At 51.5% G+C, this 116791-nt stretch overlaps 10 protein-coding genes and 2 non-coding genes across 33 annotated transcripts in view; 4 read left to right on the forward strand and 8 right to left on the reverse strand.

Moving 5' to 3' along the window:
* Positions 1 to 231: 231 nt before the first annotated feature.
* TCF23 (transcription factor 23) lies at positions 232 to 10311 on the reverse strand. Of its 2 annotated transcripts, XM_054476168.1 has the most exons (4): positions 9051 to 10311; positions 8041 to 8283; positions 5610 to 5711; positions 2319 to 5505 (listed from the first exon to the last, which is right to left on the reverse strand). In XM_054476168.1, exons 1-4 carry the CDS (start codon positions 9270 to 9272, stop codon positions 5488 to 5490), a joined length of 585 nt encoding a protein of 194 aa, XP_054332143.1. In that variant the 5' UTR covers positions 9273 to 10311; the 3' UTR covers positions 2319 to 5487. The 2 variants fall into 2 exon arrangements, with proteins under 2 accessions (XP_054332142.1, XP_054332143.1); XM_054476167.1 differs by having other exon boundaries at positions 232 to 5711.
* An 8628-nt stretch (positions 10312 to 18939) lies between these two features.
* PRR30 (proline rich 30) lies at positions 18940 to 21557 on the forward strand. 4 transcript variants are annotated; one of them, XM_054476140.1, is made up of 4 exons: positions 18940 to 19119; positions 19380 to 19432; positions 19708 to 20096; positions 20594 to 21557. In XM_054476140.1, exons 3-4 carry the CDS (start codon positions 20073 to 20075, stop codon positions 21488 to 21490), a joined length of 921 nt encoding a protein of 306 aa, XP_054332115.1. In that variant the 5' UTR covers positions 18940 to 19119; positions 19380 to 19432; positions 19708 to 20072; the 3' UTR covers positions 21491 to 21557. The 4 variants fall into 4 exon arrangements, with proteins under 4 accessions (XP_054332115.1, XP_054332114.1, XP_054332113.1 ...); XM_054476139.1 differs by having other exon boundaries at positions 18941 to 19089; XM_054476138.1 differs by having other exon boundaries at positions 18941 to 19119; positions 19708 to 21557.
* A 1211-nt stretch (positions 21558 to 22768) lies between these two features.
* PREB (prolactin regulatory element binding) lies at positions 22769 to 27675 on the forward strand. 4 transcript variants are annotated; one of them, XM_054476135.2, is made up of 9 exons: positions 22769 to 24143; positions 24709 to 24898; positions 25093 to 25313; positions 25507 to 25587; positions 25704 to 25828; positions 26028 to 26201; positions 26349 to 26421; positions 26598 to 26757; positions 26923 to 27675. In XM_054476135.2, exons 1-9 carry the CDS (start codon positions 24009 to 24011, stop codon positions 27015 to 27017), a joined length of 1254 nt encoding a protein of 417 aa, XP_054332110.1. In that variant the 5' UTR covers positions 22769 to 24008; the 3' UTR covers positions 27018 to 27675. The 4 variants fall into 4 exon arrangements, with proteins under 4 accessions (XP_054332110.1, XP_063504934.1, XP_054332111.1 ...); XM_063648864.1 differs by lacking the exon at positions 26028 to 26201; XM_054476136.1 differs by lacking the exon at positions 26598 to 26757 and having other exon boundaries at positions 26923 to 26976.
* Positions 27619 to 34404, reverse strand: ABHD1 (abhydrolase domain containing 1). Its single transcript, XM_054476175.1, is given in 9 exon segments — positions 27619 to 27898; positions 28022 to 28178; positions 28277 to 28325; positions 28503 to 28676; positions 28804 to 28916; positions 29070 to 29115; positions 29307 to 29510; positions 29850 to 30010; positions 33950 to 34404. Coding segments are annotated over 9 exon segments (1230 nt in total). The 5' UTR covers positions 34064 to 34404; the 3' UTR covers positions 27619 to 27686.
* Positions 34405 to 39036: 4632 nt separating this feature from the next.
* On the forward strand, positions 39037 to 57432 carry CGREF1 (cell growth regulator with EF-hand domain 1). Of its 5 annotated transcripts, none has more exons than XM_054476158.2 (7): positions 39068 to 39325; positions 47621 to 47916; positions 54233 to 54323; positions 56000 to 56065; positions 56158 to 56228; positions 56365 to 56489; positions 56698 to 57432. In XM_054476158.2, exons 3-7 carry the CDS (start codon positions 54244 to 54246, stop codon positions 57238 to 57240), a joined length of 885 nt encoding a protein of 294 aa, XP_054332133.1. In that variant the 5' UTR covers positions 39068 to 39325; positions 47621 to 47916; positions 54233 to 54243; the 3' UTR covers positions 57241 to 57432. The 5 variants fall into 5 exon arrangements, with proteins under 5 accessions (XP_054332135.1, XP_054332133.1, XP_054332134.1 ...); XM_054476159.2 differs by having other exon boundaries at positions 47629 to 47916; XM_054476157.2 differs by having other exon boundaries at positions 47723 to 47916.
* A 349-nt stretch (positions 57433 to 57781) lies between these two features.
* On the reverse strand, positions 57782 to 71786 carry KHK (ketohexokinase). Of its 4 annotated transcripts, none has more exons than XM_054476153.2 (8): positions 71184 to 71780; positions 66057 to 66173; positions 63584 to 63718; positions 61710 to 61782; positions 60862 to 61008; positions 59256 to 59344; positions 58963 to 59120; positions 57782 to 58875 (listed from the first exon to the last, which is right to left on the reverse strand). In XM_054476153.2, the coding sequence occupies exons 1-8, from the start codon at positions 71273 to 71275 to the stop codon at positions 58790 to 58792; spliced, it is 897 nt and encodes a 298-aa protein (XP_054332128.1). In that variant the 5' UTR covers positions 71276 to 71780; the 3' UTR covers positions 57782 to 58789. The 4 variants fall into 4 exon arrangements, with proteins under 4 accessions (XP_054332128.1, XP_054332129.1, XP_054332130.1 ...); XM_054476154.2 differs by lacking the exon at positions 63584 to 63718 and adding an exon at positions 63910 to 64044; XM_054476155.2 differs by lacking the exon at positions 63584 to 63718 and having other exon boundaries at positions 58744 to 58875; positions 71184 to 71778.
* A 361-nt stretch (positions 71787 to 72147) lies between these two features.
* Positions 72148 to 79992, reverse strand: EMILIN1 (elastin microfibril interfacer 1). Its single transcript, XM_054476104.2, has 8 exons — positions 79307 to 79992; positions 78265 to 78384; positions 77583 to 77803; positions 74551 to 76479; positions 74030 to 74146; positions 73553 to 73570; positions 73264 to 73401; positions 72148 to 72873 (listed from the first exon to the last, which is right to left on the reverse strand). The coding sequence occupies exons 1-8, from the start codon at positions 79474 to 79476 to the stop codon at positions 72536 to 72538; spliced, it is 3051 nt and encodes a 1016-aa protein (XP_054332079.1). The 5' UTR covers positions 79477 to 79992; the 3' UTR covers positions 72148 to 72535.
* Positions 79993 to 86769: 6777 nt separating this feature from the next.
* Positions 86770 to 88042, forward strand: OST4 (oligosaccharyltransferase complex subunit 4, non-catalytic). Its single transcript, XM_054476174.2, has 3 exons — positions 86770 to 86942; positions 87080 to 87217; positions 87809 to 88042. The coding sequence occupies exon 2, from the start codon at positions 87081 to 87083 to the stop codon at positions 87192 to 87194; it is 114 nt and encodes a 37-aa protein (XP_054332149.1). The 5' UTR covers positions 86770 to 86942; position 87080; the 3' UTR covers positions 87195 to 87217; positions 87809 to 88042.
* Positions 87912 to 106870, reverse strand: AGBL5 (AGBL carboxypeptidase 5). Of its 6 annotated transcripts, XM_063648867.1 has the most exons (17): positions 106690 to 106833; positions 105940 to 106150; positions 105310 to 105570; positions 104910 to 105081; positions 104429 to 104592; positions 103679 to 103856; positions 103232 to 103410; positions 102347 to 102803; positions 101692 to 101861; positions 101040 to 101175; positions 99870 to 100072; positions 99068 to 99282; positions 90860 to 91012; positions 89763 to 89875; positions 89413 to 89459; positions 88801 to 88934; positions 88297 to 88434 (listed from the first exon to the last, which is right to left on the reverse strand). In XM_063648867.1, the coding sequence occupies exons 3-16, from the start codon at positions 105522 to 105524 to the stop codon at positions 88886 to 88888; spliced, it is 2451 nt and encodes an 816-aa protein (XP_063504937.1). In that variant the 5' UTR covers positions 105525 to 105570; positions 105940 to 106150; positions 106690 to 106833; the 3' UTR covers positions 88297 to 88434; positions 88801 to 88885. The 6 variants fall into 6 exon arrangements, with proteins under 6 accessions (XP_054332081.1, XP_054332080.1, XP_063504937.1 ...); XM_054476106.2 differs by lacking the exon at positions 89413 to 89459 and having other exon boundaries at positions 87912 to 88434; XM_063648866.1 differs by lacking the exon at positions 105940 to 106150 and having other exon boundaries at positions 106690 to 106839.
* Positions 106871 to 107193: 323 nt separating this feature from the next.
* On the reverse strand, positions 107194 to 107266 carry TRNAA-AGC (transfer RNA alanine (anticodon AGC)). The gene has a single exon. It is a non-coding gene; the product is annotated as a tRNA-Ala (tRNA).
* Positions 107267 to 107612: 346 nt separating this feature from the next.
* Positions 107613 to 107702, reverse strand: TRNAY-GUA (transfer RNA tyrosine (anticodon GUA)). Its single transcript is given in 2 exon segments — positions 107613 to 107648; positions 107666 to 107702. It is a non-coding gene; the product is annotated as a tRNA-Tyr (tRNA).
* A 6457-nt stretch (positions 107703 to 114159) lies between these two features.
* The window catches only part of TMEM214 (transmembrane protein 214), an 8779-nt gene continuing 6147 nt past the window's right edge, over positions 114160 to 116791 (reverse strand). For 2 of the 3 annotated variants that reach the window (XM_054476108.2, XM_063648869.1), the window contains 5 exons: positions 116687 to 116791; positions 116015 to 116111; positions 115657 to 115825; positions 115358 to 115509; positions 114160 to 115143 (listed from right to left, as the gene is read on the reverse strand). The exon at positions 116687 to 116791 is cut by the window's right edge and continues 13 nt beyond it. In XM_054476108.2, the coding sequence (XP_054332083.1) occupies positions 115017 to 115143; positions 115358 to 115509; positions 115657 to 115825; positions 116015 to 116111; positions 116687 to 116791 (650 nt within the window). In that variant the 3' untranslated portion in view covers positions 114160 to 115016. Of the gene's footprint in view, positions 115144 to 115357; positions 115510 to 115656; positions 115826 to 116014; positions 116112 to 116686 lie in introns of those variants that run through there. The other variant, XM_063648870.1, reaches the window with a different exon arrangement.

Genomic DNA, 116791 nt, shown 5'->3' on the forward strand with positions numbered 1-116791 from the left:
TAATTTTTGTTCTCAGGAACCCTTTACATTCTTAAAAAAAGTAGGACCCCGAAGAGCTTTTGCTTATGTGGGTTATATCTATCCATAACCATCACATTATAAATTAAAATAGAGAATTAAAAAAAATTTATTTTAAAATAACACTAATTGATTAACCCATTTTATGTGAACTATATAACATTTTTATGCAATATTATTATTTTCCATATAAGAAGAAAATATTTAGTGAGAATGGCAGTGCTTTACATTTTTTGAAAATATCTTTAATGTCTGTTGTAATAGACAGCTGGAGTCTCTTATCTGCTTCTTCATTCCATTTGTTGCAATATCACATGTCATGTGGCTCCTGGAAAATTCCACTACACTCTTGAGAGAGTAAGAGTAAAAAATATAGATAACTTCTTTTTTGTTTGTTTGTTTGTTTGAGACAGGGTCTTACTCCTCTTGCCCAAGCTGGAGTGCAGTGGTGAGAAGTGGTAAGAACACAGTTCACTACAGCCTCGACCTCCCAGGCTCAGGTGATTCTCCCATCTCAGCTTCTTGAGTAGCTGGGACTACATGTGTACACAACCAAGCCTAGCTAATTTTTTGTTTTGTTTTGTTTTTATTTTTTTGAGATGGAGTCTTGCTCTGTCGCCTAGGCTGGAGTGCAGTGGTATGATCTCGGCTCACTGCAACCTTCACCTCCGGGGTTCAAGCGATTCTCCTGCTTCAGCCTCCTGAGTAGCTGGAACTACAGATGCCTGCCACCACGCCCAGCTAATTTTTCTGTATTTTTGGTAGAGATGGGGATTCACCTATTGCCCACGCTGGGCTCAAACTCCTGACCTCAAGTGATCCGCCCTCCTCAGCCTCCCAAAGTGCTGAGATTACAGGCGTGAGCCACCATGCCCACCTTGTTTTATTTTTTTGAGACGGAGTCTCGCTCTGTCACCCATGCTAGAGTGCAGTGGTGCGATCTTGGCTCACTGCAACCTCTGCCTCCTAGGTTCAAGCGATTCTCATGCCTCAGCCTCCCAAGTAGCTGGGATTACAGCTGCCACCACACCTGGCCAATTTTTGTATTTTTAGTAGAGACGGGGTTTTGCCACGTTGCCCAGGCTGGTTTTGAACTCCTGGGCTCAAGAGATCCACCTGCCTCTGCCTTCCGAAGTGCTGGATTACAGGTGCGAGCCACCGTGTGTGGCCTAAAAATATAAAACTATCAAAGTAGTTTTGGCTACTTAGACCACCTTAAGGGCCTCGGAGACCCCCAGGGTTCCTAGACCATACTTTGAATGCCTCTGAGCTGGAGCAGGAGTTAGCAAACTTCTGTTAAGGGCCAGAGAGTAAATATTTTAGGCTTTTCAGTCTCTAGTGCAGCTATTTGATTCTGCAATGCTATCAGGAAGGCAGCCATAAATAACACATAAATACATGGGTGTGGATGTGTTCCAATAAAACTTTGTTTACAAAAATACATGGGGCTGGGTTTGGCCCACTGGCCAGTTTGCCTACCTTGATCTAGAATAGAATAAGCTTTTAGGCACCCTGGGTTTAGGGCTCATGCCACAAAAGGGAGAGGACAGTGCCATCTGACTCACCCTAGCCAGGCTCCTCCCAGAGGAAGAGAAAAGGAGTCTCAGAGAAGGCTAGATCCTTTACTTCTATAGTTCCCAATTTGGTAAAATCCAGTGTCCACTGTATTACTTAGAAATCACTGGGCCAGCCGGGCGTGGTGGCTCACGCCTGTAATCCCAGCACTTTGGGAGGCCGAGGTGGGCGGATCACAAGGTCAGGAGATCGAGACCATCCTGGCTAACATGGTGAAACCCCATCTCTACTAAAAATACAAAAAAAAAAAAAAAAAAAATTAGCCAGGTGTGTTGGCAGGTGCCTGTAGTCCCAGCTAGTCAGGAGGCTGAGGCAGGAGAATGGCGTGAACCCGGGAGGCGGACCGTGCAGTGAGCTGAGATCATGCCACTGCACTCCAGCCTGGGCGACAGAGCGAGACTCCGTCTCAAAAAAAAAAAAAAAAAAAAAAAAAAAAAGAAATCACTGGGCCAGCTCTGCTTCTCCCATAGCCCCATCTTTTTTTTTTTTTTTTTTTTAGATGGAGTTTTACTCTTGTTGCCCAGGCTGGAGTGCAATGGCACGATCTCAGCCCACTGCAACCTCCACCTCCTGGGATCAAGCGATTCTCCTGCCTCAGCCTCCTGAGCAGCTGGGATTATAGGCATGTGCCACCAAGCCCAGCTAATTTCATATTTTTAGTAGAGACAGGGTTTCACCATGTTGGTCAGGCTGGTCTTGAACTCCTGACCTCAGATGATCCGCCCCCCCCTTGGCCTCCCAAAGTGCTGGGATTACAGGCATCAGCCACCACACCCAGCCCTGCAGCCCCATCTAAGCCTCCACCCTGCCATCCTGTTCCTCAGAAAGCACATGCTCTGTGGAGGGAGCCAGCAGGGAAGTCTTGTTCCCCACCTCTACCTCCATCCCAATCCCAAGTCCTGGGTATGGGGCAGGTGGTGCAGGAAGACCAAGTGGGCCAGGCCAGTCCCCTGTGGAGCAGCTGAGGCTCCAACTCCTGAGCCAGGCCACCCTAGTGTCATTTGTCATCCATGCTCAAATGTTTTCATCCATATTTTCTTTTATTTCTTTTCTTTTCTTTTTTTTTTTTTTTTCCCGAGATGGATTATTGCTCTGTCGCCCAGGCTGGAGTGCAGTGGCGCGATCTTGGCTCACTGCAACCTCTGCCTCCCAGCTTCAAGCAATTCTCCTGCCTCAGCCTCCCAAGTAGCTAGGATTACAGGTGCCCACCAAGACATCTGGCTAATTTTTGTATTTTTAGTAGAGAAGGGGTTTCATCATGTTGGTGAGGCTGGTCTCAAACTCCTGACCTCATGATCCGCCCGCCTCAGCCCCCCAAAGTGCTGGGATTACAGGCATGAACCACCGAGCCTGGCCGTGTTTTTCTTTCTCATTGCAGAGACAAAGAGGGTTACTCCTGGTTCTGGTTCATTCACGCATCCAAGTCCTGACATGTCTCAAGGGCATTACTATGCTTGTCAGGGAGGGAGGGCCCAGTCCATCCTCTGGTTATTCCCATCCATCCCCTGGGCCTTCCCTTGGCTCACCCTGCCCCCTGCCAGGCCCCTTTGCTTGCTGGCCTGACGGGGCTGGGTCTCTGTGGCTGGAGGAGATGGCCTCTGCCCCACCCCCCATGACTGTCCTGGGCACAAAGGAGAACAGCTTTGCCTGGAAAGGGCCCAAGACAGCCTGAGAAACTTGTAGTGATGGGACCTGCCTCCTGCAGCCCTCCACCTGCGTCATGCTTCCGGTGCCCTCCTTGTCTCCACCAGGGCCATGAGGTCACCCCTGAGGGCTCTAATGTTACTAGGCAAAGGCCTGAGTCTGAGCAGGACAGGGTGGGGCAAGCTCCAACCCAAAATCTACTCTACTCTCAGGAGAAGCTCCATGCTATCCGGAGAACCCCGACACACACCCCAAGCCAATTTCCCGTCATCCCCAGGAAAACAGTGTACCACCAGCTGAGGAGGAAATGTATCTGCTTCTCTTCCTACCACTGCCGTGAACTCAACCAGGAAGATACTGCTGTTTGGCTTTAAAAATAGAACATTCTAGCTGGACTTTTATGGTCTTGTGAAGAACACTGTGCTCATGCCCTCCCACACCTGGCCTCTGCCCCTGCCTGGCCCTGTCCAGCTGCCCACATCAGCTCTGCACAAGCTCTTCATGGTCCCTCTGCAGAGACTTGGTTCAAGGCAGATTTACGAGTTCAGCCTTGGCCGAGGCCTTCTCCCCATGGCTCCCGGCCACATTCCAGCTGTTCTCCCACATCCCAGGCAGCTCGGGGCTGGGATGTTCTGTGTCTCTTTTTCTACCTCTACCACAACTGGCTCAGTTGCACCCTCAGCCCTATTTCAGCTCTGCCCTGGCCAGCCCTGTGGAGGTACAGGGTCCTGTCATGCCAGAACCCAGACCCCAACCTTTCCCAGCCTACCCAGAGCTCACTTACATTCATGATGACAACAATGGTGTGTGTCTAAGGATAACCTTGTTGGGACTCTAGTTGGTCATGCCTGTCCCCTCCCACTCTGAAGGGCTGGAATTTAACGGAAAGGTAATTTGTTCCCTGTCTGGACTTCAGGTGCCAGGTTTGAGGCTATATCTGATCTGGAAAGTTATTTTCAGTGTGTGTAGATTCTATGATTAGTCCTCAAGTTATTTCTTTAGGGCCAGAGATGAGTTTCACTGAAGCTATATAACATTTCTGGCACCCCATGGCAGGACTTAGAGAAGGCCCCGAAGGACGATCTCCATGAGGTGGAGCTGGCCCTAGGGAGCTAATAGACTGTAGAAATAACTCCAGAGCCAGGGAAGCCTCGAACACAAATTTTACAAGGAGCCAGTTGAGTGGTTGAACAGTTGAAGGCAGGCCTATCTCATTTTTGCTTGAGGGCAGGTTTCTAACACAATGGAAAGAGAAGACTGTAATGATCACCCCCTATATACCTGATCTTCTCTTAAGGTCCTTCAAGGATGTAATTGATTCTGTCAATATCCTTCATATTTAAGGCCATAAGTTGCTGCTTGGTTCAATTAAGGTAGAATTGCTTCTGGTTAAGATCTCAAACTAGGCATCTGGGACTATCTAAAAGTTTCTCTGGAAACTGGAATGTAAGCAATGCAAGATGTATGGCATGGCTTAACCTGTAGATATAACTCATGTCAAGAAAACAGTGGGGCTGGGCATGGTGGCTCACACCTGTAATCCCAGCACTTTAGGAGGCTGAGGTGGGAGGATCACTTGAGGCCAGGGGTTTGAGGCCAGCCTGGGCAACATATCAAGACCCCATCTGTACGTAAAAAGAAGAAAAGAAAAGAGTGGAAGAGTGCAGGAGCTGAGAGAGAGAGAAAATGTAGTGGTGAGGGGCAGCTTCTGGAAAAGCCCATACTACAGAGGCAGGAATCCTGAATTCCTCACTATCTCTCTAACATCAGGTAAGCATCTCATGATGCAGTTAGAAAGCACATTTCCTTCTTCAGTTTCCCCTCTGGCTGTGTGACCCAGCCCAGATCTGTTTACACTTGCAGCTACCAGGAGCCTATCCGGCCACCTGGCTTTCCCATCAGCACCTGGGGCTGGTGCCATCCCAGGCCCTTCCCTCTGCACCTGCCTTTTCGCTATCTGCAGAGGGTTTGTAGAAACCTTAGGGGAAGAAAGCTAGGGTGGTTCCCTAGCTCAACTTTGAGCCCAATTATACCTCTTTCTCTCCCACTTCCCAGTAGCTGTCACAGAAGAGCCATGGGGAAGTCCCCTCCTGGGGACCAAGGAGGAGGCTCTCCAACCTGTGCCCCTCTGGGTACTGTCCATCACAGAAGTGCTACTGCTTCTCTTGGTCTGCATGCTGGAACTTGGGAGTTGAGTCTGGGTCCAGTCTGATGGCTGAGAATCTGGGGGCTGGTAGAAAATCCAGGTCCCTAAGCATGAGTCACAGTCTAGGAGAAAAGGGCGAGTGTGATAATTATTTGTCACCAAGAGCTGGTGAGAGTGGTGTGGTGGAAAGGAGAGCATCTGCCTCTCCAGGGACTTGGGACCCCACCTCTGCATCTCTTGTTCTTTGTCTGGGAGTGCTGGCTGTGGTGGAGTCAAGATCGGAGTACCCCAGGCCTCCAGCATAGAGACGAGATCGCATCGGCCACTTCTGCAAGACACAGATTGGGAAGTGAGAAATGCTGCTATTGCAGCCCTTCGTGGTCCAGGATCCTTGACATCCAAAACCCAGCCTTCTCCAGCATCCCTCCCTGACACCTTCCCCAGCCATCACTGCTCTGATCAGGGTCATCATCATGTACAGCCCCACACATTCTCCTGATCACCCACAGCCTGGATGAGAGACACAGGAGGAGCCATCTGAGGAGGGAGAGGGCCCCAAGAAGAGCAGCCCTCTGTTGGGAGGGAGGTGGACAGAAGATCAGGTGGCCTGGGCAGAGCTGGCAACAGCCAGAGGCTGGGCAATGGGTAGAGCAGCACAGCCAGGAAAAACTCCAAGCTGGGTCCTCCAAGGATTGCCCATCTTTCCAGCAGGAGCATGAGCAGTCCCAGAATACACCAGGTTGACTGCCCTGAGGTCGCCCTCCTCTTCACAACCTCTCCACCTGGGGGCTGAGGGAGCTGTTTCCTGGCCAACTGCCTCACCCCGTGGATGTGCTGGAGTGCTGGACCTAACTGGGCCCTCACTGGTTCATTCTTCAGCATAGTTGTTGATCACCTACTACAAGCAAGGGCCTTGCCTTGGTCGCTATTTTACAGCTAAGGAAACTACTATATCATCCCAGGACCCTGTACCACCACGGACATTTCAGAGCTCCCCCACTTAGTCTCAAATTCGTACATTTTAGCTATATTTGCATTGAAGAAAAAAAATCAAGTTTCAAGACATTTCAGAACTATGACATTTAGGGGAAACAGGTGGTGAAAACTATCATAAAAATAAAGTTGAGAGGTGAGAGGATCACTTGACCTTAGAGTTTGAGACCAGCCTGTGGAACAAAGTGAGACCTTGTCTCTACAAAAAAAAAAAAAAGAAAAAAAAAAGCCAGGTGTGGTGGCATGAGCTTGTAGTCCCAGCTACTGGGGAAGCTGAGATGGGAGGATTCCTTGAGCCCAGGAGTTTGAGGGTACAGTAAGCTATGATTGCGCTACTGCACTCCAGCATGGGCGACAGTGAGACCCTGTCTCAAAAATAAGTAAATAAATAAATAGTCAGGTGTGGTGGCTCACACCTGTAATCCCAACACTTTGGGAGGCCGTAGTGGGTGGATCACCTGAGGTCGGGAGTTTGAGACCAACCTGGCCAAAGTGGTGAAACTCTGTCTCTACTAAAAATAGAAAAATTAGCCAGGCATAGTGGTGCACGCCTATAATCCCACCTACTCGGGAGGCTGAGGGAGGAGAATCACTTGAACCAGGAGGCGGAGGTTGCAGTGAGCCAAGATTGTGCCACTGCACTCCAGCCTGGGTGACAGAGTGAAACTCTGTCTCAAAAAAAAATAGTAAATAAATAAATAAATAAATAAATAAATAAATAAGTTGATACCACTGTAATGTTATCCTCAGAGGGCAAAGATGACCCTTCCTTTTTAACACAGTGCACTCTTCAACCAGCTCCTTATGGCGCTGTCCCTGGAGTCTGTTTAGTGTCTATGAGCATGGGGTCTGAAGTCAGACACTCCTGGGTTCAAACCGCTTTCAGCCTCATAACCTCCCTAAGCTTCAGTTTCCTCGTCTGTAAAGTAATCCTCATTTGGTTTTTGCATGGATTAAAAGACAAAAATACACTAACGTACTTAACCCAGCTCCTGGCCTATCTTTAGCACTCAACTGTTAGCTGTTATTGCAAAGATGATTAATGTTCATTAGACTTTCCATTTTGTACTCTGGAAGAGAAGTAAGGCTCATGTTAGCTTCTATTTTACGTGTAATAAAACTGAGGTTGAGAAAAGTTAGATTGCAGTCTGGCAAGTGGTGCGCGCCTTCCCTGTACTGCTCCCTGCTAACTCCCCCAGCTTGGTTGCTTCTAGAATGACGGTCCCTCAGACCGTTGTTCTCCTGGAGGGCAGATCTCTCCTGCAACAGAAGCCTAGAAAGCACCAAGGCAGGCACAATGGGCTGAAGCTGCATGGGGATCTAGGACTCTCCTTGGTACAATTTCCTTTCCCAGGCCCCAGACTTGGAACCTGCTCCTTTTTTCCCTGTGACTCTAAGAACCCCAGAGTCCTTCCCTCCTCTTCAAGGAGGTGCATTCCCATGAAGCCATTTCCAGCCACACTCCCATGAGAAACCCAGGGTCAGCGCAGCCCCAAGGGTCAGCCTTGGCTCCTCTCCCTCTGAGACAGCAGGAGAAATTGGCCCCGATGTCAGTTCTACACAGGGCAGGGGGCCCAAGTCCAATGTCCCCGTCATTCCAATCCCTTTCTCCAAGGCCCTGGGCATTAAGATCTGCCTCTCAAGTCCCAGGGTTTGTGACTTACCTTGAGAGGGTGCAAGTAGCGGAGTCCACGCAGGAAGGGCGGCCAGGCAGGGCCAGGCAACTCATGGCCGAGTGTGCGGGTGAGGTGGGCTATGTAGCTGGCGGCGAGCACCAGCACGTCCAACTTGGAGAGCTTGGTGTCGGGCGGCACGGCAGGCAGAGCAGCCTGCAAGGCCAAGAAGGCCTGGCGCAGCGTCCTGACCCGGCTCCGCTCCCGCGCGGCATTCTCAGGACTGGCCTCGCTCTGCACAGAGGGCCCCAGTGAGTGCGTGTGACCTGGACTCCCAACTGCCCTGACTCCTGAGAGCATTTGAGCACAAGGTCTCCCACCAGAGTAGAAGGGTGTCTAGCAGTAGGCACCAGAGGGCCTCTGCCCACCTATGTCATCTTCAGCCCTGCTGCGTTTCACAGCTGAGGAAGTTGGGGGAAGGCCTGGCCAGGGGTCAGATGGCTGCAGGATGGCAGAGCTTGGCTCAGAACCCAGAGTCCTGTGTTCTCTCTACTACTCCACTCATGCCTCCTCAGAGACTTTGTCCTGTCCCATGCCCAATCTGAATCCTGCTTATCAGGGTGTGCTGGGGCCAGGGGGAGTTCAGAGCTACACCCTGTTTGGGAGGGCTGACCCTTGACCTAGCCAGGTCCTGAGATGATGAGGCTGCTGTGGGAAAGAGGAAAGACACAGAACCGGGGGTCAAAGCACACAGGCTGAAGTCCCAGTCCTACCACTGGCTGCTGCTCAGTGACCTTGGGAAATTCACATCCCTCTTCCCGGCCTTAGTTTCCTCAAGAGAAGTGAGTTAGTGCAGCTCTCTGAGCTGCACTCTGGTTAAGACCAGCTCTGATCTATCCCATCCACCCAAAGCATGACGCCTTGGAGTCTAAGGGGCCAGTGTCCCCTCTCTTGGGCAGGAATGGTAATACTGAGTGAGGCTGTGCCATCAGAGGTGGCATCTCCCCACCCTCCAACCCCTTCCTCCCCTGGACCCCTCTGCAGGTGCAGGATTTCCTTACCCTGCCAAGAGCCAGGCCCCCAGCCCTGGTCCCTCGAGGGCCAGGGGTAGCTCTGCTCCATCTCTGGTTGCTCCAGCTTCTTTCTTCCCACGGGTCCGGCCTTGTCCTGCTGAGGCGGCTCCTCTTCCTGTCAGCGCCTGGCAGCAACCGTGCTTTGGCCTGAGTCTGGCTATGCCCCACCCCTGGCATGGCTGGTGGCCCTCTGGCCTTCCTCTGTGACATGCCACCCCACTGGGCTATGGGGCTGCAGCCCACAGAGCAGAAGCACAGTGCCTGAGGAGGCCTTGGACTCAAGCTAGCTGGCTGTGGCTGGTCATCCAGCCAGCAATGTCTACATCCGAGGAAGCTGGCTCCAACTCAGTCCTGTTTGCTCCCTGCTCTGGGAAAACCGCCCACCAGGCACAGCCCCCGCGAAAAGCCTCCGCCTGCCTCCCAACCCGACTGAGAGGTGGGGGTGCTGGATGCTGGGAGTGGCCAAGCCTTGGGAGGAGGCCCATGCTGAAAAAGGCAGGAGGATAGTGGGGAAGAGAGCTCCTTTCTGGCCATGCCTAACCTCAACAGTGGTCCTATGGTGGACCTGTGACTTCCGCTTTGGAGCTCAAGTCCATGGAGAGGACTTGAACCTCCTTCATCTGTGCCAGAAGGCTGCCCGCATACATCCCTGAAAGGCCTTTCCTCCCTTTGCCAATGAACGTGACCTTCCAGCCACAGGGCGCGATTTGCCATGCCCCAAATATGCCTGCGATTTCCACTCTGTGTTTACATTTACCTTTCCACGCCCCAGAATACCTTCCTCCAGCTCTGCCAGGAGGTACTGCCCATTCTTCAGGTCTCCGCCTTTCATTCGTGAAGACTTCAAATCCCGCAGGCCCAGAGCCCATGGGTCCCTGTTTGATTGGTACGACCACAGCCTGGCTAGTTTCCCAACAGTTCAATATTCATAGATTACTGTGTGCCAGGCACTGTGCTAAGTATCTTATTTATTTCTCAGAGCAACCTTTTAAGAAAAAAAGAGACTCAGTTTAGACGTGTGGGAACTGAGATATTGGGAGGTGAAATAACTTGCCCAATGTCAAACATCCGTTAAGTGGTGGGGTGGGATGAAAACCCAAGCCGTCAGTTGGACTTGGAAGGCTACCCCTCACCTGAGGCTAGCCTGCCTCCCATGGGTTACTCACACGTCTGTCCCCGTGCTAGACATGAGGTCTCTGAAGGCAAGGACCATGGTGTTCCTGAGTTGCATCACATCCTCCAAGAGCTAGTTAGGAGAAGGCGGGCTGAAGGAATCGTGAATCTGCCACAGCAGCCCCTGCTGTCTTCCAGGGACCTCTGCCTGTAGCAGAATCCAGCCTGATGTCCCATTCTCGAACCTCAGGGGAGATCAAATAAGTAAGGAGAAAGTAAAAAGGTGGATGTACAGTGAGAAAGATATGCAGCCCACCACAGAGAAAGGGAAAAAGAGGCCGGGCGCGGTGGCTCATGCCTATAATCCCAGCACTTTGGGAGGCAGAGGCAGGCAGATCATGAGGTCAAGAGATGGAGAACATCCTGGCCAACTTGGTGAAACCCCGTCTCTACTAAAAATACAAAAATTTAGCTGGGTGTGGTGCCACGTACCTGTAGTCCCAGCTACTCGGGAGGCTGAGGCAGGAGAATTGCTTGAACCCGGGAGGCGGAGGTTGCAGTGAGCCGAGATCGCCTGGGCTCCAGCCTGGGTGACAGAGCAAGACTCTGTCTCAAAAAAAAAAAAAAAAAAAAAAGGAAAGGAAAGGAAGGAAGGAAGGAAAGAAGGAAGGAAGGAAGGAAGGGCCGGATGCAGTGGCTCACGCCTGTAATCCCAGCACTTTGGGAGGCTGAGATGGGCAGATCACGAGGTCAGGAGATCGAGACCATCCTGGCTAACATGGGTGAAACCCCATCTCTACTAAAAATACAAAAAAATTAGCCGGGCGTGGTGGTGGGTGCCTGTGGTCCCAGCTACTCAGGAGGCTGAGGCAGGACAATGGCGTGAACCTGGGAGGTGGAACTTGTAGTGAGCCAAGATCACGCCACTGCACTCCAGCCTGGGCGACAGAGTGAGACACTGTCTTGAAAAAGGAAGGAAAGAAAGAAAGAAAGAAAGGAAGGAAGGAAGGAAGGAAACAACCTGCATGTCCATCAGTAGGGAAGTCATTAAATAAATTTTGGCATTTCCATACTATGAAATAATGTACAGTAATAAAAATAATGACAGACCTTTGTTAAATGACATAAAAAACTCTTCAAAACATACAGTTGTGAAAAAAGCTAGTTGTAGATCAATATATATAGTAAGACCCCAGCCATGTAAAAAAATACACCAAAAAATAAAAAATAGAAATGTAAAGTTTTATGTGCTTATGTGAACATATAGAAAGGAGATGGAAAAGATGTGCATCAGGCCGGGTGCAGAGGCTCACGCCTGTAATCCCAGCACTTTGGGAGGCCGAGGTGGGTGGATCACCTGAGGTCAGGAGTTCGAAACTAGCCTGGCCAACATGGCGAAACCCTGTCTCTACTAAAAATACAAAAATTAGCCAGGTGTGGTGGCAGATGCCTATAATCCCAGTTACGTGGGAGGCTGAGGCAGAAGAATTGCTTGAACCCGGGGGCGGAGGTTGCAATGAGCTGAGATCACGCCACTTCACTCCAGACTGGGCAGAAGAGCGAAACTCCATCTCAAAAAACAAACAACAACAACAAAAACCCCAAAAACTATCCAGGCATGGTGATGCATGCCTGTAGTCCCAGATACTCGGGAGGTTGAGGCAGGAATCGCTTGAACCCAGGAGGTAGAGGTTGCAGTAGGCCGAGATCATGCCACTGCACTCCCACCTGGGTGACAAAGTGAGACTGTCTCAAAAAAAAATAAATAATAAAAACAGTGCAGCTACCCCCTTGCTCCCTCTTGGATCGCTCACTCTGGGGGAAGCCAGCTGCTATCTTAAGGATATCCAAGCAGCCCTGTGGAGATGCCCATGTTGTGAGGAACTGAGGCCTCTCACTGACACCAGGCCTCTCACTGAGGCCACCATGACGTGCCAACCATGGGAGTGAGCCACCTCAGAAATGGATCCTCCAGCTCCAGTTCGACCTCCAGATGACTGCAGCCCTGGCTGTCGGTTTGAGTGCAACCCATGAGAGACCCCGAGCCAAGATCACCCAGCTAAATTGCTCTCGCCCATAGAACTCCTGACTTATAGAAGCCACAGAAGATAATAAATGTTTATTGCTGCTTAAGTTTGGGGGTAATTTGGAAGCAGGTATAGATAACTAATGTAGTATGTGTTACTGAAACCTGTGCATTGTTGTATGAATAAATTTTAAATTTACACAAATGATAATTGTATTAGCCAGGTGCAGTGGTGCATGCCTGTAATCCTAGCTTCTCAGGAGGCTGTTGGGACAGAGGGGAAGATCACTTGAGCCCAGGAGTTCCAGGTTACAGTGAGCTATGATCGTGCCACTGCTCTCCAGCCTGGGCAACAGAGATAGAATCTGACTCAAGCAATCCTCCCACCTATCTTAAAATTACAGGTTTCAAGCAATTAGGCAGAAAATCAATAAGGATATAGATGACGTGGGAAACACTATAAACCTACTAAACCTAACAGACATCAAATAACACTCAACAACATAATGCTACACATTCTTCTAAATTGCACATGGAAGATTCTCCAGAATGGATCATATGTTAGAGTCTCCAGAATGGATCATAAAACAAGCCTCAACAGGCACGGCGGCTCACGCCTGTAATCCCAGCACTTTGGGAGGCCGAGGCGTGAGGATCACCTGAGGTTGGGAGTTCAAGACCAGCCTGACCAACATGTAGAAACCCCATCTCTAGTAAAAATACAAAATTAGCCGGGCGTGGTGGCACATGCCTTTAATCCCAGCTACTTGGGAGGCTGAGGCAGGAGAATTGCTTGTACCTGGGAGGCGGAGGTTGCAGTGAGCCGAGATCGCTCCATTGCACTCCAGCCTGGGCAATAAGAGCGAAACTCCATCTCAAAATAAAATAAATAAAACAAGCCTCAGTAGATTTAAAAGGACTGAAGGCATACAAATAATATTCTCTAACCACAATATAATTAAATTAGAAATCAATAACAGAACTAACTTTTGAAAATTCACAAACATACAGAAATTAAACAACACATCCTTAAACAATCAGTAAGATAAAGAAGATATTGCAAGGAAAATTATAAAATACTTTGAGATGAATGTAAACAAAAACACAACATACCAAAATTATGAGATCCAGCTAAAGCAGTGAAAAAGAAGGAAAATTTATAGCTGTAAATGTTTATATTAAAAAAAAAAAAAATGGCCGGGCGCAGGGGCTCACGCCTGTAATCCCAGAGCTTTGGGAGGCTGAGGCAGGCAGATCACCTGAGGTCAGGAGTTTGAGACCAGCCTGCCCAACATGGCGAAACCCCGTCTCTACTAAAAATACAAAAAAATTAGCCGGGCATGGTGGTAGGTGCCTGTAATCTCAGCTACTCGGGAGGCTGAGGCAGGAGAATCGCTTGAACCCGGGAGGTGGAGGTTGCAGTGAGCTGAAATAGCGCTGTTGCACTCCAGCCTGGACAACAAGAGCAAAACTCTGTCTCAGAAAAAAAAAAAGTTTAAAAAATTTGAATAAGAGAAAAAATTTCAAATCAGTAACTAACCTCCTTAGGAAACTAGAAACAGAAGAGCAAACTAAACTCAAAGCAAGCAAAAGGAAGGAAATAATGATGATTAGAGCAGAAATAAATGAAATAGAAAATAGTAAAACAGGCCGGGCGCAGTGGCTCAAGCCTGTAATCCCAGCACTTGGGGAGGCCGAGGCGGGTGGATCACCTGAGGTCAGGAGTTCGAGACCAGCCTGGTCATCATGGTGAAACCCCCGTCTCTACTAATAATACAAAAATTAGCCAGGCGTGGTGGCAGGCACCTGTAATCCCAGCTATTCAGGAGGCTGAAGCAGGAGAACTGCTTGAACCTGGAAGGCGGAGGTTGCAGTGAGCTGAGATCGCGCAATTGCACTCCAGCCTGGGGGACAAGAGCGAGACTTCATCTCAAAAAAAAAAAAAAAGAAAAAGAAAATAGAAAAACAATAGAGAAAATTAGCAAAACCACAAACTGGTTCTTTGGAAAGATCAACAGAATTGATAAAACTTTAGCTAGATTGACAAGGAATAAAGGAGAGGGGACTTAAATTATTAAAATAAGAAATGAAAGAGGGGAAATCACTACTGACCATACATAAATGAGAAGGATTTCAAGCAAATACTATGAACAACAGTATGCCAACAGATAGATAATTTAGATGAAACAATTTCCTAGAGAGACATAAAGTACCAAAACTGACTCAAGAAGATATAAAAAATCTGAAAAGAAATAAAATGAGATCAAATTAGTAACTTTAAAATTCCCCACAAAGAAAAGCCCAGAACCAAATGGCTTCACTGGTGAATTCTACCAAATATTGAAATAATAAAGAATTAATACCAACCCTTCACAAACTCTTCCAACAAATAGGAGAGAACACTTCCAACTCATTCTATAATTGTTCCCTGAAAAAACTGTATATGTAAAGTGACCCCCAAATGCTGAAGGAGCCAAGAAGCCAAAGAAGGCAGACAAATCCAGTTTGTCAGTATAGGGTGATTAATTAGGAGGAACTTACAGATGGAAGCATGGTCTTGGGTGGCTGCAAGACAGGTAGATCTCTGAACCTCAACCCCCCAGAACCAGGGCTTATCTCATGGGGAAAAATACACACATGGTCTGGAAGGAATGTGTAGGTGGCTGAGAAAAGGCTGCAGGTATCACACCCTATAATGGATGCCACAGCATCAAGGGCTGTTTTGGAGGAAAGGCAAAATTTACAATGAATAGGTCTTCCTACATAAAGAGTAATACATCAACTAGACATTTTGGAGTCATTCCCAGACTCAGGGTTGGTCAGAAGTTACATGACAGATTAGCATTTAAAATAAAGTCACTCTTGTCCCCACAATAATGTCAGTTTTACCCTGACACCAAAACCAAAGACCTCACAAGAAAACTACAGACCAATATCCCTTATGAATGTGTACACAAAAATCCTAAACAAAACACTAACAAACAGAATCCAGCAACGTATCAAAAGAACTATACACCATGTCCGAGTGGGATTCATACCAGGAATGTAGGGTTGGCTTAACACCCCAAAATCAACTAATGTTATACATTATATTGCTAGAATAAAGGACAACAATTACATAGTTATCTCAACAGATGCAGAAAAAGCTGTTTGACAAAATCCAATACCCCTTAATGATAAAATCATTCAGCAAACTAGGAACAGAAGGGAACTTCCTCAATTTGATGTGAGCCCAAAAGTATCTGAGACAGGTCTCAATCAATTTAGAAAGTTTATTTTGCCAAAGGTTAAGGACATGCTTATGACACAGCCTAGGAGGTCCTAATGACATGTGCCCAAGGTGGTTGGAGTACAGCTTGGTTTTATACATATTAGGAAGACATGAGACATCAATCAATACGTGTAAGATGCATATTGGTTTAGTCCAGAAAGTCGAGACAACTTGAAGCGGGGGCTTTCAGGTCATAGGTGGATGAGACAAACAGTTGCATTCTTTTGAGTCGCTTTCTTTTTTTTAGACAGGGTATCACTTTGTCACCCAGGCTGAAGTGCAGTGGCACAATCTTGGCTCACTGCAGCCTCTACCTCCTGGGTTCAAGCAAGCCTCCTGCCTCAGCCCCGCCAAGTAGCTGGGACTACAGATGTGTGCCACCACGCCCGGCTACTTTTTTTGTAAAGACGGGGTTTCACCACATTGACTAGGTTGGTCCCGAGCTCCTGAGCTCAAGCAATCTGCCTGTCTTGGCCTCCCAAAGTGCTAGGAGTATAGGCGTGAGCACGCATGCCCGGCCACTTTTGAATCTCTGATCAGCCTTTCACTGAATATAGAATTTACCTGTGAGAGGGGGCTAAAGGAACAGTCACTTAACCCTTAGTCTGGCTCAGTGAATCTGCATTTTTACATAGACAGTAGGACAGAGGAAGCAAATCAGATATGCATTAGTGTCAGGTGAGCAGAGGGATGATGACTTTGAGTTCTGTCCTTTAGCCTGCACCTGTGAAGATAAGCTATCAATTTACATTGCCAAGGTGAAATTCAACAGAACTGTTTGGCCTACAGGGAATTTCCTTGTGGGCAAACTGTGAAGGAGGTATGTAGCTTTTTACAAAATCTTTTTCTTTTTGAGATGGAGTCTTGCTCTGTTGCCCAGCTTGGAGTGCAGTGGCGCGTTCTCGGCTCACTGCAACCTCCGCCTCCCAGGTTCAAGTGATTCTCCTGCCTCAGCCTCCCGAGTAGCTGGAATTACAGGCTCAAAACACCATGCCCGGCTAATTTTTCTATTTTTTTTTTATTAGAGATGGAGTTTCACCATGTTGGCCAGGCTGATCTCAAACTCCTGGACTCAAGTGATCCAACTGCCTCAGCCTCCCAAAGTGCTGGGATTATAGCTGTGAGCCACTGCGCCTGGCCACTTTTTAAAAATCGTAGCTATCTTATTTAGGAATAAAATGGGAAGATTTGCCCGATGCAGTTCCCAGCTACTCGGGAAGCTGAGGCAGGAGAATCGCTTGAACCCAGGAGGCTGAGGCTGCAGTGAGCTGAGATCGTGCCACTGCACTCCAGCCTGAGTGACAGAGTGACACTCCGTCTCCAAAAAGAAAAAAAAAAAGCATATATGAAAAAGGCAGCCGAGCATGGTGGCTTGTGCCTGTAATTCCAGCACTCTGGGAGGCCAAGGCAGGCAGATCACTTGAGCTCAGAAGTTCAAGACCAGCCTGGGCAGCATGGCAAGACCCTGCCTCTACAAAAAAATACAAAAATTAGCCAGACATGGTGGTGTGTGCCTGTGGTCCCAGCTATCTGGTGGGGCTGAGGTGGGAGGATGGCTTGAGCCCAGGAGGTCAAGACTGCAGTGAGCCTCGATTGTACCACTGCACTCCAGCCTGGGCAATAGAGTGAGACCCTGTCTCAAAAAAAAAAAAAAAGAATAGAAAACCCACAGCCGGCTGGGCGTGGTGGCTCATGCCTGTAATCCCAGCACTTTGGGAGGCTGAGGCGGGTGGATCACAAGGTCAGGAGTTTGAGACCAGCCTGGCCATTATGGTGAAACCCTATCTCTACTAAAAATAAAAAAAAATCAGCTGGGCATGGTGGTGCACGCCTGTAATCCCAGCTACTCGGGAGGCTGAGGCAGGAGAATTGCTTGAACCCAGGAGGCAGAGGTTGCAGTGAGCCGAGATTGCGCCACTGCACTCCAGCCTGGGCGACAGAGCGAGACTCCATCCCCCCCAAAAAAAAAAGGTCACTAAAGTTGGTATACAACACCCCACTGCTAAATTTGACTGGCTTTTAAAAAGATAGGCTAAGGATTTGAATATACAATTCTTCAAAGAAGATAAACAAATATCCCGTAGCACATGAAAAGATGCTCAACATCATTAGTCATTAGGAAAATGTAAATAAAAACCACAATATCATACCGTTTCACACTCACTAGGATTGCTAAAATAAAAAAGACAGGCAACAACATGTGTTGGTAAGGATAAAGAAACATTGGAACTCTTATACCTCGCTGATGGGATTGAAAATTGGTACAGCCAACTTGGAAGACAGTGTTTGGTAGTTACTCAAAATGTTAAATATAGATTCACCATGTAACCCAGCAAGTCTGCTTCTATGTATCTAAAGATAAATGAAACCATATGTTCACATAAAACTTGTACAACAATGTTCATAGCACTATTCATAATTGCTAAAAAGTAGAAAGAACCATGCCAGGCGCGGTGGCTCACGCCTGTAATCCCAGCACTTCGGGAGGCCGAGGTGGGCGGATCACCTGAGGTTGGGAGTTCGAGACCAGCCTGGCCAACATGGCAAAACCCTATCTCTACTAAAAATACAAAAATTAGCCGGGCATGGTGGCCCACGCCTGTAGTCCCAGCTACTCAGGAGGCTGAGGCAGGAGAATTGCTTGAACCCAGGAGGTGGAGGTTGCAGTAAGCCAAGATTGTGCCACTGCACTCCAGCTTGAGCAACAGAATGAGAATTCATCTCAAAAAAAAAAAAAAAAAGTAGACAGAACCAAAATGTCCATCAATTAATGAATGGATAAACAAAATATGGCATATCCACACAAAGGAATATTATCTGGCAATAAAAAGGAATAAAGCAATGACACATGCTACAACATGAATGAAGCTTGCAAACATGCTAAGTAAAAGAAGTCAGATACAAAAGACCATATATTGTATAATTCCACTTATATGAAATGTCTAGAATATGCAAACCTATAGAAACAGAGTAGATTGGTGGTTTCCAGAGGCTGGGGGAAGAGTGGGGACCAACTGCTAATGGGTACAGGATTTATTTTTGGGGGGACAAAAATGTTCTAAAACTAGATGGTGGAGATGGTTCTACAACCCTGTGAATATACTAGAAGACATCGAATGGTACACTTTAAATGGGTAGATTGTATGGTATGTGAATTATATCCCAATAAATCGGTTAAGAAAATAGTTATTAAAACATATAATAGGTATATCCCAAGGGGGAGAAAGGTGTGGTGCATGAGCTTAGCCCAGACAGGCTGTGTTAGTGGGGAGAGCGATGGATGAAGGAGCTGTAAAGTGTATAGGCCAAGAGTAGAGGTGGGGGCTGGGTCTTGAAGGAGAAACTGAGTGCACTGAAGAATTTTGCCTGCTTCACAGGGTCATCAAGGGCCAGCCTTTGGATGATCTCTTCAAGAAGGTCCCAGAGCCTCGAGGAGGAGATTCTGTGATGTCAGCACCTGACCTTTGTGACATAGGCACATGCTGCCAGGGAGAACTGAACTCAGGGAATGGGGCCCCCAGCTCCCACTGGGGGCGGCGACCCTGGCGCCACCCCTTAGACAAAGTCCCAGTCTCCCAGAGGCTTTTACCAGCTGGCCCCATTCCTTCTGCTGCTGGGTATAATAAGGCATCTCTGTCTGGGCCAGGGTGAGCTAGAGGACATCAGCACTAGGGGCAATAAGGGGTCAGAGGAACCAGAGTGGCAGGACACTGGGATGCTTGCAGAACCCCCGAGTCAGGATTAGGAGAATAAAAACCTGTACCACAGCCCTCTGCCTGGCTAAAGGAGGACTGAGGGCAAAACTCAGGGCTCAGACAGAAACCTGGGTCAGAGTGCATTTAGTGTTAGACGCTGGGGACAGAGAAAGGTGTATCTACCATTTGGTGACTCTGCTCCTCTCTCCCAGGTCCTCTCAACGCTGAAGTGCCCGTGAAACACAGCCCAGAGGAATTCTCATTGGTAAGAGCGCTCAGCACCAGAACACCCTTAATTCCTGTTCCCAACTCAGCTCTTATCCCCCAAACCCGTCCTCCAACTCCATCCTACCCTCCCTTCCTCCTTATTCCTCTCCTCCCCACTTCTCATCTTCCCTGGAGCATTTTGCCAGTTCTTTTGATCCCAAAGGTGACGTGGATTTAAAGTCTTGGTGAGTTCAGCTTGGAACTGGGGACATGAGGCAGAGCCAGAAACGGACCAATTCTCCCAATGTCTTGGGTTCTCTCTTTTCTCTCCAGGTCCTATGGGCTTTGTCTTCCTCACTGCCCCGCCCAGATAATCGCTGTTGCCCCTCCACTCCCAAGAGGCAGCTGTGATTCTCCATCCCCACACATCCCTCATCAATGGTTGACTGCAAAGAAGTGAGAAGCCAAGCTTAGGTTCATGCTCATGCCTGAACACCCAGAGAGCCTGGTGCTGGAGGGCTGGGTGTCCCCTTGTCCTGCCACCAGCACCTGCGCCCACACCAGGCTGGAGCCACGCTCTGCACACAGAAGGTGGCCTTGATTTCTCAGGCACAGCTGACCTCAGAGATACTGGTCCTGACTCTGCCAGGTCTCTCATCCCTAGTCTTGTTGCCCCAGTTCCTTCTGGATTCAAGGCGATGTTGCCTCAAAACAAGGACCAGGTGCTGCCACAGACCTCAGTGCTCCCTGGGCACCCCACTTGGGGCTTCTCACAGCGTGTGGACTCCTCTCCTCACAACCTGCAGCCTCTCTCTCCCCATCAGTCCCTCCCTCCCTCTCACCCACCATTCTCTTCCATCGTCCCTCCCCATCGTCCCTCCTCCCCTCCACCAGCATCCCCCTCTCCTGGCTTCCAATTCGGCTCTTGTGACTCAAATTCTGACTTTGCTCCACGTCCCTATTCTCCCTCTTTCCCAAGTTTCCCCACTTTCTTTCACCAGAACTACCTCTCTCTCCCCCATCCACGTGCATCCTCTCCCTCCAACCACTGGCTGTACCCCTCTCCCCTTCTGACTCCTTCCTTTTCTCCCTCCCAGCCTCAGAACTCCTCACTTCCCCACTCACCTTGCCAGTCCCCTTCCCACCCCGAGGACCTGCATAGCTCCACACTCACTTCCCCAGGCCCCAGCCCACCTTCTCATAGGCTCCACTCTAACAGGCAGACATGGCGCTGGCATCAGTACAGGGACATCAGGTCCGGGTCCCCTGGCATGGTGGAGAGATGCGTGCCAAGCGAGAAGGATCCTGCACAGTTCAGGGACCCAGGGGCCCTGGCCCAGGCCCTGGTGGTCCAGCTGGGGCACCGCCGCATCGCACACGACCTGCGGCTACTGCTTTTGCAGCACCTGTGGCTAGGCAGAACCGGCCAGGCCCCAGTCGTGGAGTATCCTATATGCCTGGTGTGCCTCCGGCCCCGCAGCCCCTCCTGCCCCCTCCCCAGGCACAGGACAGGACCCCGGCTGCTTGCTTTCCCTCAACTACTGCCCTGTGTGCAGGGCCAGGAATCTGGGCCACTCCGGATAGGCATCGGCTTCGGCCTCCGCCTGCCTCAGGGCCAGGCCAGGGCCTTGCATTTGCTGCCCGAAAAAAGGCCGAAGGAAGTAGGGCATCAGGGCAAGGCTACTCAGGCCTGTGGGCATCAATCGCCAGCATCTCAGCCTCCAGCAGCTCAGGCCCAGGCCGACCCAGTCCAAGGCACAGCCTCCCAGACCAGGAGCTTCAGGTCTGCAGGCCTTCAATCACCAAACTCCCCGCAATGTTTCCCCGGGCCTCCACCTCGGGCACCAAAACAGGCCACTACCTCCCTGAAGCCCAGGCCTTGCTCTGCCCCAAAGAGGCCAGTTTCTCTGGAGCTCATTCTCCAAAAGTCGTCAGTCTAGTTCCAGAGCCACGGAGGCCCCCTGGAACATCCCCTCCAAACCCAACCCTCCCAACCAGGCCCCAGATCTCAGGGAGTCCCCGAGACACCCTGAAGGGCTGGCTGGCCGGAGGTCAGGCGTGTGCTCCTGCTCTGAATCCTGGGAGCCCCTTGTGGAGTCTGCTGTCTCCGGGCTGAAGAGGACCAAGGGCACCAAGGCCCCATTCAGCCTTCTGTGTATCTAATAAAGTCTGACCCTGTGAAACTTGTGTTTGTGTCCTGCTGAGTCCACAGAATAGGTGGCTGTAACTACAGGGGTGCCAGTCCCCAACAAGACCCTTGGTGGCAGGGAGGGGGTGGTTCATGCCTATAATCCCAACACACTGGAAGACTGAGGTAGGAGGATCACTTGAAGCCAGGAGTTTGAGACCAGCCTGGGCAACATAGCAAGACCCTGTCTCTCCAAAAATAAAAACATAAAAAAATTAGCTGAGTATGGTGGGGCGTGCCCATACTACCAGCTACTCAAGAGGCTGAAGTGGGAGGATCACTTGAGTCCAGGAGTTCAAGGTTACAATGAGCTATATCATGCCATTGCACTCCAGCCTGGGTGACCGAGACCCTATCTCAAAAAAAAAAAAAAAAAAAAAAAAGAGGGCAGCATGTGGTGGCTCACGCCTCTAATCCCAGTACTTTGGGAGGCCAAGGTGAGCATATCATTTAAGGTCAGGAGTTACGAGACCAGCCTGGCCAACATGGTGAAACTCTGTCTCTACTAAAAATACAAAAATTAGCCGGGTGTGGTGGCGGGTGCCTGTAGTTCCAGCTACTCAGGAGGCTGAGGCAGGAGAATCACTTCAACCTGGGAGGCAGAGGTTGCAGTGAGCTGAGATCAGGCCACTGCACTCCAGCCTGGGCAACAGAGCGAGACTCCGTCTCAAAAAATAAAAAAGACCCCGGAGGGTGGTGTCAAAGGAAACGGAGAGGCCAGAAAGAGCAGGTGCCATGTATCCAAGGAGGACAAGGGACCCACAAGGCCTGGGGACTTGAGATATGCAGAGAGCTTGGCCAGGCCCTTCACACATCTAATTCAACTCTGTGGGACAGATATTGGCATCCCCAAAGATGAAGCCACTGCACCATTCCTCTGGGTGCACCTTAGGTTAATGAGAATGCAGGAGGAGTGTCTCTTTGCAGGGAAGGACATCCCTTGTGCTCGCTCTCAGGAGTGCACAAAGGTCCTCATCAGATCAGAAACCCGAGGAAGAATGGAGTGTCAGGCGCAGAAGATACCTGCCCAGGAGCCGAACTGCCCCCTCTGAGGCCAGCAAAGCAGCTGGCCACCCAGCAAGCCACTGGCCCAGGAGTGTGAAGCCTTGAGAAAGGGAATGGCAGACACCACCCCTGCCAAAAGTCGGAGATAGGCGTTAAGGATGACAGAGGTGTCCCCATACTAGGAAGCAGTGGATTCAGCATTTGAAGTCAGGTTTATTTTTAAATTCGTGCTGCCTCTGTTAAGAAGCAAGAGACTCCAGTGGTTTCTGGTGTGTGCCCTCAGGCAAATCACTTCCTTTCTGGGGTAAGATGCAAAGGCCTGTGCTCCTAGGAGTTGGCATATCACTCCTCAAATGGGAACAGTCCTAATTTGAGGATTTCATGTGTGTCAGAGACAGGGTCTAGCTCTGTCACCCAGGCGCTGGAGTGCAGTGGTGACATCACTGGCGGTCCAGCACAGTGGTCGAGCTCACTGCAGCCTCGACCTCCCGGTCTCAAGTGATCCTCCCGCCTGAGCCTCCTGGGCAGCTGGGCCCACAGGTGCCACGATGTTTGGCTAATTTTTAAATATTTCGTAGGGACGGATCCCCATGTTGCCCAGGCTTGTCTCGAAAGCCTGGGCTCAAGCCATCCTCCTCTCTCGGGCTTTCCGAAAGTGTTGGGATTACAGGAGGATTACAGGCACGAGCCACCGTTCCCGGCAGAGGATTTTTTTTTTTTTTTGAGACGGAGTTTCACTCTTGTTGCTTGTTGCCCAGGCTGGAGAGCAATGGCAATGGCGCGATCTCGGCTCACTGCAACCTCTACTTCCCAGGTTCAAGTGATTCTCCTGCCTCAGGCTCCCGAGTAACTGAGATTACCGGCGCACGCCACCACGCCCTTTGTATTTTTGGTAGAGACGGGGTTTCTCCATGTTGGTCAGGCTGGTCTCGAACTCCTGATCCGCCCGCCTAGGCCTCCCAAAGTGCTGGGATTACAGGCGCGAGTCGGATTTCTTTATTAAAGGTTGACCTTCATCAACCTCCATTGGCTCCACCTCCTCCGCGCGCGCCCCGCACAAAGATGGCGAAGTCGGTGCTGGGCGACTGTGCCTCCGCGCCAGGGATGTAGAACCGAAGCCCCGCCCTGGGAAACGCGGCCCCGCGGCCCGGCGGCCGGCTAGTGCTGACGCGTGTCCGCACTCCTGCGCCTGCGCGGAGGGAGCAGCGAGACAGGTGCGCGTGCGCAGTGCGCGTCTGCGAGACCGACTTGGACGGACCCGAGCAGATCCTCGGCTGCCTGCTGGTGGTCAGGGTTTTGGCAACTCCCCGGTGTGAGAGGGGTCGGGAGTGCTCTCGGCGGCGACGGGGCCGAGTTCACAAGCGGCCGGGGCAGTAGTCGAAGGCCCGGCGCGGCATGTCCTGGATGCCGCGGTGCGGGCAGTGAACACGCACCGGGCGGTATGGGCCGGCGCCGGGCGCCAGAGCTGTACCGGGCTCCGTTCCCGTTGTACGCGCTTCAGGTCGACCCCAGCACTGGGCTGCTCATCGCTGCGGGCGGAGGAGGCGCCGCCAAGACAGGCATAAAGAATGGCGTGGTGAGAGCGCAGGGCCACTGGGGCTGGGTCTTGCTGCGGGCTGGCGGCGATTCCAGGGTGGCCGGGGCGTCGCGGGGCGGGCCACACTCCAGCTTCGGGCCCTGCCCACTTCTGTTGGGAAGACCCGCTTGCCTGACGCCCAGGCGCGAATTTCAGTCGAGAACTCAGCGGGCGGAGGAGAGGCTTTTAAGGTAAAGTGAAAACTGCACACAGCTGCAGAGTCGGCAGGAACGCTTCAGCTCCGCCTCAGAGCAGCTCCAGGGGTCTTATCCTGGCCTTTTCCGGGAGGTCTTGCCTGCCCTCTAGCAGCGGCGAGAGTGGTGCATTTGGGTTTAGGCTAAGTTCCTTCCGTCTTCTGAGCTTCACCCTGTTCTGTAAAATAGAGGTAATAATCCCAGTCCTGCTCACTGTATAGATTTGTGAGGCCCAAATGAGAGAAAAAAGACTCGAGAAACCCTTATGAACTAGAACGTGCAGAAAGCAAGGGGGTACCACATCAGACTCCTCCCTAGACGTGCTCTCTGGGCACCCCTGAACTTGCTCATCCGGGTTCCCCCTCCCACAGCACTTTCTGCAGCTAGAGCGGATTAATGGGCGCTTGAGTGCCTCCTTGCTGCACTCCCATGACACAGAGAAACGGGCCACCATGAACTTGGCACTGGCTGGTGACATCCTTGCTGCAGGGCAGGATGCCCACTGTCAGCTCCTGCGCTTCCAGGCCCATCAACAGAAGGGCAGCAAGGCAGAGAAGGCCGGTAAGGAGCTCCCTCTCTACCTCCTTGGGGAAAGGGTTGAACAAGTAAGGTCACTCTTGGTGTCTCTAAAGAAGTGGGTCTGGAAGTAGGGTTTTGGTAGCAAGCTAGAAGTTGTATGGGCACCTGCCATGGAGAGAGGGGCCAGTACTCCTTACTGTAGAAGCCTGGAACCTGGCCAAGTGTTTGTGTTACAGGTTCCAAGGAGCAGGGGCCTCGACAAAGGAAGGGAGCAGCCCCAGCAGAGAAGAAATATGGAGCGGAAACCCAGCATGAGGGGCTAGAACTCAGGGTAGAGAATTTGCAGGCGGTGCAGACAGACTTCAGCTCCGATCCACTGCAGAAAGTTGTGTGCTTCAACCACGATAATACCCTGCTTGCCACTGGAGGAACAGATGGCTACGTCCGTGTCTGGAAGGTGTGGGTTTGCGGGGTTAGGGAGGATGAATGTCAGTAGCAGCAAGATCAAAATTGTGAGAAGCTGAATGTGGCATCTGGGAAACTTGTGAATGAAGCTTGCATTGAGGGGCCATTAGAAGGGGTGGCGTGGGGATCAGTCACAGTGTACTTGCTGGACACCTGAGTTAACCATGGTGGTGGTTTGGCTACAGGTACCCAGCCTGGAGAAGGTTCTGGAGTTCAAAGCCCACGAAGGGGAGATTGAAGACCTGGCTTTAGGGCCTGATGGCAAGGTAAGGGGGTGGGGGTGGGAGGAGGGTGGAGAAAGGAGAGAGGAGGTGCTTATGCTGCTTGCCCAGTAAGTGGATCCCCTAACCTGTCCATCCTTGGAATCTTTATTCCTAACTAGTTGGTAACTGTGGGCCGGGACCTTAAGGCCTCTGTGTGGCAGAAAGATCAGCTGGTGACACAGCTGCACTGGCAAGAGAATGGACCTACCTTTTCCAGCACACCTTACCGCTACCAGGCCTGCAGGTGTGAAGACTTTTGGGGGTGGCTGAAAGAGGCATAGCCCAGCTGTGGTGGGGGAGAGGGAAAAGACTGGGGATGGGAGAGCTGGGAAGGAACTTGTTGAGTGTTACCCCAGGTCTGACCAGGGTGCAGGTGGTGCACAAACCTCTGAGGAGGGTTGGGCAGGCCCTAGGAGCTGAATAGCCCCTCATCCGGCCCCCAGGTTTGGGCAGGTTCCAGACCAGCCAGCTGGCCTGCGACTCTTCACAGTGCAAATTCCCCACAAGCGCCTGCGCCAGCCCCCTCCCTGCTACCTCACAGCCTGGGATGGCTCCAACTTCTTGCCCCTTCAGACCAAGTCCTGTGGCCATGAAGTCGTCTCCTGCCTCAATGTCAGGTGTGAGACATTGCTGCCTTGGCTAGGTAGGGGGTCCCTGAGGGAGCTTGGAAAGGAGTCCTGCCTGGGTCCCTGCGGACCGGTATTGGGGTATGAGGGTTGCTGCACAAGCCTCCAGGACAACGAGCTCTTTATTGTTTGTTGCAGTGAGTCTGGCACCTTCCTAGGCCTGGGCACAGTCACTGGCTCTGTTGCCATCTACATAGCTTTCTCTCTCCAGGTAATGGGTGGAGGTTGGCATGGCCCTGTGGGTGGACTGTAGGCCTGTCTCTACCCTGAGTTTGCATGAAGGAGTCTGGCCCGTTCTATTGAGGGAAAACCTGGGGGTGGGGAACATGCTTTCCAGAAAGAGTTCCCAGCTAGGCCTTTCCTCACTGGTTTTCCTTCTGCCCGCAGTGCCTCTACTACGTGAGGGAGGCCCATGGCATTGTGGTGACGGATGTGGCCTTTCTACCTGAGAAGGGTCGTGGTCCAGAGCTCCTTGGGTCCCATGAAACTGCCCTGTTCTCTGTGGCTGTGGATAGTCGTTGCCAGCTGCATCTGTTGCCCTCACGGCGTGAGTCATTGGGGCGGGGTAGGCAGGCACCACCCCACCTTTAACTGGACCAGAAACGTGCCCCCCGGAGGCTGGGCTCTTTGTGCCACTCCCCCTTTGAAGGGTTCTGGTTTTCATGCTGGGAAGCCCCTTTGCCCGCTGACCTCCTCCCTTTCCCTCCTGCAGGGAGTGTTCCTGTGTGGCTCCTGCTCCTGCTGTGTGTTGGGCTTATTGTTGTGACCATTCTGCTGCTCCAGAGTGCCTTTCCAGGTTTCCTTTAGCTTCCCTGCTTCCTGGGAATCAGGAGCCTGGACACTGCCATCTCTAGAGCAGAGTGGAGGCCTGGACTCCCTTTGCTCACTCCATTCGGGTCCACAGCTGAGGTTGCCTCTGACAAGATGAATGGGCACTGCCTGCCCTTCTAGTGAAAAGGCTTGGTTATGGCCCTGCGTGACTCCGGGTCCCAGGAACCTTGCCTTCATCATCTGTGGATCCATCTAGAACAGCGGTATCTGAAGCCCAGGCCATACTCCCTGCCTCCTTCCTTCTACCTACCAGAGGCTCCAGAGTTGAGCTTGTCCTTTCTCTAGAAACATGTGAAGATGCCGAAGAGCCTGGAGGCACTGCTGTCCTTCCTGCAGAAACAGTTTCTCCTCCTCCCCTCAGCCTTGTGCCAGTTCCTCTTCACATGAAGCCCCTGGCATTTGCTGGGGAAGGGACTGGCCTGGTACTTGCTGTTAGGGCAGGAAGGGGCAAAAGGAAGACTTGGGTAGTAATCTGGGGATTCAGATGGGTAGCACTAAGCCAGCCGGCCTAAAGATGCAATAAGTTCCTAGGTAGTCTACCCTTACCTTGAGGAATGGGAAAATGAACCTCAGCCCATTAGGCAGGAAAAGTTGATATTTAATAAACAAGGAAAGAGTGAACTGAGACCCCAAATGGTACTCTTGTCAGCTATTTCTGTCCTCAGAAGGTAAGAGAGCCCTGAGGTCAGGCAGCCCCTCTGGGTGCTGGAAGATGGCTTTGGCGTACTGATGCAAGAGGCGGCTCATGTAGCAGTGCTGCCATGGGAGCAGCCCTTCCAGGAAGCCGATGTGGCCACCCCGGGCTGTGATGAGCAGCGCAACGTAGGGGGAGTGTTGGGCGGCCTGTATGGGAAGGGCTAGGAGAGGGTCAGAAGTTAGAAACGTTGGCCTTCACTGGGAGCCCAGGCTGTCTGTTGCGTCCCTCATGGCCCATTTTCCTTGGGGCCAAAGTGTCCTGAATCAGAGTACTCACCACAAACGGGAGAAGGGGTCATCTGCTGCATTGAGACAGAGCACAGGGATCCGGATGGCATCTACCTTGGTTCTAGGGCTTGCTGCTTTGTAGTAGGTAACACAGTTTTGATATCCAAAGGCCACAGACGTGTAGCGCTCATCAAACTGGCGGATTGTGCGGGCCTGCAGGTGTTACCATAGGATAGGCTAAGATGATAAAGAATAGGAAGATAATGGAAGACTCATTTGGGGGGAACCAGGGGCATGGCTGAAGATTATACCTGTAGCACAAAGTCTATGTCCACCACCTTTTCAATCACCTTTCTGTTTCTGCAAGAGTACATAAGTGTTTGGCTTGACACCTGGACCTGATCCCCCACCCCCAGGCCCTGTCTTACTATCTCATGTGTGAGGAAGCCCAGAGAGAACTGACCAAGCACTAGGAGAACCTGGAGTGTCTGCCATCCTACTCTGTCTACTGCCTCCTCCCACTTGCCACGGCCCTACCGTTCCACAAGTTGGCAGAGCCCAGCAGTGAGGGGCTGATTGAAGAGCAGTCAGTTGAGTGGGGTTTCCAGGGAGCGAGTGGTCTCAAAGGAATCCCAGCATGCAGACAGAGTCAGTGCTGCCACCAGCCCTGCAGCCTGCCCGGCCTGTGCCAGGTGATTCAGCACCAGTATCCTGTAGAATTGGACAAGGGACCGTGAAAGAAGGGTTTGCATTAATGTGAGTTGGGACAGAGGAAAGGGACATGGAGGAGGAAAGAAAGGAAGACTGGGCCTCTGGGTTAAGCCCAGGCAATCTTTACCCTCCAAAAGAGATGCCTGCGGCCAGCAGTGGAGCTTGGGGATAGCGGTGCTTGATGTGGTTCACGACTGTCTCTAGATCTTCAGTATTGCTGGCACAAAAAGCCCTGTGGGTCTGAGGGCAAACCAGATCATTGGGTAGGGAGGGAGACCGTGGCCAGAAGGTGGAGGGGAAACTGAGGAAGGATAGGTAGGAGGTAGAGCCCCAGGGCCAAGGATCTCTAAAGGGAGTGGGTGAAGGGCTGCTATGAGGAAGGCGGCTACTCACCTGCAGTTCCTCCCCACGGCAGCCCCGGTTGTTAAACACAACAGCCCTGTGGCACACACAGGTACATCTTAGCCAGACCCTTCTTAGCCCCTCTCCCCTTTCAGTAGTCTTCAGAAAGACCCCTGTCCAAAGACTCCCTTCGTGTAGCATTCTTCTTATCTATCAGTGTCCAGATTGACTTCTCCCTAGTACACGTTCTCAGATGCCACCCCACTCTGGGGCTGCACCCATCCTTACTGGTAGCCATCCCTCAGAGCTTGGTTAACTAGGTGCGAGACGTATGTCTCCTGGCTACTGCCGGTGATGCCAGGAAGCAGCAGCACAATGGGCTGGGTAGTAGGATCAGGGGCTTGGCTGCTGTCAGGTTGCTTGGGGCTGCTGTTAGGCTGCTTGGCCCAGTCTAGCAGGAGCTGGCCTCCATCTGGTGTTTGGAGGATGTCACTGGTTTTGGAGGAAGAGGCACACAAAGATACTATTAAGAACTTAATGTAATTCAAAAGCTTTGCCCCCTGCCCCACCCACAGACAAGTCTTACCACTTCCCATCAGCATCATCTGAGGGTGTTCTTCATGTAAAACAGTAAGGCTTGACAATGTGGGATGGGGACATAAAAGATGACCTGGTGGCCGTGCAATTATATAGCCCTTCCATATAACATCCATTATCATTGAACCCTCAACACAGGGATGTAGATGAGGCAGATTACCTACATTTTAAAAGCGGTAGATAGGTTTTCCCTAGATACCTGGGGTTTCATGTTCACCCTGTTCTGTCCCTTACCTCTGATAAAGGACTAGGGGCTGAGACTGCAGGAGGGCTTGGAAGATGCTTTGTAGTTGCCCCTCAAAATACCACAGCGTTGGGTAGACAGTCTCCGTGGTGATGGAACAGTGTTGCTCCAGGAAGGCCAGAAACTGTGGCCCAGCCACCAGCCGAGGCCTCTGTAATCACACAACAGTCTGCCCCACTTCCCTGACTTTTGCACCAAGCTAGTGAGGCACCCAACACCAGAGGGGGAGGGGGACCCCCTCTCCAGAGGCCAGCCTGGAGGACCCTGCTTTGTCTGCATGTGAGATACTCAGCACAGCTCAGTTGAATGGCCAAGTCTCTGATAATACACTCCAACTAGAGCCCCTAAAAAACCCAGTCCCGGAGCGTCACTGCCCAGAATTGACCCTGAACTGGGAGCTGCTGAGTTGACTGTCCAGTGCTGACTTTCCCGCTCAGCCTATCCATGCCCCAAACCCATTTTGGAGAGAGCAGGTAATGTAAACAGCCAGGCTCAGTGGTGTGCACCTGTGGTCCCAGCCACTTGGGAGGCGGAGGTGGGAGGATCACTTGAGCCCTGGAGTTCAAGGCTGCAGTGAGCTATGGTAGCACCACTGTACTCTAGCCTGGGCAACAGTGAGACCCTGTCAATAAATAAGTGCCCAGCTGATTCCCTGCAGGAAAAGTCGGGATTCTGGGCAGGGGCTGAGGAAATGCAGCACCATTCAATATTCAGCCTTTACTTTGCAGTTGAAAATGAAGCCGGCTGGGCACAGTGGCTCATGCCTGTAATCTCAGCACTTTGGGAGGCCAAGGCGGGCGGATCACAAGGTCAAGAGATGGAGACCATCCTGGCCAACATGGTGAAACCCCGATTCTACTAAAAATACAAAAATTAGCCAGGCATGGTGGCAAGCGCCTGTAAGCTCAGCTACTCGGGAGGCTGAGGCAGGAGAATCACTTGAACCCGGGAGGCAGAGGTTGCAGTGAGCCGAGATCGTGCCCCTGCACTCCAGCCTGGTGATAGAGCGAAACACCATCTTTTTTTTCTTTTTTTTTTTTTTGAGACAGAGTCTCGCTCTGTTGCCCAGGCTGGAGTGCAGTGATGCAATCTCGGCTCACTGCAAGCTCCACCTCCCGGGTTCACGCCATTCTCCTGCCTCAGCCTCCCGTGTAGCTGGGACTACAGGCGCCCGCCACCACACCTGGCTAATTTTTTGTACGTTCAGTAGAGACGGGGTTTCACTGTGTTAGCCAGGATGGTCTCGATCTCCTGACCTCATGATCCGCCCGCCTCGGCCTCCCAAAGTGCTGGGATTACAGGCGTAAGCCACTGCGTCTGGCCTAAGGGGCTTCTTTCTACCGGGGACCTTATCTTCTCTTACTTGTGGGGCCCCTGCTGTTAGGTTGTGCTCTAAAGGAAGAACAGCCCTAATGTGAATTGATTTTTTTCTTCCTTCATGCCAGCCAGGGGGAAGGTGACAAGGATGAAATAACAGGGACAGATGAGGTCAGTGGGCACTGAGCCCTGACTTTCAGCTTCTCTGCTGTGTTCTGGACAGACATGAAGTGAATGAGAGAGCCTAGCCACGTGGAAGGCATGTGAAGGAGGAGTATGCCATAGGTTCAAGAATAGAAACTGCATATCTGCAGTGGGCCCTAAGGAACATGAGGACCAGATTTCTATCTCTAGTACAGTTCCTATACTCTACAGGGGCAAATGGTAGCGAGGCCAAGTTGATAGTGCAACTTTTGGGAGATGTGACTTTGGACCCTAGTCCTTAAGCCCTGGAATTATGACAGCTGTCAGTCGTGTGCAGGCACTGGGCTAAGCCCAAGCTTATGAGATATTTTATAAGTGAAGAAGTTATGACTGACAGAGGTTAAGTGGTTTGTCCAGTTACACAGCAAGCAAGTGGCAAAACAAAATTATTAACTTATGACATTACCACCAGTACTTGTAGGTAAGATTTGTTGAGTGCTCATTAAGATCCAGGCATTGTGCTAAGAACTTCACACAAATTTTGTCTTGTGATTTTCATAACAGTTCCATGAAATAGGTTCTGTGATCCCCCTATGTGAATGGATTTGAATGCTGAATAACTTGTAAAGGGCCAGAAGCTTGCCAGAGCTAGTTAGTGGCAGAGCAGGAGATTCAAACCCAGGTCCGTCTGACTCTAGAGCCTGCGCTGTCTAGTCACTGTCGTGTATTGCCTCCTAATTGCCAAGATTTTGAGTTGCTATCCTTTTTTTTTTTTTTTTTTTTTTTTGAGACGGAGTTTTGCTCTGACACCCAGGCTGGAGTGCAGTGGTGCCATCTCAGCTCACCTCACCGCAACCTCCACCTCCTGGGTTCAAGCGATTCTCCTGCCTCAGCCTCCTGAGTAGCTGGGATGACAGGCTTGCGTCACCACATCCGACTAATTTTTGTATTTTTAGTAGAGATGGGGATTTCACCATGTTGGCCAGGAGGGTCTCGAACTCTTGACATCAAGTGATCTGCCCGCCTCAGCCTCCCAAAATGCTGGGATTACAGGCATGAGCCACTGTGCTCGGCCGAGTTACTATCAGTTTGTTAATTCCTTGGCCAAACGGCCCAGTAGTGTGGAACAAGACTTATAAATTTGTTCACAGGTTTGATTTATGTGGGCTAATTTGATTTTAACTCAAGAAAATGTTTCTTGACTCCCTCGTGAGAATGAATTAGTATTACAATATGCCACTGGTTGCTATGCTTAAATCAGTATAGATCCATTACAGTGCTGGACAATCCAAACACCATATCTAGAGGGCCTCCAGAATGGCACTTTTCCTGCATTTTAACCAGTATTCGTTAGCTTATAAAGGTTTAGTCTATAAAGTGGCAGGGGCCCAGATTTCTGTGCAGCTAGTTGCAAGTAAAGGAAAGTGTTTCCTTAGGGGCAGTTTTGTTCTGAAGTGACCTTCCAAATCTGATGTATAAAGTGAGGCCTACAGAATATTGTGAGGCTTGGATTTTTTAACTGTTTTATTAAGGAAGACTTTTTTTTTTTTTTCAGACGGAGTTTAACTCTTGTTGCCCCAGGCTGGAGTGCAATGGCATGAGGCTCATTGCAACCTCCGCCTCCCATGTTCAAGTGATTCTCCTGCCTCAGGCTCCCGAGTAGCTGGGATTATAGGCATGTGCCACCATGCCTGGCTAATTTTTGTATTTTTAGTAGAGACGGGGTTTCTTCATGTTGGTCAGGCTGCTCTCGAACTCCCGACCTCAGGCGATACTCCCGCCTCTGCCTCCCAAAGTGTTGGGATTACAGGCGTGAGCCACCACACCCGGCCCTAAGGAAGACATTTAGTAAACAATATATGATAATGTAGAAAGCTCTGAAAATATGGAAATGTCTAGGTAACACTAAAGTCTCCTATAGACCTTTTTAAAGGACTTGAACCAGTAGGTGTCTTGTTAGACTCAGCTACCTAGAACAGAGTTTAATGAAGATGAAAAGATTTGGCTTTTCCTGGATATGTAAGTTATGTATTTATCTAAATTTCAGTGAGAAAAATCTCCAAATTCATCAAAATCAACCTCTTCAAACTTTCTCTCACACTATACGGAGAGCCTGGAACATAAAACAGGGCTGAATGAGCAAGGACAGTTAGGGTCATCCATCAGTTCTGAGCTAGGCCAGTTCTGACCTCAGCCAGCCCTTAAAGGAAAGGAGGCCCTACTAAGCTATTTGGGGGGTGGGTGGTATTGGGAGTTAGCCATGACCCACAGACCTCTGGTTCCTTCCTTCAGTGCAGCTGAAAGACTCAGCTAAACCACCTAAAAAGGAACGCAAAGTGTGCACATCTCTGACACCTCAGGATGCCTTCCACCCCACCTTTCCCCAAATGCTTGTCCACATTATAGGGAGCAGCACCCTCCGGTACCCAAAAGGCCCAGCTGACATGGGGATCGATCACATGGGATGCAGAGGCACTAGGGAGGCAGAGCCGACTCTCCATTCGGTGATAGCAAATTTCACCTGTGGGGAAGCCCAACCATCCCAGCTCCCACCAAGGGCTCAAGCCCGTGTCTGGAAGCTGCCCCCTACACCCAAACCCGCTGGCCAGAGCGCTGGACCCGCACCCACCTGAAGCACACATGCCCAGTAGTAGCCCAAGTAGAGGGCAACGGCAAGAGCCAAGGGCAGAGAGAAGGTGTCTGCCCAGGTGCCATTCTGGGGGCTCAGGAAGGAGCTCAGCATCTTGTGTTGGGGGCTTCCGACCCTCAGGCTCCTGGCTGGCCCCGGTTGGCCGGCTGTGACTCGCGGGCCCACCCGCCACCCGCCATAGGCAGCCTGTGCAGGTCCGGTCCCAGCTGCCGGCCGTTTGCGCTGCTGGCCCCGCCCACCGCCGGTGCCCACGGCTGGGCGGCGAGAGGCGGCGCTAGTTGGTCGCGGGGCTGGGCGGCTGCGCCTAGTGCCTCGCGCGGATCTAACCCAAGTGACCTGCGAATGGCCTCCCGCCCTCCCCCGCCTTCTGCTTCCCCTCCGCGGTTCCTGGCTGTGCAGCCCGAGACAAGCAGCCTCCTTCAGCTGCCATCTTGGTGCGGGGCATCTCCAGCTCCCTCAAACTCTTCCCCGGCGACGCCCCGAGTCCAGCAGCCTGGCCAGAGTCCCTTAGGCGCTCGCAGTCAGTCACACACAGGACACAGCTACTCCTGCGGTGACATTCTGCTCTGTCACACACTACAGCCATTCACAGCGACCCTCACCAGTCACTGTCCGACTGTGACACCCCACACTGTCACAAAGCTTTCAGCTGCTCAGTGGTGGCATTGCAACACATGCAGCTTCCTGCAGTGTCACTCTGCATTGTCTCATACAGTCCCTGCCACACAGTCCTCGTACAGTAGATAATTTGCTCACCACCCTCCCTGTACCAGGCACTTGATACAGACCCCCCATTTTACTGTCCGTGTCTTCATTGAAATATAGGAGGTCGTCTACTAAGGGTAGTGGCTTTCAACCTTGACTGCAGATTGGAATCATCTAGGATTTTTAAAACTACCAGTGCCCAGGCCCTACCCCCGATACAGTTGGTCTGGAGAGAAGCCTAGGTATCAATATACTGTAAAGCTTCTAGGAGGTCCACAAGTCATCAGGGCTTAACACGGTCCACACAAGAGAAGTACCAGCTGCCATGGGAGCACTGCGGGGGTGCCCGGACTTCATGCGAGGGTGTTCTAGCAGAGGGAGCAGCAAAGGCAAAAGCCTGGAGGTGAAGGATGTCTTAAGGGAACAGAAAGAAAGTTGGTGTGGCTGGAGCATGTGGGTGGTCAAGGACCACATAATTGCTGCAGTTTATCCTAGGGTCAGAGGAAAGCCATCCAAGGATTTTAAGAAGGGAAGGGTGACATGAGATGTCTTAGGTGAATCATTCAGTTGCTCGGAGAATAGATTGGAGGAGGAGGAAAGTAGAAGCAGAGAGGCCACTGGGAGGCTGCTAACAGAATGCCAAGCTCAAAAGATGCCTGGACTGGAGGATACCCAGGAGAGGAGTGAAGATCTTCAAGATCAGGGGCAGAATTGATAGGACCTGGTAGTAGATTGGAGGCAGGGGAAGAAGGAGGAACATGGATGACCCCCAGGTTTCTGACTGCACAGATATAAAGTGTCCATCCCTGGGACAGGGAAACAGAGGAGAGGAAGATTTGAAGAGGAAGATGATGCATTTAGACACAGATATGTAGAAGTTGGGGTGCTGGTAGGTGTTTTAACTGTGTTTCCTTAGGTTCTGTATTTGTCTATTTGGCATCCGTAAATCACAGGGCCAACCTAATGGCCAAGGTTGTTTACATCTCCCCTACAATCCAGAGCTCATACCCTGAGCACTTCCTTTCTCTAACTTTCACATTCACATCTCCCCTGCCCTAAATCAACCCAGGACCAGGTAACTAGGATCAGTCCCTGTGCCCCAGAGTGCTCTGGAATTATTCAAACTAGCCAGTCCCAAACCGCTTCTCCTGCCTTACTGGGAGAAGTAAACCCCAATAAAGGCCTGTACCTTCCCCTCGCTTCTTTCTGCTTCCTGAGTGACACTGGCACTTCCCCCTGTGACCGTGCCTTTTGTTTCTAGGGAAACTGCAAATAACATTAAGCTTTTCTTTCAATGGCAGTGACCTCTTCATGTCCTCACTCAGCCACCTTTATAAATTAAAACTCAGGCACAAATTAGTAGGATATTCAATGCCTGAAGTGGCCTGGGGCTTAGAGATTGGAGCTGGAGAATTGGCAATCATTGGCATTTAGGTGGTGTATTAGTTGGCAGTTTGCTGTAAGAAAGCACTACAAACTGGGTGTCTTAAACCAGGGGTCCCCAACCCCCTGGGCTGCAAATTGGTACTGGTCCATGGTCTGTTAGGAACCAGGTGGCATAGCAGAAGGTGAGCAGGATAAGCAAGCATTACTGCCTGAGATCAGCAGTGGAATTAGATTCTCACAGGAGCGCAAACCCTATTATGAACTGCACGAGAAGGATCTAGGTTGTGTGCTCCTTATTAGAATCTAATGCCTGTTGATCTGAGGTGGAAGTTTCATCCCAAAACCATCCCCCTCACCCCCAACCCTTCTGATCTGTGGAAAGATTGTCTTCTCTGAGGCTGGGCACGGTGGCTCACGCCTGTAACGCCCAGTGCTTTGAGAGGTCAAGGCAGGCGGATCACCTGAGGTCAGGAGTTCGAGACCAGGCTGGCCAACATGGTGAAACCTCTTCCCTACTAAAAAAATACAAAAAAAAAAAAAAAATTAGCTGGGTATGGTGGCGCACACCTGTAATCCCAGCTACTTGGGAGGCTGAGACATCAGAATCGGTTGAACCTGGGAGCTGGAGTTTGCAGTGAGCTGAGATAGAACAACTGCACTCTAGCTGGGGTGACAGAGTGAGACTCCGTCTCAAAAAAAAAAAAAAAAAAAAAAGATTGTCTTCTCTGAAACTGGTCCCTGGTGCCAAAAAGGTTGGGGACTGTCTTAAACAACAGAGATTTATTGTCTCATACTTCTGGAGACTAGAAGTCAAGATTGAAATATCAGTAGGGTGGGTTTGTTCTGGGAGCCGTGAGGAATAATCTATTCCACGCCTCTCCTCTGGCTTCTGGCGTTTTGCTGGAAATCTTTGGCACTCCCTGACTGGTAGAAGCATCACCCTGATCTCTGTCTTCATCTTCACAAACATCTTAGTGTGTTTGTGCTGCTATAACAAAATCCCACAGACTGAGTAATTTACAAACAACATAAATTTATTCCTCACAATTCTGGAGACTGGGAAGTCCAAGATCCAGGCACTGGCAGGTTCGGTGTCTGTGAAGGTCCATTCCTCAGAGATGGTGTGTCTGGGTTTCCTCATGTGACGGAAGAGACAGAAAGGCAAGAGAGCAAGAGGGGTGAACTGTCTCAGAAACCTCTTTCATAAGGTCATTAATCCCTTCATGAGGGGAGAGCCCTCATTGTTTCATCATGTCCCAAAAGGCCCTACTTCTTTTCTGTTTTTTTCAGAGGCAGGATATTGCTCTGTTACCAAGGTTGGAGTGCAGTGGCAGGATCACAGCTCACTGTAACCTCAAATTCCTGGACTCAAGGGATCTGCCTGCCTCAGCCTCCCAAATAGCTGGGACTACAGGCATGCACAACCATGCCAAATTTTTATTTATTTATTTACTTATTTATTGTAGAGACACGGTCTCACTATGTTGCCCAGACTGGTCGAAAACTCTTGGCCTCAAGAGATCCTCTGACTTCAGCCTCCCAAAATGCTGGGATTACAGGTGTGAGCCACTGTGCCCGGCTTCCTCCTCTTAATATCACCACAATGGGGACCAAGTTTCAGCATGTGAATTTGGTGGGATATTCAGGCCATAGCAATGTTCTTCCTATGTGTGTGTCTGTGTCCACATTTCCTCTTTTGATATGAACACTAGTCATATTGATTAGGGGCCCACCCTACTCCAGTATGACCTCATCTTAATGAATTACATCTGCAATTACCCTATTTCCAAATAAGGTCACAGTCTGAGGTATTGGAGGTTAAGACTTCAACGTATAACTTTGTGAAGGACATGAGTCAATGCATAACAGTGATGGGAGCTAGGTGAGCAGATGAGCACATGAGCAGATGGAGAGTGAGGAGAGGGCCCTGAGGAACTCTGACGCTGAAGAAAATGGAGACCTTTTTGAAATGACCAGAGGTAGGAGATGTATTGCTGAAACCAGCGGAATCCGTGATCTAAAAAGGCAGTGACAAGCAGTGTTCATCACTGGGAGGAGGACAGGATGAGAGTGGGCTTGTCGTTGTGATGACAGTGTCGCTGTGACAGAGTGTCACAACTCAGGAAGAGTTCACCCTGACACCCCAATACATATGCCTCTAACACTCTGCACTGCCACGCCCCTGGGCAGTCAGTCACACATTGGCCATAACCTGAAGCCCACACTATCATTTATTTTTTGTTTACTTATTTATTTTTTGAGACAGAGTCTCGCTTTGTCACTCAGGCTGGAGTGCAGTGGCGTGATCTCGGCTCACTGCAAGCTCCGCCTCCTGGGTTCACGCCATTTTCCTGCCTCAGCCTCCCAAGTAGCTGACACTACAGGCGCCCGTCACCATGCCTGGCTAATGTTTTTGTATTTTCAGTAGAGACGGGGTTTCACTGTGTTAACCAGGATGGTCTCGATCTCCTGACCTCGTGATCCACCCGCCTTGGCCTCCCAAAGTGCTGGGATTACAGGTGTGAGCCACCGCGCCCGGCCCCTGAAGCCCACACTATCACACAGATGCACAGTCACACAAAATACCCCCTACCGTGTCACAAGTTCCTCATACACAGAGCCACACATGCCAGCCACAACCGCACATGCTAACAGTAAGTTAGGTTCCATTTTGTCACATACATCTGGGTCCCTCAGGCAGAGAAAGTGGCAACCAAAGCATGAGCACAGTTAAACATACTTCTGATGCACACTGGCCTCACTGTCTCTTGGTCTCTCTGTACTCACATGTGTGCATACAGGCACACGCACACATCTGCGCACACATGCACGCACACACGTGCATCCTTACACATGCTCACACGCGCACACACGCACGCTCACAATGTCACACGCATGTGCACACGCACAAGCACACGAGCGCACTCACGAGCACACGCGGACTCGCACACGCGCACATGCGCACTCACGCACGCACACACGCGCACACTCACACGCACACGGGCGCGCGCAGCCCCTCCGGCCGCGGGCGCAGTGAGGGCGCTGGTGGAGCTGCGAAGGGCCAGGTCCGGCGGGCGGGGCGGCGGCTGGCACTGGCTCCGGACTCTGCCCGGCCAGGGCGGCGGCTCCAGCCGGGAGGGCGACGTGGAGCGGCCACGTGGAGCGGCCCGGGTAGGCTGGCGGCGGGAGGCGAGGCGCGGGCGGCGCAGCAGCCAGGAGCGCCCACGGAGCTGGACCCCCCAGAGCCGCGCGGCCCCGCAGCAGGTGGGTGACACCCCGCCCTGGCCGGCCGGAGACCCGAGCCCATCACCGTCAACCAGCCAGGGCCGCGCGGGGGAGGTGGCCTCCAGCCTCTGGTCCAGATCCCGAGAGCGCAGTCCCTCTGCATCCGCTGCGGCTCAGACGCGGCGGGAGCAGTGGCCCTTGCCCTTGTGTACCCTGAGGGCAGGTGGAGGAAGGGACTGGAGAGCGAGCCTGAGGCTCCTTGGTGTGAATTTGGGGCTTCGCAGTTCCCCAGGCGCTTCACCCAGCCCCGCATTCCGTGTTCCAGCAGTCCTGGGGGAGGGGCAGCTGGCGGGAGCTTTCCCCCTCATCCAACGGGGAAGAAATGGAGCGCTGGGGAGGGCCCGAGGCTGTCGTCCCCTTGGAAGTGGCCGAGGGACCAGCTCCCGGTTGTGGGCTCCTTTAGCCCTGTAGCCGCTGTCTCCTTTCTTGGAGGATGGGTGCTGGGAGGCACAAGGGCACCAGAGGGATAAATTAAGAATTAAGGGAGAGGATTCCACTCAAAATTTTAGCTTCCCAACAGTTCGACTCTACAGGAGATGGAACTGCCGGCCTGTGAGGTGCTAGGTTCCTGTCCTGGAATGATTCAAGCAGAGGCCACTTGACAGTGTTGCTGAGGAAGAAATTTTTGCACTGGATGGGAAGTTACCCAGGATAACCCTGCAAGGCCCCTGCCACAGCCCAGAGGCTCTGAAATAGCCAAGTAGCACCCGCTTGGTGCCAGGCACCTATCCTAAGTTTTCTCATTGCAGCCTCCCCAAACCTTTAGGAGACAGATACCGTTATCCTCATTTTTAAAATGCAGATCCCGGCCGGGCGCAGTGGCTCACGCCTGTAATCCCAGCACTTTGGGAGGCCGAGACGGGCGGATCACGAGGTCAGTAGATCGATACCATCCTGGTTAACACGGTGAAACCCCGTCTCTGCTAAAAATACAAAAAAAATTAGCCGGGCATGGTGGCAGGCGCCTGTAGTCCCAGCTACTGGGGAGGCTGAGGCAGGAGAATGGAGAATGGCGTGAACCCGGGAGGCGGAGCTTGCAGTGAGCCAAGATCGTGCCACTGCACTCCAGCCTGGGCGACAGAGCGAGACTCCGCCTCAAAAAAAAAAAAAAATTCAGATCCCAGGGCTCAGAGAGGTTAAGACACCTGCCTAGGTCCCACAGTGAGTAGTATCAGAGGCAGGATTTGATCAGAAGTCTAACCTGTAGAGCGTGCTCTCCTCCCATGCACTGGTGCAAAGGCTTGAAGAACACTGGGGCCGGAGGGTCATTGTGAATGTGTGAGTGCACATGTGTCACATAACTTTATTAAATTACATGGCAACTGTTAACAGTTATGGTGGCTTTCATGTGTTTATTAGTGTAATTATGTTCATGCACATTATAGTTATAGAAAATGGTTAGGGACATTTTTATTGGACAGGCAGTGGTTCAATGACTATTTTATTTCCCTCACTTACAAAAGCTTTTGTTAATGTTTAGAAATGTCTAAGTGTCAACACATCACACTAACCTCATTACACATTACATGAGGTACCTTAGCCTTTCCTTAAACCACTGAGGTGGGTTACTTGTACTAAAATGTCACAGTTGGAAGCATTACTTAGAATATTGGCCAGGTGCAGTGGCTCATGCCTGTAATCCCAGCACTTTGGGAGGCCAAGGTGGGTAGATCACTTGAGGTCAGGGGTTTGAGAACAGCCTGTCCAACGTGGTGAAACCCCATCTCTACTAAAAATACAAAAATTAGCTAGGTGTAGTGGTGCACACCTGTAATCCCACTGTAATCCCAGCTACTTGGCAGGCTGAGGCAGGAGAATCGCTTGAGCCTAGGAAGTGGAGACTATGGTGAGTGGATTTTGCGCCACTGCACTCCAGCCTGGGTGACAGAGTGAGACTCCATTTCAAAAAAAAAAAAAAAGACAGAGCGAGAGAATAGGCCCGGCGTGGTGGCTCATCCCTGTAATCCCAGCACTTTGGGAGGCCAAGGTGGGCGGATCACCTGAGGTCAGGAGTTCAAGACCAGCCTGGCCAAGATGCCCAAACCCCACCTCTACTAAAAATACAAAATTAGCGGGGCATGGTGGCACATGCCTGTAATCCCAGCTACTCGGGAGGCTGAGGCAGGAGAATCGCTTGAACTCAGGAGGTGGAGGTTGTGGTGAGCTGAGATCGCGCCATTGCACTCCAGCCTGGGCAGCAGAGTGAGACTCCATCTCAAAAAATATATATATATATACTGAAAGTCCACATCATTCTTTTTTTCTCTCTCTCTCTTTTTTTGAGAGAGTCTTGCTCTGTGACCCCAGCTGGAGTGCAATGGCACAATCTTGGCTCATTGCAACCTCTGCCTCCTGGGTTCAAGCGATTCTCGTGTCTCAGCCTCCGAAGTAGCTGGGATTACAGGCATGTGCCACTATGCCTGGCTAATTTTTGTATTTTTAGTAGAGATGGGGTTTCACCACGTTGGCCAGGCTGGTCTCAAACTCCCGACCTCAGGTGACCCTTCCGCCTTGGCCTCCTAAAGTGCTGGGATTACAGGTGTAAGCCACCATGCCCGGCCATTTTTTTTTTTTTTTTGATGGCATCTTGCTGTCATCCAGGCTGGAGTGCAGTGGTGTAATTATAGCTCACTGCAGCCTTCAACTCCTGGGCTCAAGTGATCCTCCTGCATCAGCCTCCCAAGTAGCTGGGACCATAGATTTGAGCCACCATGCTGTCTAATTAAAAAATAATTTTTGTTTGTTTTTTGTAGAGATGGGGGGTCTCATTTTGCTGCCCAGGCTGGTCTCGAACTCCTGGCTTCAAGCAATCCTTTTGCCTTGGCCTGCGAAGTACTGGGATTACAGGCGTGAGCCATTGTACTCAGCCCAATCACTTGCATTTTTGAGGTGGACTATAACCGAATGCTAAGGTTGTCAGGAGGGCCCAGGACATTCCAGATTGAGGATGGAACAGGTCAGGCAAAAGCACTGAAAAGTGAAAGTGGAAAGTATTTTAGGAGACTCCAATAACTCCTTTGTTTGAAGCAGTGTGCTATCATAATGCAGCACTGGAAGATGAGTCAACAGTAACTTGATATCTGGTTGTAGAAGGCCTTGAATGCCCAGGTGAAGATTCTGGACTGTAATCTAAATAGGGAGCCATTGAAGGTTCTAGAGCAGTGGAATTCTAGCAAAGGAAGATTTATCTGATGTGGGTATGGAGGGTTCTTTAAGTGGAGAAAATACCAGAGACAGGGATAACACTAAAAGGCTTCTATATTAGTTTGTGCCGGAAGTAATTCATTATTCATTTAATGTTCACTGTAATCCTGTGAGGTAAATATCTCCAGTATGCAGATAAGGTAACTGAAGTTTAGTGAGAAAAATTAATTTACCCAAGGTCACAGGGACAGTCAGTGGTGGAGCTTGGGTTTAAAAGTAGGTCTGGCTGGTTCCAAAGCTCTGTTTTCTGTCCATTAAACATACTGAAGAGTTAAATATATGAGGGGTACATAGGACCAAGAAGAGGAGAGTGATAGTCATTCACGGGGTAGGACTCAGGACCAGGTGCATAATTTGCAGGGCTTGGTGCAAAAATGATTGAGAGTTTCAAGATAGTGACAACAGAGCATTAGCCTAAGCACAGGGCCCCTCTGAGAGTGGGGACCTTGTGACTGCGCAGGACACATACCCATGAAGCCAGCCCTTACATGGTTGGTCTTCCAGTTACTATGGCGGTTTAACAAACCACCTCAAAATGTAGTGGCTTAAAAGGATAATGGGCCCGGCGTGGTATCATGCCTATAATCCCAGCACTTTGGAAAGCCGAGGCAGGAGGATTGCTTGAGCCTGGGGTTTTCCGATCAGCCTGGGCAACATGTGAGACCCTGTCACACACACACGCACAAAGATAACGTTGACGTTGACTTTGCACGTGAGTGCAGGCTGTGGAGACAAGCACATTTCTACTGCATTCAGTGTTGGCTGGGGCAGCTCAGAGGCTGGGGGTTAGAATCATCTGGAGCTTGGCTCTCTCCCCTGTCTGGTTGTTGGGCTGGAAAGATTTGAGCTGGAGGCTTCTCAGGCATCTGTTTCTAGGTGGGTTCTCCACACTGTCTCTTCCATAGGGTGCTTTCAGGGAGGCCAGCTCCTTCCACGGTGGCGCAGGGTTCCAGAGGTGCATATCTGCTGTCAAGTGAAGGGGAGAACCAGAACCAGGCATAAGCTAGGTCACTTTTATTACCTGGACTTGGAAGTCATGTAAGCACCATTTCAGCAACTCATTAGAAGCCAGTCACTAAGTCCAGATCATATACAAGGGGAGGCGAGTTAGACTCCAAGTTTTGTGGGAAGGAATGTCAAAGAATGTGTAGACAGGTTTTTAAAGCCACCACGGTGGCCTAATGAGTGAGGATGAGTGGATCGGAGGGGTGCTTCCCCTTTATGCCTGAACGGCTCCCCACAGAGTCATCCTTTGGAGTTCACAGACATCCTCCTTTAAAAGGCATCTGAGGGCCGGGCGTGGTGGCTTACACCTATAATCCCAGCACTTTGGGAGGCCGAGGCAGGCGGATCACGAGGTCAAGAGATCGAGACCATCCTGGCCAACATGAGGAAACCCCGTCTCTACTAAAAATACAAAAATTAGCTGGGTGTGGTGGCGTGCACCTGTAGTCCCAGCTACTTGGGAAGCTGAGGCAGGAGAATTGGTTGAACCTGAGACACGGAGGTTGCAGTGAGGCGAGATCATACCACTGCACTCCAGCCTGGTGACAGAGCGAGACTCCGTCTCAAAAAAAAAAAAAAAAAAAGGCACCTGCTAGTGCGTAAGAACATGTGAAGCCTGGATGATGAGTTTTGACAGCTCTGAGGGATTTAAATTACTCCAGTGCCTCCTGTCGGCCTGGGTCCTAGCAGCAAACAGATGGGGTGGAGAAAGCAATTTGAGAGGAGCCAGCTGGGAAGAGGGTGTGTGAAGCCACTCTGGGGCCGTGCAGATGAACTCTTGGAAGGAAAAAGGCCTTATTGTAGATCAGGCACTGCACTTTACACATCTTGTTTCATTAATTAAACCCTCACCACAGCCCTGCCAGAGGTGCTCTCGTCAGCCCTGCATTACAGATGGAGAACCTGAAGCACAGAAAAGCCGCACAGCTAGTGGGCTGTGGAGCCCAGATTTGAACACAGGCAGCCTGAGGTCAGGGCCCATACCCCCCACCTTCGGGCCGTACCACCTATTCCATAGCAATTCTGTGTTTTTCTTGTTTTAACATTTGTATCTTTTCCTACTTACATATTTCCAAGCTTTAGGGGGAAAAAGAAAAAGTAATTCGACCTTAAGCGATCCACTTAGTGATAAGAGAGTGCCTCACATATGGCAGGTGTTCAATAAATATTAAAGAAATGAATATTTATCCTTATTGTACAAACTTATATCTAACTTGCCTTCCCTACGGACGCTTGCCCTCTGGTCTTTGTCATGTGGCAGCTGCTGGTGCTTTCCATGATATTCTCTGTGGCACCCAGGCCAGGGGGCCAGACCTTCTGGCATTCTCCTGGCCAACTGGCTCTCTCAGCCATTAGGCACCCCTCCTTCCACCTTAGAGACTGGAACCCTCAGCTGACCTCAGCCCCCTCCTTCAAACCAGCAGCACTCTAGATACGAAGAACTGGGAGAGGCAGCCCTCTCTCTACCCATTCACTGAGACCCTCCTTCAGCTGCTTCCTGACCTCTCAGGCACCCTGTAGGCAGGGCCTTCTCTCTAACCTTCCTAGAAACAAGGCACTCATCTCTGCAGCTCCTGGACCTCCATTCAGTACCCATAGGGTTTCTAGGGAGATTTCTGTCTTCTACTTCCTGCCGAGGCCCAGGTGGTGGAACCCCACCCTTCTAGGGACTGACCCAGGAAGCCTCCACACACTAGCTGCAATTCCTTCAGTTCTCTGTCACTTGTCTCCTCCAACTTGATTTGTGGTACATTTCATGACACAGAAGTTTAAACTTTTGATATACTCAAATCTGCTCATTTTTTCCTTTTAAACTTTCTGAGTTGATTTATTATATTTAATGGTTCTATCGCATAATATGGTTTGTTTAGCCATTGCCTAAATGTTAGACATTCAGGTTGCTTACATTTGTTTGACTAATATTAATAGCACAGCTATACATGTCTTTGTAATTTCTTTTCCATTTATATTCTTTTATGTAATCCCCAAGACGATATTGTTGGGTCAGAGTTTTAGGAAATTAATACACATTTCCAGACTGCTCTCTCAAAACATTTCAGGTTTATAGTTCTAGAAGCAGTAAAGGTTAATACTCACTGATTCAGTTTCCTTAGTGATTGTAAGACTATCAAAGCTTGTTATTTCTTTTTGCATCAGTTTTGCTATTAAGTTTTTCTAGGAAATTGGCCATATCCTCTAAGTTTTCAAATCTCTGCCGTTTCTTTAGTTATGTCCCTATTTTCCTTCTTAATATTGTTTGTGCCTTTTCTATTTGTTCTTTTAGTCTTTGGTTTGTTTTTATTTTTTTCTGAAATGGGGTCTCAATCTGTCACCCAGGCTGGAGTACAGCAGCACAATCATAGCTCACTGCAGTCTCAACCTCCTGGGCTCAAGTCATCCTTCACCTCAGCTTCCCAAGTAGCTAGGACTACAGGCGTGCACCACCACACCCAGCTAATTTTTTAAAATTAATTTTTTGTAAAGATGGGTGTCTCACTATGTTGCCCAAGCTGGTCTCTAACTTCTGGGCTCAAGCAATCCTTCTGCCTCAGCCTCCCAAAGTGCTGGTGAGAGGTGACAGCGTGTGCCCTCGCTCGCTCTCGGCGACTCCTCGGCCTTGGCGCCCACTCTGGCCGTGCTTGAGGAGCCCTTCAGCCCACCGCTGCACTGTGGGAGCCCCTTTCTGGGCTGGCCAAGGCCGGAGCCGGCTCCTTTAACTTGCAGGGAGGTATGGAGGGAGAGGCGCGAGCGGGAACCGGGGCTGCGCGCGGCCCTTGGCGGCCAGCGCGAGTTCCGGGTGGGCGTGGGCTCGGGGGCCCAGCACTCGGAGCTGCTGGCCGCTCCTGGCTAGACACAGGGTGCTGATTGGTGTGTTTACAAACCTTGAGCTAGATACAGAGTGCTGATTGGTGTATTTACAATCCCTTAGCTAGATATAAAGGTTCTCCAAGTCCCCACCACACTCAAGAGCTCAGCTGGCTCCACCCAGTGGAGCCTGTACCGGGGCCGCAGGTGGAGCTGCCTGCCAGTACCGCACCGTGCGCCCGCACTCCTCAGCCCTCGGGTGGTCGGGTGGTCGATGGGACTGGGCGCCGTGGAGCAGGGGGCGGCGCTCGTCGGGGAGGCTCGGGCCGTGCAGGAGCCCACGGCAGTGGCGGAGGCTCAGGTATGGCGGGCCAGCAGCTGCTGTGCTCGACTTCTCGCCGGGCCTTAGCTGCCTCCCCGCGGGGCAGGGCTTGGGACCTGCAGCCCGCCATACCTGAGCCTCCCCACTGCTGTGGGCTCCTGCACGGCCCGAGCCTCCCCGACGAGCGCCGCCCCCTGCTCCACGGCGCCCAGTCCCATCAACCACCCGAGGGCTGAGGAGGGCGGGCGCACGGTGCGGGACTGGCAGGCAGCTCCACCTGCGGCCTCGGTGCAGGATCCACTGGGTGAAGCCAGCGGAGCTCTTGAGTCTGGTGGGGACTTGGAGAACCTTTATGTCCAGCTAAGGGATTGTAAATACACCAATCGGCACTCTGTATCTAGCTCAAGGTTTGTAAACACACCAATCAGCACCCTGTGTCTAGCTCAGGGTTTGTGAATGCACCAATCGACACTGTATCTAGCTACTCTGGTGGGGGACTTGGAGAACCTTTATGTCTAGCTAAGGGGATTATAAATACACCAGTCGGCACTCTGTATCTAGCTCAAGGTTTGTAAACACACCAATCAGCACCCTGTGTCTAGCTCAGGGTTTGGGAATGCACCAATTGACACTCTGTATCTAGCTAATCTAGTGGGGACGTGGAAAACATTTGTGTCTAACTCAGGGATTGTAAATGCACCAATCAGCACCCTGTCAAAAGAGACCACTCCGCTCTCTGTAAAATGGACCAATCAGCAGGATGTGGGTGGGCCCGGATAAGAGAATAAAAGCAGGCTGCCCGCCCCATTAGTGGCAATCAGCTGGGGTTCCTTTCTCCGCTGTGGAAGCTTTGTTCTTTCACTCTTTGCAATAAATCTTGCTGCTGCTCACACATTGGGTTCACACTGCCTTTGTGAGCTGTAACACTCACCATGAAGGTCTACAGCTTCACTCCTGAAGCCAGCGAGACCACGAACCCACTGGGAGAAACGAACAACTCCAGACGCACTGTCTTAAGAGCTATAATACTCACTGCAAAGGTCTGCAGCTTCACTTCTGAGCCAGCGAGACCACGAACCCACCAGAAGGAAGAAACTCCCAGCGCATCCGAACATCAGAAGGAACAAACTCCAGACAAGCTGCCTTTAGGAACTGCAACACTCACCGCGAGGGTCCGCGGCTTGAAGTCAGTGAGACCAAGAACCCACCAATTCCGGACACACTGGGATTACAGGTGTGAACCACAATACCTGGCTCTCTTTGTTTCTAATTGAAATTGCCAAACATTTGTCTGTTTTGCTAGGCTTTTAATTTGTTTCTTTGTATATATGTATTTTTTATTTTACTAGTCTTTTTAAAGAAACCACCGTTGTTTGGGTCTGTTGCTCCTCTTTATTGTGTTTTTAATTTCTGCTATTATTTAATTTATTTTAATTTGTTTAAGTGTAGTCTCCTTTACTAGTGCTGTTTTTGTTATTTTTGGGTTTGTGTGTGTGTGTGTGTGTGTGTGTGTGTGTGTTTGGAAATAGAGTCTGATGGTCACCGAGGCTGGAGTGTAGTGATATAATTGCAGCTTACTACTGCCCCAATGTCCCACGTTCGAATGTTCTTCTCACCTCAGCCTCCCCAGTAGCTGGAGCTACAGATGTATGCCACCACACCCAGCTAATTTTTTTTTAAATTACTTTCTGTAGAGACAGGGTGTTGCCCAAGCTGGGCTCAAACTCCTGGGCTCAAACAGACTATGTTGCCCAGGCTGGTCTCAAACTCCTGGGCTCAAGTGATCCTCCCACCTCGGCCTTAGGCATTAGCCACACACCCAGCCTTTACTTTTTATTTCTTCTTTTTCGTCTTTTCCTGCTTTTCTTTTTTTTCCTCTTTTTCTGCCTTTCTTTTAGTTCAGTTTTTAAAATTCCATTCATTTTTTTTCTACTGGTTTGAGGCTATACTTCCAGTTCTAAATTTTTAATGGTTATCCTTAAAATTTTAGCATGCTTTTTTTTTTTTTTTTGAGACGGAGTCTTCCTCTTGTCGCCCAGGCTGGAGTGCAATGGTGTGATCTCGGCTCACCACAACCTCCGCCTCCCGGCTTCAAGCGATTATCCTGCCTCAGCCACCCGAGTAGCTGGGATTACAGGCAATGCACCACCTTGCCCTGCTAATTTTGTATTTTTAGTAGAGACAGGGTTTCTCCATGTTGGTCAGGCAGGTCTTGAACTCCCAACCTCAGGTGATTCGCCCACCTCGGCCTCCCAGAGTGCTGGGATTACAGGCGTGAGCCACCGTTCCCAGACTTAACATGCATATTTAACAAAGTTCATCAATATGTCTACTCTCTTCCCAAACAGCCATCTTTGCTTTACATGTCATTGTCCAATCTTGTAGTTCAGACCAGCTTTTTTGCCTCATATATTAACATAATTATCATTGTTTAACAGTCTATGTTTATTTAGATTTAGCCACATACTTTGTGATTTCTTTGCTTCACATGTTTTCTTGCATTTCAAACCTTTTTTTTTTTTTTAAAGACAGGGTCTTGCTCTGTTGCCCAGGCTAGATTACAGTGGTGTGATCAGAGCTCACTGCAGCTTTCACCTCCTGGGCTCAAGTGATCCTCCCACCTCAGCTTCCTCAGTAGCTGGGACTACAGGCACACCCCACCATGCCCGGCTAATTTTTTCCTATTTTTTTGTAGAAATGGAGTCTCACTATATTGCCCAGGCTGGTCTTGAACTCCTGGGCTCAGGAGATCCTTCCACCTCAGCCTCCCAAAGTGCTGGGATTACAGGCACGAACTCCTATCCAGCTGAATTTCCTTCGATGAAGGAATGTTGGTGGCAAATTCTCTAAGTTATTTGTCTAAAATTGTTTTTACAAGGTAGGAGGATTGCTTGCACCCAAGACCAGCCTGGGTAACAAAGTTGAGACCCTGTCTCTACCAAAAATAAAAGCTGGGCGTGGTGGTACATTCATGTTGTCCCAGCTACTTGTGAGGCAGGAGTAGGAGAATTGCTATGATCATGCCAGGAGTTCCAGCCTGGGCAACAGTGTGAGACCCTGTCTCTAAATAAATAAATAATTTTGCTTCACCTCATTCTGCAAGATAATTTTGCGGAGAATAGAATTCTAGAATATCAATTTTCTCCCCTCTCTGAACACATTAAAATACTATATTACTGTATTTGGGCATCATTGTTGACGTCAAGAAATCAGCTATCAGTCTAATTACTTTTCCTATGAGATGAGTTGTCTTTTCTTTCTGACTGCTTTTACAATTTTTTTTTTTTCTTGAGTGTTCTATTTTAGAAAAATAGGTCTAGGTGAGAATTTCTGTTTATTTAATCTGCATTGAATTGTTGGGCTTCCTGGATTGGCATATTCCGGTGTTTTGCAACCTACTGGAAAAATGTCAGCTATTATTTCTTCAAATACTGCTTTTTTCCAGTTGTATCTCTTATCTTCTCCATCCACCTTGCCATTTAACTTCTGTTTTATATTTTCTATGTCTTTGACTCAATGAACTGCACTCTGGATAATTTATTCCGATCTATTTTCCAGTTCATTAACTCTCATATCAGTTGTGTCTAATCAATTTAACTCACCCATTGCATTTTTATTTTTATTTTTTATTTTATTTATTTTTTTAAGACAGAGTCTCACTCTGTCGCTTAGGCTGGAGCGCAGTGGGGCGATCTTGGCTCACTGCAACCTCCGTCTCCTGGGTTCAAGCGATTCTCCTGCCTCAGCCTCCCGAGTAGCTGGGATTACAGGCGTGTGCCACCAAGCCCAGCTAACTTGTGTATTTTTAGTAGAGACGGGGTTTCACCATGTTGGCCAGGCTGGTCATCCATTGCATTTTTAAAATCAGTCTTTTATTTCTAAAAGTTATGTTTGTTTCCTCTTCAAATCTACTTGGTCATTTTTATGCTCTTCTTTCTTTCTTTTTTTTTTTGAGACAGAGTCTCGCTCTGTGGCCCAGGCTAGAGTGCAGTGGCATGATCTCAGCTCACAGCAACCTCTGCCTCCCAGGTTCAAGCGATTCTTCTGCCTCAGCCTCCCGAGTAGCTGGGATTACAGGTGCCCACCACCATGCCTGGCTAATTTTTTGTATTTTTAGTAGAGACGGGGTTTCACCATGTTGGCCAGGATGGTCTCAATCACCTGACCTCGTGATCCACCAGCCTCAGCCTCCTAAAGTGCGGGGACTACAGGCATGAGCCACCACACCTGGCCTCTTTTTTTTTTTTTTTTTTTTTTTTAAACACACTGTTGCTGATCAGAAAACTCATTTCTTCCTCATAGTTTCAAGCTTCCCTTTAATTTCTTAAAACATGTGAACTGGCCAGGCACGGTGGCTCATGTCTGTAATTCCAGCAATTTGGGAGGCCAAGGTGGGCAGATCACGAGGTCAGGAGTTTGAGACCAGCCTGATGAACATGGTGAAACCCTGTCTCTACTAAAAATACAAAAATTAGCTGGGCGTGGTGGCACACGCCTGTAATCCCAGCTACTTAGGAGGCTGAGGCAGGGGAATTGCTTGAACTCGGGAGGCAGAGATTGCCGTGAGCCGAGATTGCACCATGGCACTCCAGCGTGGGCAACAGAGCAAGGCCCTATTTCAAAAAAACCAAACCAAAACAAAAAAAAACGTGAACTTTATCTGCTGTATATTCTGGGTGTAACAATTCCAACACAGCTTTTCCAAGTCTACTTTTCCCTGCTATTGTTCTGCTGGCTCTTACTCAGTGTCTTATTTCCTTGTATGTTTATAACGTTTTGGCTATGAGTTCATATTCCTGGAAACTTTACCTATGGAAATTCTTTGAGGCCTGGATTAGAGTTGCTCCAGAGATGTATGTTTTCCTCTGCCAGTCATCTGGGGGTGCCATCAACCAGGTTGCACTTCAAAATACATTACCTACTTTAGATGTTCTGAACCATACAGGTAGCATTAATAATTCAGGCTTCAAACCCACATTAGAGGGCAGGCGCAGTGGTTCATACCTGTAATCCTGGCAGTTTGGGAGGCTAAGGCGGGAGGATCACCTGAGATCAGGAGTTCGAGACCAGCTTGGCCAACACAGCGAAACCTTGTCTCTAGTAAAAATACAAAAAATTAGCTGGGCATGGTGGCACATGCCTGTAGTCCCAGATACTCAGGAGGCTGAGGCAGGATAATCGCTTGAGCCCGGGAGGTGGAGGTTGCAGTGAGCTGATATCATGCCACAGCAACTCCAGCCTGGGCGACAGAGTGAGAGAGACTCCATCCCAAAAAAAAACAAAAAAAACCCACATTAGATCAGGCTTGTTATAGATTGTCAGGGAGAGTTTTTTTTTTTTTCTCCCTTCTACACAGCACCAAAATCAAGAAAGGCAAAATTCTTTTCTGCCCTTCTTCATGACAAATTTACTTTTTGCTCATGTTCAGAGTGTAGCTGTTTGGAATCCCAGCTTTACTTAGGGAATCTCCTGTTAGTCTCTTCATATCAGGTGGGCCCAGGTATCATCTCTGGTCTCTTTTACAGCACCAGCACTCTGACAGGCAGCTCAAGTTCACCTGGGTTTGGTTTGGCAGATACTCCTAAGAAGGCAAAAGCTGGTTGATGTCAAGCTCACTTTCCCCCAGATTACTGTTTTCACTGCACATTTGTACTGTTGAGGATTTCTTGCCAACCCAGTGCTTTTGAAAAGATACTTTCTATTTTAATCCAGCTTTGTGGTTACTTTCATTGGGACATTTACTATTACACTCCCAGAAGTGGAAGTCTGAATGTTTTTCTAGTCCATCCTTTTTCTGGGCTGTGACCCTTTGAGGGTTTCATGTTGATACAGAGATCTCAGTTCCAATTGCCTACCTTGAACAGGCCCAGGACCTTGTCTTCTCTTTCAGGTGCAACGACTAAAACCCTAGGATTTATGTTGCCAACTGATGTTGGTGAATATCTTTAGGGCAGCTGTGGCTTCAGCATCTTTTTTTTGGCCACTGGGGCTTAATAGACACCAACAAATTATGTATACTCACTTTGTCTGTTGGGCCAGTCGTATGCATAGAAAAATGAAGACGGGCCAAGTGCGGTGCCTCACGCCTGTAATCCCAGCACTTTGGGAGGCCCAGGCGGGCAGATCACCTGAGGTCAGGTGTTCAAGACCAGCCTGACCAACATGGTGAAACCCCGTCTCTACTAAAAATACAAAAATCAGCCAGGTATGATGGCAATTGCCTGTAATCCCAGCTACTTGAGAGGCTGAGACAGGAGAATCGCTTGAATCGGGGAGGTGGAGGTTGCAGTGAGCTGAGATCACGCCACAGAACTCCAGGTTGGGTTGGGTGACAGGGCAGGACTCCTTCTCAAAAGAAAAAAAAAAAAAAAAAAAAAGAAAAGAAAAATGAAGACAGGTTCTGTGACTCTAGGTAGCTTCATCTTCTTGTGGACTTCCATGTTTAGCTGGTTTTCCCTTAAGGTAATTTTAAAATGTAGAATTTTTGTTTATCTTCCCATTAGCCAGGTGCTTACCTCCTCTACCCCTCATCTCTTAGGAAATGGAAGTCCACCCTGGCAGTGGTTCTGAACCTTATTAGGGTCATGGGATGCTTGGAGAATTTGCTGAAAGCTATGAACCTTCCTCTAGGAAAACCCAGTGCCAGCCAGATGGGGATGCTCCTGATCCTCTGCTAGACCATCAAGCATCTGACAATTTTTCTTTCTAGAGATGGGCTTGGGGTCTCGGGCCTTGGCTTTGGTGGGCTTCTGCTTCCTCAGGAACTCACATTACCTGTACATACCCCGGGACTCATCAGAAAGCTTTAGGCTCTGTTTGATTGGTCCATTCTATCCTTGACTGTTTTCATATACTCAAGTGGTTGATTTTGCCAATGGGCCTAAGCCATGTCAGTCTTAGGGGAAGTTTTTGTTTTTTCCTTTATAGTGGGTCTAATTTTCCTAACTGCATTTAGCAAATAGCAATTCCTGGGGCCACTGTTGGTCTGACCCTGATTTATTGTGTTTTCAGTTTGTACTTGAGTTTAGACCTATTTCAAGAAGTCTGCGCCTCTTTTGATTTGTCCTTCAGTGGATTTTTAATAAACAGTCCATTTCTCTTTTTGCCTGTGTTTAAGTCTTGGTCTTTTTGTGACTCCCTGCGTTTCTAACCTGGCCTTTTTCTTAAACTCTCTGCACTTCTTTCCATCTGTAAGATGAATGGGCTGAAGGAGGTCAGACATGCTTGCGCTGTACTTTTCTGGGCACCTTGGCACCTGGTGGGGAGCAAGGGAATGGGGTGTGGGATGGGGATGTGCCCCCAGCTCTGCTTCCGCCACAGCAGCCCTGCCTTTTTATGTGCTTTATATACGAGAGCTGGAGTGACATTTTGAGCATAGTTCCATGGGGGGACCCTGCTGTCTGTGTGTGAGTTCTCCCTGAGCGGGAGTCCTGTCTTTGGGGCTGCAGGTAGAAGCAGGGAGAAAAGGCGCTTGTGTCTAACCCAGCCCATCTGTGACACAGTGGCAGACGCCCCTTTCACCCGACCCCTGATTCTCTTCCTTGTTCCAGTTCCAGGAAGGATGTTACCTTTGATGATGACAGTGTTAATCCTGCTGCTGCTCCCCACGGGTCAGGCTGCCCCAAAGGATGGAGTCATAAGGTAACAGGGTTATGAGGGCAGGGCCAAGGGCTGGGAGGAGGGAAAGTCTCTAGAGAATCCAAGGGTGTGGTGGGCCCTCTGGGAGGCAGGAGACTGGGGTGTAGGTTCCCCGATCTCTATCTCCCTGCCACCGGCCTCCCATCTTGTACCCTGTCAGAGTGCCACAAAGTGGGCATTCAGTACATGCTTGCTGGACCCATATGGAATCAGGGAACTCAGCTCCAGTGCGTCATGAAGAACAGGGAAGAAGCTATGGCGCCAGAGAAGTGGGGGCTGCAATTGTTTGTTTGTTCTTGAGACAGAGTCTCACTCTGTCGCCCAGGCTGGAGTGCAGTGGCATGATCTCAGCTCACTGCGAGCTCCGCCTCCCGGGTTCAAGCAATTCTTCTGCCTCAGCCTCCCGAGTAGCTGGGACTACAGGCGCCTGCCACCACGCTGGGCTAATTTTTATATTTTTAGTAGAGATGGGGTTTCACCATGTTGGCCAGGCTGGTCTCGAACTCTTGACCTTGTGATCTGCCCACATCAGCCTCCCAAAGTGCTGGGATTACAGGCACGAGCCACTGTGCCTGGCCTGCAGTTTTGTTATCAAGACCTTAAGGTGGGCCGGGTGTGGTGGCTCACGCCTGTAATCCCAGCACTTTGGGAGGCCGAGGCGGACAGATCACCTGAGGTCAGGAGTTCGAGACCAGCCTGGCCAACATGGTGAAACCCCATCTCTACAGAAATAAAAAACAATTAGCTGGGCATGGTGGTGCATGCCTGTAATCCCAGCTACTCAGGAGGCTGAGGCAAGAGAATCGCTTGAACTCGGGAGGTGGAGGTTGCAGTGAGCCGAGATCAAGCCACTGCACTCAGCCTGGGTGACAGAGCGAGACTCCATCTCAAAAAGAAAAAAAAAAAGACCTTATGGTGGGAACAGCAAAGAAATAGAGATCATTGGCATGTCATTTCTATGTTATCTGAATACCTTTCTGAAGGTTTTAATACTGTGCAGTGGGTATGCTGGGTACAAGGAGGAACAGCCACAAGGGCTGGTAGCTGTAACAGAAGTCGCTGCAACTCCTGCCAGCTCTCTGGCATCACAGGTCTGGATTGACTTGGGCAAACAGTTAACCCAGTCCAGAAGTGGGAGCACATTTGGAGCTTGAAAGACTGACAAAGAGATCCTGAGCAGCTTGAAACCCCAGAACCAACAGATATACCCTGTACTTGAAAAAGTATAGGTCAATTTTATGTCATGGAGCAAACTGGGTCTATATAAAACTGGGCAGTGCCACTGGGCTCAGCCAGAGACCTGTCCCTTGGCTCCCAGCATCGAAGGAGAGGGGTCCGTGACCCATGTTGTCCTGCCACTCACTGGGCTGTTTTCTTGGATCTGTAACTTGTGTCTACTAGGTGTGGCCTCATCTGGCCTCTACCTAACCAGATGTTTTATTTGGGTTTTCATTTAAAGTCTAAGGTAGCCAGCTGCAAAAACAGAGTCTGAGGGAGTTAAGGATTTGGTTCCAAGGAGACCAGAAGAGCCTCCTCCCTGCAAGGTTTTTGGAATTTTGGGGGCAACTCCCTTTGGGTCTGGGGAGAGAACTCTTGCCAGGAGATTGGAGGCAGAAGGTTGGCAGGCTGGGCCCTGAGGGAGGCTCTCTGCAAGGCTGGTCCTCCCCTTCATCCTCCAGGCCAGACTCTGAAGTACAGCATCAGCTCCTGCCCAACCCCTTCCAGCCAGGCCGGGAGCAGCTCGGGTGAGTAGGGTGGGCTGGGGGTGCTTTCAGGAAGACCAGGTCTGGGGCTGCAGACTCACCTCTCCCGCGCTGATTCTTCACTTTTCTGACAGACTTCTGCAGAGCTACCTAAAGGGACTGGAAAGGACAGAAGTGCAGCCGGAGCATCTGAGCCGGGAGCAGGGTGAGGGGCTGGGCTGATGGGGCCAGGGACAGGAGGCTCCGGGCAGCCAGATCTGGGACTAATCTTGGCTGCCCCATTGACTCCTGCCTTCTCCACCTCCCCCGGCACCTCTTCTAATCCAGCTTCTCTTCTCTAGTTCTTCTCTACCTCTTTGCCCTCCATGACTATGACCAGAGTGGACAGCTGGATGGCCTGGAGCTGTTGTCCATGTTGACAGCTGCTCTGGTCCCTGGAGATGCCAACTCTCCTGCCACCAACCCGGTAAGCTCTGCTGGATGGAGATCCCCGCATAAAGGAGACCCAGCAATTTGGGGCTTTGGTCTTTCTCATCATAACTCTTTTGGTGAATCCTCTGTAAAAGGAGGGCTCAGAGCTTGCATGGCAGGGATGCAAGGGTGTGTTATGGAGGGTCAGAACTCCTGGGAACATCTCTGTCACTGGAGACCCCACAGTGACTCTGCTTCCACAGGTGATCTTGATAGTGGACAAAGTGCTCGAGACCCAGGACCTGAATGGGGATGGGCTCATGACCCCTGCTGAGCTCATCAACTTCCCGGGAGTGGCCACCAGGCACGTGGAGCCCGGAGAGCCCCTTGCTTCATCTCCTCAGGAGCCACAAGCTGTTGGAAGGCAGTCCCTATTAGCTAAAAGCCCATTAAGACAAGAAACACAGGAAACCCTGGGTCCCAGAGAAGAAGCAAAGGGCCAGGTAGAGGCCAGAAGGGAGTCTTTGGATCCTGTCCAAGAGCCTGGGGGCCAGGCAGAGGCTGAAGGAGATGTTCCAGGGCCCAGGGGGGAAGCTGGGGGCCAGGCAGAGTCTGAAGGAGATGCCCCCGGGCCCAGGGGGGAAGCTGGGGGCCAGGCAGAGGCTGAAGGAGATGCCCCCGGGCCCAGGGGGGAAGCTGGGGGCCAGGCAGAGGCCTGGGAACTTCCAGGGGAAACACTGGAGTCTAAGAACACCCAAAATGAGTTTGAGGTACACATTGTTGAAGTGGAGAATGATGAGATCTAGATCTTGAAGCTACAGGTACCCCACGAAGTCTCAGTGCCAGAATGTAAGCCTTGAAGTGGACAGGGGAAATGTACGCTGGGACAAGGACCACCTCTGTGCCCCCTGTCTGGTCCCAGTAGGTATCAGATCTTTCTGTGCAGCTCAGGGAGACCCTAAGTTAAGGGGCAGATTACCAATAAAGAACTGAATGAATTCATGCCCCCGGGCCACCTCTCTACCCATCCAGCCTGCCCAGACCCTCTCAGAGGAACGGGGTTGGGGACCGAAAGGACAGGGAATGCCACCTTCCCAGTGTTTCTGGGCCTCATGGTGCTCCGGCAGCAGAGCTCATGGTGCTAGCCATGGCCGGCTGCAGAGGACCCAGTGAGGAAAACTCAGTCTATCCCTGGGCCCCAAACCTTCACCGGTTCCCCCTCACCTGGTGTTCAGACACCCTATGCTCTCCCGCAGCTCAGGGCAGGTGACCCCCATCACCCTGTGTCTGCCCCCCACCCCCAGTACTGTTAATCACCACTAGAACTTTTTGAGAGCCTCGTACACATCAGGCATCATGCTGGGCATTTTATATATGATTTTATCCTCACAATAATACTGTAGCCAAGCAGAATTGGCTCCATTTGACAGATGAAGAAATTGAGGCAGATTGTGTTAAGTGTTGTACCCTAAGGTGATATGCAGCAAATTAAATGGCAGATTTGAATCCAAATCTGTCTGACTCTAAAGCACTTTACATTATATGCTCTTTACATTATAACGCCTTACCCACCCTGTATTGGAGTTGGCCCCAATTCCAATATGTGTTCCAGATCCGACCTCCCTGAGGACAGCAACATCTGTATCCTGGGTCACATTTGTGGCTGAGGCACGCCCTTAATTCCAAGGTGGGCTCCAAGGGTGAGACTTTCAGGCTCTGGGGCAGTCAGCGGGAGGAGGTATTTTTGGACAATGAAGACCCCATCAAATCACAGGCTGGTGGGCAGGGCAGAGGAGGCGCACCCCTGCCCCCCACTGGCCTGTCAGTTTGGCTTAGCAGTGTGGACTCCCAGCTTCTGAGCTATGGAAATAGAGTCTGCACAACGCAGGACCCCGAAGAGCTCTCTCAGCTTCTTTGGCAGGTTCAATGGGTGTGGGGCACTGAGTGTCCTCCCCAGCCAGGGCAGAGCTGGTGGTAAGCCCAGGGCACTTCTTGCTGCTCTAGCCCAGGCAGCCCCTCCTCTGGGCCTGGGTGGAGAGATTAATTTGGGGAATGGACACAAAGAAGCAGGACTGGAGTCAGAGCCTCAGGAATGCCCAGCCAGAGCAGTTCAGACATTGAGGACAGAAGCTGCCAGGAGAAGCTGGCTCTGAGGAAGATTTATTTGCTCTGAGGCTCTACAGGGAGAGGCGTGTGGGGAACACAGGAGACAGGCAGAGTCCTCCCCATAGCCTGCATCTGTCCCCTGAGCAGGGCAACCTGGACGCCAGGCTGGATGGAGGGGAGAAGGCGATGCAGCCGCAATGGTAGTCTCCATGGTGTGCAGGGAGCCAGCACCTCCTGCCGCACCTGCTCTCACACGATGCCATCAAAGCCCTGTAGGCCACACTTCTTGCCGGCCACCTGGCACCCGAATCTGAGTGCTTCCTGCATGCTCCTCCCTGGAGGAGGAACAAGTAGCTAGGTCAGCCAGGTGTCTGGGGCAGGGACAGGTCCCAGTCCTTTTCCCCGCCTGCTGCCATACTAACCCTGGGAGAGGCTGAAGATGACGGAGGCATTGAAGGTATCTCCAGCTCCCAGGGTATCCACCACACGGGGTGGCGGGAAAGCATCCGAGTGGAACAATTTGCCATCAGGACCCAGGGCGTCAGCACCCTCCTCAGCCCAGGCACAGACAAGCACAGCCCTGCAAGACGGCTCCACTCAGCTGGGTGTTAGCCCACCCTGTCCCTGCAGCCATCCCCTTAACCCCAGGGCAGACCCCTGGAGTCCAGGCTCATCCTGTACCTTCTAGAGCCCCTTCCTGGCTTCCCCGGCTCACCCTTTCCTCACACGACCATACAAGCCCCTCAGGGCTGCTTCTGCTGACTGGAACCCCAAGTGCTTGGCCACATCTTTGCTGACAAACACCTGTGGGCAATGGAAGAGAAGCTGGTGGTCACTTCTAACTCGTCACTCACCAACAGCAGCCTGGCGTTGCCCCCATTACAACACGACTCCCTCAACATGTCCACATAGATCCCCAACATAGCATCTCACTGTCCCACGGGAACATGGTTTTCCTTTTTCTATTTTTTGTAAAGACAGGGTCTCCCTGAGGCTGGTCTCGAACTCCTGGCCCCATATGATCTTCCTGCCTCAGCCTCCCAAATTTCTGGGATTACAGGTGTGAGTCACTGCACCTGGCCAGAAGCACATTTTTATTGATGCTTATATATAATAGAATACAGCCTTGTAAATTGTGAAACAAAAGGCCTGGTCCGTTTGTTCTTGGATCAATGGATTGAAAACCCACAGAAAGCCTTGAGCGCCACCTTGGGGTGGAGTCTATCACCGCCGTGCTGGCTCCCCGGAGCAGTTTTGCTGGTTTTTCCCACAACTGTCCTCTAGGTATGGTTTCTTCATCTGGAAAACAAAGGGGCTCCCTCAACACTGTCTACACTTTAGAATCTCCAGAGAAAGTTTTGGTAAAAACAAAAAACACTGAAGACTTGGCTCTATCCCTGCCAATCAAAAACAAGATGGTGGGGCTCAGGCACTGCAATCCTCCTGCCTCAGCCTCCTGAGTGAGTAGCTGGGACTATGGGTGCACACCACCATGCCAGGAATTTTTTTTTTTTTTTGTATAGAGACAGGGTCTTGCCATCTTGAATGACTGGCTGAAGTGATCCTCCTGCATTGGCCTCCCAAGGTGCTGGGATTACAGGTATGAGTCACTGCTCTTGGCCTAATTTATTTTCATAGAGACAGGGGTCTTGCTATGTTGTCCAGGCTGGTCTTGGACTCCTGGCATCAAGCAATCCTCCTACCTCAGCTTCCCAAAGCGCTGGGATTACAAGTGTGAGCCACTGCACTTGGCCCGCATTCACATTTTTTAATATGCAGCCAAGGTTGAGGACCTTGGCTGGATGGTCTCTAACCAACTTCTGCTATGATGCTGGGATTACTTCCCAAATTCCATTTACATCCAGCCTTTTCAAAAACAGACTCATGCAAGTCTCCTTCCCACCCTCCTCTCACCCCTAGCAGCCCCCACAACCTGCCAGACACCCCTGAGTTGGAAGAAACCTCAGAGAACAGTTGTGTGCCCTCATTCTGCAGAGGAAAAGACTGGGGAGCCCCAGAGAGGAGATGCTTCCACACAGGCTTGCCCTGTGGCTATTTAAGCCCTACCCAAGCCCTCTGGGCATTCTTACACCTATGCACCCACCTGGGGTGGAGACATTCTACTCCTTGCTCACTGCTGAGGCCTACACTGGAGCCCAAGGCTAGGGGTCTACCTTTTTGCTTTAACCCCCATCCCCCATCTTCAAACACCACCAAACCAGGAACCACTATTCCGATTGTGGTAGAATAAAAGGACTCTGGCTCCCTTTAAGAACCAAATTAGCTGGAAGTGGCAAAGAGAGGCTGAATGGGGCACCTACCACGTCTCCGTAGCCAAACAGCTGGAAGAGCTCCTCTTGTGGCTTCTCCACCTCCACAGACACCCGGATCTTCTGCTCTGGAGGCTGCCTGGTGTTGTGTGTGTCTATCCGCTGCAGCATCTTCACCTGCTCCGATGCGTTCCGGCCCTGGGACACGACAGGGCAGCTCAGGACCGCTGGGCACTGCCTGGCCAATCTGCCTCATTTTTCCTGCCCCGCTGAAACTCTGGGTGAGGAGGGAGAGGGCCTCGGGAAGGCTGGGCTAGAATCCCATCCTAAATTACAAAATTCAGAGCTGTCGTGGACTTTGAAGACCTTATCAACCAGCTACTCTATTCCACAGATGAGAAGACTAAAGAATAAAAGAGACTGTGAAAGACCTACCATAGGTTAAATGATGGAGCTAGAACTCGGGACTTCTCAGGATTTCCTCCCACCCAGACTCCAAAACCTCTCTTGGAGTAAAGGCTCTAGTTCCCTTTATTTGGGAGCTGAGTCAGGCCCTGTCCTTCCTGCTTCCCCAGAGGTAATGGGTCAGGCTCTAAGCAGTCAGACGTCCGCCAGAGGCGGAGTTGGAGGCAGTGGGGCAGCCCGTAGCACAGAAAGCACAGGACTTTGCCTGGAGCCAGCTGTGCCTACGTTCTGCTGTGTGACCTTGAGTAAGTCACCTAATCTTTCTGGGCCTTAGTTTCCTCATCTGCAGACATAAGGAAGGATGGAGAGGGAATGAGGGGGTTGGATTCATTTATCTCTAAGGTACTTCATGATTCAAAGAAACCAAGGAGGCAGAACATGTGGAGGAGGCTGGCAGGTTGAGCCCCTCGAAACACAGGTAAGGCAGGGCTTACCTCAATGTGGATCCACTTGAACTGGGTCAGATCAACCTTCTCAAAGTCCGTAGCAGACACATCTGGCAGGCTCCTAGGTCACAGGATGGAAAAGACAGAGAAGAAGGAGCATGATGGGGTCAGCCAGAGCCAGGATCTCTGACTGGCAGCTGTGGACCCTGTACCTGCACTGCTGGCAGCATGACAGGAAGCTGGATCCACAGCACAGGATTCTCAGGCTCAGCTCCAGGGTGGTCCCTGTTACAGTCCGCTGGGGTGCCCCTTCCTGAGTTTGAGGTTGTGATTAAATTATCTCGGTAAACTGAACAGCAACATGTCAACTGGCCAGGTCTGTGTGCCTTGGAGACTGCATCTCCCAGAATGTACTGACAGCGCCAAGCCTACACTTCCCAGAATCCCTTGCAGCAGCACGCGGCCCCCACGGGCAGATCCCTAAGAAAGTATAAAGCCCACGACCCCTCTGGGCTGTCTGGTCCCCCTCACTTCTGGCGCCCCAGTGTTGGGGTTTACCTATGGCACCCCTGTCCTGCGTTTAGTAGCTCCCCGTTGCAACCCTGAGGTCCAAGTAGCACTTGAGGAAGAGTTTGTGTTTGGCTGGTTTAGGAAAGGAGACTCCGGATAGGGGTCTGCCTTGACCCTCCTAGGCCAGAGACCTCAACTCAGCCAACTTCCCCGCTCCACGTTCTGTAGCCAAGTCCTTCCACTTAACTATAGCTGTGTGACCTGCCCAGGCCTTTCGGAGGCAACTTCCACGTTGATAAATGGGGCCGAAACCCCCAGCCTCCTTGCAGGCTGCTGCAGTTGCAGGTAATGTGTGTCAATGTGCCTGGACTGAGGCCAGTGGACAATAAACATTTCTCCTCAGAGCTCCTCTCCTTAAATAGCTATGTTGTGTCCTTGATCAGGGTTACTATGGATTGTTGCTTAACAAGCATTTGACTAGGATTGCCCAATGTGAAGGTCACCTGTAGCACATGTGCCTGCCTACTCACTCACTGCACATATAAAGCCCAGGGATGGCTGCCCCCTCCTCCAGGTCCAGCAGTCACGCTGGGCAGTAGGGACAGCCCGAACCTCAGGGCTGCTGGGCTTGGGCCCTCTCAGCCGTAACAGTACCTGGCACATACTAGGTTCTTACTACACTAAACCTCTAAAATCCTGCAGGAGGGAGTCTGCGAGGGATAAGAAGTGTCTAGGCCCATGGGGCCTCTCTTGAGTGGCCTGGGACCCTGAAGGGAGGGATAGCCCCTTCCCCCAGGTCAGCACCATGTTAGATGACCCGATCTGCTGACCCAGTGTTCCCTTTCCCCTCCTTCAGCAATGGCTGTGAATGGTGTGTGGCATGTGTGGCCTGGCTTCATCATGCTGGAAACTTTGGGGGGCTGATCTCTTTTACACACCCAAACCCCAGCTCCTTGGTGTCATGCTGCAGGCTGGCAACTCTGGGGCTGACCCTGGAAATCCCAGTGGGCACCCCCCCAGCCCTTCTTAAGAAGGGTTGAATCCCATCTCCGACGCTTCTGTCCTGAGAACAGTTTCCCCGCACCCACACCCAAACTGATTTAATAATTATTAACGATTTAATAATTATGGAGGAATCATTTCATAAATTACATTTCATATAGGCCTGCCTGCCCTTCTTTGGTGTTGACCAAGGCCAAGTCACCAGGCACAGCAAAGCCCATCCCTTCCCACCTCACTTTTCCCCTAATTGAAAGCAATTAGGAAATCACTGGACATTTTGGCAGGGGAGCAATTTCTGGTACACAGAAGCCACAGAGGGGGGCAGTTGGGATGCCCATGGTGGCGAGTGAGGGAACTGATTGAGCCAACTGATTGGTGGGTTGTAGCAGGGCGAGGCCCAGGGGCCTTACGTGTCATGGAGCACAATGGTACGGTTGCCATTGGAGTTGTTGATGATGCAGCAGGAGCTGGGGGTGTCCCCCTTGCTCTGCCAGGCCACCTGAGACACGTCCACGCCCCGCCGCCTGAAGTCGGCCACCAGGAAGCTTAGGGTGGAGGCCGGGCCAGGAAAAGGGCAAGGAGACACAGATTAGACCCTGCAAGTGGTCTGGACCTCCAGCAGGAGTGGGGAGAGGGTGCTGGAGCACACGAGCCTCTAAGAGAAGAAGAGTCCTGTTCTGGGAGTTTTGGTGGCGGCGGCGGCAGCAGCTGGCAAGGCACAGACAGTTGTACAAACCTGTCATAGTATAGGATGGTGCGGCTACCACTGGCCTCGTTGATGATGACCGTGGCGATGGGGACGGAGCCTGTGGTCTGAAAGACCGTGTAGCGTAGGTCCACAGAATAGCGGCGGAGGTCATCCAGGACAAAACTGCCAGGGCGGAGTAACCCGAAGGGGGTGCAGTTCGACGAGGGTTTTGGGGACTGGAGGGTAGCTGGCAGGGCCACTAGGGACCCTGAAAGGCAGGGGTGCAAGCAAAGGGGGCTGGGAGAGAACTGGGAATCACAGTCTTGCCACATGCAGTGCAACAGGGCAGGAGATACAGGAGTGCAGAGCCTGGAGCTCAGAGAGAGAGACACTAAGGACCATCCTTTTAGGTCTTGGCTGAAGCATGCTCCGATCCTGACTCTGTTTTTTAGTCCAACTCAAGCTGGAAAGGATTTGCTCCTGTTTATAAAGCTAGACAGGACCCTAGAACCTGTACCCTGTTTGAACCAAACAGGTGGGGGCACCGTGGCTTGTTTCCTGCAATGCCCAAGCAGGATTAATAATTAATCTCCAAGGCAATACTTTGCCCCCAGCTGTCCTCCACAAGCTTATCCATGGTGCTGTCCTCTCTCAGTCCCTCCCAGTCCTAATGCTGTGATTCCTCTCACTCTCTGCCTGCCTCCAGGAGGCCCAGCCTGGAAGTGGTGCTGCTTTGGTGAGCCAGCTCACTGCTTTGTCCTCCTGCAGCCAGGTGAACCCTCCTGGGCAATCAGCTGGCTCCTCCGTGCCTGATGCCACTCAGTATGGGCCTGGTCCAGAACTCTCTCCTGGAATGCCCTCCATGCAGAGTGAGCCCAGGGGCAAGGACAAGGAGGTCAGCCCCAGCCCTTCCAGCCCTCTCTGGACATGTATTGTTATGTGCTGAAGAACTGGCGATTATGCCCAGCAGTCCAGCCACCATCCTGGCTTTTCTCACCTGGCCAGAGCCCACTTTCAGCAACACCAAAGCTGGATAATACAGATTTGCATAAAGATACCAAGTCAGGGCATCATCCCTTGACTTACAACTCCTTTAGTAGCTTTCCCAAAGCACTGGAAATATGGTTTGGTTTGCCAAATAACTTTCGCACCCCAGTGCCTGGGACATGGTAGGTGCTCTCTAAATGTTTGTCGAGCACATGGGGAGAATTCTGAATAAACCACCCATCGGCATGATTGCTATGTAGAGTCGGCCATCCTAAGCCAGAGCCACAGTCCTGCCTCTAGTTCAGAGGAAAGGAGCTATTAAAGAGGTTTAATGAGTCACCAGCCCTTGGCTCTGAGCCGTCTTGTCCCATCTCACAGGGCAGATTCTCTCCCTCTATTCTCTTCCTGCCAGTTCATCAAGGCAGGGAGTTTGGCTGTAGCTCAGGTGGTTGGACTCTGCCAGCAGCCCCCTTCAAACCAGGTTCAAAGGGCTGCCCTTCACAGGCCAGCAACCTGGCAGCCTGCCCCGGTGCCCACAGTGTGCAAAGTGTGGGCCTCACCTCCTGATAAGTGCTTGCTGAGTCAGCAGCGCCAGGGGTCAAAGGGCTCTGAGGTCCCTGCAGCAGCCAACATGGAGGGCGTGCATGAGCCATTTAGGGCTATAGCCCTGACAGCCGGGGAACTGGGAGGTGTGAGTTCTGAGCCCAGCTTTAGCATGTGGCTTCAGGGTGTCCTTGAACAGGGTACTGTCACTGCTTCAGTGAACAACAGGGACATGAGCACCAGCCCTGCCTCTCGACTGGGACAGAAACTGTGGGCCTGGACCCAGGGAAGGATGGGTACCATGTGTCCCTAACTGCCTTCTGCCTCAAGCATGGCCAGGATAAGGGACTTAAGGCAAAGGCAAATCCACCGCAGAGTCTGCAGGAAGCAAGGAAGGAGAAGGGAAGAGGCTGAAGCAGACTCCAGGAGTGTCCAGGAAACAAGCTGTGGCAAGGAAAGCTTCACAGAGGCAGCATCAGCCCCCGAACCGCAGAGGCCACGCCAAGGCAGGGCTGGGAGTCTGGTGCTCCGCCATGCCCCCTCCCCGCGTTTCTGCCGGACAGAACCCATTTCTAATCCCCCACCCGCCCAGGACGGATACATCCTTCTTCTCCCCCAACGGTGCAGGCAGGCCTTCCCCAGTGGGCTCTCCCTCCTGGACTTACTCAGCAACATGGCCAGGAGCCATTGAGCCCATGAAGGCACAGGGGGCTCCGAGCAGGGAGAGAACGGTGCAGGAGTTGGACGCGTTGCCTCCGCGCTGCCATCTCTGGGACAAACACCTGCAAAACACAGGGAGGGTCCCTGCAGCCCCAAGACTGTGATCCCAAGCACAGTCTCCTGTATAGGGGCCTACAGAATGTAACAGCTGGGGTCTCCTCTCAGAAAGCATCTAGGCCGCCGTCTCACTTTGTACCCGGGGCAGCCGAGGCCGGCCAAGGGAAGGAGCTTGGCTGAGAGCAGTGTCTACCTCCCCAGCCCAGGCTAAATTCAAGCTGACAGCAGTTCCTTTCAATATTTCCATCTGTTCCTAGGGCACCAGGAAACCACTCACTTGGGTCCATCACTATTCGAGAGACCCATTAACTCCAGGTCATCTCCTCCTCACCTTTCACCCCAGTCAGAGCTGCTCCAGAGGCTGCACCTTTGGCCTCCTCCTTGAGAGCTGGAGCAACTCCAAGGACCTCGGGGACTAAGTGCCTCTTCCCAAAGGTATCACATTTACACCTACCCCTGCGTTAGGAGTGTCTACTTCAATAGAAACTGCAGACCTATAAAATCAAACGAGTAAGACAGGACAGCAAACCTGGACATTGGTCGTTTAAGAAGTGGCAGCAGGGAGCACTTCTCCATCTTTACTAAAAATCAATCAAAAGGAAACTAACAAGACACCTGAAGGGCTTCATTGTCATCAGCAGCAAAAATGATAACTTTCACATAGAAGGTCAACGCACTGATCACCTCACAGTGTACTGGAGCCCAAATGAGAAATCATTAATGAATGTTATTACCTTTGAGGTAAGAATGGTGGTGTTATTTCTATTGTGCCAGTTCCAATAATAATAATAATTGTGGCAGTTTACAATAAAAGGAACAGTACCAAAGAACCATGAATTAAGAGAAAAAACTGAACCAGAATTTTTAGGCCAAAGCATATTTGTACACAAAACTTCAGTTTTGGGAAAAGGGGAGCATGATGTCATTAGAAAAAAATGATAGTAGGCCAGGCATGGTGGCTCATGCCTATAATCCCAGCCCTTTGGGAGGCCAAAGCAGGAGGATCACTTGAGCCCAGAAGTTCGAGACCAGCCTGGGCAACCAAAGGGAGCTCTTGTCTCTAAAAAAAAAAATTAAAAATTAGCTGGGTATGGTGGTGCATACCCGTGGTCCTAGCTACTCAGGAGGCTGAAGTTGGGGGAGCGTATGAGCCCGGGAGGTTTAGGCTGTGGTGAGCCATGATACTGCACTCCAGCCTGGGTGGCAGAGTGACATCTTGTCTCAAAAACAACAATAACAACAATGACAAAGGATAGTAATTTTTTTGTTTTTTTGAGACAGAGTCACTCTGTCACCCAGGCTGGAGTGCAATGGCATGATCATGGTTCACTGCAGCCTCAACCTCCCCAGCTCAACTGATCCCCCGACCTCAGTCTCCCAAGTAGCTGGGATTATAGGTGTGCATCACCATGCCCCGCTAATTTACAAAAATTTTTTGTAGAGATGGCATCTCCTTATGTTGCCCAGGCTGGTCCCGAACTCCTCGGCTAAAGCGATCCTCCTGCCTTGGCCTCCCAAAGTGCTGGGTTTATAGGTATGAGCCACTGCACCCAGCTGGTCAAAGATTTTCAAGCTGGCCGGGCGCGGTGGCTCACGCCCATAATCCCAGCACTTTGGGAGGCTGAGGCGGGTGGATCACGAGGTCAGGAGTTCAAGACCAGCCTGGCCAAGATGGTGAAACCGTGTCTCTACTAAAAATACAAAAATGAGCCGGGTGTGATGGCAGGTGCCTGTAATCCCTGCTACTTGGGAGACTGAGGCAGGAGAATCATTTGAACCCAGAGGGTAGAGGTTGCAGTTAGCCGAGATCATGCCACTGCACTCCAGCCTGGGTGACAGAGTAAGACTCTGTCTCCAAAAAAAAAAAAAAAAAGAAAGAAAGAAAAAAGAAAAAAAAAGATTTTCAAGCTGAGCTTTACAGCTTTACAGAAATTTTTAAGAAAAGATATGAAAAGAAAGGAGGAATCTTGAGGGATCTGACTTGATCAATAATTAAGGACAAAACTGATGTGGGAACCCCATTTCCTGACTCCAAAGCCATTGCTATTTACTCCGTATTTTAAAACTAAAAGTAGTTAGGCCCAAGCATTGAGGTTTCTAAGAAAGGATATATAATTTTACTCTGGGGAAACCCTTCAAAGTCACACTGATATTTCCTGTGCCGAAATGCTCAGCTAAAGGCTGGGTGTGGTGGCTCACACCTGTAATCTCAGCACTTTGGGAGGCTGAGGCAGGCGGATCGCCTGATGTCAGGAGTTTGAGACCATCCTGACCAACATGGAGAAACCCCACCTCTACTGAAAGTACAAAATTAGTCAGGTGTGGTGGCACATGCCTGTAATCCCAGCTACTCGGGACGCTGAGGCAGGAGAATCGCTTGAACTCTGGAGGCAGAGGTTGCAGTGAGCCAAGATCACACCATTGCACTCCAACCTGGGCAACAAGAGTGAAACTCCATCTCAAAAAATAAAAAAAAGGACACGTCCCAGGGGTCTGGCTGAGCTCCAGGTGGCGGCTCCCGAGAGTCCCCAACTGCCTGTCAAGCACAGAGACCCTGGGACAGGTGGGGCTGAGACACCCAGGAAGGACTGGGTCCCCACTCGGATGTGCTCCTCTGGGAGGCACAACAGTTCAGGAGCCAGGCTGCAGGGAACCAGGGCCATGCGGCTGCGGGGGAGGCACGGCCTGGAGTGCAGGGAGCATGATGGACATGGGAAGGGGCCCTTTAGAGAAGTGCCTCACTCAGTGCCCACCTTCAGAACCTGCCCCATCAGTGTGGGTGTTGGCAGGACCTCCTTCTCCTACCTTCCCGACAGAATTAAGCTGAGAGGAAATGGGACTTCAGCTCTGACAGAAAGAGGCGCTGAGTCTTTCCCCAGGCTCTCCACGGTCCTTGGAGAACCTGTGGCCCTGGAATTTGCACTGTTCCCCTGAGATGAACCCAACTCCTCACTGAGTGCCATGTCCTGCGGCTGCCTCGACCTTGCACAGTGGGTTAGGTCTACACAGTGGCATGCCCGTGCCCCTTCCCCACTGTCCCTGCACCCCTGGCAAGGGGCCCTAACCTCTGGCAAACCAAAGCAAAGGGTCAACTCCAAGAGATGGTCAGCAGCAAAGGGACAGGGTATACAGGAGATGACAGAGGGCAGGGACCCTGGACTCCACACTAGGAGACTTGAGCTGCAGCTGCCGCTGTGCCACCATTTAACTCCGTGGCCTTAGAAAAAACATCTCCAAATCTTCAGCTTCCTTATCTATATAAAGGATTTCACTGATCTTTACACAGTTCCCATGGGCTGCTGGGAGGAGAGTATAAAATAATATATGTGATGGTGCTTTGTGGCCCCAAAGCCTGAGGAGTGTTGGGGTCTCTCACCTCAGTTAGCCTCGCAGCCATCAGCACTGTCGTGTCTTTGTGGAGTTCAGTCTTGAACTGCCTCTTATCCAGTTCTTAGCTGGGACAACTGATATAGCCCAGGAGCAATTCTCAGTGTTCTAAGCACTCACTGACTGCACCAAGAGAAAGCTAGTGTCCCGCCCCGCAGAAATGCCTTCACAGCATTACAGTGTAACGGTGGGGCACTTATCAAGAGGAAATACAAGTACCAATAAGCCGGGTGTGGTGGCTCATGCCTGTAATCCCAGCACTTTGGGGGACTGAGACGGGCAGATCACTTGAGATCAGAAGTTTGAGACCAGCATGGCCAACATGTCTCTACAAAGAAAAGCCCTGTCTCTACAAAAGAAAAAAAAAAAATTAGTGGGGCATGCTGGCATACGCCTGTAATCCCAGCTACCCAGGAGGTTGAGGCAGGAAAATCACTTGAATCCAGGAGGTGGAGGTTGCAGTGAGCCAAGATCATGCCACTGCATTCCAGCCTGGGCAACAGAGCGAGATTCCGTCTCAAAAAGAAAAAGAACCAACAAATTGGCTGGGTGCAGTGGCTCACACCTGTAATCCCAGCACTTTGAGAGGCCAAAGCAGGAGGACTACTTGAGCCCAGGAGCCCAAGACCACCCTGATCAATATAGTGAGAATCCATCCCTATACAAAGTTTAAAATACAGCTGGGATGGTGGCATGCATGTGTGGTCCCAGCTACTCAGGAGGCTGAGGTGGGAGGATCACTTGAGTCTGGAGGTCAAGGCTGCAGTGAGCATGGTTGCACCACTGCACTCCAGCCTGGACGACAGAATGAGACCCTGTCTCAAAAAAAAAAAAAAAAAAAAAACCAACAAGTGACTCTTTAGTTTCTAGCAGACAACTGAGAAAGATGTTTTCCACTACTAAACGGTGTTCATTGACCTTTGTGAAAAGGACTTCTGGTAAACTCCTCTTGGAATTTAGCACCAGGAAAAAGCTTGCCAGGGCTCACGAACCAGCTCTATCCATACATAACCAATGGCATCTCATGTTTGCCTCCAGTGCCAGCAAGCCCTGAGCTATAATCGAAGCTCAAATACCATGGTCTTAAATGTTCTCCAACAGTTTAACTGTACATACTTTTTACCGTAATTTTTACCGTAAGCTACCTCAAATCTTTCTCAGAAATAGGTGCGAGATATGTGTGATAAATAAGTTAGAAGTAAATGTTGATGAGAGGCAAGTGCATAGGCTTGGGGTTTAAAAAGAAGCAGCAGAAGCAGGAAATGGGTCCTGCACCTTGGTAGCTGTGTGCCCCTGGATAAGCCCCTTCGTCTCTGAATCTACACTTGCTTATCAGTAAAATGGAGATCCTGATGCCTGACACCTGACACCTGACAGCTGATGCCTGAGTTGAAATGGAAATTGGCTAACACGATGCTATTAAATCCTGGGTCTTATTAAAGGCCTCAATTCCTTCGTCTCTTCTCTCATGCTGGGAGCCCCCCAGGATTCCCGGGTAGAGGGCGCGGGTCCGGCCTTGAAGCCGGGCTCTCAGGGCCTCACTGCGGGGTCTCTGCAGCCTCAGTCGCTGGCACAAATGCTGGACTGCAGCAGCCCCTGGGGTCCCCTAGGGACCTGGGCGCCCCTACCTTATCTCCGAGTCCTCCTTAGGGTACTTGTCCACCAGGCTGATGACGTCAAGCACTACTAGCCCCACGCAAAGGATCTGCTTCTCTTCCATGAGGCTGCTCCCAGAGCTTCCTGCCTGCCCGGCTGACGGGGTTCCTCCCGGCCTCTGCCTCTTATCCAGGAGGATGGCGTCCCCGCTCCCAGCTGCCCTGGCTCCTCCTCCGCGTGGGAGCTCCTCCTCCAGGGAGCCACCTGCAGCGGCCAGGGGTGCAGGGAACGAAAGGAGCAGGGCCCTTGCTCCCGACACCCGAAGACCCGAGCTGATCTGGGAAAGCCAACCCAGAGGTCTTGGTCCCCGGTCTTCCCGTAGCAGGTTGCCTGGGCCTGCAGATGGCAACGCCTCCCACCTCTCAGCCTTAGTTTCCTCGCTTGTCAGATGTACTCGGAGCTGATGCAAACCTTTTTAAAGCGCGGCTGAGCGATCCCGAGAATGCAAAGAGAAAATGCGCTGGAAATGCGCTACTTGCCCCGCCCTCTGCTGCACCTGCGTCTCCGACTCCCGACCCTGGACCCGCGAGGTAGAGCTGGGCCTCGCATCTGCAGCCCTGCCTGAAGCCCGCGGTCGCGGCTGCCCCGCCCCGCCCCGCCCCGCCCCGCCCCGCCCCGGTTAGTCCCAGCCGAGGCCACGCCTCCTTCGCGGAGCAGCGGGACCCGCCGGGTGGGCGGCAGCCTCACGTGGCGGGAACGCCGAGCGCCCCCTGGCGGACGCCGGCGAAACGGGCGTGACACGGGGGAGATGTCGCAGGAGCAGGGCGGGCGCCGCTTGCTGCCTGAGCCAACCCCGAGCCGCCCCGAGCCGGGCGGAGGCGGCGAGCGCAGTGCGGAATCCGGGGTCCCCTCCGGAGGCCGTCGTCTCTCCCGCCCCGTGCCCTGTGCACGCCCGGCAGCCCCCGACCCCGTACCGTAGCAGAACGGTTCGTTTAGTTTTTTTTAGAAAAACCAAGTGTCTTTATTCCTGGATCGTTTAGTACGGCGGTGGGCGGCGCCCGCGCGGGGGAGCCTGGAGCCCAGGGAATCGGCCTGGAGGGCCAGTGGAGGGAGTGGAGGGTGCGAGGATCGGCTCCTCCGCAGGCCGGCCCTGGAGGGGATCTTGGGGGATCGCGCCAGGCCAAAAGTCTGCATGGGCGGCCCCGAGCCTCCCTGAGCCGGCGCGCCCCGGGCGTGGGGAGAGGCCGCTCTGGGCGCGGTGCCGCTGCGGGCCCGGGTGCGGCGCTCGCCCAGGGCTGGGTGCCCCGTCTCAGGCGAGATCCCAGGAGCCCGCCGACCCCGCTGTCTCTTCAGCCGGCGTAGACACGTCGGGCGGGACCCCAGTCTATGCGTGTTCAAGCTCTGGGTCCCCATAGAGCAGGGCCCCGCTGAAGATAGTGAGCGGCTCCTCCGAGTGCGCCAGCTGCCCCATGACCAGGTCGACACAGACCGTGTCCCCGGCCTGCAGCGGCAGGATGAGGCTGAAGACGCCCAGGGTGCCCGGGCTGGGCTGGCTCTCGGCCACCGGCTTATTCTCCAGGCCCTCAGGCTCGTAGCCGCCGGAGTCTACGCGGGCCACGCCCTGGTTGGAGCGGGACAGCACGGCCTCCACTTTTTCGTGCCGGTGCCCAGTCAGCACCGCGCTCAGCAAGTAGCGTCCAGCCAGTGGCGCTGTGAACACGCCTGGGGACAAGGATAGCAGTCAGGGGTGCCAGGGAAGCTCCGGGGAGCGCACCAGAACTCCTGGACTGAGGAGGGACCCGCTGGGTCTTTTCCCCTCACTGGAATGTAAGCGGCAGGGAACTGGGGGCTTTGTTCACTATGCATTCCCAGCACCTAAAACAGTGCCTGGGCAGGAGCAGGCCCCAGTAGAGATATGCTGAATGAATGAATGAATGAATGACTACTTCTTCTCCCCACTGGCTGAGAATGAATAAATGAAGAAAGAGCCGGGGTCTCCCCAAATCAGAGAATGAAAAGATTCACACTGTCGGAAGAGGCAAGAATGGGAAGATATCACTGCACACCTCACCCATTTCTCCAACCGTTCAACCCAGCCCCTCCCAGGCCTACCTGTCTCTGGATCATAATAGCCTCCATCATTGAGCAGGACTCTGTCGAAGGGGACCGTGCCTGGTTCAGACCGGGGCAAACTCAGGGCAGCTGAAAATGCCACTCGGGGCACAGGGGCTGCTGGTGCCCCCTCCACTCCTGAGCGGAAAGGGTGGATGTTAAAGGGGATGCTCAGGGCAGAGTGCCAGCCCCCTTCCCCTGCTGGATCCCCAGCCCAGGGCTGCCCAAGGACCTCCATCCTCCAACCCCTAGTCACTTCTCCCTCCAGAATCAAATGAAAGGCACTCACCCTGTTCACCTTGAGGACCTGTGAGAAGAGGAAAGGGAGCAGTGAGAAATAAAGCAGCTCTCACTAAGTCACTCAGCAAACATCTGCTGAGGCTCTCCTGTTGTGCTGGGTGCTACGTGGACTTCAAAGCAGGAATTGGGGTATCAAGAAAAACAGGAATAGGTAGGGTCCGTTCTGTTCAACTGCTGGGCCATCCTAGCCTTTCACACCCCAGACAGCTATAATAGACTCAGCTTTAGTCTCCAGTACTGCAGTGGGGCCAACATTATCCGTTAGCCTCCTAATACCCATTAACCAAACACAATGACTATCACAGTTCCTCCTCACTTTCCTCTGATTTTCCCTTATCAGTCAGGTAGTAACCAATTCCCCTTGTCAAGTTCAGAGTGGAATGTCAAGCCTGGGGCTGCCAGCGGGGGTCAGGGTTGGAGGGGGCAGTGGCAACCCTGACTGCAGCAAGGGTCTCAGTGCACATACCTGGTGGCCCGATGGGCCCCTCTTGCCCGTCCTTGCCTGGCGATCCTGGAGGTCCAGCAGGGCCTGGGGGTCCCTGCAGCCCAGGAGGCCCTGGGGGCCCAGCCTCTCCCGCAGGCCCTACAGTGACAAAATTGAGTTGAAGGAGGGCCATAAAAGGAGTTTCCAATGGGTAAGGAAGGTGAGTGGTGGCTTCATGAACAGGGAGAAGATGAATGGAACAGGTGGAGCTTTGCAGGCTGAGGGGGCGACGGGGTCCCTTGCTGCATATGCTGGATCCCTGGCTGGCAGAGCAACATCCTCTCTCCACCCACAGGCCTAGTGAGCAGCCAGAGGGAGGGCGGGGAGCTAGGACCTTGCATCATCTGTTGCAGGCAAACTATAATGCCCGGAATAGTGGCTGGGGCTGCAATTCATGCTGGGAAAAGCGAGGAGAAAGCAGATGAGTTGGAAGCTGGGCCGGGGGAGGGGGAAGAAAAATAAGGGGCTTGAAAGGGGTCCCCTCATGCCTTTTGTCCCCTCACCAGTGAGGTCCTTCAGGCTGAGCTGGTGCAGACGGTCCTCCAGGAGCTGCAGGGAGCTGTTAAGGGCACCCAGCCGCCTGCCCAGGCCCGCCTGTCCCCCGACCAGCTTCTCCAGCAGGGCTGCCTGCGTCTGGCTGGTGGTGTTGGTTTCCCGTAGCCCAGCCCAGAGCCCAGCCACGTGTCTGGAAAGGCCCTCGCGCAGGCCCTGCAGTCCCCCAGCCACAGTGTCCAACCGTTCACAGACACCCTCAAGACGGCCCAATCGCCCCTCTAAGCTGGGGCACTGGCCGGCCTGTGCCTGTCCCTCCTCTAGGCCTCGGAAGCGCTCCTCACTCTCCGTAGCATGCTCTGTGGCCTCCTGCTGCAGCCTGTTAATCTCAGAAATGATGCGGTCCTTGGTTGCCCCCAGGTCAGCCAGATCAGCGCCCTGGCCCTCCACAGTGGTCTGGAGCTCATTCAGTGAGTCATTGAGGGAGCTGAAGGTGAGAATAACCTCAGAGAGCTCTCCTTGCAGGGCCTGCAGGGCTGAGCCTGAGCTGCCCCCAAACACGCTGAAGCCGTCCAGGGGCCCACGGCTTGGGCCCCCAACACCTGGACCAGCCCCAGGACCCCGAGGAGGCAACAGGGGGCAGGAGCAGCGCTCCACACCATCCCGAAGGCGGCCTAGTTCCTCTTGGACTCCACCACAGGCCCCACAGCCCTCATCCCCATGGGCCTGCAGCAGCCCCTCCAGTTGGCCTAGCCGGGCCGCAGTGAGATTCAGCCGTAGTGTGAACTCTGCAGCTGTCTCATCCTGGGCATCCACACGATCCTGGAGCCGGCCCACAACCCCTTGTAATCCCTCCAGCGTGGCCTGCCGGGCCTCCCCTGCCGCTTCCACCGTGTGCAGGCCAGAGCCCACCAGCCGCAGCTGCCCCTCACTGTCCAGCACCCTGCGCTCCAAGGCACTGAGGATCTCACTGACCTGAGAGTCCTGCTCCCCAGGGGCCCCAGAGCAGAGCTGCCCGCATGCCTGCATGGCCCCTGCCACCTGCTCCTCCAACAGATCCAACCGCCCCCCCAGCTCCCCGCTCACATTGGCCAGCAGCCCCCCCAACTGCTCTAGTCGGCCCCGGGCAGCAGGCAGCCAGTGGCCCAGCCCCCCAGGAGCCCCAGGCCAGCTCTCCTCCTGCTCCGCCGAGGGGCCCAGGGTGGAGTTGAAGCGGTCCTCCAGGCGAGACAGGCGGGAGGCCAAGCTGGTGTAGCCTGGGGGGTGGCCCCCCTGCCCTGCGGCTCCTCCCAGCTCTGTGCCTCGCCGCCCACTCAGCACTGTCACTGAGCCGGCCACGACATCCAGCCTGCGCTCCAGCTCTGCCAGTCGCCGGCCCAGCTCTGGAGAGCAGCATTCCTGAGGCGGCCTGCGGCCCACGGCCAGCCCGGCGAGGTGCCGTTGCCGCTCCTCCACTGAGGCCAACAGCTTCTCCATCGCTCGCAGCCGCTCCCTGTCCTCCTGCTGCTGCCGGCGGAAGCCATCTAGCCCGGCCAGGCACACGGAGCAGGACTCCTGCAACCGCTGCTCCAGCTGCCGCAGCAGCTCCTCACTGGGGCCCGGAGGGGCTGAGGCTGGGGCTGGGGCCCTGCTGCCCCCACTGCTGCTGCCGCCGCCGTGATGGTTGTTGAGGTGACCCAGCTCCTGGTCATGGGTGGAGACGCGGGTGTCCAGGAGCTGCAGCTGGTGCTGGATCTCATTGAGGGTTTCATGCACCCCAGGGCGGGCAGCCGCGTCAGCTGGCTGCTGCCTCCCGTTGAAGGCCGTCTCCACAGCCCTCTGCACATCCTCTGCCAGGCGCCCGCTCAGTCCTTGCAGGACTCCCCGCAGGCCTTGCAGCTCCTTGGTCAGGCTCTGCACCTGTTCCTCCAGCTGCTGCACTTTCTCTGACTCCCCAGGACCTGAGGAGAGGGGAAGGCAGAAGGCAGAGGGGCTGGACCCCAGAGATCAAGGCCCCTGCTCACCCCAGCTCCACCAAGGGTCAGATGCCCAGGCTAGCTCTGCCTCTCCTTTGGGTGATTTTGGCAAGAGGAAAAAAAGGAAACTCCATTCACTGAATGCCTCTAGGCCAAATATGAACCATGGCTCTGTTCTTCAATAACTCCCCTGGGGAGACACCATGAACTCTTCCCATCATATAGGCTGGGAAACTGGACCAGAGATATTAGGTGCCTGGCCATGGAGCACAGGTTTAATAAATGGCAGTGCTAAGTTTCAAACCCAGACCATCTATCCAGCCCTCAGGTCCATGTCCTTTCCACCTGCCCAGCGTGCCTCTTAACTTCTTGGAAACTCTTTCCTCTTCTGTGAAACGATAATGACACTCTTCTGTCATGGGGCTGTCAAGAGGGGCGAAATGGGAGTGTAGGGAGGCACTTTGGATGCCACAACAGTAGCTACCACTGGGTGACACTTCCCTGCAACACCACGGGGACAAAGAAGAGGCTCTGTGGACGGTGAAAGTTGGCCAGGAGTTCCTGTTTGCATAATTATAGTACGGCTATCTCGGGGCAGGGAAACAGCACATCCGGTGTGCAGCACGCAGGAGGGAAGGCAAGCCATGGGAACTGCTGCATGCTGGGACCTGTGGTCTCCAGAGGCCACGGAGGGGTCTGGGATCTGTAGTCAGGTGCAATGCATGCTAGGATTTGTAGTCTCAACTGTCTGTCCCCACGGACCAAGCTTCTCAAAGGAATGCCCCTTTCTCCTGCAGCTGTTTGAAGGATCTTGGCCACATGTGGGCGTGTGCGAGCACCTTCTCTTTCTTGGCCTTCTTTTTCTCAGTCTCTCCATCTTTTGCACGCTCTCTCTCTCTCTCACAGACAGACACACACACACACACACACACACGGGCAGGGAATCTCTGCGATCTCACTAACCCTTCTGCCCCTCTTCTCTCTGACATGGAGCACGGGGGACTCCCCCAGCAGCCTGGCCCCACATTTCCCATTGCATCGGATCACCGTTTGGAACTTGCCGCCCTCGCAGCAGCTCCCACACTCACCTTCTCCCCCCAGTCCACTGAGGGGGCTGCCTGCACTGGAGCCAGAGAGGTTGGGGCGAGCAGGCGGGGGCAGGGGCCGTGGTGTGGAAGACGCAGGCCCCAGCGCTGGAGCGGGACTCTCAGCACAGTCATCGCCCCCATAACCCTGACAGCACCTCCACTCCATGTCAGTCACTGTCTTGTAGGCCACACGGTAGCGAGGGCGGAGGAAGCGGCGGTACCTGGCAGAGGCAGAAGGAGGCCTCTTTATTCCTCCCTGTACTGTCAGTGACCCTGGTCCCTGTCCTCAGGGGTGGGCAGTTGCTGGTGGGCATGGCCTGTCCCTCAGGCTGGGTCCCTCTTACTGTCCAACATGTGGCCTTGCTCAGCTGACAGCTGTCAGCTTTTTGGCCAAGGGTTAAATCCCTGCTCTTCCTTCCCTTGCCCTGTGCTGGAACCTTGAACTCCTCTGCTTGAGCCTGAGCCATCCCAGAGAAGGCATCTGGGGCTGGCGCGTGAGGCAGGTTTGCCCGCAGTCTCCCACCAGCCAAACTGTTGTCTCAGTATCTCCTCAAAATGGCTGTGACCCTAGCCCCTGTCCTGCCCTCGCTCCCTGCTTCATACAGACTCCCTGAATCAGCCACCCACCATCTGCCCTCACCCAGTTCCCACCAAGGGCCCGTTCCCCGGCCCTGGGACTCACATGATGCTTTGGGGACACTGGGGCTGGCCCCAGGCACAGGGCTGGTACTTGACATATGTCTCCACTCCATCCTCAAGGACACAGCTCACTGTCCGCGTCACCACATAAGCACACCAGTTCCTGTAGGTACAACCCCCTCTGGGTCCAAGGACCAAAGATACATGCCCTGGAGGAGGGCCCAGGGGCTACCAGAGAGGCTGAGGAAGGCTCCAAAGATGCAGAGCCCTTGGGGATCAGTGAGAGCAAGGGCTTTGGCACGGCCACCCTCCCTATCCCCCACGCTTTCCTGTGTAGCAGGAGCAGATAAAGATTTTTCAAGATGGGGAGAGGCGCAGAATGGAAAACCACAGAGCAGTCAATCCTCATGGCGGTGGGGTCCCAGGGAGCCTCTGAATGTACACAATCATGTGTGTCCCTTTCTGGGCCCGTCTCAGTCCCCAGTTTGGCATGTCGTGTGCACATAGCCAGCCCGGGCCCTGTGGGTGATCTGAACACTGGCTTCCACCCCACCCCTCTGGGAGAGGACGGGCAGGCCAGCTCGGGGTTAAGTAGAGAATAAGCCATTGATGAGCCTGCCTCTCTTGGGGATTGCAGTTCTATACTCCTGGCCCCATTCATGCCGGCCTCTGATCTGTGTCTGGCTGGAGGGCTGGAGGGAACAGAGCTGGAGTGGTGTCAGAATTATGGATTACTGGATGGGGCCAAGGGAGCCCTAGAAGGGGACAAAAGTTCTCCCTGAGGCTCTGGGGCTGGGATACAGAGGGCAGCTGGCAGGAAGGCCTGGCCCACTCCCCTCAGGGCAGCTTCCCTGGGGCATGTGGGAGTGCACCCCCTAGGTGACCCAGGGAACATATGTGTTCAGGGGGTCCTGGAAAAGACCCTGTGAGAAGGTGGGCATGTGAGGAGCCACCTGATGGATGGGCTTCTCACTCCCCCTCTGCCCTGCATTAGCGGACACAGCCTATGGCAGACAGCCAGGCGGAGGTGGCATTCTGACCCCTTTCTCACCACCCAAGCCTCAGGCTGGGACCCAGACTCTTACCTGTGGCGGCTGGCTGGCCGGGGGGCAATCTGGGCCTGGGGACCCCCGGGGCTGAGGGCCCCACTGGACCCTGTGTAGAGGCTGAAACCTCGAGGAGGGTAGCTGGCGGCCCCTGCAGCTGCGGTCAGCAGGCAGCAGAGGTAGCAGCTCCAGAGGGTGCGGGGGGCCATGGCGGGGGCGCTCCACAGTGGCCCTCAGAGACTCATCCCGCCCAGCTACTGGCGCCTCTGCCGGCCCCGGGGATGCTGCTGCTCCACAGGACAGCCCGAGCCCGTCCCGTCCGTCCCAGCTTCCTGCCGACAGCCCCCAGCCACACGTCTTCTCCTTGGCTGCCTGGACTGACCCCTCTCCCCTCCTCTTTCCTCCTCAGCTCCTGTCCGTCCCCGCTCGGTTCCTTCCGCTCTCCTCTTCACTTCTGAGGGGGTTTGTTCTCTGTGCCCCCTCTGGCCTCCCGCGCCTGGTCCCTGCCCGTCTCAGGAGCTGCGTCTCAGAAGTTGCGTCCTGGGCGTCCGCTCCCTCGTCCCAGCTGGCCCTCTTCTGGTCTCCCTGTCCTCTTTCCCTGATGACCAGATCCTGGGGGTGACAGGGCTTTGCCCCTGTGGCTGTTCGGAGGCGCGAGAGTGGCTGTGGGGCGGGCCCTGGCCTCCTCCTCCCTGCTGGCTCCCCTCCCTTCCCCCCTGTCTGGCTGGCGGTCTGGCCTCCCCCTTCCTCCCCCCACCTCTCCAACCATCGTGCGCCACATCTGCTTCTTGTTAACTCCGGGAAAGAGGGAAAAAAAAAGGAAAAACAGAAATGTGGAGTTGCCGCCGGGCTTGAGGCCAGCCTCTCAGATGGGCCACATGGAGCCAGGGCCGAAGCTGGGAAGGAGGCCCAGGGCTGGTCACTCCGACTGGGAACGAGAGCCAGAGCCGCAGCTCCCCTGGGGCTGGAGCAGGCCTCCCCTGGGGGAGAGGGCCCCAGAGAGGGAGCCCAGAGGGGAGGGTGGGAGGGAAGGACTGACTGGATAAGGGAGAATGAACTTGGAGGGCTCAGCAGGACTTCACTTGCCGTCTAGTCTAGCAGTCTCCTTTTAGAGATGTGAAAATTGAGGTCAGAGTGGGAGAGTGACTTGTCCAAGGTAACACAGCAAGTCAATGGTGAGGCTGAGAACGCACACTAAATACCAGGTCAGTGACTTGGGAGAAAGGAGGAGAGGAGAATGTGCTGCTGGGCCGGGGAGGAAAAGGTCAAGGACTCCACTGAGGCAGACGGGAAATCCACAGACGACAGAAGAGGAAGAAAGGGCCGGGTGTGGTGGCTCACGCCTGTAATCCCAGCTCTTTGGGCGGCTGAGGTGGGCAGATCACAAGGTCAGGAGTTCAAGACCAGCCTGACCAACATGGTGAAACCCCATCTCTACTAAAAATACAAAAATTAGCCAGGCATATTGGCGCACGCCTGTAATCCCAGCTACTCAGGAGGCTGAGGCAGGATAATTGCTTGAACCCAGGAGGAGGAGGTTGCAGTGAGCCAAGATCACACCACCGCACTTCAGCCTGGGAGCAGAGCGAGACTCTGTCTCAAAAAAAAAAAAAAAAAGAAAAAGAAGAGGAAGAAAGGCACCTGGCAATGGGGAGCAGGCTTCTGTCAAGCAGTAGAGGGCACATGGGCAGGAAGAGAAAGAACCTTTCTTAAAAGGATAAATGAAAATGGGTCCTGGGAAAATGAAAATGGGCTTGTTTTGGTGATGGTCAGGCCATAACTGGATGAGGGTGGGGGTGAGGTAAATCGGGACCTATCTATCTTTAGACCACCAAAGGAAGTCAATCCCTAGCCTGGAGGCAAGTCTGATAGCTCTCAGTGACAGGCAAAGAGCCGTCAGCCTGACCTGAAAGTTCCACCTGCGCCATCTTGATCTAAAAGCTTGGTCTCCGTCACCATCTGACCCGCAGCGCTTGACCAGGGTCTCCAGGTGGTGGGATGCTTGGGAGAAAGAAACAGAAGCACTAGACAGAAAGGAGACAGGAGAATGCTGTGTGCCAGGCACTGCGGAGGTGCCCAGGTAGCAAAGGCATAGGTAAGACCCAGACGCTGTCCACTAAGGAGCAACTGAGGTTGTTGGAGAATGGGACACAAGCCCCCAAACAGAGAACCATCACAAGCCAGGACAGAAAAAGTGCCAAGGGGCAGGACAGAGGGATGATGTGTGTTCCAGCTAGGAGGAGGGAAAAGACAGCTGGCTGCTGGAGATAGTCAGAAGAGAGGCTGGAAGAGACAAAAGCTGAACAGCATTGGGGTGGGGGCGGGGGTGGGGGGCAGGAGTCAAGAACAGAGACAAGGCGAGGAGAGAGATTTCAGGCTCAGGAAGAGCGGTCTGTCTCAGTCTCCTCAGCTGTAACACAGGAATAACAGGACTCTCCATGCCCCTTTGCGAGGATTAAGTAAGTCAATGCATGTAAAGCATTCTAGAACAGTGCCTGGCAAATGGTAAATGCTCAGTCAAACGTTAGCTCTTTTTTTTGTGTCAGGAAAAAATGGGACCGAAATTCAGAGAGGTAGATTGTGGACAAATTAGGGAGAGGCTCAAATGACTGGTTATGAGGTTGTATTGCAAGTTTTTGAGTAGAAGCATATACACATACGCGAAAGAAGGTATTGTGGGTGAGAGCGCTGAATACGGTGTCAGAGCACAGGCAATGTATCCCCAGCTCCTCCTGTCACTATGACTCAGCAAATCCCATGACACCCCTGGGAGTCTATGTGTCATCTAAAGTCCCTTCCAAATTCTACACTGCAAAGTGATGCAGACGGGCTCTGGTGGTGACAGTGACCATGGATAGGCAGGGAACGTTGTGACTGCTTGGTGACTGCCTGAGTAATGAGGGACCAGATGAAGGGAGACACGAGAGAAGATTCCAGCATTTGAGCCAGGATGGGGAAGTTGGGAAGAGAGCAGGTTTGTAGGAAAGAAGAATGATCGTAGTTTGAAGATACTGAATTTAAGATGAGAGTAACACATCCTAGTGGAAACCAGTGTCCAGGATGGTTAGCAATGGTGGGCCACTGATTCTTCCAAAATGTGCAGGGCATTAGGTGGAAGTCATGAGAATGAATGCCATCAAATCCTCAGTGTAACTCTGAAGCATCTTGTCTCCGATGTCCTATGACCCAGAATGTGACCTTGATGGCTAAGAGAAATGTTTGTGAAAAGACAGGGTCAGGCTGGGTGTGGTGCCTCACACCTGTAATCCTAGCACTTTGGGTGGCTGAGGTGGGAAGATCACTTGAGGTCATGAGTTTGAGACCAGCCCGGCCAAATGGTGAAACCCCATCTCTACTAAAAATACAAAAATTAGGCCAGGCACGATGGCTCATGCCTGTAATCCCAGCACTTTGGGAGGCCGCGGTGGGTGGATCCCATAAGGTCAAGAGTTTGAGACCATCCTGGCCAACATGGCGAAAGCCTGTCTCTACTAAAAATACAAGAATTAGCCAGTGTGGTGGTGTGTGCCTGTAATCCCAGCTACTCAGGAGGCTGAGGCACGAAAATCACTTGAACCCAGGAGGCAGAGGCTGCAGTGAGCCAAGATTGCACCACTGCACTCCAGCCTGTGCAACAGAGTGAGACTGACTCAGAAAAAAAAGAGGGGGGGGTGGTTGGTGAAAGTAAATGCTGGAACAAACAGAAATGGAAATTTGTAGTTGCCCCTTAGAGCCCTGGGGATCAGCACACAGGGAGATTTGAAGGAAATGTTTACAGGAGATCCCGATTTCAAAGAAGTTTTCGGTGGAAGGCTTCAGCTTTGTCCCTGGTCTCTAGGCTCAGGCTCTGGCTCTGGCCCTGGCAGGAAGCCAACCCACTTCCCCTCCAAATTGCCCCAGCTGCTGCTATGGGTTTTCTCTCTCTGCTCTTCTCCCTCTCTTCGCCCTTAGGAAGCCTCTGGCAACCTGAAAACTCACCCCAGCCATATTGTCACTGCCCAATTGTTAGCCATTCCCTCTCCTACCCTCTGAAATTCAAAAATTTGTTGTATAATTTAAGTGTATCAAGTGAAAAATGTTGGCTTTGAAATATAGTTGCAGTAGGTTGCATTTCATTTGCCTTTATGTAATTAGGAGATGAGACCTAGGAGCTGTCATGAATGTTTGTGAAATCACAAAGATATCAGTGGCTCTGAGTTCACCAGGGAGGATGCTTCCCCTTGCTGGCTTGAGTGGGCAAGCAGGCTGCAATGGAGCCTAAAGTTAGAGTGCAGTGATAGTGGTGATGGTGGCAGTGACATGCTGGTGGTGGTATTGGCAGGCAGCCATAAATTTCCAAAGCAATTGGTAAGAGTTCCTGACCCCCCAAAAAGCTAAGTTGCTGGTGGCACTAGGACATGATCTATTTTACAACTTCTCCAAGGTGGGTAATTTCCAAGGATCTAGTGCCAATTGGCCCTACAAGGCAATTAACTCATTCATTCAGCTTCACTCACTGAGCAAGAGTTCATGACCAGGGTCAGGACAGCCGTGGGCACTAGCAATAAGGAGCATTTTATGTCTAGCCTCTCTGTCAGAGGACTGAATATTGGGAGGGAAAAGGGGAATAATATGATTTGGGGCCTGGCGCTGTGGCTAACGCCTGTAATCCCAGCACTTTGGGAGGCCGAGGCAGGCGGATCACTTGAGGTCAGGAGTTGGAGACCAGCCTGGCCAGCATGGTGAAACCCCGTTTCTACTAAAAATACAAAAATTACCCAGGTGTGGTGGCACACTCCTGTAATCCCAGCTACCTAGGAGGCTGAGGCAGGAGAATCGCTTGAACCTGGGAGGCAGAGGTTGCAATGAGCTGAGATCGCATCACTGCACTCCAGACTGGGTGACAGAGTGAGACTCATCTCAAAAAAAAAAAAAAAAAAAAAGTGATTTGGGCCTTGGGTCATGCCAATCCACATGGGAATTCAAGTTTGTGGGGAGTCTTGAGCAAAAGCCCACTTTTCTCCAAAGAGATACACTTTACTTTTCCTTTCAGCTCTTCCTCCAGGTTTAATACTTTAGTAGCCGACCTCCCTGAACCCAGTCCCCCCTCTCCCAGGTCTTGTTGCTTTCTCACTCCTGAGCCTAATCCTGGCCTCATGTCCTTTCCTTGAAAATCTCACACTAATCACAGAGATTGAGCTCCACAAGTGCCCCCCAGTCATTTCCCTCCACATCCTCCCAAATCCCCCCAGGATGAGGCTGTGCCTGTCTCACTTCCCACATAGTTTTTTTATCCAAGTTTGGTTCGATATTTGTCAGTTCTTAGTTAAGTCTAGTTCAGTCTCATAGACTGTTTTTTGTTTCAGTTCTTCCAGGCACTGGGCCAAATGACCCATCCAAAGCTGATAAAGACTCACTGACCTAGGCACAGGAAGTTCTGCGAGGTGAATGAATTTCTGGGTGGCCCTAAAATAAATCCTTTCCTTCTTGTGCCTAACCCTAGGACAACGTACTGAGTCCACAGTTTGACCTGGAACATGGAGTGGAGGTAGGAGGAAGAGGTGACACTGCTGTTTCACCAGTTTCTAGAAACTTGGTGAAATCAATTACCTTCTGGGCCTCAGTTTCCTTCCTTTTTTTTTTTTTTTTTTTTCCCCCTGAGACGGTCTCTCTCTGTTGCCCAGGCTGGAGTGCAATCTCGGTTCACAGCAACCTCCGCCTCCTGGGTTCATGCAAGTCTCCTGCTTCAGCCTCCTGAGTAGCTGGGATTACAGGCATGCACCACCAGCTAATTTTTGTATTTTTAGTAGAGATGGGGTTTCACTATATTGGCCAGGCTGGTCTCGAACTTCTGACCTCAGGTGATCCTCCCACCTTGGCTTCCCAAAATGTTGGGATTACAGGTATGAGCCACCATGCCTGGCCAGTTTCTTTCTTCATAAGATGATTTTTGAAGGCCCCTTTCGGCTCTGATAGTCTAGGATACTATGCACCTGGGTCAATTGGTTTTAAGCACTTCCAAGGCTTTCTTTCATATCATTTTCAGTCTAGAAAGTTTAACTTCCAGGGCTGGCCTAAAGGTAGAGCTTATTTTTAAAAGGGAGGGCTAGTTTTGATTCAACAGTAGACCTAAGTGTTTGTTTGGACTTGGATCTGCTTCAAATTTCCAGGAGACATGAAGCATATGATGTGTAATCCTTAAGACCTAGACCCTTACTCTTCCAGAGAGGAGCTGGAAACAGACTGCTTACTGAGGGATGCATAAGGGAGTACCTGTCTGGGGTTTCACCAATGTTATGTGGAGGGGACTCGGCTTTCTAAATATCAAGCTTCTGAGAAATATTGAGTGGGGGCTGGTGGTGAGGTGGGGGGAGGCCAGGGGAACTACAGACTGCTAAAGGCAGGGATTATGTTTAGGAGCCACCCGGCTGAAGCCCTCGGTGACAACCTGTTGATGGTCCCAGGCCAGGGAAGGCCACTTTGGGATAGTGCATCCCCAGCTCAGTGCACACAGGCGGCAAATTGGTCCCCTGTCCCGAGCCCATAGCATCTCCTGTAGAGTTTTCTTTGGCTCCGAGAAGCAGAGGCCTCCCCTGAGCCCTGGCCCCCCTCTACCGCAAAGCAACTGGCTTCCATTACCCCTGACAGCTCCAGAGCAACAGCCCAGCCCCCGGCCCCGGCCTGGCTCAGTGCCGTTCCCTTTTATGGTGAAGCTGAGAGAAAGCATGGAGTGAGGGGGGAGAAAGTTCTGGCTGGGCAGAGGCTTGGAGAGTTCCAGGGTGCCTCTCCCCTCGCCAGAGACCCTCGGGTACCCGCAGCCACCGCTCTTCGTTCTCTTCGGCGACCTAATCTGTCCTGCACCCAGGACCCCTCTTGCTTGTCCCAGCCCTTCCTCCCCTTCTCCATTCCTCCCCTTCTCCCTCCCCCACATCCGGGGGGTGATTTCCCACTTGGCGGAAGTCCCACGGTTTGAGTTGTGATTCCGGGAGGGTTCGCCCTATTTCCGACGCCCACCTCCGGGGGTAGGGTGAAGGGAGGGAGCACGGCTGAGACAGAACCTGGTCAGATCACAAAAGGCAGCATGGTTCTACTTGGTTGCATGTGGGTCACAAAGGATGGCGCCGGAGAAAGGAGCACCCGGCAACACCAGCCCTGTCCCCATTCTACAACGCCTCCCACCCCTGTCCCCGCCGTCCGAGCCACGGAGAGGGCACTGAGGGCAGGACCCAAAGGAAGCACCTGGTTGGGCCGGGCCGGGAAGCGAAGGGTGGGCAGCAGTACTGAGGGCCGGGGCCGGAAGGGGGTTGGAGTATCCCGCCGGCCCCGCCGCTGCACCCTCGCCCCAGCCCACTCCTCGGCCCCGGGTAGGCGGCCACTACGGCTTCGCTAGCCGCGTCCCGAGCCACGCCAGCTGCAGACAACTGTGCGGTGCCGGGCCCAGGCGCGCGTCCGCGGCCCCGCCCCAGCCCCTACGGCTGGACCTCCCACCGCAGCCACGCCCGAGGCCCCGCCCCAGCCGCGGCCGTAGCGCGCCGCGCGGAGCAGACGAGACGGCGGGGCTAGAGAGGCCGTCCCGACCGCGCCCCCCGCCGGAAGCGGCTTGTTCGGGTCTGAGCTGGCGCTACGAAGTTCCGGTCCCGGTCTCTTACTTCGGGCTTGTTCGCTGGCGGCGTTGGAGCCGAGCTGGACTGGTCAGGTCAGAGGCACGCAGGGGCCGTCCCACGGGCCAGCCCCGCCGTGGCCGTGGCCGTGGCTGGCCCGTGGGGCAAGGACGGGTCCTTGCGAGGGCGAGGAGTGCGCCAACCCGCAGCTCAGCCCCTCTTTTCTCCGCAGGATGATCACGGACGTGCAGCTCGCCATCTTCGCCAACATGCTGGGCGTGTCGCTCTTCTTGCTTGTCGTTCTCTATCACTACGTGGCCGTCAACAATCCCAAGAAGCAGGAATGAAAGTGGCGCTTTCTCCGCCCCAGGTAACGGCCCGGGGCTGTAGCGCCCAGCCCCCAGAGCTGAGTGGCGAGGCCGCGCCAGGGCTAGCAGGGTTCGAAACTTATAATCAGAAAGTGTCGGGCCAAGCATGATACAGTCCAGAACTGGGCCCTTTATCTGCACAGAGTAGAGAGCGCGCTGTGCCCTCCCCGTAAACTGTTCCCTGCTAGAATGGGAGTGGGTTTCCTAACCCTCACAGTCCCCATCTTGTCCCCAGTAGGTAGATGCCCAAGGAGGCACTGATACCGGTAGGAACGAAGGTACCGAGGGTACCATCCAAGTATGAGGATTTCGGCTCTTAAACAGCCCTCATTTTCCCCAGGTTGTTTAGGCCTTATTTGGGCAGATTTTTTTTGGTGAGGGGGGTGACAGATGTAGAATTCTGTTTCCATGTTCTGAGGCCAGGGGTTGGCTGCTGACCCAAACTATAGAGAAGGAAGGGGGGGCTTTGGAGCCAGCCTTAAGTGTGGGTCACAAGTATAAAGGGAAGATGGATGGGCGTTACTTCCTGAAGGATTCCCCAGAGGAAAGCTGCAGCATTTTCCTTACCTCAGGTCTTTCCCCCTCTTTTCTAGGGTTCCAGGACATAGTCTGAGGCAAGATGGAGGGTATGAGGGGCCTTCACACTTCACTTCATCCCTTCTACCCATCACAACATACAAAGCAACTACACCTGGATTTTTCCAAACAACTTTTATTTCCTCAAAGTCTTCCTTAATCCTATGGAACAAGAAGCTGCCACTGAATAGGGCCCAGTATAGGGGCTTGCTTTTCTACTCCCTCCCCCCAATATAAAAATATAGACATTTTTTTTGTGGTCCCAAAATCTTGTGCTGCGGAGGGAGGGAAGGGGTGGCAGGTCCCTGTTTTGTTCTGTCTCAAGGTGATACTCTGTAATGCCTTGGACAGCGTGGCTGGCATTCCAAGGACTTAACGGCTGTCACATGGAATCAGTGGCCTGGAGGGGAACTAGCATATTTCCCACTGTGTTACCCCATCTTGGGGCTATATCCTGGGCTTGAACATATATCAGACCCGGGGAGAAATAGTGAGTGGGGGAGATTTAGGGACAAAACAAACCTCAGGTTGGCCCAAGGGACCCCCGCTGTAACAATTCCAGGATGGGGAGTCAGATAGACTACAGGATATAGGAGAAAAGGCAGGGGCAGAGCGGGGCCGTGGGGGCCTGGCCTGAGGCAGCCTGCAACAGAAAAGAGAGAGGAATCAGGGCTGTGAAAACTCTGCTCCTCTTCTGTTCTGCTAACCAGGGGCTGGGAAGTGAAAGAAGTGGAGCGAGATGAAGATGGGTAAGGATGGGCAAGTTGGTTACTGCACAGTGGTTTGACGCTGGAACCAGCCAGCTCCTAGACCTTAGGCCCTAACTGAAAGTTGTTTTCTTTTCCTTTGGATCGAAGAAAAAAATCAGGGACTAGATTCTTAATGAAAGTACATTTAGTCTTTGTGCTCAAAAGGAGTAGGGAAGGCAGAAAATTATTCTGAATGACAGAAATGGGAATGAGGGGACAGAAGTGAGGGGTGGTGTGAGGGACTGGACCCAAGTGCTCACCCTGGTGTAGCAGAGCAGGATCCCGGCTCCAGCTCACTGCTCTCCCTGGTCCGGGGGGTAGGGGATGTGGGGCCTGAAGAGCCTTTCATCCCTCTGCGAGTCGGCGGTGAGCCCCGGCCCAACCTGGGCCTAGCCTGTGTGGACAGGGTTTGTGCTAAGAGGCTGGATTCTTCCATGAGTTTTTTGCTTTTGGTTTGCTTCTAGAGTTTCCATGCATAAGAATGTTGTAGTATAGGGATCAGTAGAGGTACTGGGACACTGAATTCTAGCTGAGAGGGTGAGGCAAGATAATAGCCAGAGAAGTCCTGGTTTCAGTCCATGACTATGCACTCCAAGTCTATAACTAGGGGTGGCAAACGGATCCAGCATTTAACCGCCATGGCTACACCATGACTAAGGTCTGGGTGAGTAGAGAAACACTGTGTAGAAAGATAGTGGAGGGTTCGTAGACCTCTCTCAGAGCCCTCTATGCTTCAGCCCCTGCCAGAGCAGTGTACACTTCACCCATCCAGTCAGCCTCTGCCTATACTCAACTTTACCTAGCATGGGGATCTGGACTGAATTGGAGTTGGTGGCAGGGCTGTTCCTAGCAGCAGCAACCAAATGTGTTACCTGGGGAATCCGGGACCCCTCCTGGCGGAAACTCTCCTCGGGCAGGTCTGGGCAGAAAGAGAGGAGAAGCTAAGGGCAGGGGCAGGGAAAGCCAAAGCTAGCAGGCTAAGGTTGGGGTATATCTGGCAGGGACACAGGTTGAAAGCAAGCAAATAACCTGGCTGATGGGGATGGTGGAGGGCAGGAAGGGGACTGGACAGACAGGCACTCAGGCACCAGAGAAGCTCTCTGATGTGGCCAAGGGTAGATGCAGTAAAGCAGTGCTGAGCATTTTCCCTCCCACTACCCAGAGGAACAGTGCCTTGCTGGGTTCTGCCAGAGTAGTTGTGCTGGAGACCCAAAAATATTACCTGCAATCGAGTCTTGATGCAGGGCATCCGAGCTCCAGTCCCTAGCAGACCTTTCCCGATTATCATGACAGCCTCTGGTTTGTCCCCGGAGGACAAGAGTGAGCAACTGCTCCCTAGGGAACAGAGGAAACTGATCAGGGTAGGGGTCACAGAGAAGAGGAGGTAACTTCCAAAGGATCAGGGTTTCTTAACCTTGGCACGTTGACATTTTGGGTTGGATAATTCTTTATCGTGGGGAGTAATCTTGTGCATTGTAGGATGTTTAGCAGCATCCCTAGCCTCTAAACAATTTATGCTGTTTCCTCATCTCCCCCCTCCTCAGTGTAACAACCAAAAATGTCTCCAGATGTTGCCTGATGTCACCTGGCAGCAAAATCACCCCTAGTTGAGGCTCTAGTCTGGTGGTCCAAGGGGTGGAACAGCAACTCCAGGCTAGAATCGGAACGCACCCAAGCTTAACTCCTGTGTCAGTTTATACTACTGCAATCATATGTTTAGCATTTGAGGATCAAGTCAGCTCTACCCAGGACTGGTGGGTTCAGTGCTACCCATTGAGGAGAGTTGACAGGTTGGGAGTAGGGGTCTTTGAATGAGGTAGAACATGTTGGACTAGAGTCTTAAAATCATTCCCATCCCTTTCTTTATATAGCTGGGTCTATAATTTAAAGGAGAAGAGATGGCTTTGTGTGAATGATACGGCTACACACAGCATTTAGCAGTGTTGACAGGAGAAAGTCCCGTCATGCTTTTTTCATTCTCCTGTTTTGTCTAGTGTTGCCCAGCTCCTGGAGTCAGGGAATTTGCATAAGTAGCATTTTGCAGGTAGACAAAGTCTTCAGGTTCCTCAACTGTAAAAATGAGGATTAAATGAGATTAAGTGTGTAGAGCAGTGCCTGGCACATGGTAAATGTTAACTATTGTTTTATTACACAGAGACATTAATAAATTCCAGCTTCCTATACAAAGGCACCAGTGTTAGAGGTTTAGGATACCAAGAGGATAAGTGATGCCCCTGGTCTCCCAACTAGGCTTAAAGAACCTGGCCTGGCCATGGAGGAGGCTGGCAAACCCAGATTTCAGTGGCAGCGGGTACAGACCTGGTATGTTGAGTGAATCAGGCAGTAGACAGGAGCCCAGCTTGTGTGAGGAGGCTGGGCCAGAACTAGTAGGAGCTGGGGATGGAGTGAGGCTGCCTGCAGGACGATGGTTCAGTGGCTGCTGCCGCCGTCTCCTGTCCTGGCTTCGGGGCTCTGAGTGGAAGAGATACAAGCAGATAAAAGGGCAAATAAGTGGGGCACTATGAGGCAGCCTTCAGTGACCTGCTGGCTTCCCTGGTCAAAAGATGCCAGTTTTCAAGCTTGTCATCAGACCCACATCCCTCTCCTGAAGTAACTATTAATATAAGATGGGTAGAAAGACCCACTATTTATTACAGTTATCCATTTTCCACCAGCCTTCATCCTGCTATTTTTTTTTTTTTTTTTAAAGGTTTCCACTCTGTCACCCAGGCTGAAGAAGTGCACAATGGCACGATCATGGCTCACTGAGCCTCAACCTCCCAGGCTCAGGTGATCCTCCCACCTAGCCTCCTGAGCAGCTGGCACTATAGGTGCCCGCCACCATGCTCAGCTAATTTTTGTTTTTTTGTTTTTGAGACAGAGTCTCGCTTTGTCGCCCAGGCTGGAGTGTGGTGGTGCAATCTTCGTTCACTGCAACCTCCGCCTTCCGGGTTCAAGCAATTCTCCTGCCTCAGCCTCCCAAGTAGCTGGGATTACAGGCGCATGCCACCATGCCTGGCTAATTTTTGTATTTTTAGTAGAGACAGGGTTTCACCATGTTGGTCAGGGTGGTCTCGAACCCCTGACCTTGTGATCTGCCCACCTTGGCTTCCCACAGTGCTGGGATTACAGGTAGGTGTGAGCCACCCCGCCCAGCCTAAATTTTGTATTTTTAGTAGAGACGGGGTTTTGCCATGTTGCCCAGGCTGGTCTTGAACTCCTAGGCTCAAGAGATCCACCCACCTTGGCCTCCCAAAGTGTTGGGATTACAGGTGTGAGCCACCGCACCTGGCCCAGTTCATTCTTTTGGCAAAGAAGTTACTGAGCTTGGCTAACACAGCTTTCCTTGGTTCCCCTCTTACCACTAATTGCTTCTCTTCCAGCTGTTCTTCCTGCCCCTTAAATGTCAAGTCTTCCCCACCATTCTGTCCTTGGGCCTCTCTTACTCTACTTACTCTTAAACTCCCAAATCACTCTGTAGCCCTTTTCTCCTGAAATCCAGCTCTAATTGTCCACTGGGAATTTTTTTCCCAAGAAAGTCCCCTTGACAAAACAAAACTCATTCTCTCCCTTTCTTTCATTCTCCCTGTCTTCGTGCAAAACCCAACTGCTAGAAACCTTCTTTCATCTTTCTACTCCTCCTTAGATTTGCATTTGTGTAATCAAATCCTACAATTCTATCTCTGCATTCACCTGAGTGTTTTTTTTTTTTTTTGGAGACAGGGTCTCACTCTGTCACCTAGGCTGTAGTGCAGTGGCATGAACATGGCTCACTGCAAATTTGACCTCCTGCATCCCAAGTAGCTGGGACAACAGGCACACACCACCAAGCCCAGCTAATTTTTAAATTTTTTGTGGAGATGGAGTCTCACCATGTTGCCCAGGGTGGTCTGGAACTCGTGGGCTCAAGCGATCCTTCTGCTTCAGTTCCCAAAGTGCTGGGATTACAGGTGTGAGCCATTGCACTGGGCTTGAAGATCTAAAGGATGAAGTCTAAACTTTTGAACACTACACATTCAAAGCCTTGCCCACTATAGTTCCAGTCTGCACATCCTTAGTAGGATGCTGATTTGATCCTTCATGGTCTCTGCTATAGACCCCATGGCTACTAGTTGTGTGTGGTTCCTCTGGAATTGTTTCCTTTTCTAGTGAAACCATGACCATCTTTCATGTCCCATCTCAAATGTTACCTCTCTTACTTGAAGCTTACTTGACCATTACAGGCAACATTAATTGTTCTCTCCTCATTACCTTCATCCTTTGTTTGTGTGGCTAGTAGTTTATGGTTTCTGTTTAATTAAGTCAGTATGTGTAAAGTACTTACAGGCACATAGTACTTAATAAACATAAGCTAATATTTTTTCTAACTGAAACTTGAGTTTCTTGGGAGTAGGGATTTTGTTGCCTCCAACACTATATATCCCAGTGCCTGTAAAATACTACCCGAAAAACCAGAGACCTTAATCAATGTTTTGTTTACTTGAACAGCAGACACCATGAGCTGGATCAACCATCTGTGGGGGTCTAAAGGCATACGGTTATATCCTTTGGGGCAGCTGTCTCTGGTCCACTCATGTCTCGAGACTTATTACTACAAGTTCTGAAGGGTGGGGCCCAGGGGGACAGATGGTAAATGGATGGGGTAGGGAGGCTTGCAGCTTTGGCGTGTCCTTCCTCATCACGGAGGAACAGCAGGTGCCAAATGCTCTCAAACTGATGGGCTGTTAACTTTTCATAGAACTGAATTCACCAGAGGTGCCAGCATGCCAACTGACCGTTAATAAACGTGTTGGATACGAAAATCCTCTAACTTAAGAAGTGACAGTAACTTCATCTTCCCAGCCACACTGGGAATTAGCAGGCAGTGACAAGAATACTTTTGAAAGGTCCAAACCAGGTCAGGCACGATGGCTCACACCTGTAATCCCACCACTTTGGGAGGCTGAGGCAGGCGGATCACCTGAGTTTGGGAGTTCGAGACCAGCCTGACCAACATGGAGAAACCCCATTTCTACTAAAAGTACAAAAAATTAGCCAGGCGTGGTGGTGAGCGCCTGTAATCCCAGCTACTCCAGAGGCTGAGGCAGGAGAATCACCTGAACTCAGGAGGCGGAGATTGCAGTGAGCCGAGATCGGCCACTGCACTCCAGCCTGGGTGACAGAGTGAGACTCTGTCTCAAAAAAAAAAAAAAAAAAAAGAAAGGTTCCAAACCAAAATGGAAAAAAAAATTGAATGGAAAAAAAAATCGATACTTGTATGAATAAAGAAGAAAGGGAGAGATCTCAGGATGGAAGCTGCTCTATTATGAGGAGATATGCTGGGTACCAATTATAGGTTAAGACGGTGGTCAAGAGTCAAAAACGCCAGGCACGGTGGCTCATGTGCCTTGGGAGGCTGAGGCAGCTGGATCACTTGAGTCCAGGAGCTTGAGACTAGGCTGGGCAACTTGGCGAAACCCCATCTCTACTAAAAAAAGAAATACAAAAATTAGCCAGGTGTGGTGGTGTGCACCTGTAGGCCCAGCTACTAGGGAGGCTGAGGCTGGAGGATCACTTGAGCCAGGGACACGAAGGTTGGAGTGAGCTGTGATCACGCCACTGCACTCCAGCCTGGGTGACAGAGTGAGACTGTCTCAAAAAAAAAAAAGAGTCAAAAACAACCAGATGTTAGGGGGCTAGTGAGAGTTGGCACAGGTTGCCAATAGGATAACAGAAGTCAAGACTCGTGGCCATAGTCAAATAACCTAAAACATTAGCTACCACCAATGACAGAGATAGTCTAGGGCCCAGAGCCAAGTAATTCTGTGATTAAAATGGATGTCAGGATGATATCCAGCTGACAGTGCACAGTAGGTAGAAATCATGAACTTGATAGAGGAAATAGTTTAGATAATTTGAGAAATATCTACACACAGAGGCATGCTGAAACCATATTAAGGGACAAACCTTCACCCTACCCCAGGAAAGAGTAAAAGCAAGCGAGAAAGAACAAGCAAGAGTGCAAGAGTGACGTGATCAGCTCTGCTTCCAGAGGTTATGAAGTGGTATCTTATGGTAACCAGCCAGATGTTCCATTTTGGGGGTGGTAGTACTGGGCAAAGGTCTAAGAGGTCTGAAGGGAAACTGGTCTCCCCTTGAATGAGTCAGAATGGGTGTTGTAAGGTCTCACTGTTTACAGCAGCAGTTACTTGACTTGTGCCAAGGTCCTGTGTGTCATCCTCCCTGAACATCTTTGGAACCGTCCCTAGCACTCCAGATCTTAGTGAATCCCTGGGACAATCACAGACCTGATTTATGCCCTCTGAGGGGTAGAAAGGTGAGACAAGCATTCTTTTTTTTTTTTGAGACGGAATCTCGCTCTGTCACCCAGGCTGGAGTGCGGTGGCGCGATCTCGGCTCACTGCCAGCTCCGCCTCCCGGGTTCACGCCATTCTCCTGCCTCAGCCTCCCGAGTAGCTGGGACTACAGGCATCCAACACCACACCTGGCTAATTTTTTGTATTTTTAGTAGAGATGGGGTTTCACCGTGTTAGCCAGGATGGTCTCAATCTCCTGACCTCGTGATCCCCCCGCCTCGGCCTCCCAAAGTGCTGGGATTACAGGTGTGAGCCACCGCGCCTGGCCGAGACAAGCATTCATTTGGTTCCCAACTTCTTGCTTTTTATTCATTCAACAAATACTTGCTGTTCACTTACTAAGTGCCAGGCAGAGGACTAGATGCTAAGGGCATAAGTAGATGTGTTAGGAGACACTTCCTGAAGCTTTTGTTTGCAGTGGAAAAAGTAGCCTTAAAGCCCTCTTAGTTCCTGTCTTCTACCATCACTGAATCCTGCCCGCCTTTCTAATACTTCTCTCTCCTTTCCAGACGCTGGTACTGGCTCTGGTCATCTCACCCCCCGTTTCCTGTCCAATATGTACAGATCACAGACAGTGTCTTACACAGTCTTACGTTTATTCCCATTTGTAGAAACACACAGTTGTTGCCATTGTCTCAGTTAAGCTCATAATCCTTGTTCTGAAGACATTTCAGCTACTGCTCTCTTCACCTAATATCCTTGGTGATGGGCTTGGCCTTTTGCATACCCACCTAGGTACACAAGCTTTTTGTCCTCTCCGCCCACCAGCTCTGTTCCTGCTCCTGGCTGTCATTTCTCACTTTGGGAATGTTTCTGTCAAACTATGTCCTACCTATTTTTCAAATTATTTCTTAACTGAACATTCTTTGGTTAATTACTCTTGTGTTTATCTACCACAGTAGTTCCCCAAACCCTCAGGATGTTTACATTGTGTGTGCGCTCTCATGTTGTATTTACTGTCCTGTTTCCCCTATTACGTTTCAAGTCAATCAACCAGGAATTACTTAGTACTGACTGTGCATATTTTCTATTGGTAGGGGAAGTAACAGAGAAACAGAATACATGTCCTTCACCTCAAGGGGCTCAATGCAGTGTTGTGCATTGGAAGCGGGGCAGGGAGGATGTCAATAAAATAGTGATTAAAAAGTGCCTAGCCGGACGCCGTGGCTCATGCCTGTAATCCCAGCACTTTGGGAGGCCGAGGCGGGCGGATTGCCTGAGGTCGGGAGTTCAAGACCAGCCTGACCAACATGGAGAAACCCCGACTCTACTAAAAATACAAAAAAAATTAGTGGGTGTGGTGGTGCATCCCTGTAATCCCAGCTACTTGGGAGGCTGGAGCAGGATAATCACCTGAACCCAGGAGGAGGAGGTTGTGGTGAGCTGAGATCATGCCATTGCACTCCAGCCTGGGCAACAAGAGTGAAATTCTGTCTCAAAAAAAAAAAAAAAACAAGCCTAGACGGGCACAGTGGTTCATGCCTGTAGTCCCAGCACTTTGGGAAGCTGAGGCGGGTGGATCCGCCTGAGGTCAGGAGTTCAAGACCAGCCTAGCGAACATAGTGAAATCTCGTCTGTACTAAAAATACAAAAAATTAGTTGGGCATGGTGGCGGGTGCCTGTAATCCCAGCTACTTGGGAGGCTGAGGCAGGAGAATCGCTTGGACCCAGGAGGCAGAGGCTGCAGTGAGCCGAGATTGCACCATTGCACTCCAGCCTAGGTAACAAGAGCGAAACTCTATCTCAAATAAAAAAAAAAAAAGAGGGGCCTAGAATATTCCAGTGACAACCTAGAAAAGGCTCTTTACTATTTCCCTTTGTCGTCAGGAAAGGAGAACTTAGGATGCTCATGAAGGAATTCCCAGGAACTATGAGTTAAGAGCTAGAAGAGGCTGACCAAAAAAGAAAGAGGTTGGGTGCGGTGGCTCACGCCTATAATCCTAGCACTTTGGGAGGATGAGGCTGGTGGATCACCTGAGGTCAAAAGTTCAGGACCAGCCTGGCCAACATGGTGAAACCCGTCTCTACTAAAAATACAACAATTGGCCGGGCACAGTGGCTCACACCTGTAATTCCAACACTTTGGGAGGCCAAGGCAGGCGATCACGAGGTCAGGAGTTCAAGACCAGCCTGACCAACATGGTGAAACCCCGTCTCTACTAAAAATACAAAAATTAGCCGGACGTGGTGGCGTGCGCCTGTAGTCCCAGCTATTCAGGAGGCTGAGGCAGGAGAATCACTTGAACCTGGGAGGCAGAGGTTGCAGTGAGCCGAGATCGCACCACTGCACTCCAGCCTGGGCAACAGAGCAAGACTCGGTCTCAAAAAAAAAAAAAAAAAAAAATATTAGCTGGGCGTGGTGGCATGCACCTGTAATCCCAGTTACTCGGGAGGCTAAGGCAGGGGAATCGCTTGAACCCAGCGGGTGGAAGGTTGCAGTGAGCTGAGATCACACCACTTCACTCCGGCCTGGGTGAAAGAGCGAAACTCTGTCTCAAAAAAAGAAAGGAAAAGAAATAGAAGAAAAACTTTAAGCAGATTTACCATGGGAAACTAGGCACACTGGAGCATGAGAAGATACAAGTTGGAACAGCTGTAGTCATCTTGGAGAGACCACTCTTAAATAGCCTCAGTTTCCTTGTTGGAAAAATGGAAACACCATCCATCCCATAGCGTCCTTGTGAGGATTAAATGAAATTTATATATATGATATTATCTTGTTCACTGTTAAATGCTATGTAAACATAAGGCATTATTATTATTTTTCAAACACAGTACACAAGTGTCCTTTCCTGATGAAGATAGACTCTCAAACAATGGGGCTTGGAATATAAGCAGATAATCAAGTTGCCTCTCAGGGACAGAGTATCTCAATGGTCACAGCTGGTAAGGACCATTGCCCTCTCCTCCATGGCTTCTCTCGCTAGCAGTCAGATTTACACAGCCACTGACACAGCACATATCTGGTCTGTACCAACAGTTAGGGTGCAAGCTGGGAAAAGCTAACAAGGATGAGTATGCTAGAAGACCAGCAAAGCTCTTAGCTCCAGCTGACAAGCCTCCATACTCTGGGCAAGACTTCTGTAGTGCAGAGGCCAGTACAGTATTGATTTGTGGTTTAGCGTATTTCCAGAAGTGGCACTATAACAGTCTCTCCCTCTCTGCAATCCAGGTTATTCCCGTTAATTTCCTCTTCTTTTTCCCTAAAGGCCCATCTGTTTCTGGTATATAATTTTGACCCAGAATCTTATCAGGCAGGGTCTCATTAGGCAAAAGCCGGGGGTTACTAATGCACAGTTAAGCAACTGTGCTCACTGCTGGAAAGAGCTAGACTGCTGCATTTTATACCTAGAAAAGAAATTGTCTGCAGTTGTTCCATTTTTCTTTGTAAGAGTTAGAATCCTTCTGATATCACTTTCTTTTCTTTTTTTGAGGCAGAGTCTTGCTGTGTTGCCCAGGCTGGAGTGCAGTGGCACGATCTTGGCTCACTGCAACTTCCGCCTCCTGGGTTCAAGCGATTCTCCTGCCTCAGTTACCTGAGTAGCTGGGATTACAGGTGTGCACCACCATGCCTGGCTGATTTTTGTATTTTTAATAGAGACGGGGTTTCGCCATGTTGGCCAGGCTGTTCTTGAACTCCTGGCCTCAAGTGATCTGCCTGCCTCAGCCTCCCATAGTGCTGGGATTACAAGCATGAGCCACTGCACCCAGCCCGGTATCACTTTTTTAGTGAGCTCTGAAGCCAGGAACAATTTCAGCCCTTAAAGACCACAGATAAAGATTCCCCATCATTCTACAGTGCTGCAATTTGGATTCTGAGGACATTCCCTTAACTGCCCCCATGAAGACAGACTGACATTGTCCGTGACGTGGAGGCTCCATGTCGTTTGGCACTGCTTCAGCTAGTGTTTCATCCTTGGAAACTTCCCTGGCTCCTAGCATGCACTGAAGCCCAGATACCCAGACTTCCCCCTCTGGCCACACACAATACCGCTCTGGAATGCCGCAGGGAACACCAAGGTCGTAGGAGAGGTCACAGGTTCTGCTACAAACTAATTTTATTGATTCACCCCTTGGTCCTGGGCCAACAGTATATCTTCAAGCTCCTACTTCCCCCAGCAATGCCCCAGACAACCAAACACATGTTGCAGGGGCTCCCAGACTGGCTTACCTCTGACGGGGCCCAGCACCCGGTGGGTGACCTTTTGGGTACTAGAGCCCAGGCCTGGCAGCCCTGCAGGCCGACTGCCATGAAAAGGAAAGCTGGGGGAATTCTTCATCTGTGGAGAATTTTGTTGGCTGCTGCTGCTACCACCGGCACTTGTGCCGGTGCTAAAACTTCGTGCCCGGCTCAAGGTGTTTTCGGAGCAGGAGACAGGCAACCCACTGCAAAGAAGCAGATGCCAGTTAACCCTGGGCCAGGAAGGTTGTGTCCTAAGGCTTTCCCTAGGATCTGCTGCTCAGTAAAGCTTCACCTCTGGGGTAAAAAGGCACAGGGACCCATTCCAAGGGAGAAGTGAGGAATTCATGTCCGTGGATGAAGTATCTAACCTGGGGAATACCAGCTAATCTCAAAATGTGTTAAGGGCCATCCTGAGCAGCTTTATCTCCCAATGAATTTCACCCCTACTGCCTTGGCACTGACCCTTGAACTCCCTTCAGTCAGTCATTCACAACCCTTGGAAGCTGAGGCCTGCCCCACTGCAATTATATTTGATTTTGTACAGGGTTCTGCAGCAGTGAATTCCAAGCCTGATACTCCGATCTCTCAGGTGTATGTAGCTCAGAGTAAAAGGGAAGAGGATCCCATTCTAAAAAAATAAACTAATCTTACTAATTTTAATTTACCCTGAAGATATTTGCCATTTGGCACTTTGAGGAGGATGGAAGGAATATAAATCCCTTGGAACTCCAAGCTCTAGAGCCCTGTCCCACTGTCCTACCCTTTCTCCCTCCTATTTTGCTGGCCTTACTTGTGACTTTTGGGTGGAGTTCGAAGGCCCCTCTTCTTGTTGACACCCACATTCAGAGTGCTGCTTAGGCCTCGGCTGTTGCGTACATGTTTCAGCATCCAGGCCCGTAGATTAGTAAGGCTGCTGTGCTCTGACAGTACAATTCGGGGCCACGGATTACATTCCGCCATGTCCAGAGCTGCAATGGCCATAGCTCGTCCCACCTGTGGGGTAGTCCAGTTTGGCTCAGCATGCTGGTCCTCCCATCCAGGCTGCTACCTTGGGGTGGGTACACAGCACAGTGGAAGGGAAGGAGGGGCCAGACCTATAATTTGCTCATTGGATGCCCTAACCTTTGTGCCCGGGCTGTTTATTGCAAATGGATTTGGAGCTGTTCCCTAAACTATCACCAATTTGGGGGCCCTCTTCCATTATGAGGGGCAAGGTGTGTCCTTTCTTTCTGGCTGGTACCATGAAGGAATTCTCCTAGCAGGAAAGGGGTTTGAATCCCTTCTGTAACCTTGCAGATCTACTTTTTTTTTTTTTTTTTTTTTTTGAGACGGAGTCTTGATCTGTTGCCCAGGCTGTAGTGCAGTGGCGTGATCTCGGCTGACTGCAGCCTCTGCCTCCCGGGTTCAAGTGATTCTCCTGCCTCAGCCTCCCGAGCAGCTGGGACTATAGGCATGTGCCACCATGCCCAGTTAATTTTTGTATTTTTAGTAGAGATGGGGTTTCACCATATTGGCCAGGCTGGTCTTGAACTCCTGACCTCAGGTGATCCACCTGCCTCGGCCTCCCAAAGTGCTGGGATTACAGGCATGAGCCACCGCACCTGGCCAGCTCTTTCTATTAGGATAATGGGAATCATCAAGACCACTACAGTCAGGGTGCTTTTGAGCCCAGAAACGAATAAATCCAATAGAATGAGAAAGACAAGCCCAGAGGCAAAGAATCAGACTCAGAGGTGCTAGGGGATTCTCTGTGATGTGGGGTCAGATATAGTGCCTGTTCATCCTTTCAATACTATTACAGTCGTAGTTATGCTCCTGTTAACTGAGGAAAATAATCATAGTGGTGAGGGCCATAGTGATGAATATCTCTTCAAAAGACCTTAGAATCAGGCATTAAGAGTGAAGGCCTTTCCAGACTATAAGGTTTCTCCCTTTTCCCACTTACACCATGTATTCATACCTGCTCAAATAGTTCCACAGTGTATCTGGAGGGGAAAGCCGGCGGGGGAGGGGGGCTGGCACGCCCATTGTCATGGCAGGCAGCAGGGATGCTGTTTACTGAGCGTCCAGTGTTGTAGTTGCATTCAAGTGTGTAGCTAAGACATAAAGACCTTTATCAGTGTCCCGCCTGAACAGATATCAGGACAGAACCATAGAGGACAACTTAGGTGGTCTAAGGAGGCAATCACTTGGAAAAAAGTGAACACAAATGAAAGTGCCAATAATCCATAGCAACTAGCAGCTGACCTTGGTACTGTACCATATACCCAGGGAGTCCCCCCAAAATCGAGTCCTAGACTAAAGACAATAATGCTAATTGTGAGGTTCTCTTTTAAGAAGATTCAGGTGGTCCCCTCCCTCTCAAACACCCTGAACTGGGTGTTGTTTTTTGTTTTTTGTTTTTTTTTGAGACGGAGTTTCGCTCTTGTTGCCCAGGCTGGAGTGCAATGGCGCGATCTCGGCTCGCCACAACCTCTGCCTCCCAGGTTCAAGCGATTCTCCTGCCTCAGCCTCCTCAGTAGCTGGGATTACAGGCATGCACCACCACACCCAACTACGGTGTTTTCTTTAGGGAAGCTATTTCGTCAACTATATCTCAGCTTCCACCCAACCTGTGGATTATCCCTGAGGCTTTGTAGATTGCAACACGGCCGCTTCCCTCTTTAGACTGGCCATCTCTACGGTCTCGGGCATACATATTCTTCTCTGAGAAATTGCAGCCCTGGAAGTCGAAGTGGGCTGAATTCAAGGAGATGAGCTTTGGATATAGCATGTTTTCCACCTGTTTGGGGAAGAAAAGTCAACTCAGAAGGAGAGACAGAAGGGACAGGGGGCAAGGAAGAGATGGCAAGTATGCAACCATGTGACTTAATACACAGCAGATACCATCACAACCATTAACAGTAATCAGTGCTGCTTGAATTCTCAGTTTGACATTACTTCTAGGTGTTGGGAAGCAATTCTTTTTTTTTAAGCTTTTAGCTTCTTCCCTCCAACAATGCAAAATTTTCCTTCTCTGGATTCCCAGACTCTAGCAAAGACTATAATGCAGTTAGCTTTCCTTAATAAAAGGTCATGATGTAACGATTGAGACATAATCCCCCTGTGCCATCTCTTCTTGGCCCTTCAAAGCTTTTTCAGAGGTAGTCTACACAGGCCTTCCTTCCAGAAGGCTACCTAAGGCTATCTTCCCTCTGTTCATGGCCCAACCCCATCTCCTAACTTGCAACACTTCTCACACTCACATGACATTCTTAGGACTCCCACCTGGGTGCTCTCATCACTAAAGCTGTTTCCGTACATGAAGCAGCCCCTTTTGGAAGCATGTCCATGCAGGTCCACATAGTAAGCAACGCCACTCTCTTTGGGGGGGATGGTATCAGGGGCTGGCTCTTCAAGCCCCGCAGACTGTTGTGGCATAATCCACACACTGTTGAGCTTCTGTTCTGCTGGCTCTGTTTGTTTCCAGGCTTCAGCATTATGCCTGTCAGCTGAGTGCCCACACTGAGCTTCATTTTGGAGATTGCTGGCTTTCTCCAGGTCAGAAACAGGAGCATCAGGAGGGAGACAGGGACTGGGCTGGTGCTCAGAGGAACTCTGGGAGTTCAGACGAGAGTGCACATGGTGGTAGAGAAGCACAGCTTTGGCCCCGTAGATGGCCGGGTGCAGGATGGCATCAGGCTTCAGGTACTGACGGTTCAGATTCACTCCACGTGAGTCTGTGCTGTAGGAAAACAAGGACTGAAGCAGGTTCTAGAGGACTGGGCCAGTGAAGGAGACACTAGTGTAGATGAAAAGGCGACCGTAGGAGACTGACTTATCAAATGAGAGGCTGAAGTTATGTTAGGAAAGAAAGAATTGAAGACAGGGCCTCTCTTGGATCTGCTGTCACCCTTACCATAGAACCCTAAGGAGCTTCCTCAGGGTAGCTGCCTCCACCCAGATGGGCCTGCAGTCATCCTCGTTTGGTTCCTTTCTGGGAGTGCCACTAGATATGATCTCATGCTTTCTCAGGAAGATGAGACGGGCTTGTCTTTATTAGGGTGCAAGAGGACTGGGAACACAGAAGCCAGAAGGCTGACAGAATTTCATTGAGATGCAGGGCATAAGGGGAAATGCGAACAGTCCAGACAGGCTGGGGAAGCCACTTACCGGTAGTGTCCCCGGACCACACCATCGGGGTTCAACATGGGAATCAGCTTAAAGACGAAGAGGCGACGGAGGGTTTGGGCCCGGGGATCATCAGGTCGGAGGATGAAGTCCAGAAAGCCATTGAAGACAAAGCTAGATGGAGTCTCCCCTGGGTGTACTCTACTGCTTAAGAAGAATATCTGAGGTAGAGAGGAGAGCAGACATTAAGTCAGTTACCCTGTAGTTCTACTTTGACAGTATACGGGGGGGTGTCATGGATGAGGCAGGAATAGCTGCTAGATTTCCAGCTGGCTGAATCTGCAAATGGAGCAGGGGCCGTCACCCTTGCCACAAGTTGCAGGCAGAGGCCATGTCCAAGATGCCTAGAGATAACATAGTCTTTAGCTATAAACAGTACCTGGTGCTAGAGAAAAGCCAAAGAACTACCTTTATGCTATTTCCACTCACCCTCTTGCCTGCGAAACGGAATGGTCGAGGGGTGCTGGTATCAGGAAATAGCTGCTCTAGACGGGGCTCTCGATCTTCTCGAAGCCCATGGCAGGAAGTGATCGTCAGCAGATCTACACGAAGTCCATCCAGAGAATAGCAAAGGAGCTCCCGATGGTAATAGATGGTATCCAGGGGGCTACAGGGAAAAAAAAAAATTAAGCCAGGAGAAGTCCCTAAAGTCCTAGTAAGAGGTAGGCCTTGTCACCAGCCCAGGATCTGTAAAATCTGGTCCTTCACCCTAACCTTTGGGGCCTTACAGTCCCTCACAATGTTAAATGAGGCTAAGGATTTGAGTGGGTTTACATTGCCAGAATGAAGAGTACAGGACAGGGTGAACTTGTTTTTCCCCAGTTTGTGGCTTCCTAGAATAGATTACTTTATGTAGTCAGAGTTGTTCTCCGTGGGGGCAGATAAAAAAGGTATACTGAGTCACACAGTGCTGGCTAAACTCTGGATAATTAATGGGAGCTGGGCTAGTAAGAGGTCTGAACTGGGCAGGTGAAAGAGTGGAGGGCAGGTGTCGATATGCTGAGATCAGGGTCATACAGAAACATAGTTTTCAAAGGTACCCAAAGTCCTGTCTGTACATTCTGTACAGAAAAAAGATGGATGAAAGTTTGGTTCAGAGCTCTAAGAGCAAATTCCAGAAGTAGTGGAGGTGCTGTCTGATCCAGGACTGTGTGGCAGGAGTAAGAATGGGGCTGGCACCTGCTATGGGTAGGGTGGTTCTCCGGAAAGCGCTGGTCTAGCTGGTTTAGCAGTTCCTGGCAGTCACTGTAGGAGAAGGGGTAGCAGAAGGCGAAGAAGGTGGTGGCCCCACGGCCCTCCACGAAACGATGAACAAAGGATAACACAAACTGCGTCTCTGTCATCTGAGGAGCAGGGGAGGAAGAGGGAGGGGCAACATGCCATTGTCAGAACTGAGCTCCTACTGGGACCACCAGGAACTGACCTCACACCCTTATCACTTTTACCAACTTCCCTCCCTCTGACACTTTCTATATGAAAAGTGGCTCCTTCTAGGCTTCCTGAGGCAGGGGCTCATCGACTCTAGCTAACACTGGAGAAAAAGGTGATACTTAAACCTGTTGTCCCATCTGCCTCATACTTGTATCAAGGAAAAAAACGCTTTACTTTCCTCTCTACTTTTAGCACCCAAGTCTTTCTTTCCTCCTCATGGAGAACTTACCTCAAAGGTGGGCCGGTCTCGAATGCGTTCCCAGCGTGGCCGGGTGGGCAGTGTGCGCACAAAGGGGGCCATGCCCTGGGAATACAGCTTGCTTTGCTTGTTCATGTTCATAATGTTGATCTTGATGAGTTTTCCTGGCATTCCTCCCCGGACGCTGAAGTAGAACCATGACCTGAGGACCAGAGTAAGAGAGAGATCATTATATGTGGAAGGGTTGGAGATATGATCTGTGGGAGAGCTGGAGCCAGCCAAACTGGGAAAGGGCTATTTGGCAAGGAGAAAGGAGGGAGGATGGGTCAGAAAAGGACAGGGAGCATGCTGGGTATGAACAGATAAGTCAGAGGGCTAACTGAAGCATGGGTTTGGAGCCTTTTTCCACCCTCCATTTCGTTCCACATACCTGTTCCCATTCTCAAATTCCGTTTCAGCACAGTCTGGTCGGGTCCACACGTTGAATTCATAGTCAGGGGAAGAGGCAATGCTACTGGTCAGGGCTGACGCCCCACATCCTACCCCTTCCCCATCACTGGACAAAGATTCCACCTTCTCCACGTGGGCTAGATTCCCTGAATCAAAGCGAGAACTGAACAGCAATCCCCCACAGCGCAGCTCCATGGTGGGGCTGGGAAAGCATCCTCCTGTCCCGCTCTGGCCCTGAGAGCTGGGGGAAAACAAGGGTTAGGTTAAGGAGGAAAGGGAAGACAAATCGAAGAGTTTTCTGGGTATCTCTTGATAAATAAGAGCTATTCTTAGGGAGTGCCCTATGAAACAAAAGGCTCTCTCCCTCTTAGAAAACACAGAAGTGGTCTTCCAGCAAAGACCAAGAGAAAGCAGCATTCTGTACCGCAACACTAAGGGTTGTAAATGACCTAAAGGGACCCCATTTTACTTTAGCTTGGCTGTTCCCAAATAAAACTCAGTGGATTAACTATGTTGAAAAACACTAAACTCTCAGCTGCTTTGCAGCCCAAAGATTAGAGAATATAATCAGAGAGGTCAGATTTCCCAAACCTAGCCAAGATACACTCACCACCATACATGGCCACCTTTAGAGATGGGCCGTTCTGGATCTCTGGCTCTGCACTCTCCAGCACAGAGCAGAGAGAGGAATCGGGGTTCTGAGTGTAAACGGGTAGTCCTCTCTCCAGCCTCTGTCCTCACAAGTACTGAGCGGACATTCTGGTGTTGCTCCCCTGAGCCCTGGAAGGGCTGGTTCTTCCTTTTTTGTTTCTACCTTATGCCTAGTATGGAGGAAAACTATAACAGTGGTGCCTCTGCCAAGCCAAAGGCTACTGGGCTCACCTAGCGACTGGAGCTCCCTTTCAGCCAGGGCATGGGTCTGTTTCCAACCCCCTCCGCCCCGTAAGCACTGCACCCTGAGAAAGCTACCCTAGTAGCTGTGGATGAGTAATGGGTGTTCTGAGCACCCCTAAAGGAGGTGGGCTGCTAGAGTCCCACTCGGGGGCAGGAGGCTGGCTTCTCCACCCTCGACTGGCGGGGAACCGTCACACCGAGCGGGCTTGCCCTGGGCAGGGTGGGACTGGGAGGCATGGAAGGGGTCGAGACGGACTCCCGCGGCAGGGGGTTAGGCAGGGAGGGCCTAGGAGACAGAGGTGAGGCCACGGAGCTGGGCGGGGTCGGGACCGCGTAAGCCATGTCGGGAGCGGGGTGCGGGGTGGGCTTCGAGGGGCTCGGGCTGAAGGGGCTGAGAGAAGGGGGCGGGGCCGGGGCTGGCGGGGCCGGGGCTGGCGGGGCCCGTAGTCCGCGCAGAGCCCCTCACCTCTCTCTGGGCCGGTGATCCCGCTCCCTCTCCCGCTAGCGAGGCCGCACCTCGGGCCCCGGCACCTGGGCCCTCCACCCGGGCCCCCAAAAACACCCGAGCGCCGCGGTGCCGGGACCCCGCTCTGCCAGGAAACAAGAAGTCTCTCGCCTATTGGCCGCGGCTGCAGCTGGCGACCCGCCCAGTAAAGCTCGCTACCATTGGTCAGCTCTCAGGGTTCCTCGCACGTTAGTGGGTACCTGAGCGAGTGTCGTTCGGGGACGATGGCTGGCAGGAGCAGCCGGAGGGTTCTAGCAGCGTCTTCCGGAAGACGGTTAACGGCCTGCCTGCCGGGAGGCGGGAAAGATAAAGTGGCAGAAACTGGGACTCAACTGCGAAATAAAAAGACATCGTGCGAAACTCCTTATCGCTTAACAGTCTTGTTATCTTTAAAATGAAACAGCCCACTGCGTCGGGAATCCCTCCCATTTTGTGTTCTCTAGTGTGAGAGACGCAAAAGCTGAGTGGAGGATGCGGGCATCGATCCCGCTACCTCTCGCATGCTAAGCGAGCGCTCTACCATTTGAGCTAATCCCCCGCCTGCTGCTCGGTTCCTTCCCTTTGCCTTACAGGTTCACTGCACTGTTCACTGACCAGCGGATCAACCGCAGTTCAGGACATTTATTTAGCAGAGTACGATACAGTGGCATCCATGTGCAAGATTCTAAAAATCAAGCATATAACCGTGTGCTTAAGGAGAAAAGCTTATTCTAAAACACGTTACCACATGTACATTGAACGCAGAAAGAGCGTTACTGTATACTACATACTACTGTGTGCCCTATGGGCTGACGGCAGTACGCATACTAAGTCACAGGAGGCCTCCAAGCCTTTCCCCTTATGGGATAATTGAATTAAATTGAGGTTAAAAATGATACACGAAGTCCTTCGAGCCGGAATCGAACCAGCGACCTAAGGATTACCACAGCTCCATACACTACAGTCCTCCGCTCTACCAACTGAGCTATCGAAGGCTCCGCCGCGGTGAAGTGCTGCTGACAGCCCTCTAATGCTTACCACAACCTCATCCAGCCATGACCCCCGCTTTCCCCAGCTAAAAGAACCTGAGGGGGCAGGAGCCCCTTGGGACCTCACAGAGCTGAGAAAGCCGGAGACCCAAAGGCAAGGAAAGGAAGCTGCCCAAAGTCCGGGTTCTCAGGCCAGAACGAAGGCCACACCGGCCCTGAGCTTCCCGGCTTTTTAACAAAATGCTCCCAACGCCCTGCGGTGGTTTCTCCTGGACCGCGAACGCCGAGCCCGCCGCCGCCTCCTGGAGCTCCGGGGCAGCGCTTGTGCCGCGGTACCCGCACTCACAGGGGCTTTGCGACCGCGACGCGCAAACCCTGCTCGAGAGCCGATGGGCCACTTTGGCTGCTCCTGCTCCACATTTCCCTCGGCTTCTCCGGATGTGCTCTCCTGACGCGAAGGACATTCGCTCGGCCAATTAACTCAGGTTTTGTCAGGCTCTAATCGTCCTGACCAGTGCAAGAGAGACGGCGACCGGGGGGCGCTGCAGGCTTCGGCGCGGCGCGGGATCTGGCTGTGCCGAATCCCCTGGGCCGCCCTGGGATCGCGGGCCTGGCGGCGTTGCCCGAGGGCTCGGGTGGGGGGGGCTACGCGCCAGGAGAGGGCGGCGGGGCTGCAGTACAGGCTTTCCTGCCCTCGAAAGCGCTCGCAAGCCTGGAAGATTCCCCTGCGGTAGACCTGGGATGGTGGGGGGCGCGCGGCCTGGTGGGTCCCTGCAGCCTCCGAGGCCCACGTGAGGTCGGGGTCGGGGCGGCCGTACAGTGCCCAGCACAGGCCACTGGTCTCCGTTGTGGGTCTTTGCACAGGTCCGCTTACTCTCGGAAATCTTGGGTTCCCCAGGGCCGGGGAAGGGTCTTCTGCCTGGTCTGGGGCCCCTCCCCCGGCACTGTGGATGTCTAGGTGTCCCGGGTGGGGTCAAGGAGTGACCCCATGGGTTCCCCCATCTTTGTCCCTATCCAGCTCACACCTTCGCCTGTCTTTTGCATGTGTTTTTTCCACAACCTTTTGCTCACCGGGTTTTTAACAACAGAAATAAACCTAACCCCCAACTCCTCTGTGAAGCGCTGCTTGGTCGTCCTGTGGGGTGGGTGTGCCGGAAGACCTGGCCTCAATTTCCAGCTCTGGGCCAACGTCCTGTGCTACCTTGAGCCAACATCGCTCGCGAATCCAGGTCTGGTGATGCTTTCTAGCCCCTTGCGGCTCCAACATTTGATGGGTTCTCTCGGGCTGAGCTTTAAATCCGAAGTTTCTAGATATAAAGTTGTGTCAACATTTAGATAGAAGAATATAGAAGATCTGCATAACTTTTATTATTCAATATCAAAAAATGACATTCATGGCCAGGGGCGGTGGCTCACACTTGTAATCCCAGCACTTTGGAAGGCCGACGTGGGCGGATCACCGGAGTTCAAGAGTTGGAGACCAGCCTGGCCAACATGGTGAAACCTGTCTCTACTAACATACAAAAATAATTAGCAGAGCATGGTGGCGCGCGCCTGTAATCCCAGCTACTCCGGAGGCCGAGGTGGGAGAATCGCTTGAACTCGGGAGGCGGAGGTTGCAGTGAGCCAAGATCGCGCCACTGTACTCCAGCCTGGGCGACAGAGTGAGACTCCGTTTCCAAAAAAAAAAAAAAAAAAAAAAAAAAGGTGTAGTAATTTCCATGGAGCTGTCTGGGACAGACTGGATATCTCCTGGCCTTCTAGGTGAGGTGAGCTGTTAATAATAGCACCCACTCATATATCTGAAGAGTATATCTATGGATGAAGGCTAGGGTATTTGGAAATACATAAACTATGAAAGTTGTAAATATGTTTTATTGTAGATAATGTATAAGATAGCTACTTAAAACAATTGTTAAAAGCCACAGAGTGGGAGAAAATATTTCCAAAAGGCATATCTAATAAAGGACTATTATCCAAAATATACAAAGAACTCTTAAAACTCCACAATAAGGGCAGATACAGTGGTTCACACCCATAATCCCAGCACTTTGGGAGGCAGAGGCAGGAAAATCGCTTGAGGCTGAGAGTTTGAAACCAGCCTGGGTGACACAGCAATGTCTACAAAAAAATTTTTTTGAATTAGCCTGGCGTGATGGTGTGTGCCTGTAGTCCTAGCTACTCGGGAAGCTGGGGTGGGAGGACTGAGGTTGCAGTGAGCTATAATTGCACCATTGCACTCCAGCCTGCGTGACAGAGCAAGACCCTGTTTCTTAAAACCAAAACAAACAAAACAAAACAAAACAAAACCCTCAACAATAAGAAAATGAACAACCCAATTAGAAAATGGAGAAAAGATCTGGACACCTCACCAAAGAAGATATACAAATGGCAAATAAGCATATGAAAAGATGCTCAATTTCATTAGGGAATTGCAAATTAAATATCTTCATCCACCTATGAGAATGATGAAAATCCAAAATACTGACAAAACCAAATGAAGATGCATAGTAATAGGAACTCTAATTCACTGCTGATGAGAATGCAAAATGGTACAACCACTTTGGAAGACAGCTTGATGTTTTTTACAAAACTAAACATACTCTTATCATATGATCAATTGTGCTCCTTGGTATTTAACTAAATGTGTTTGAAAACTTATGCCCACACAAAAACCTAAACTCAGAGGTTTATAGCAGCTTTACTCATAATTCGGAAACTTGGAAGCAACCAAGATGTCCTTCAGTAGGTGAATGGATACACTGTGGTACATCCAGACAATGGGATATTATACAGTGCTAAAAAGAAATGAGCTATCTCGCCATGAAAAGACATGGAAGAATCTTAAAGACAAACTACCAAATGGCCGGGCGTGGTGGCTCATGCCTGTAATCCCAGCACTTTGGGAGGCCGAGACGGGTGGATCACTTGAGTACAGGAGTTTGAGACCCGCCTGGCCAGCATGGTGACACCCTGTCTCTAGTAAAAATACAAAAATTAGCCAGGGGTGGTGGCATACACCAGTACTCTCAGCTACTTGGGAGGTTGAGGCAGGAGAATCACTTGAAACCAGGAGGCAGAGGTTGCAGTGAGTCGAGATCGCACCACCGCACTCCAGCCTGGGTGACAGCGTTAAGACCCTGTCTCAAAAAAAAAAAAAAAAAAAAAAAAAAATTACTAAATGAAAGAAGCCAATCTGAAAAGGCCACATAGTATGATTTTGACTATATGGCATTCTGGAAAAGACAAAACTGGAGACAGTAAAAGATCAGTGGTTCCTTGGGCTCTGGGGGAAGGAGGGAGGGAGGAATAGGTAGAGCACAGGAGATTTTCATGGCAGTGAAACTCTTCTGTATAATGGTGTATACATGCTATTGGACAGTTATCAAAACCTACAGAGTATACAACGCAGATAGCGAACCCTAATGTAAGCTATGGACTTACATTATGGATGATGTGTCAATGTAGGTTCACTGATTACAACAAATATACCACAGCGGTATGGGATGTTGATGGTGGGGGAGGCTGTGGTGGGGGCGGATTGGGGAGGAAATATATGGAAACTCTCACTCAATTTTGATGTGAACCTAAAACTGCTCTAAAAAAGTCTATTCAGGCCAGGCATGGTGGCTCATGCCTGTAATCCCAGCACTTTGGGAGGGCAAGGCAGTTGGATCACCTGAGGTCAGGAGTTTGAGACCAGCCTAGCCAACATGGTGAAAACCCCTCTCCACTAAAAATACAAAAATTAGCTGGGCGTGGTGGTGGGCACCTGTGGTCCCAGCTACCTGGGAGGCTGAGGCAGGAGAATCACTTGAACCTGGGAAGCGGAGGTTGCAGTGAGCCGAGATCACGCCATTGCACTCCAGCCTGGGGAACAAGAGCAAAACTCTGTCTCAAACAAACAAAAAAAATCTATTCAAAAATTAGTAAGTGATGTGCTAACACAGAAAGAAGTTGTATCAAGGCACATCCAACAACACATTCAAAGTCAACATTTGTATTAATAGGCAGAATAGTCAATATTTACTAAATATTCACTCATACCCTGAACAGCGGACACTCCCTCCAAAATCCTTCTTATACCTCAAGTAGAGCACCAAAACTGCCCAGTATAAAGGGAATACACATAGGGAAAAGCAAGGCCCTTTCTCCCCTCAACAACTGTGAAGGGTATGTAGTAAAAACAGATCACTCTAAGTGTCCACTTAAATTCAAACTCCTTTAGGTGAGGTAAGACAGCAAAATACTCAGAGGTCACTGAACCACTGAAATGTCTGTATAGGGCCGGGCACAGCGGCTCATGTCTGTAATATCCCAGCACTTTGGGAAGCCAAGGTGGAGGATCACTAGAGACCTGGAGTTTACTGATTATATGAATCAATGAACCTATAATCAATGGGACCAGCCTAGGCAACATAGTGAGGAGCCAACTCTACAAAAAATTTTTAAAGAAGTAGCCGGGCATGGTGGCACGCACCTGTAGGCCCAAATACTCGGGAGGCTGTGGTGTGAGGATCACTGAGCCCAGGATTTTGAGGCTGCAGTGAGCTATGATCACGAACCACTTCACTCCAGCCTGGGCAGCAGGGCAAGACCCTGTTTCTTTAAAACAAAAAACAATTGCCTGTGTAATTGACACTGGGTCATTCTGTAATAGGACAGGGCAGGTGTGCCTGGCTCTGTGGGAGACAACCCACCCTCTTTATGGTGGTGGCATTTTGTGAATGGACTGGCAATGTAGCAGGCATGAGCTCAGCAACACTATCTGCCTAGTGATATTATCCATCGTAGTAAGTCAGGCTACCCATCAAGCTGCCCTGCTCTAAAACTGAAGTGTGGGTTGGATACAAATAACCAGAGGAATCCAGAAATCTGCTGGAGACTTAGGAAAACGAAAGGATGTTTCAAAGTGAGTCATGCATATTATTTTCAAGTCCACAAAAGAACTGGTAATAAAGTTAGTAAGAGATAACCATACTCAAAACTGCCCTTCAGCTTTATGGTGTGTTATCGGTTGAACTTCAGCTGTGTGAAGAGTTACTGTCCAGATGTGTGACTCTCTGAGGTGTCAGCTCCTTTTGGTTCTTCCAATAACAGCAATAGTTACAGTGTGACTGCCCCACCTGTCAGCATCACTGTCATATACTTTGCTAGCCTTCGCTGGTTCAATTTACTGGCCCCGCTTGGACTCCTGTTTGTTGACAGCTCTGCAAAAATGAAACGTCTGGACATCTGGTTTTGCTTTAATGCAGAGCAGGTGCAGTATTGGACTAGTCCACCACACAGGAAAAATTTCAGACAATTTCAACATCGGGTCAAAAAACTGTATCTATCGAATAAAGTCAATTAAGCTGTCAGTGTTCCTGTAAGAAGTAGAGACCACAATTAACCTAAGTTGATGAAAAATGTTGCTCCCCAGGATTTTAGTGTCAGAAGTTAAATGAACCCAGCAAGGTAAATATAGTCACACATTAGAAGCCAACACAGCACTTGTGGCATCCTTGGTTCGCTGGATGCAGCCCTGGACTTCTAGAACAGTTACCACCGAACTTGTCCTCTCTGTGCCATTGTCGATCCATTCTCACAATTGCCACCTTTCTCCAACTCACCTTTAACACAGGCCAGTTCTCCTGCCCAGCAGTCCTAAGACTTTGGCCCTTCGCCAGGTAGTTTCTCTTCTCCATGAAGATGGTCATGGTTAATTGCCACTAGGAGAGCAACGGGTCTGCTTGTGGGCTAATTCCAGAGGAAACGTAGCAAACACGAGATGCTGTTGTATTCACGACCTCACTTTGGGTCGATACTTTCCTACATCTGCTACTTTATATTTGAACCACTGAAAAAGCGGAGTGTCTCAGGGCACCGTGTGAGAGGGGAAGTGATAACTGGCCATCATACCTGCTGAGTGTCATGGGAGTTTATGAGGGAAGCTGAATCTGCCTTTGAGAACTGCTAGAGCGTATCTCTAGTACTGCTGACTTGAAACATTCAAGTAAACCAAACTGAGAACTAAGAAACCAGCAGAGTTATCTAACTCCTTATAGTCTCAAGTCAAAAATAAAAAGGGGCTTTGGTGATAAACCTTGGACTCATGTGTCTCTTGGAGTTCTAAATCTTTCACTCACTGCTCTATAAAATGAAGGTCCTGGCAAGGAAAGGACACCTCCTGGTCACTGGCCAAGAATTCCCTGAGACAGCCCCCTGCTTTTCCAAGCGTAAAACTATCAAGGCAAATCTGGGACGTGAATCACAGTGACAAGTCAAACAGTATAATTAGGATAGCAAGAGAAGTGTCTAGAACACCCACCAGGTCAAACTTTAGAACCATGAGTGTGGGCTTCCCCCACCAGGAGCTTAATTACAGCCATGGCTATAGTCTTCAGGAGGGCAAGGGCCCAAGATTTTGTTATTCTGAACCATAACTAGGGGAATTTCTCTATGAGGATGCAGACAAGAATGCTAGAAATCAAATCTGTGTCCTTTATTCCACCTGGTAGGGTGTACCCAAGAACCATATGCTGAGTCCTGTCTCAGGCTGATGGAGGGTTCCCTGGGCCCAAGGCACACAACTACCTGGGCTCTGCTCTCCAGATGATAGGAGGGATGGACAGTGGAGAGAAGCTGAACCTTGTGACCGAGCCCCCCAGCATGATGGGGAATGGAAAGTTGGAAGAAGTAGGACTACAAGGGAGGGGACAGGGAGGGGCTTAGAGGCATTTGGGGCAGGCTGGGCATTTTGAAGTGAGAGACATTTCCATCCAGCTCCCCACGTCCACTGACAGCCACACCCAGGCTTCAGGTGGAGGTGAGGCTGCTGTTCCCCAACGCGGTGCTATATTCTTCTGGAAGCCCCTTTCCTTCTGCTGTGGCTAGAGCTGTGACCAAGAATGGGAACAGGAGGCTGCTAAAGTCTGGAGAAGCAGGAATCATTTGTCAGAAGAACACAGAAGCCACCTGCTGGGAGTTCTATCTTTTTAGAGATGAGCTGTTTGGGGTTTAGAAATGAGATGGAAGGAAGTGGAAGGCAGAGGGCAAGGGCGGAGTTGTGAGAGGCTACCAGCACAAGGATGGAGGCTGGGGGCCACGTGCAGTAGGGCCAGAAAAGTGTTCAGTGGAATTGTGGGTAGGAGGCTGAGATGCCGCTGGGCCCTGTCCCCACCAAAGATGGAAGAACTGAGGTGGAGGCAACTGGCCACTTGCCTAGGAGAGAACTCAGGCACCAAGTTAAAAAGACTCCCATGAAGAACTGTCACGTTCTACCCGCTGCAGTCTTGGATGGTCTACCCACGCAGAAATCAGTGGCCAGGGAGGCAGGGCCTACTGCTGGGGTGTCAGGGCAAGTGCCCAGTCCAAGAAAGCCACTGTAATGTCCTGTAGGTAAAGCCAGGTCCAGTGGACAGCCTCACTGAGCTGTGTCTTCATGCAGTCCCAGGTCACCTCACCTCTGGAAGGAAAGTGGAACATTTTTGAGTATGCACGTGTGTAGCTGTGTCAACTTTCGAGGCTCAAAACTTAGACCCACAACCCTCATCCCAGGGTGGCCAGGGATGGCAGCGAGGGGCAGGACAGTGTGGGAGACTGGATAGAGATGGTTTGTCCCTGGGGCCTAGGAATGGGGCTGCTGGGGACCCTGCCGGAGCCCTGGGCTAAGGTCTCACCTGCATGCCTCATGGCAGTGCTCCTGGGCCCGGGCCAGGGCCTCAAGCAAGAGGTGCCACAATGGCAGCAGCACATTCTGGTAGAAAAGCAGGGGCAGCTCTCTCAGATAGCGGAATAGCTGGTTCACAAAATCAGGGAGCTGGATCTGTAGCTGGACCATGGAGAATGGATGGGGTCAGAGTATCCAGGGAACTGCATCCTGGCCCTAAAGACTCAGGCCACACAGTGCTGCTACCTTTCCCAGAATTCTGCTCCTGGGAAAACCAGCTCCTTATTTGACTCCCTGTCTCTGACTTACCCTCTGAGAGAGGCTGGTGAGGCTGTCACCAAACCAGGCAAGGTAAGAGGCACAGTGGGCAGAAAGGAAGCTGACTGTGGCATTGGTGTGAGCCCAGGCCAGCTGCCAGCTGGGCCGCACCACGGTGAGCAGGTGGGAGCCCCAGAGCGGCAGTGTCTCCTCCAGCCAGCTGTGGAAGATGGAAGTGGGGGAAGAGGGCTCTGAGTCTCCTCAGGCCCGCTTAGCTCCCAAGAAACAGCTGGGGAAAGGGAGGCCGTGGGAAAGGAGAATCACAAGCGCTTCCCACTGACTGTCACCTCCCTGACACCCAGGCCTTCTCTCTTCTGCCTCTCCTCTCCCCTCCCTGGGAGGAGCTCACCTGTAGCCTTGCAGACTGTAGGAGTAGAGCTTGGCACACGCTTGTTGGCTAGCAGGTAAGAAGCCAGATGATCGAAGCAACCGGCCAGTAAGGGAGGCTAAGTAAAGGGGGCCTCTGGTGAGCTGGGAGGTGAGAGGGGCCAGGACTGGGGAGACAGACACTACAGGGCCCACAGCAGGCACAGCGAGGCGCTGGGCAGAGCTTTGTGTTCTCACAGGGCCACAAAGCCAGCTCCAGGCTGCTGTGGAGGGAGGCATGCAGAGCTGCCCTTCTCCTGCTGGGCCAGGTGTGCAGGAATGCAGCTGCCGGGGAGAGCCTAGGCTCAGGCTTCAGGAAGCCTCAGGTTGAGGGTCTGCCCTTCTACTTACTAGCTGTGACCTAAAGCTAATTGCTACATCTTTCTGAGACCATTTCCTCAGGAGTTAAAAGGAGGTAACACCTACTAAAATGATACCATGAATATGCAAGCACTTCTATACTGCAAAGTCCTAGTCCAATCTGAAATGGTAGTGTCATATCTGTGGACAAAAAAATCTGTCTGTAAAGTGTTTACTCTGCAGGATTGAGAACTCGTCAGGACAAAGATGTGTGCTGCTGGGAGGGGGTGGTGGTGCTACATGTAGCTCTGTGCCCCACCCACACCATCCTCCTCACTTGCCCATTGCTGCTTACCCTGGAAGGAGCTGTGTGACCGGAGGTCATGGCACAGGAAGGCTACAGTGAAGACCAGCAGCAACAGGAGGAGCCGCGTCCAGGGCAGCCGAGGACCCTGAACCT

Source organism: Pongo pygmaeus, chromosome 12 (assembly GCF_028885625.2).
Source record: "Pongo pygmaeus isolate AG05252 chromosome 12, NHGRI_mPonPyg2-v2.0_pri, whole genome shotgun sequence".
Taxonomy (NCBI): Eukaryota; Metazoa; Chordata; class Mammalia; order Primates; family Hominidae; genus Pongo; species Pongo pygmaeus.

What these genes read in the sequence shown, in the direction of transcription:
- OST4 (XM_054476174.2), top strand. Translation starts at nt 87,081, where the DNA reads ATGATCACGGACGTGCAGCTCGCCATCTTCGCCAACATGCTGGGCGTG.
- KHK (XM_054476153.2), bottom strand. Translation starts at nt 71,275, where the DNA reads ATGGAAGAGAAGCAGATCCTTTGCGTGGGGCTAGTAGTGCTTGACGTC. An exon ending in GCTCCTGGCCATGTTGCTGA is followed by an intron (nt 63,719 to 66,056) that starts GTAAGTCCAGGA and finishes CTCCACCCTAAG; the next exon opens with CTTCCTGGTGGCCGACTTCA. An exon ending in TGTTTGGCTACGGAGACGTG is followed by an intron (nt 59,345 to 60,861) that starts GTAGGTGCCCCA and finishes CATTGCCCACAG; the next exon opens with GTGTTTGTCAGCAAAGATGT.
- CGREF1 (XM_054476160.1), top strand. Translation starts at nt 54,244, where the DNA reads ATGTTACCTTTGATGATGACAGTGTTAATCCTGCTGCTGCTCCCCACG. An exon ending in CCAAAGGATGGAGTCATAAG is followed by an intron (nt 54,324 to 55,999) that starts GTAACAGGGTTA and finishes TTCATCCTCCAG; the next exon opens with GCCAGACTCTGAAGTACAGC. An exon ending in CCAGGCCGGGAGCAGCTCGG is followed by an intron (nt 56,066 to 56,157) that starts GTGAGTAGGGTG and finishes CTTTTCTGACAG; the next exon opens with ACTTCTGCAGAGCTACCTAA.
- TCF23 (XM_054476167.1), bottom strand. Translation starts at nt 9,272, where the DNA reads ATGTCACAGAGGAAGGCCAGAGGGCCACCAGCCATGCCAGGGGTGGGG. An exon ending in GGGGCCTGGCTCTTGGCAGG is followed by an intron (nt 8,284 to 9,050) that starts GTAAGGAAATCC and finishes CCCTCTGTGCAG; the next exon opens with AGCGAGGCCAGTCCTGAGAA. An exon ending in GCTACTTGCACCCTCTCAAG is followed by an intron (nt 5,712 to 8,040) that starts GTAAGTCACAAA and finishes TGTGTCTTGCAG; the next exon opens with AAGTGGCCGATGCGATCTCG.
- PREB (XM_054476135.2), top strand. Translation starts at nt 24,009, where the DNA reads ATGGGCCGGCGCCGGGCGCCAGAGCTGTACCGGGCTCCGTTCCCGTTG. An exon ending in CTTTAGGGCCTGATGGCAAG is followed by an intron (nt 25,588 to 25,703) that starts GTAAGGGGGTGG and finishes ATTCCTAACTAG; the next exon opens with TTGGTAACTGTGGGCCGGGA. An exon ending in ACATAGCTTTCTCTCTCCAG is followed by an intron (nt 26,422 to 26,597) that starts GTAATGGGTGGA and finishes TTCTGCCCGCAG; the next exon opens with TGCCTCTACTACGTGAGGGA.
- AGBL5 (XM_054476105.2), bottom strand. Translation starts at nt 105,524, where the DNA reads ATGGAGCTGCGCTGTGGGGGATTGCTGTTCAGTTCTCGCTTTGATTCA. An exon ending in GAGACCGGCCCACCTTTGAG is followed by an intron (nt 104,593 to 104,909) that starts GTAAGTTCTCCA and finishes CCTGCTCCTCAG; the next exon opens with ATGACAGAGACGCAGTTTGT. An exon ending in TCCTGCTCTGCTACACCAGG is followed by an intron (nt 88,435 to 88,800) that starts GTGAGCACTTGG and finishes TTTCTGTTGCAG; the next exon opens with GCTGCCTCAGGCCAGGCCCC.
- EMILIN1 (XM_054476104.2), bottom strand. Translation starts at nt 79,476, where the DNA reads ATGGCCCCCCGCACCCTCTGGAGCTGCTACCTCTGCTGCCTGCTGACC. An exon ending in CGGCCAGCCAGCCGCCACAG is followed by an intron (nt 78,385 to 79,306) that starts GTAAGAGTCTGG and finishes TTGTACCTACAG; the next exon opens with GAACTGGTGTGCTTATGTGG. An exon ending in CTATTATGATCCAGAGACAG is followed by an intron (nt 72,874 to 73,263) that starts GTAGGCCTGGGA and finishes CCTTGTCCCCAG; the next exon opens with GCGTGTTCACAGCGCCACTG.
- PRR30 (XM_054476138.1), top strand. Translation starts at nt 20,073, where the DNA reads ATGTTGCCTCAAAACAAGGACCAGGTGCTGCCACAGACCTCAGTGCTC.